Source organism: Cyprinus carpio, chromosome A4 (assembly GCF_018340385.1).
Source record: "Cyprinus carpio isolate SPL01 chromosome A4, ASM1834038v1, whole genome shotgun sequence".
Lineage (NCBI taxonomy): Eukaryota > Metazoa > Chordata > Actinopteri > Cypriniformes > Cyprinidae > Cyprinus > Cyprinus carpio.
Genome location: NC_056575.1, coordinates 34,895,473 through 35,039,651, shown reverse-complemented (window position 1 = coordinate 35,039,651; position 144,179 = coordinate 34,895,473). Strand labels below are relative to the sequence as shown.

The 144,179-nt window shown below is 39.1% G+C and overlaps 5 protein-coding genes and 3 long non-coding RNA genes across 10 annotated transcripts; 5 read left to right on the top strand and 3 right to left on the bottom strand.

The window, feature by feature from the left end:
* Positions 1–41,105: 41,105 nt before the first annotated feature.
* LOC109062407 (serine/threonine/tyrosine-interacting-like protein 2) lies at positions 41,106–44,731 on the top strand. The gene is made up of 5 exons (XM_042747014.1): positions 41,106–41,412; positions 41,572–41,935; positions 43,384–43,616; positions 43,729–44,177; positions 44,341–44,731. The coding sequence occupies exons 1-4, from the start codon at positions 41,106–41,108 to the stop codon at positions 44,007–44,009; spliced, it is 1,185 nt and encodes a 394-aa protein (XP_042602948.1). The 3' UTR covers positions 44,010–44,177; positions 44,341–44,731.
* An 8,526-nt stretch (positions 44,732–53,257) lies between these two features.
* LOC109083583 lies at positions 53,258–58,344 on the top strand. The gene is made up of 3 exons (XM_042747006.1): positions 53,258–53,357; positions 56,993–57,718; positions 57,835–58,344. Exons 1-3 carry the CDS (start codon positions 53,258–53,260, stop codon positions 58,080–58,082), a joined length of 1,074 nt encoding a protein of 357 aa, XP_042602940.1. The 3' UTR covers positions 58,083–58,344.
* A 991-nt stretch (positions 58,345–59,335) lies between these two features.
* On the top strand, positions 59,336–62,285 carry LOC122140787 (dual specificity phosphatase 29-like). The gene is made up of 6 exons (XM_042745755.1): positions 59,336–59,728; positions 60,019–60,390; positions 60,547–60,911; positions 61,007–61,239; positions 61,346–61,793; positions 61,957–62,285. The coding sequence occupies exons 3-6, from the start codon at positions 60,796–60,798 to the stop codon at positions 61,973–61,975; spliced, it is 816 nt and encodes a 271-aa protein (XP_042601689.1). The 5' UTR covers positions 59,336–59,728; positions 60,019–60,390; positions 60,547–60,795; the 3' UTR covers positions 61,976–62,285.
* Positions 62,286–82,433: 20,148 nt separating this feature from the next.
* LOC109071005 (dual specificity phosphatase 29-like) lies at positions 82,434–85,696 on the top strand. The gene is made up of 5 exons (XM_042735943.1): positions 82,434–83,035; positions 83,412–83,784; positions 84,543–84,775; positions 84,887–85,214; positions 85,357–85,696. The coding sequence occupies exons 1-4, from the start codon at positions 82,870–82,872 to the stop codon at positions 85,123–85,125; spliced, it is 1,011 nt and encodes a 336-aa protein (XP_042591877.1). The 5' UTR covers positions 82,434–82,869; the 3' UTR covers positions 85,126–85,214; positions 85,357–85,696.
* Positions 85,697–91,560: 5,864 nt separating this feature from the next.
* Positions 91,561–92,524, top strand: LOC109102546. The gene is made up of 3 exons (XR_006157360.1): positions 91,561–91,803; positions 91,928–92,260; positions 92,383–92,524. It is a non-coding gene; the product is annotated as an uncharacterized LOC109102546 (long non-coding RNA).
* LOC109076775 lies at positions 92,346–93,319 on the bottom strand. The gene is made up of 3 exons (XR_006157358.1): positions 92,955–93,319; positions 92,615–92,801; positions 92,346–92,525 (listed from the first exon to the last, which is right to left on the bottom strand). It is a non-coding gene; the product is annotated as an uncharacterized LOC109076775 (long non-coding RNA).
* A 3,004-nt stretch (positions 93,320–96,323) lies between these two features.
* On the bottom strand, positions 96,324–101,671 carry LOC122140785. 2 transcript variants are annotated; one of them, XR_006157362.1, is made up of 2 exons: positions 101,586–101,671; positions 96,324–97,374 (listed from the first exon to the last, which is right to left on the bottom strand). It is a non-coding gene; the product is annotated as an uncharacterized LOC122140785 (long non-coding RNA). The 2 variants fall into 2 exon arrangements; XR_006157361.1 differs by lacking the exon at positions 101,586–101,671 and adding an exon at positions 97,519–97,598.
* Positions 101,672–110,400: 8,729 nt separating this feature from the next.
* On the bottom strand, positions 110,401–142,693 carry LOC122140782 (receptor-type tyrosine-protein phosphatase beta-like). Of its 2 annotated transcripts, XM_042745719.1 has the most exons (24): positions 142,273–142,693; positions 141,811–142,099; positions 136,240–136,503; positions 134,555–134,818; positions 133,520–133,789; positions 131,734–132,006; positions 130,689–130,955; positions 129,538–129,798; positions 128,809–129,072; positions 123,706–123,969; positions 123,057–123,320; positions 122,624–122,893; positions 121,880–122,137; positions 120,049–120,297; positions 119,361–119,630; positions 117,566–117,844; positions 116,883–117,032; positions 116,489–116,750; positions 115,593–115,698; positions 115,431–115,511; positions 115,133–115,214; positions 114,859–114,949; positions 114,418–114,485; positions 110,401–110,535 (listed from the first exon to the last, which is right to left on the bottom strand). In XM_042745719.1, the coding sequence occupies exons 1-21, from the start codon at positions 142,324–142,326 to the stop codon at positions 115,191–115,193; spliced, it is 4,683 nt and encodes a 1,560-aa protein (XP_042601653.1). In that variant the 5' UTR covers positions 142,327–142,693; the 3' UTR covers positions 110,401–110,535; positions 114,418–114,485; positions 114,859–114,949; positions 115,133–115,190. The 2 variants fall into 2 exon arrangements, with proteins under 2 accessions (XP_042601653.1, XP_042601661.1); XM_042745727.1 differs by lacking the exons at positions 110,401–110,535; positions 114,418–114,485; positions 114,859–114,949; positions 115,133–115,214 and adding an exon at positions 115,882–115,988 and having other exon boundaries at positions 115,469–115,511.
* Between the last annotated feature and the right edge of the window lie 1,486 nt (positions 142,694–144,179).

Genomic DNA, 144,179 nt, shown 5'->3' with positions numbered 1-144,179 from the left:
GCCATCAAATAGCACACCTAGGTTCCTAACTGATGACGAAGAATTGACAGAGCAGCCATCAAGTCTTAGCATTCTAGGTTATTACATGCAGAGTTTTTAGGTCCTATAATTAACACCTCCATTTTTTTTTCTGAATTAAGCAGTAAGAAATTACTCATCATCCAGTTTTTTTATATCAACTATGCATTCCGTTAGTTTTTCAAATTGGTATATTTCACCAGGCCGAGAAGAAATATAGAGCTGAGTATCATCAGCATAACAGTGAAAGCTAACACTGTGTTTCCTGATGATATCTCCCAAGGGTAACATGTAAAACGTGAAGAGTGATGGCCCTAGTACTGAGCCTTGAGGTACTCCATACTGCACTTGTGATAGATATGATACCTCTTCATTCACTGCTACGAATTGATGGCGGTCATTTATGGCGGTCAAAGTATGATTTAATGAGAAGAGGATCTATGACTTCTGGAAGCACCTCTTTTAGGAGCTTAGATGGAATAGGGTCTAACATACATGTTGTTGGTTTAAATTATTTAACAAGTTTATACAATTCTTCCTCTCCTATAGTAGAGAATGAGTGGAACTGTTCCTCTGGGGATCTATAGTGCACTGTCTGATGCGATAATGTAGCTGACGGCTGCATGGTTACAATTTTATCTTTAATAGTATCGATCTTAGAAATAAAGTTGTGACACTGTCACACAAGGGACATGTTTTAACCCCTCTATTTATTACATTGATTTTATGTATTATAGAGTTTTAATTGGTTTTCATGTTTCTTATGTCCATTGTATGCCTCTTAACCATTTTGGTGTGTGTGTGTCTTTAAGAACTGTATGGTTGGCCTGTGAGGTGATCAGTCAACTGACAGGAAGCAGGAAGCAGGAGCACTATAAGAAGAGCAGCATGGCAAATTCCACTCACACCTGGACTGTGGAGTTTCTTTTTCATTGGACTTACCTTTCCGGATCACTTGCAATAACTTGGATTGTATATACACAGGTGAACACTCACATTGGGACTCAACGACACACTGGGATTCTTGGACTGTTTTTAGGGTATGGACAAAATACCTGTGTTATTTTAACAGACTGAGTTTACCTGGTTTTATAGTGTTGTTTTAAAGTCTTTTATTGTGAACCTGTAAATACACCAATCTTATTAACCGTATTTCTGTTTTATGTCATTCTTTTAACACGTTTTAACTCCCACACAGAGAAATCATACCCCATTCCAATTTTAGTAACCCAGCCCGCTGGGCTGAGCATTACATATGGTGGCCCGTACGGGGATCATTTTAAGATTTTAAACTGTGTTGAGAGAGTGTTAAAAGATGATGAACCATGTCGAAAATGCTGCTTCTTTTAAAACTCCTGTGGATTTTAATGATGAAGGATTGTACACCACTGTGACTGTGACCAGCTTTGTGCTGAAGTACTTTCTCTTTAAAACACTGTTTTAAAACTGGGGAAGGATTTTAAAGACTCTGTCAAAAGTAATTTTAACTGTGAAGAGTGTTTTAGACAGAGTGTGGAATTAAAATTTAAGATGGAGGAATATGTGAAGGAGAAAATGGAGGCATTGGAAAAAGAAGTTGTGGAGTGTTTTAGGAGGTGAGATAAACAGTTGGCAAAACAGATGAAGGATAAAAAGAAACATACAGAACCCACTGTTTCCCCTCATACAGGAACCACTAACCCTGCACCAGCCATTATCAGCTCCGCTGCACCTCCACTTTTCTGCACCACCTTCTCACCAGCTTCACAGACTGACGACAGAGTGAAGGAAGGAATCACACTCATCGAGACATCATCAGGGCCTGATCTCTCCGCCATCTTCTCCAGTCTTCCCTTCTCCAGTGAGGAATTGCACAACAGGATTCCACCAGACGTCCCATCTCCCCTTCCACACACCAGACAGACAGGACCATCATGATTAGCCACCACAGCTTGCTGTATCGAAAGATCAAGAGCGAGGACGGCCAGCACAGAATGCAGCTCGTCGTTCCGAAGGCCTTGATCCAAAGAACACTACAGAGCCTCCACAGCAGGACAACAGAGCAACATCATGTTCGACTGAAAATGCTTCTCCGCATCCTTGAGGTCACCTGGTGGCCTACGGTCCGCAAGGATGTCTGGCAGTATGTGGGGAAATGTGGAATGTGCACCATCACCAACCAAGGCAAAGAACCATCACTTCACCCCACTTCATCACCAACCATCAAGCCAGGAAGGAGGAACCGACAAAGGGAGCATCGTACTTGCCATGCTTGGTATAGAAAATACCAGGGAGGAACCGTGCCACCTGTAATGCTTTATTGGGTGGTTGTTCTGCACGCTTAATAAACAAACTCCAGTTAGTCCTAAATGCAGCAGCTAGAGTTCTTACTAGAACCAGGAAGTATGACCATATTAGCCCGGTCCTGTCAACACTGCACTGGCTCCCTATCAAACATCGTATAGATTTTAAAATCTTGATTATTACTTATAAAGCCCTGAATGGTTTAGCACCTCAGTATTTGAATGAGCTCTTGTTACATTATAATCCTCCACGTCTGCTGCATTCTCAAAACTCTGGCAATTTGATAATACCTAGAATATCAAAGTCAACTGCGGGCGGCAGATCCTTTTTTCTATTTAGCACCAAAACTCTGGAATAACCCACCTAACATTGTTCGGGAGGCAGACACACTCTTGCAGTTTAAATCTAGATTAAAAAGACCCAACTCTATAACCTGGCTTACACATAACACACTAAGACACTTCTAATATCTAAATCCGTTGAAGGATTTTTAAGCTGCATTAATTAGGTAAACAGGAACCTGGAACACTTCCCATAACACCCGATGTACTTGCTACATCATTAGAAGAATGGCATCTACGCTAATATTAGTCTGTTTCTCTCTTATTCCGAGGTCACCATAGCCACCAGATCCAGTCTGTATCCAGATCAGAGGGTCACTGCAGTCACCCGGATCCAGTACGTATCCAGCCCAGATGGTGGATCAGCATCTAGAAAGGACCTCTACAGCTCTGAAAGACAGCGGAGACCAGGACAACTAGAGCCCCAGATACAGATCCCCTGTAAAGACCTTATCTCAGACGACCACCAGGACAAGACCACAGGAAACAGATGATTCTTCTGCACAATCTAACTTTGCTGCAGCCAGGAATTGAACTGCTGTTTTCGTCTGGTCAGAGGAGAACTGGCCCCCCGACTGAGCCTGGTTTCTCCCAAGGTTTTCTCCCCATTCTGTCACCGATGGGGTTTTGGTTCCTTGCCGCTGTTGCCTCTGGCTTGCTTAGTTGGGGACACTTCATTTACAGCGTATCGTTGACTTGATTGCAAATGATTGCACAGATACTATTTTAACTGAACTGACATGATGACATCACTGAATTCAATGATGAACTGCTTTTAACTGTCATTTTGCATTATTGACACACTGTTTACCTAATTAATGTTTTTCAGTTGCTTTGACACAATCTTTTTTGTTTAAAGCGCTATATAAATAAAGGTGACTTGACTTGACTTACCCTGGGTTACCCAGGCTGGTACCGACTGCCACCTTTCTGCAACGGTTCCCCAGCTCCTTCCTGCAAACTAGGCCCCGCCTGGGACTGCCTGGTTTTAGCTAATTTATTTCAAAGACATTTTAAGCCACCCTGGAAAGAGGGTACACATTTTATGGACAATGGGTGACAACTCTTAAGAGTCCAGTTTCTTCCCTGACGTGCCGTAGGCAAAGGGGGGGACTATGTGACACTGTCACTCAAGGTACATGTTTTAAACACTCTATTTATTACAGTGATTTTATGTTTTAATTGGTTTACATGTTCTCAGGTCCATTTTATGCCTCTTAACCATTTGTGTGTGTGTGTGTGAGTCTTTAAGAACTGTATGGTTGGGCTGTCAGGTGATCAGTCACCTGACAGGAAGCAGGAGCACTACAAGAAGAGCAGCATGGCAAACAAACAGGGAGGCCATTAACAGCTTCCACTTTCACCCGAACTGTGGAGTTACTTTTATTGGACTTGCCTTTCCGGACACTTACAGCCACTTGGATTTCACTCAGATTGGATTGTGTATATTCACTGCTGGACACTCACATTGGGACTCAACAACACACATTTGTTTTTTTTTTGTTTGGTTTTGGGTTTCTTACAGTTTTTTAGGGTGAACCTTGTTTTAAAGTCTTTTATTCTGAAATGGACAAAATGAGAAGTGTGTTCTTTTGACAGACTGAGTTTCTACCTGGTTTGCAAGCATTCATACGTTGTCAAAGGTTGTGACATTTTGCAAAAAAGTCAGTTTTATTGTGACCCCTGCAATTCGACCCTGACTGATAGCAAACCGCGCCTCTTGAGGATTGACCACAAGTTCTCAATGGGATTAAGATCTGGGGACGTTTCCACACCAATCCTATGGTCCCCGAGCCACTTAGTTATGTGCCTTTTCTGTTTTATGTCAAATTGTTGGGTTTTAACAGGGTGTTTTTATGGCTGTGTTTTTGGGCAGAATTGTGAGTCAGCCCACAGAGAAGCAAATCAGATGGTGTCAGGATGCCCATTCCACTGATGGTAGCGCTACCCTTTTCTTCTTCGGACAAGCCTTTTTTTTTTAGAATAAACCCAGCCAACAGTCCATTGGGTCAGAAGATCAATCTGTACTGCTTTGCTGTTGGGGAAATGTCAACATGCGCTTGATGCTTTAGCTCTTTTTCGTTAATTTAGCCACTGTATTGAATAACTGATTTTAGGTACTGTGAAGCCATTTTTATGCAAACGCAATGATCCCGGGCTTTTGTGTTTGTTTTCTTCTAAAAGAGATGAAAAGTAATCAGATCTAGCAGTTTTCAATGCTTTTCTGTAGGATAGGTTACTTTAACCTGCTAAGCAATACAAAAACCCATTCTAACCAATAATCGTTTTGTTTTCCTCCAGCTGCGCTCCATTTTCCTGAGTTAACAAGATGATTACTAGGAAATGATGCTCTCTTAATAGGAAATTGTGAAGGCTTTTTTTTTTGTGGGCTCATTATACCATGGTGTCAGACTGTTTTCCTTAATCTTCCTTAAGTGTAAAGGAGCAACTGGATTTAAAAATGCTAGCAACTTTTCCAAGAGAGATGTAATTCTAGTTTCTGACTTACATCATCTATTAAGTATTGTTCTGAGGTTTTGGACGTTTTAACTGCAAGGAATTGGGATACATCAGCCCGAAGATTACAAAGTAGTTAGAAAGCAGTCTTTTGTGGTATGCAAAAGATGGTTCTACCATACTGTACTTGTACAAAAAGACGTAGAATTTACCAGTTTTATCTATATGAAGTTTGCACAAAACTAAATAATGATCTGAGATATCATTGCTTGTGCTGTATAATTTCAACACCTTAAGCGTCAACATTAAGAGAGTCCATGTGACAGTATCAAGTTGTTTCTGAAATCTAGAGTACATGACTTTTCGACAATGAGTACTTGTCCTGAGATTTACAGTTGTCTAAGTTTGCCCTAAATAATGAGCTGAGTATCATTGCTTGGGTATAATGTCTATTAAATGTATTAAATCTAGAGTATGATTTCGACATGATGTCCTGAGATCTGTTTTTAGAGTTTATCAACATGGATAGTGCATCTTTTTCATTAAAATATTAAAACAAACAATTAAAACTTTATCGGCAGCCAGCACTAACTTGGATATAAAATCAGCAAATTCTTTAATAAAGTCTGTATGGTGCCCTGGTGGGCTGTATACAGTAGCCAGTACAAACATCACAGGGGATTTATCATTAACACTTGTTTCGCTCGATAATGTTATATGAAGCACCAATACTTCAAACGAGTTATACTTGAAGCCCGCCCTCTGAGAAATACTGAAAACATTGTTATAAATTGAAGCAACACCTCCCCCTTTACCTTTTGGATGTGGCTCATGTTTATAACCATAATCTTGGGGGGTAGACTCATTTAAAATAATGTAATCATCAGGTTTTAGCCAGGTTTTTGTCAAACAGAGCACATCTAGGTTATGATCAGTGATCATATCATTTACAAAAAGTGCTTTCATAGAAAGGGACCTGAAATTCAATAAGCCAGGCTTTATCATTTGTTTATCCGTATTGCATCTGTTTTTTATTTGTTGAACCTCAATTAAATTGTTACTCTTAAACTGGTTTGGACGTTTTTTGTATTTTCTAGTTTGGGGAACAGACACAGTCTCTATAGTGTGATATCTAGGTGAAAAAGTCTCTATGTGCTGAGAATTAACTGACTTCTGTGATGTTAAGTGGCTAACAGACGGTCGGTTTAGCTTGTCTGTCTGCTTCCTAACCTAGGCCCCATGTGCCATATTTCTAGAGATAAGAGCGGCACCACCCCAGGAAGGATGAAGACCATCTATTATCAACAGGTCAGGTCTGCCCCAAAAGCTCGTTCAATTGTCTATGAAACCTATGTTATACTGCGGGTACCACTTAGACATCCAGCCATTGAGTGACGACAGTCTGCTATGTATCTCATCACCACGGTAAGCAGGGAGGGGACCAGAGCATATTACAGTGTCTGACATTGAGCTTGCAAGTTCACACACCTCTTTAATGTTATTTTTAGTGATCTCTGACTGGCGAAGTCAAACATCATTAGTGCCGGCATGAATAACAATCTTACTGTATTTACGTATTTACAACCTTTAAAAAGAAAAGCATCAAAATGTTAATACCTCAGGCATCATTTTAGAAATGTCTATTTTAGTAAATGCCAATTTTTTTTTTTCACCCATATATTTCTAAAAGTGTAGGAACTTGATGTATTTTGTCACTGAAAACCATGTCCTACGGTGTGACCCCATATCCTGGTTTTAAATCGACAAGTCCACGAACAACTTTAATTAGTTGAAGGACCCCATTCAAGATCATGTTACTGAAGCCCCCTGTTTTAGCCTATGACATGTGCACATAATAAGTTTTTGTCTCAGAATTGTTCAAATATTTTTTTTGGAACCATTATAAAAGTGTTACTTTTGTGACACCAAATTGATTAAAAACTGTACGTTAAACTACATAATCATGTAAATTTATGCAAATGTGTCTTGCTAACTGCTAATGACAGGTTACCTCGGAATAGCAAAGACATTAACTGACACAAAAGGCTGAAACAGATAATGTCCACCGTTGTGACGCCTGTACTGTCACACAAGAGGACAAAGATGTCACACAAGAGGACAAGGTTGCTTTAAGAAGCATTTTAAATAATTAAATAAGATTTGTTTAACTCCTTTTTATGCTTTTTTCATCATTTTCAGTGTTCTTAAATGCAATAATTACATTACATTAAAATATTTACTGATGTTTTTGCAGAAAATGTCTACTGTTATAAAGTGTTCTGAAAATAAGTATAAAATGTGATACTTTGTTTCTTAGAATTAAGGGAGAGAGGACATGGAAATATAGAGAGAAAATTAACAGGGATCCATGCGGAAGGGAGGAGATCCTAAGAAAACAATGTAGAAAGTAAATGGATTTAAAGTGACACTTAAAAAGATTAGCCATATACTTAATATTAATTCACATCTTAATGAATATAGCTTCAGTATCAGTCATATTTAGCTGTGCAGCACATGCAGCGGGGAGGCTCTAGAAGAGTTTCAGTAACATACTGATTGACTAAGTGATTGAATTTTGTTGATGAAAATTTTGTTTTGTTTAAATGTTGATATTGTTTGTATCAGAATTAAACTTTCTTTCTCCTTTGACATCTTCAAAGTTAAATATAAATACTTTAATGTAATTCTTCTCACATTCTCTTTAAAGCAATAACTACCATTTCTGCAGTTGAATGACTCCAAGTCAGAGGTACTTATAATCACCCCGTGTGGCCCCAGTAGTAGTAGCTAGTCTGGGAGCCTCATCTAATAATGTTCGAAAAGAGGCCGCAACCTAGGTGTAATTTTTGACTCAGAACTGTCCTTCGATGCCCAGGTGACTAAAATGGTGCAGTCTTGCTTTGCACAACTGAGGCAGCTAACAAAGATTAAGTCATTTCTTATTTTTGCAGATTTAGAAAATGTTATTCATGCTTTTATCTCCTCCAGACTTGATTATTGTAATGCACTTTATTCTGGTATTACCAGGCGAAACCTCCAAAGACTGCATCTGATTCAAAACGCTGCTGCTTGGCTTTTAGAACATACTAAGAAAGGTGACCACATTAAACCCATTCTTGCTGCCCTTCATTGATGGCCTGAGTTGTAGAATTGATTTTAAGATTTTACTGCTTGTTTTTAAAGCATTGAAGGGTCAGGCTCCTGCCTATATTTGTGATTTGTTAAGTCCTTATGAGCCTGATCACATTTTGAGATCATCTGTAGGGCCCATTTATGGTTCCAAAATCTTGACTTGTCACTAAGGTGACCGCACTTTTGCTGTTTGTGCCCCTAAGCTGTGGAACTCCCTGCCTAGGGATCTTAGGCAGGTAAGCATGGTATCCTCTTAAATCTCTTCTTAAGACTCACTTTTATTAAATGGATTTTTCTCTTGATGGTATTAGTTGGACTGTTATATCTTCTTATAAAGCACGTTTGTCGGCGATAGTGGAAAGGCACGTACCGAACAGCGATGACTAATCTAAATGCCTCTGATTGGCCATTGCATTCATAAGCTTAACATCATCATGTGTGATTGGTTATAATGCTGAAAAAGCACATAAAAAGACATCTGATGGCCAGCATGAACAGATATAAATTTAATGCTGCAATCTACAGTAGCCTTTTCATTTCATTTTCTATCACTTTATTCGCGACAGCCCTAATACATTTAGTTTAATTGTGCAAGGGTATTTGTGTCCAATTTGGTGGTATTTTTGCTTATGGCCCGTTTATTTCGACTGCAGGTCTAAATTCTTTGGCCAGCGGAAGTCCTTGCCAAACCTTAAAGGGATACTCCACCGCAAAATGAAAATTTTATCATTAATTACTTAACCCAATGTCGTTCCAAACCCGTAAAAGCTTCACTGCACTGATGCACTATAGAGCTCGGGCGTAGACGTTATGGAATGGTGCATTGTGGGTAACGGCGGCCATTTTAGAGGCAACGCAAAGCCGATTTGTAATAAGATAATAGCGTAGCCAGCCGGTCTCCAGAAAAAGTTATGGAACGTGACAAAAAAAAGTTGGCTATACCATATACGGACAAACTTAATAATGAAGCCAAACAAACCTACTTAAAAAAATCGAGGTTATAGGCGGAATCGATCCCTATGAACACCATTAACGTGGAGAAACAAACGTGGAGAAAACAATCGTTCGCACTAAGGTAATGTTAACGTTAACCAAGCATCAGTGGTGACACACACACACGCTTGTCAGATGTTGCGAACTATGAAGCTTGTCTACTTGTCTACACTTCAGGAGTAATTACTTACCTATCATACGTGCAATAATCCACTGTTTTCATCCGGTAGTTCTGTAATCTGGTATAATATTGACGAACGTTCACCAAAACAAGACGCTTAACTTCCTATTTTTGAAGTTTGTTCCAGTTGTGACGTCGACCTCGCCTGATTGGTGATAAATTTTATTAATATTTTTTTTTTTTATTTGCACTATTTTTGCCTAGTTCTTATTGGTTTACTTATTGTGCGTTACGTCCCAGGTCTAGGGTCCAGGAGAATGACATAAATATATTTGTCACAACTGACTTCTTGTTTCTTTTTTTTTTTTTATTATTTTAAGACAAGTTGTTCAAATTGGTAAATACAGTCAGCACAAAAATATCAAAAAGCAAATTAAGTTCAGGACTGGGTCAAAAGAAAAATTTTAAACAAAGAATATAGACACTAAACTGACTCCCTTACTGGCCAAAAACTAGAGAAAACATAATGTGAGAGAGAGAGAGAGACACACACACCATACACAACATGTCTCATCATAACTATGTACATCAATTTCATGTTGCACAATATATTGTTACTGTGAATTATCTAAACAACTGGCATGATATATTCACCAAACGTCTAACAACAATATGAACAGCAGTCTTCATACAGCAATATACAGTAACAGTAACAATGACAATAATAATAGTACAGCTTTCCTGTTACATTATGGTTTCATAACAACACTGGGGCACATATTAGTCAGAGCACAGCACACGCACACAATTTTGTCTAGTAAGACCATGTTTTCACCTTCACAGGGAACCACAATGCTTAGTGGAATTGTGTCATTCAATATGCTGTACTTTCCGCGAACACAACCAATTACCCTCTCCACATGAACCCTAAGGTGCGCTATCTTCCTGGTGTCTTCCACGTCCTTTGCATCCAACTGACAGCGACCTCGTGTGAAGACAGCCGTTTTCACTTCAGCACACATCAGTTCAACGCTGTCCCTAATGTCAAACCCACGATTCGCCAGCACCAAGTCTCCAGGGAGCAGATGATTAAGAATACCACAGTCCTCTGTCACCTGTTTGTCACTCACGTGACCACCCCACCCTTTTGAAATGAAAGATATTGCTCCCTGTGGTGTAATGCCGATAAGGTTTGCCCTGTCGATCATGAGACCGATTACAGCAGTTAATAATACAGCAGTACTGAACCGTTTTCCAAAAAATAACCAAAATTAATGACCAAATGACCGACGTTACCTACTGCCTACTATACGCTACTATACAGTACATCTACTTCCGTACCGCAATTCCCACAATGCATTGCGACATGACGTAACGATCCCGACCTCTATTGTGTTTCAAACCAAAGCGTAGGGGGGGCCAAGATGGCATCGTGGAGGATAGACGTGTAAATTTCTGTTCTGGCGGTGGTGATAGCAATGTGATTAATCAGTTGACTTTAAATCTTTATACTTTTTTTGCTGTCTTCGAAGGAAAGTTTCCGCATTGTGTTGCATTGTTTTTTTTCTCTAATGGGAAGAAAGAGACGTTGCGTTTTATCTAAAGTTATGGATGTCGATGTCGGCGCCGAAGTTGAACTAATTTCTGAAGACTGTTAGTTGGCCTGAGCGATAGGTTTGATGTGCTAGCTGACCCTCCTGCATCGGTTGATGCGATTCGTGATCTGAAACATTGTTTGGCGACATCCTTTCCAGCATCTCCTGCAGAAAGTCCTCCTTCTAAAAAAACTAAAAAGAAGAATGAAAGCGGTGATTTTGCTGAAATTTTGAATGCCATTCAATAGTTGTCCTCTAAACAAGATGCTACTTTCCAGAAACTCATCTCCATCGAGAACTTGACCGAAGCTACTACGAAAGCTGTTGACAACCTGTCCTTGGTGGTGCAGAAGCTTGTTTCTGATGTTATGAGCACTCTGAAAAGGTGTGCAGAATTGCTAGAGACATTACAGAGCTCCAATCTTCAGACAAGGGACGTGCGATCACGGATTGAGCAGCCTTGAGCGGTACAGTCGTTGTTGGGTTTAAAGGTGCACGGGGTTCCTGAAACCAAGAATGAGAATCTGCAATTGACTGTTTTGAATATTCTTGACCATGTGGCTCCTGACATCCGTGGCAAGCTCAGCGACGCACTTGACGTGATGCACCGTGTCGGGAAACGGAACCAGGATGGTGGTCATCGAAGCATAATCATAAGATTCTCAACGAGATCAGTCCGAGACATCATTTGTGGACGGCTGCGAAGGACAACGCATACTTGAAAGAATCTCGCCTACGTATTTCAGAGGCATTGATCCCTGCAGATGTTGCTGCGCGTGCAAAGTTATGGCATGCTATGAAAAAGGCAAGAGAGGAGTGTAAGAAGGCATCTTTCTCGGGGCCTTTTGCGTCGGTCAGAAAATTGAGGCCTTATAAACTTCAGACTGAACGTTTAGTGATGATAACTGTGTTCGCGCAGATTTAAGGAACTGCTAAACTCCCTCGAGTTCTTTAATGCACTTTAATGTTGCTTTGCTGTTATGTAGAAGACACTACTGATTGATCACCTTCTACCCTGTTTAAGGAAGTTCAAGTCAACTTAGCGTTTGCGTTTTGCGTTTTTCAGCCGTTTAGCTGTGAACTGTTGCACTGCATTTTGCTTCATTTGTTTGCTATGCATTCTTTTGAGTTTTCTTCTTTTAGTTTAGCCTCTCTCAATGTTCGAGGTTTGAGAGATCACACAAAAAGGAAAGCCTTATTTTTGTATTGTAAACGTAGTAATGCAGATTTTGTTTTTGTTCAAGAAAGTGATTAGTGTGAATCAGACTCCAATTTTTGGAGATCACAATGGGGTAATTCAATCTTTAGAAGTTGTTAGTGGCTAACCGTTCTGCTGGTACACTAATTTTGGCGCACAAATTTAGAGGTGACATTTTAGAATGGTTATTTATCTGATGAGGGTTAGACTGGATCATTAGTATGTAAAACTGAAAATGTGGTATTCATTTTATGTAATGTTACGGGTACAACTCACGAAATTCCAATGTAGACTATGTTCAAAGATTTGGGAGTAAAACTCATTAGTGTACAAAGTAGTTTGATTAATGCTTATTTGATTATAGCTGGAGTTTTTAATGAAACTCCTGATGATGTACTAGATAGATTTCCTTCAAGAACTACCTCTAATGCACACATAAAAATTAATTTTAATGGTTATGTGCAATGTTTCTGAATCAAACCATTTTCTCCGTCTTTAAGGTGCAATGAAATTCAATTAACATTTACCCGTCAACTACAGAACATTGCATCAATTGTATTCCGCCATGTAATCACTGACACGCCCCCCACCTCTTACAGGATCGTGGGCTTAAAAGAAAATCCCTGGAGCTCGCCCACTGTTAGTTAAGAATTATTGGTGTGCCGTTCGATAAGTGCATTCAACTCCGTAAATATGATCGATAACGAGATGAAACTTTGAAAAAGGCACCCATTATTGTGGTTTCAAACCAAAGTGCGGCACTAACAAATGTTGTGGCTTCACAAAAAAACACAGTCTGTGCGTTCGTGGAGGGAATGACGTGTAAATTTCTGTTCAGGCTTGGGTTGTAGCAATGGTGATTAATCAGTTGACTTTAATACTTTAATCCTTTTTTTTTGCTGTCCTTCGAAGGCAAGTTTTCCGCAGTGTGTTTGCATTGTTTTTTTCTCTAATGGGGAAAGAAAGGTACAGGCGGTTGATCTACAAGTTATGGCTGTCAGGGTGGCTTCCGAAGTTTGAACGAATTGCTGCAGTTTGTGCCTGAGGCAAAAGGTTTGAATGTGCTAGCTGACCCTCCTTCACTCACTGCAAAAAGTCCCTCCTTTCTCAAAAAACGAAAAAGCAGACTGACATCGTGGAATGTGTGTGCTTGACCATGTTGAATGGACCATTCAAGGAGTTGTCCCTCTCAACAGATGCTACTTTCCAGCAACGTCATCTCCATAGAGAACTCGACCGATGCTACTACGAAAGCCGGTGACAACCTTTCCTGGGGTGGTGCAGAAGCGTGTGTTCTGATTTTAATGCGCACGCTGAAAAGATGTGCAGCTTGGCTCGAGACATTACAGAGCTCCAATCTTCAGGACAAGGACGTGGCGATCACGGATTATGAGCAGCTTGAGCGGTAACAGTCGTCGTTTGGTGTTTACTAAATGTGCATGGGGTTCCTGAAACCAAGAATGAGAATCTGCAATCGACTGGTTTTGAATATTCTTGTATCTCTCATCATGTGGCTCCCTGCCATCCGTGGCCAAAGGCTCAGCGACTCGCAACTTGTCTCCGTACGATGATGCCACCGTGTCGGGAAACAGAACCAGATGGTGGTCATCGAAGCATATCGACCTAAAGATTCTCAACGCGATCAGTCCGAGACATCATTTGGGAAGGCTGCGAAAGGACAACGCATACTTGAAAGAATCTCGCCTACGTATTTCACGGAGGCATTGATCCCTGCAGATGCTGCTGCGCGTGCAAAGTTATGGGCCTGCTGTGAAAAAGGCACGAGAGAGGAGGGTACGAAGGCATCTTTTCTCTGGGCCTTTGCGTTCATCGACGGTCCAGAAAATTGAGGCCTTATAAACTTCAGACTGAACGTTTAGTGATGATAACTGGTGTTCGCGCGGGATTTAAGGAACTGCTAAACTCCCTCTTGTTATGTAGAAGACACTACTGATTGATCACCTTCTACCCTGTTTAAGGAAGTTCAAGTCAACTTAGCCAAACGACTGTTGCGTTTTCCAGCCGTTTAGCTGTGAATTGTTGCACTGCATTTTGCTTCATTTGTTTGCTTATGCATTCTTTTGAGTTTTCTTCTTTTTAGTTTAGCCTCTCTCATGTTCGAGGTTTAAGAGATCACACAAAAGGAAAGCCTTATTTTTGTATTGTAAACGTAGTAATGCAGATTTTGTTTTTGTTCAAGAAAGTCTTTCATGTGAATCAGACTCCCAATTTTTGGAGATCACAATGGGGTAATTCAATCTTTATGAGTCATGGATCTAACCGTTCTGCTGGTACGCACTAATTTTTGAAGCACAAATTTAGAGAGTTGACGTTTTTAGAATGTTTATTTATCTGATGAGGGTAAATGGATCATTTTAGTATGTAAAACTGAAAATGTGGTATTCCTTAAATTGTTTTAGTTGAGTTAGATATTTAATGGTATTTTAACTGTTTCTGGGGAAAAGACAATGGATGTAACAATGATAGAAAGTGCACACACAACACAGCAATGAACACACACACACACCATGAAACACACACCCAGAGCGAGTGGGCATCCATTTAATGCTGCGGCGCCCGGGGAGCAGTTGGGGGTTCGGTGCCTTGCTCAAGGGCACCTCAGTCGTGGAATTGAGGCTGGAGAGAGCGCTGTACATTCACTCCCCCCACCTACAATTCCTGCCGGCCCGAGACTCGAACTCACAACCCTTGGATTGCAAGTCCGACTCTCTAACCATTAGGCCACGACTTCCCCTTTTATGTAATGTTTACGGGTACAACTCACGGAATTCCAATATATCTATGTTCAAAGATTTGGGAGTAAAACTCATTAGTATACAAAGTCGTTTGATTAATGCTTATTTGATAATAGCTGGAGTTTTTAAATGAAAACTCCTGATGATGTACTAGATAGATTTCCTTCAATAACTACCTCTAATGCACACAATAATCTTATTTTATTGTTATGTGAAAATCTTTCTGTTGTAGATGCTGGCGTTTCTTTAACAGTGGTTTTAGTGGTTTTACCTGGTCCACACAATATGGATCCCTTAAAGCTAGAATCGATCTTTTTTTTATTTCTCATTCTATTTTGAAAGATGTTATCTCTGTTAATCATCAGTTTGCCCAATTTACTGATCATATGTTAATTCATTTGGACCTTAAGCAATATAGAAAACCAAGTAGCACAAGAGGTTACTGGAAATTTAATAATTGTCTGTTGGAAGATGCTCCTTTTAATGATTATGTTACTCATCTAGCTAAAACTATGTTTAGTAAAATTGAAGGTGACCCTTGCTTTAGCTGGGAGTTCTTCAAATTTAAAATTAGTGAAGTGAAATGATGTGACATACAGCCAAGTATGGTAACCCATACTCGGAATTCGTGCTCTGCTTTTAACCCATCCAAAGTGCACACACAGCAGTGAACACACACCCGGAGCAGTGGGCAGCCATTTATGCGGAGCGCCTGGGGAGCAGTTGGGGGTTCGGTGCCTTGCTCAAGGGCACCTCGAGTCGTGGTATTGAGGGGGAGAAAGCCCACTGTACATTCACGCCCCCCCACCTACAATTCCTGCCGGCCCGAGACTCAATCTCACAACCCTTGGATTGCAAGTCCGACTCTCTAACCATTAGGCCACGATTTCCCCCACCGGAAATTAGGGACTTTGCTGTTAATAGGAGTAAACAAATTAAAAGAGATAAAAATAATAAAGAATTTGAGCTTATTCACAGGTTAGGTCTATTAAAGCAGAAGAATAATCCCAGTGTAAAGAAGCTGATGAAGTACTTATATAGAAGATTTGATGTCTTTACTCATTTTTAAATCTCTTAAACACATTGATAATAAGAATAACAAGTTTATTAAGGCTTATGATGATATTATACTGAAAGAATGATTTTCCTGTTTCTTGTTTTTTCTTCCTTTTTTGTGTCATTGTATGTCAATGCAGTGCTATTTTGTATTTGTATTTCTTTTGTCTTGCAATAAAAAAAAAAACAAAAAAAAAACAAAGCATAAATACAAAGTAAAAAACGTGTCCTTGTGGACGCGGCTGACACAGGCTGTGTCCAAATTCAGGGTCTGCATCCTGCTTAGGATCCTTCCTACCCGGTTGAAGGAGGAGGGGTCCTCCGACGACCGCAAAACCCGGAAGTCGGTGTTTGTGAATTTGGACAGCCTACCCTTTCTTTCAGTTCCCTCCCTTACCCGTTGCTCATATCTGGGGGTGTTTTTTTCAAAGATTTTTTTGATAGATTTAGATTCCAATTCCTGGTCCTGGAATCGATGGGAATCGATTCCAAGAATCGATTCGTCACTGTTGTTTTCGATTCTTTTTCAATTCTTTGTTTTTTTTTTCTTTTTTTAGATTAAAGGAACCTAATCTCATCATGATGGCTGCAGGATAGGTCATATAATGTATCCTTCATATAATATGAAGCTGAAAAAAATTGTAAAAAAAAATGATGATATGAAAAGTTTTGTTTTTTCAGCTTTTTTTTTTTTATAATATGAAGCTGAAAAAAATTGTAAAAAAAATGATGATATGAAAAGTTTTGTTTTTTCAGCTGAAGTGTCTAAAAGAAAATGTGCACAGTTGAGCTGAATGAATTTTGCTTTGTATACTTTGCACAATATTAACAAACTGTACACTTAAACTAAATAACCAGAACATTAATAACTGATAGAGCTCATGGTTTATCTGTCAATCAGATGCACTCTCGGCCACTGATCTATGCTCGTGACGTATTATTTTATAATTATCATTGGCTGATAGAAATGTTTTAAAAATAGTATTTTAGATGGTAATAAGATCAAGACCCTCATTGACGTCATGATCTATTCTGTCAATGAAACCGCTCAAACTTGTGGACAAGCCAGTTCTACCGTAAAAATAACCTCTGAATCGTTTTTTTATATATATAATAATCTTTTATCTCACAACTCTTGTAATTATGGCTTTTGGTGAATTGTGCTTCTGAAACGGAGGCTAGCCTACATCCTAAAATTCAAATTGATCAGTACCGACTGGGGGGTTTTCTTTCTGTTTTGTTTTTTTCTTTTTCTTTTTTCGTTCGTGAATTTAAATGTGTGCAGCTTTTTTGTCGTATGTAGCCTTCCGGTTGAGAGACTCCCATTGATAAGCTTTTGTTTGAACTGAAAAAGACTCTGAATGAGGAAGTCAACTCCCCTTGATGGAATCGATTCCAACCTGTGAATCAATCGACTCTCGATTCCCAACGCCCCGGAATCGAGGAAACGATTCTTTTTGGAATCGACTCCCAGCCCTACTCATATCCTGTCGCCTAGCAACCATGACAGTGCTAAGCAAGAAGCGGGAAAATGGACAAACAAAGAGTTATTCTCCTCATTTTAATTCTTTTGGAAGAAATAAAGCAATTAAATAAATTAAATACTTTCTTTGGTCGTTGTCGGAGAGTTTTTTATATCAGACTACAAGACAGTCATATCCAGGGAAGCCATTATAGCCTATTTTTATTTATGTTTTTAAGTATTCTGCTAATTTCCCCTACAAATTCATTGAGCCGAAACATAAACTTTAGCTTGTTTTGTCAGAGAAACTCTATCTATCTATCTATCTATCTATCTAAATAATGATATGTATATACAGGTCCTTCTCAAAAAATTTGCATATTGGATAAAAGTTCATTATTTTCCATAATGTAATGATAAAAATTAAACTTTCATATATTTTAGATTCATTGCACACCAACTGAAATATTTCAGGTCTTTTTATTGTTTTAATACTGATGATTTTGGCATACAGCTCATGAAAAACCCAAATTTCCTATCTCAAAAAATTAGCATGGATCATGAAAAGGTTCTCTAAACGAGCTATTAATCTAATCATCTAATCAACTAATTAACTCTAAACACCTGCAAAAGATTCCTGAGGCTTTTTAAAAACTCCCAGCCTGGTTCATACTCAAAACAGCAATCATGGGTAAGACTGCCCCGACCTGACTGCTGTCCCGAAAGGCCATCATTGACACCCTCAAGCGAGAGGGTAAGACACAGAAAGAAATTTCTGAACGAATAGGGCTGGTCCCCAGTGGCTGTATCAAGGCACCTCAGTGGGAAGTCTGTGGGAAGGAAAAAAGTGTGGCAAAAAAACGCTGCACACGAGAAGAGGTGACCGGACCCTGAGGAATGATTGTGGAGAAGGACCGATTCCAGACCTTGGGGGACCTGCGAAGCAGTGGACTGAGTCTGGAGTAGGAAACATCCAGAGGCCACCGTGCACAGGCGTGTGCAGGAAATGGGCCTACAGGTGCCCGCATTCCCCAGGTCAAGCCACTTTTTGAACCAGAAACAGCGGCAGAAGCGCCTGTTGCTAAGTGGTCCAAAGTACTTTTTCTTTTTTTTCGCGGATGAAAGCAAATTTTGCATGTCATTCGGAAATCAAGGTGCCAGAGTCTGGAGGAGGACTGGGGAGAAGGAAATGCCAAAATGCCTGAAGTGTCAGGCAGTGTCAAGTACCAACAGTCAGTGATGGTCTGGGGTGCCATGTCAGCTGCTGGTGTTGGTCCACTGTGTTTTATCAAGGGCAGGGTCGATGCAGCTAGCTATCAGGAGATTTTGGAGCACTTCATGCTTCCATCTGCTGAAAAGCTTTATTGGAGATGAAGATTTCGTTTTTTCAGCACGACCTGGGCACCTGCTCACAGTGCCAAAAACCACTGGTAAATGGTTTACTGACCATGGTATTACTGTGCTCAATTGGCCTGCCAACTCTCCTGACCTGAATCCCATAGAGAATCTGTGGGATATTGTGAAGAGAAAGTTGAGAGAACGCATGACCCAACACTCTGGATGAGCTTAAGGCCGCTATCGAGCATCCTGGGCCTTCATAACACCTCAGCATTGCCACAGGCTGATTGCCTCCATGCCACGCCGCATTGAAGCAGTCATTTCGGCAAAAGGATTCCCGACCAAGTATTGAGTGCATAACTGAACATAATTATTTGAAGGTTGACTTTTTTGTATTAAAAACACATTTCTTTTATTGGTCGGATGAAATATGCTAATTTTTTGAGATAGGAATTTTGGGTTTTCATGAGCGTATGCCAAAAAATCATCAGTATTAAAACAGTAAAAGACCTGAAATATTTCAGTTGGTGGCAATGAATCTAAAATATATGAAAGTTTAATTTTTATCATTACATTATGGAAAATAATGAACTTTTATCCAATATGCTAATTTTTTGAGAAGGACCTGTAATTATTCATTTAATATGTATAATATGCATTGTATTAAAAAGTAATTGGAGTTTTGATATTTAAATTTGTCTTAAGGTAGAATAATGCTTGTATCTGTTAAACACTTATTCTAATGTACTAATTATATTATGTATTTGTTCTCTACTTTTCTTTAACCAGACCCAGACCCCGTTACTGCAGGATTAACCTGAGTGTCCCAGTTTTGGACCGTTTTTTTCAGCCAGGAAGATCCCCGACCAGACTTTCGGCTGAGCAGGGAGTCTCTGGCAGTGTTGCAGAACCTCCTGAACCAGGAGAGAAGACATGGGTGGGGGTGCTACATAGAGACCCTGGTGTTTTCTCTTCTGGTTGGCCTGTGGAAGCATCCTACAGGGTGGTCTCAAGAGTGTTTGGGATGCCCCCGGTCCACCGTCCACTACATTGTCCACCGAGTGACTGAGGAGGTGGTGGCCATTCGCCACAAGTCATCTTCCTCCCCGAAGACCCCGGAGCACTGGAAGAAGTGTCCCGCGGGTTTGCAGGGCTGGCCACGCCACAGAGCTTTTATTCAAAGCTGCAGGTGCCATCGACGGCTGTCACATCCGCATCAAGCCTCCGAGCGGCCCTGATGGTCAGTGCTACAGAAACAGGAAACTGTTTCCATCCATAATCCTTCAGGCTGTTTGTGACCATCAGGCCGCTTCATCGATACGTACGTGGGCTGGGCTGGATCGGTGCACGACTCCAGGGTGCTCTGCCACAGCCCACGGTACGCTCAGTCCATCCTACCCTCCTCCAGGGCATTTCATCTTGGCCGAGGAGGATATCCATGCCTCCAACGGCCTCTCCCCTCATCACTCCTTACAAGAAGCAGGTGCAAGGTGTGGGAGCCAAGCGCTTTAACAGCCATCATTCCAGGGCACGCTCCATTATAGGAGCGTGCTTTTGGAATGATGAAGACATGGTTCCGGTCCATCTTCCCTGCAAGCGCTGGAGGCTGCACTACACCTTTGTTCCTCATGTAAGTTACCAGTCAGTGTTATATTAAATTATTTTTTTTTTTTTCAATATCACAATATACTTAATTTTATATATGCTATTGCAGGTTGTGACAGCATGCACCATCCTCCACAACATCTGCCTCAGTGCCGGAGACATGTTGGCACCTGAGGATGAGCCTGAGGACGATGTGGAGGAAGATGGAGGCCGTCAGCGGTGCTCAGTGGCGGGACCAACTCTGTGCTGAGGTGTCTGCCCTGGAGGTTGTACCACCAGGTCATGACTACCTTTAACAAGCAAGTAAACAATAACTTTAATATCTTATTTAAAAAGGTACTTTGTCATGAAAGGATTGGATTCAATTTCTCCTGTTTACATATTTATTAATGCATGTTACAGATGTGACAGCCGTTGATTGAGTTGCTCTGCAAACCCTGCTGACACAGAAGAGCGGCTGAAACAGAAGAGCGTGAGCCGCATGTGTCCTACACAGATTTGCCAAAATGGCGCTATGCTGATTTGGAGAGACACAGAGGAGAGGAATTGTTGAATAAAGTTGTTATTTTTGTTTTTTTTTATGTACAAAAAGTATTCTCGTCACTTCATAACGTTACAGTTGAATCACTGATGGCAGATGGACTATTCTGACGATGCTTTTCATACTTTCCTGGACCTTGACAGTGTTACTTACTTGGCAGTCTATGGGACAGTCTCAAGCCTAACGTTACCGGTTTTTATCCAAAATATCTTAAATTGTGTTCCAAAGACGAAAGAAGCTTAATTTTACGGGTTTGGAACGACATGGGGGTAAGTGAATAATGACAAAATTTTCATTTTGGGATGGAGTGTCCCTTTATACACTTTCCGTCTTTGCTCCTAATCCTCCAAAACATTTTTGTAAGTAAATGCTTTGTTTGGCTTACATAAAAGTCTACAACAGAGGGAGAATCCAGAAAGTAAACAACGGCTATAAACATAATTAACGTTTTAAATATAACGTTATTTAGCGTAAAATGTATTTTCTTAGAAATATGTGTAAACCAAGTAAAGCGGTAATGTGTTTTGAAATCAACCACTGACAGATCATGGGTTCGCGCGCAATCGGTGTCTCCGCCGTTTGTAGTAAACATTCCGTTTCTATGGCAACTGTGGAACTACAACGAGACTAGCCGTTTGATTACGTCATAGAACAGACTGCTTAAAATGAGCTGAGCTCTCTACGTCATAGAACAGACTGCTTAAAAGGAGCTGAGCACTCGCACCATCTTCAGTTTCCAGGTTCAGTGATAATCCGAGCCGAGGCGAGGAGTCATAGAGCCAAAGAACAAAGCCGCGAGTCTAAGCGAAAGTCCACGAATACTGTGTACAGACGCCAGACTATACAGCTAGTGTTCAGTGTTATATTCAGCTATATTCAGTGTTTAGAAAAACAGTTTTATACACACTGTCTGTCTGTTGTCAGTGTGTATCAGAAAAAAGTTTGACAAACTGTACATCTGATAATATCAGATACAGTTTGACAACAATATCTGACAGTACTATAGAGTACATCAGACATCATGTCCACACAAAAGAGAGATGTGCACCTGAATGCTGACATCAGCAGCACCATCTCAGAGAATGGAAATGATCAGGGTGGCATGAATATTTCTCCTGCAACCAATGAGAAGGCAAGCCCAATAGGTGAATGTCAACAGACCATTTGAAATACATTACAGTGAGATGCAAACAAAAATGTGGTACAATTTGGAATATGTGTAGTGTATATATATGTGTTTCATCTGTTGTTAGAGGTGTTTCTATTTGACCATTTGAAATGTGGTAAACTGTGGAATATGTGTAGTTTATTTATATATATTATTTATATATATATATATATATATATATATATATAATATATATTATATATATATATATATATATATATATATATATATCCACTAATAACAACTGCATGTACTTAATATGTATTCAGACAGCACAACATTATCACAATTAGCACAATCTTACAAGTTAGACTAATTATTCATGTTTAATCTGTGGTTAGAGGTGTTTCTAATAGCTTATTATTTGTTTTTCTTCTTTTATTGGAAAATACTAAAGTGAGGAAGAACAACAAAACCTCTGCATTCTTCCGAAGAACATGGAAGACTGTGAAAAAACCCTTTCAGAAAAACAGCGTGGAGCCTACTGGGATCTCAGCACAGCCTGTTCCAGAGCCATCGTGTGTACCAGGTCCTCAACCAAAACTTCAAGTGGATCTGGTTGATGCAGAGGAATTGTGTGTTGCAGGCCCAAGTGGTCCTAAACCTCAAGTGACAACAGAGTCCGACAAAAGAGAGATGTGCACCTGAAGGCTGACATCAGCAGCACCATCTCAGATAATGGAAATGATCAGGGTGGCATGAATATTTCTCCTGCAACAAATGAGAAGGCAAGCCCAATAGGTGAATGTCAACAGACCATTTGAAATACATTACATTGATTTGAAGTGAGATGTGTGGTAAAATTTGGTATATTTTTGGTTTTTTTTTGTGTGTTTATTTTGTTGTTAGAGGTGTTTCTAATAGCTTATTATTTGCTTTTCTTCTTTTATCTGAAATTAAGTGAGGAAGAGCAGCAAAATCTGTGCATTCTTCCAAAGAAGATGGAAGGCTGTGAAAAAATCCTTCCAGAAAAACAGAGTGGAGCCTGTTGGGATCCCAGCGCAGCCTGATCCAGAGCCATCGTGTGTCCCAGATCCTGAAGCAGAAGCTGAAGTGGATCTGGCTGATGAAGAACCGTTGTTGTCGCAGGTCCAAATGGTCCTGAACCTCAAGTGAAAACAGAAACTCAAGTGACAACAGAGCTGTCAATGTTACATAACAATTTCCCTTTAAACATTTTCCAACTGGAGCGTCGCATGTGCAAATGTAGAGTGCAATGGACACCTGTCACCGAGGTGTGGCCCAGTGTCTTCATTGGAAATGAGTAGAGGTCAACACACTTCTTTCATATTGTTTTTTAAAGAGCAGGTCCAGATGGGTTTTTTTGAAAAATCTGTCTTTTTGACAATTTCTCCGTTTAGCAGTAAATCCAAAGCAGTTGACATCAATTAGAACTCACCATATCGAATTGTCTCTCTCAAAAAGAGAGTCGGTTGGACTCGCAGAGTAAAGATGGTAGAAATAACTGTTCGGACTCGTTTGTTCTGTTTGCCTGTACGTCACTGGAACACATTATAAGCAATAATCCCGCTGCCTCATCGAAATACGAAACAGGTCCTGATCTGCCCACAAACACTTTTTGCTATTAGTGCGTTTACATCATGTTTGAGAAGACCGAGTGTTTCACGGATACCACAGAAAAACAATTCGAACCGTTTTGTTGTGTGCTTGTCTTTTTATCAAGAACTGCTTCTCTAATCTGGGCTTTTATCTTCATTGGCTTCTAATCTTCTTGATTTGGAACTACAAAGCTCTCTGAGCCACGACCTGTAAGTAGTACGATTGATACGTTAGGTGTACATTTTCAATTGAGTGCTCAAAATATAATTTTGTTGTGCCAATATGTGATGCCTATACCTAGTGCAGCTTTAGGTTCCAGGTAAAAAGCCCGATATTACTGTCTTACTGAAGTAGGTTCTAAAAATTCGCAGTGAACCTAAGAATATCTTGATTATGTAGACTGACGTTGTTCTAATTACTTTGTTTAATAATGAAGGTAGTGTAAGACACACCGACTTTATAATACTTGGTGAAAACTGCTGTTTATTGTGCTGCACTGTTACAGGGTATAATGCGGTAGAGATGAGTGATTTTCGGCTGTGTGCTCCTGTGATACAAATGTTCTGCGTTTGATTAAGACAAAGAGGTCTTTTGTCTGTCGTTCTTTCAAAACATTTACAGTAGACATTATTTTGGTTTACAAAACTGATTGTTTAATCGTTTAGGCACGGGTAGCACTCGGCCCCTAACGTATCTCACCTTCGGTGTTCACCGTTTAGCAGCTGAAACTTTTAGCTGTGGGCAACGATTCGCCTTTGCATAAGTGTTTTTTTGTAGTTTATGTCATTATAAGAAACGGATGACGATATTATTGGTTTATGTAAAGGTGCTTTGTCAATGGTAGCGCTGGGTAACTGGCTCAAGTACTCATCTCTGTTGCCAATCACACAGAGTTTGGGCCAGCTGACCCAATCAGAGCAGAGTAGGCTTGAGGAAGGGTGGTTGCTTGCTCCGAACTTGCTTGGAATGAATCATTTCCTAATCATTGGCAAATGACTCTAATATTAAATGTATTCGAGAAAAAAATTACAATGTTTTCTGACCTTAACGCATTGCAAACCTGATGTCGGGGACAAGTATAGAGGGCGCAACTTTTAACTAGACATCACCCATCACTCTTTAACACTGGGACAATGTCCTAGTAAATGAAAGACTAATCTATGCAGAGTTGAAACAGCCAATGTGACGGCCGAGATCAAACTGAAGGAGATGGTTATACCACTCCTGAAAAAACACTGCGGCATACAAGGACTCTCTACAAGGAAAGATCGCTACTTAAAGGCAGAAATATTACCAATAAATGAAACATCACTATGCGAAATGGAGCCTAGGCCGTACTTGTAATGTAATGTTGAACACAGGTATTGAACACGTCAGCCATGATTTAGTTTCGGATATCATCATCACAAGGCCCCTGAGTAACACCGAAAAAAAATTAAAGAGCTGACACACATAACAACAATTTATCATCCTCATTTATCCTACACATCCTGACCAAACTGTGTATGCGATGAATTTGTTTTGAATGTCTGCTTTTCTTTTTTTCTCAGATAAGTTGTTAGTGCACCTGCATGGATGGCGTCAGCGCTCTGCCACATTTTTTCTGGCATAACCTGATGATCCACCATGAAATGTTTGTTGGAGGATGCCATCGACCACGTTCATAGACAAGAGATGGATCAGGGCCAAACAGGGAGCTTTCTTGAAGCAGCTTGATTAACCCTCAATTCAAACCTCGTACACACAGGCGGAAACTACAGCTAAAGAGGAAAACAGATCAACAAAGATTGAAACAAAAAACGAAAAAGATACCCAGTTGCACAGCCTGTCCCAGAACCCATTTGTGGTGAGCCAGGTCCAAGCATAACCTAAACCAGAACCTCAGGTGACAAAAAAAACTTTTCAGTTTTAGAAAAGTTAATGTCTCTCAAAGCGTCCTTCAACTTCAGGATCGCCTGGATGAATATACATTGGGCTGCACACCTGTCACTGAGGTCATGGCCCAATGTCTTCATTGGAAATGAGTAAGTCTACAACACATTGACTGTAGCACATATGACATTATAATACAAGTATGAACAGGAATCAAACAGCAGTCATATTTCTCTCACTGTCAGAGTTGTTTTATAATTTTACATTGTGATATCCCCTTTAGTGAAAGACTAATCTAGACTGTTGTGTCCTTGTGCAGAGAGACAGCAAGAAACTGAGCTCAAACTAAAAGGGATGGGGTATTACCCCACATCCTGAATGCTGTGGCTGTGGGAGAAGAGAGCTTGAAGGTCTTGTTTGAAATTCCAAGCAAGAAAAGCATCAGGCCCAACTTAGGCTTCTTGAAGCAACGTGACAATCCTCATACAAACCTCAAAATTTGCCGAATACTACAGTTGAAAAAAGAGCACAGATAAAAAACAAATAAAGAAAAATAAAAACAAATATTTAAGTTACAAATATGTAAAATCAATCCATTTGGTCAAAATAAAAAATGTGTCTAAATTGTATTCAAATGCCTTGTATTCAGGTCTTGCTTTGCACAACTGAGGCAGCTAACAAGATTAAGTCATTTTTTCTTTCTTTTGCAGATTTAGAAAATGTTATTCATGCTTTTATCTCCTCCAGACTTGATTATTGTAATGCACTTTATTCTGGTATTAAAAGGCGAAACCTCCAAAGACTGCATCTGATTCAAAACACTGCTGCTTGGCTTTTAGAACATACTAAGAAAAGGTTACCACATTAAACCCATTTCTTGCTGCCCTTCATGATGGCCTGTGTTTTTAGAATCGATTTTAAGATTTTACTGCTTGTTTTTAAAGCATTGAAGGGTCAGGGCTCCTGCCTATATTTGTGATTTGTTAGTCCTTATGAGCCTGATCACATTTTGAGATCGTCTGTAGGGCCCATTTATGGTTCCAAAATCTTGACTTGTCACTAAAGGGGACCGCGCTTTTGCTGTTGTGTGCCCACTAAGCTGTGGGAAACTCCCTGCCTAGGGATCTTAGGCAGGTAAGCATGGTATCCTCTTAAATTCTCTTCTTAAAGACTCACTTTTATTGTATGGATTTTTCTCAATCTTGATGGTTATTAGTTGGACTGTTATATCTTCTTGTAAAGCACGTTTGTCGGGGATAGTGGAAAGGCATGTACCGAACAGCTATGACTAATCTAAATGCCTCTGATTGGCCATTGCACTCATAAGCTCAACATAAATCATGTGTGATTGGTTATAATGCTGAAAAACCACATAAAAAGAAAAATCTGATGCATCAGCATGAAACCCTATCTAAATTTAATGCTGTAATCTTGCCTTTTCATTTCATTTTCTATCACTTTTATCGCGCGACAGCCCTAATACATTTAGGTTAATTGTGCAAGGGTGTGTTATGTCCAATGTTTTTTTCTATAGCCCCGTTTTTTTTTCGACTGCAGGTCTAAATTCATTGGCCAGCAGAAGTCCGTGCCCAAACCTTCAAAGGATACTACCCGCCAAAATGAAAATTTTGTCATTAAGTACTTACCCCAATGTCGTTCCAAAAACCCGTAAAAGCCTTCGATGGTGCCTGATGCACTATAGAGCTCGTGCCGTATGCGTTATGGAAATGGTGCATTGTGGGTAACGCCAGCCATTTCAGATTCAAACGCAAAGAACCGATTGTAATAAGATGAATAGCGTAGGCCAGACGGGTCTCAAGAAAAGTTTATGGAACGTGACAAAAAGACAAGTTGGCTATACCCATCTCACTGACAAAAACTAATAATGAAGTCCAAAACACTGCTACTTAAAAAAAAATATCGAGGTTTTATAGGCAGAATCCGATCCCTATGCAAACCACATTAAAACATGGAGAAAACAATCGTTTCGCACTAAGTGTAATGTTAATGTTAACAAGATCAAGTGTTAAACACACACAAGCTTGGTCAGATTTTGCGAACTAGAAAGCTGTTCTACTTTGCCTACACTTCAGGAGGTAAAGATTACTCACCTATCATACGTTGCAAATAATCCACTGTTTTTTTCGTTCACAAAGGTAGTTCTGTAATCAGTTATAATATTGACCACGTTCACCAAAAACAAGACAAGGACACTTAACTATCCATTTTGAAGTTCGTTCCAGTATGGAGGGTGACGTCGACCTCGCCTGATTGTTGGATACATTTTCTTATATGATTATATTTTTTTTATTTGTTTACTTAAATGTTCTGCAATTACCTAGAACTTGTTTGGGATGTTGACTAATCATGTTCTGTACACCATGTTCTTATTGTGCGTTACGTCCAGGTCTAGGGGCCAGGAGGAACGACATAACACAGGATGAAATTGGTCACACGAGTGAAACTGTGGAGGAGTCTGTGTGTTTGTCTGTCTTTATATTATTTTTGAGACAAGTTGTTCCAAATTCGTAAATACAGTCAGCACAAAAAAATATCAAAAGTCAAATTAAGTTCAGGACTGGGTCCAAAAGAAAAATTAATAAACAACGAATTAACAGACCGACAGCGTAAAGACTGACTCCAGCTTATGGGCGGAAAAGAAAAAAACTAGAGGAAAGTTAATGTGAGAGGAGAGGCGACAAACACCATACACAACATGTCTCATCATAACTATGTCCATCACAATTCCATGTTGCACAATATACTGTATACTGTGAATTATCTAAACAACATGCCATAATCTAGTCACACCAAACTTGTAACAACAATATAAACAGTAACAATGACTTAATATAGTACCGCTTTCCTGTACTTATGGTTCATAACAACACTGGGCACCTAGTAGTCAAGAGCACAGCACACGCACTGACCATTTGTACTAGGAAGACCATGTTTTAGCCTTCACAGGGAACCACAATGCTTAGTGGAATGTGTGTCTTTCAATAGTGCTGTACTTTTCCCGCTAACACAACCAATTACCCTCTCCACATGAACCCTACGGCACTGCGTTGTAATCTCCTGGGTGTCTTCCACGTTCCTTGTTGCATCCAAACTGACAGCCGGAGAGCCTCAATGTGTAAGACAGGCAGTTTTCACTTCAGCAGAACAATAGATAAGCGCTTCGACAACGCTGTTCCTAATGTATCAAGAGAACCCCACGATTCGCCAGGAATGAAGTCAAGCCTGGCGGCATGGTATAAGACACCGCGCAAAGTTGATGATTTAGAATACCACAGTCCGCTGTAACCGTTTGTCCACCCACAGTGACCAACCCCACCCTTTTGAATATGAAAGATATTGCTACCTGTGGTGTAAGGCCAGATAGGTTTGCCAATGTCGATCATGAGACCGATTCCAGCAGTTTACAAAAAAATAACCAAATTTAATGACCAAATGACCAACGTTACCTACTGCCGACGATAAACGCTACTATACCGTAAATCTACTTCCGTTCCGTCTGCGATTCACCACAATGCATTGCGACGGGACGTAACGATCCCGACCTCTTATTGCACTTTCAAACCAAAGCATAGTGGGGGCCAAGATGGAGTCGTGGAGGAATAGACGTGTGAATTTTCTGTGTCTGGCGGTGGGGATAGCAATGTGGATTAAATCACTTGACTTTAAATCTTTATACTGTTTTTGTTGTCCTTCGAATGGAAAAGTACTGCATTGTGGATGCGTTGTTTTTTTTCCTCTAATGGAAAGAAAGAGACAAGAGTTTATCTAAAAAAAAAAAAGGGGTTGCTATGGATGTCGATGGGGCGCCGGAAGTGTGACCGAATTTCTGCAGTTGGCCTGAGCATGGTTTGATGTGCTAGCTGACCCTCCCTGCATCGGTTGATGCGATTACGTGATGATTTGTGAAGTTTGGCGACACCCTTGCCAGCATCTCCTGCAAAAAGTCCTCCTTCTAAAAAAACTAAAAAGAAGAATGAAAACGGTTCGATTTTGCTGACATTTGGCATTGCACAAGCAAGGGTCTGTCCTCTAAACCAAGATGCTACTTTCCAGAAACTCATCTCCAATCGAGGATACTCGACCCGATGCTAATACGAAAAGCCGGTGACAACCTGGTCCTTGGGTGGGTGCAGAATCTTGAGTTTATTCTGATGTTAATGAGAACTAGCTTAGAAAAGATGGGCAGAATTGCTGTAGGAAACAATACAGAGCTCCAATCTTCAGACAAGGACGGGACGATCACGGATGAGCAGCTTGAGCGGTACAGTCGTCGTTGGTGTTTAAAAGGTGCACGGGGTTCCTGAAACCAAGAATAAAGAAGGTCTGCAATTGACTGTTTTGAGTATTAGTGACCATATTACTTGACCAATGTGGATCATGACAATCCGTGTGATACATCGGCGAACCAGGATGGTGGTCGCCGAAGCATAATCATAAGATTCTCAAGCGGATCAGTCGAGACATCATTTGGAAGGCTGCGAAGGAACCGCGCTATGAAGAATCTAAGCCCTCACGTATTTCAGAGGCATTGATCCTGCAGATGCTGCTGCGGTGCAAAGTTATGTGCCTGCTATGAAAAGGCAAGAGAGAGGGAGGGTAGAAGGCATCTTTCACCGGGGCCTTTTGCGTTCATCGGCGGTCAGGAAATTGAGGCCTTATAAACTTCAGACTGAGCGTTTAGTGATGATATGCTGTGTTGAGGATTTGAACTGCTAAACTCCCTCGAGTTCTTTAATGCCGCGTTAATGTTGCTTTACGACATTTATGTAGAAGACACTGCTGATTGATCACCTTCTACCCTGTTTTAAGGAAGTTCAAGTCAATAGCCAAGGACTGTTGCGTTTTCCAGCCGTTTAGCTGTGAATTGTTGCACTGCATTTTGCTTCATTTGTTTGCTATGCATTCTTTTGAGTTTTCTTCTTTTAACCACCCTCTCTCAATGTTCGAGGTTTAAGAGATCACACAAAAAGGAAAGCCTTATTTTGTATTGTAGTAGTAATGCAGATTTTTTTTTGTTCAAGAAAGTCATTCATGTAAGATCAGACACGCAATTTTTGGAGATCACAATAGGGTAATTCAAACTGTAGATCATGGATCTAACCGTTCTGCTGGTACACTAATTTTGGCACAAATTTAGAGGTGACATTTAGAGATATTATTTATCTGATGAAATTAGATGGATCAGTAGTATGTAAAACTGAAAATGTGGTATTCATTTTTATGTAATGTTTACAGGTACAACTCACGGAATTCCAATGTATCTATGTTCAAAGATTTGGGAGTAAAACTCATTGGTATACAAAGTCGTTTGATTAATGCTTATTTGATAATAGCTGGAGTTTTTAATGACTCTGATGATTTACCAGATAGATTTCCTTCAAGAACTACGTCTAATGCACACAATAATCTTATTTTATGGTTATGTAAAAATCTTTCTGTTATAGATGATTGGCGTTCTTTAACATTGGTTGTAGTGGTTTTACCTGGTCCAACAAATATGGATCCCTTAAGCTAGAATCGATCTCTTTCTTATTTCTCATTCTATTTTGAGTCGTATCTCCTGGTAATCATCAGTTTGCCCCATTTACTGATCCTTATGTTGGTCATTTGGACCTTAAGCAATATAAACCAAGTAGCACAAGATGTTACTGGAAATTTAATTATCGTGGAAGATGCTCCTTTTAGTAGTTATATTTACTCATCTAGCTAAAACTATGTTTAGTAAAATTGAAGGTGACCCTTGCTTTGATTGGGAGTTCTTAAAATTTAAAGTTAGGGACTTTGCTGTTAATAGAGGTAAAACAAATTAAAAGAGATAAAAATAATAAAGAATTTGAGCTTATTCACAGGTTAAGGTCTATTAAAGCAGAAGAGAATAATCAGTAAAGAAGATGAGGTAGAATATAGAAGATTTGATGTCTTCTCATTTCAAATCTCTCTTAAACCAAAGCGTCGGCAAAAGGTGGCGAATATGAATGAATGGAAGGACAGAGCAAGGGAAGTCTTTGAGGGATGCTGGGAAGCCATTGTGAACCGGAGGAGGGAGAGCAAAAACGAGAAAAAAGTCCACCAAAAGGTAGTGAAAAACCGTATACAAATTATCTACATAAAGTTAGCGGTTACAGTCAGAGCGTGTAGGCTACTGGGCGTCGTCTACTACAGTTAATTCATATAAGCTCACTCTGTTTAAAGGTTCAAACGTCATAGATAGATTACGATATAGAAAGCTGAGAAAATTAAGTTCAGGGGGCGTTTTAAACATGTCTCTACTCCTTATAACCCGCGAGAGTGTCGAAGCGCTTTAGGTGCGTCTCTAACATAGCCAGCTAATGTTAGGCTTGAAGTTTTTTTTACCATTCATTGATTGTGTTATAAGCACTGCTGTGAATTTTATATACATAAACAAACATATGTAAAATTTATCCCAATCTTTAAGATGTTTAAGTAGAAATTTGATTGGTTTTATGTCTTCACTGGGGTGGTAAAAAAAAAAAAAAAAATCATTGACGTGTTTAAAATATTTTGATATAATTTTTGGATCCCTGTTACCATTTAATGCAACACTTTGTTTTTGTAATATTGTATGCTATGCTATGTTTGTTACTTGTTATTTAATAAATAATAAAAATAAATTAAAAAAGGTAATAATAAAAAAATGCATTGATTGTATAGCTGTTATATATATTCTAGCTAGTAACCTTAAAGGGTTGGATTCACCCCAGAGAAATATTAAAATTCGTCATTAATGACTACCTCATGTCGTTCCAAACCGTAAGACCTCCGTTCATCTTTGAACACAGTATAAGATATTTTAGATTTAGTCCGAGAGCTTTCTGTCCTCCGTGAGAATGTAATATGCGGTATACTGTCCACGTCCAGAAGGTAATAATAAAAACATCTTCAAAGTAGTCCATGTGACATCAGAGGGTCCGTTAGATTTTTTTTGAAGCATCGAAAATACATTTGGTCAAGAATATCAAAAACTACTACTTTATTCAGCATTGACCTCTCCGGGTCTATTGTAAGTAGCGTTCACCTCTCACATCCGGTTGGCGGGCAGATCACTGCGATGTAACGGATCTTCTTGAACCAGTTCACCGTCAGACTGAATCGTTTGGAAACAGTTCGGCGTCAACAATAAACGCATTAATCCACAAATGACTTAAGCTGTTAGCACAGCATGGCAGCACTCCTCTGAGTTCAAATAAGCCAATATCCACGGGTAATTCATTTTACTCAAACAGTACACTGACTGAACCCGGAGCCAGATATAGCGAGCCGAAACATTGGCTCGTTCTCGAGTCAAGAACGGTCGGGCCAGCGTCGGTCGAGAACCGAGGAGCTGATGATGCTGCGCATGGGTGATTCAGACTGACACACCGTGGCGTCTGAACTGAACTGGTTCTTTTTGGTGATTGATTCTGAACCGATTCTGTGCTAATCGTATGGCCGTGAGGGGTAAACCCGAAGGCTTCAATCAAGGGCAATCATGTAATGGAAGTCATTCGTCGAGCGCAAAAGAACTGGTGAACCGTTTTTGACAGCGGTTTTATTGAATCAAACTGTCGAAGAACCGGTTGGCGGAGAAAAGTAGAACTTCCATCACTGCGGTGATCGAGCCGATTCAGCGGTTCTTGACTCGAGCGAGTCAATCTTTAGATTCGTTATCGAAGCAGGTCATCAATTCAGTCAGTGTACTGTTTGAGTAATGAATTACTCGAGACTCTGTTTATTTGAACTCAGAGAGTGTCAGCCATCGACCAAAGTTAAGCAGCAGAAATAGATGATGAATTAATGTAACGGTGACGGCGTGACGTTTAACGATTCGACCGACTGGTGAGCTGGTTCAGACTCGATTTACATCGGTGATGGAACCGGCGGTGTGACGACGGCTCACTCTGAACCGGAGAAAGTCGATAGCTGAACTGAGATAAGCGGTTTTTGTTTTGGACGAGAATGTGACACCCCGATGCTTTCAAAAATTACAACGTTTACACTCTGATGTCGCGTGGACTTCTTTGAAGACCTGTGACTGATACGGCGGTGGACGACGCTGCGTGCATGTTCTCAATGGAGGGACTGAAAGCTCTTGGACTAAATCTAAAACTCAGCTCTTGAAGCTATTGTTCACGATGAGCAGTGCGGACTGGAAGTGACATCAGTGGTCGTGTGTTGTAATTTTTAATATTTGAATGAACTCTTCCGCTGGCTGCTGCTAATGGCTCTGGTGTTTTGCTGAAACAAAGGCAAAGCGGCTAATGTGGGCTTTGTTTCTGTTGGGGAAAGTGCAGGGGACGTATCCCCGGGCGTTGTTCAGGCCTGAACGAATACAGAGAGCTCGGCTCTTCACGGGGTTTTATGCTGTCTCTTATGAGAGGCAGCAGGCTCTCATTCTCTCTGGTTTGGAGCGGGTATGCTATCTTAAGCAATTCATGACCATATCATGTCAACGGTATGCAATGCATTACAGTATGGGCATGGGGAAATAACCAGTGGTGCATGCTACTGTATGCCTTCAGTTCACTAAGACTGCGCATGTGCCTGATCATGATCATCCCAGTATGTCTTTTTGCTTCTAGCACAAGGTGAGTCGCCCAGGCGACCGCGTGGGCGACACTGAGAATACTAAGAGGAAGTACACCTTCAAGTACCATGTGTGTGTGCAACAAGAGGAGGCCGAAAGACTTGCTGTTTGTAGCTCACATTTATGTAGAAGTCTTTCAACTGACCAACGGTAAACCTACAGGCAAGTTTTATACAGCCCTAGCTTTTTCCGTATGTTAACCTTTATTACATGCATGATTTTAATTAGATACATTTGTCCATAACATATTTGTTTTAAAGTTACTTATCTTTGAAAAGGTTATTCCAAGAAAAGTTAGGCAGTCAGTCTGAGGCAGGAGCGGGTAAGGTCTCCATTAGAGGACTTCAGAAGGAAAACATAAGAACAGGTAAAAAAAATCTTGAAGGACCTCATGCTCTCGTCCTGTTAGTTTTTAAAGCTGCACCAATGTCAGCATCAGTTGCCCCTACAGCATTCCCCTGATCTAATGGTGCACTGGGCTGGCATTATAGGTCGGTGCCTTGCCACCCCTATAATGCCAGCATGCTGCGCTGTAATGGTTAGGATTCAGCTCACTGTTGCCCAGTCAGAGCATATTTTTTGCACTTTAGGATCAATATCGAGGTAAAAGTGCTATGCAAATGTAATGTATATGATCCGGGATTTGAGGTCGGCCAAAATGTCTGGGATTAGGCTTTCGTTCTACAGTTGCCATGCATTGTGTTTTACTGTGGCGTGGGGCCGAGACTGGGGGCAGCGGGAGGGCTTGGCGTGAGGCGGGTTAGCGTGATTACTGATGGGCGACACCTGTGAGGCATACCCGGTCTCGTATCTCTCCGCGGTGAGGAGTTTTCTTGTATGCTAAAATGCACACGTGTCGATCCACATGTTTAGCGTTCATGTAAACACTACATTCAGATTCACCAATCAGAATGAATTCAGTTAGATTGAAACAAAAGGTGTGCATGTAAACGTAGCCCGATTTTTGCGTCATGATTTTCAGACAAAATACATAAATCTCTCATCTCAGGGGATAAGAGGGAGAAAAGCATGGTAATTCCGAAAATACTACTGGTTTTCTACTAATACAAAACTTAATGCTAAATCCTGAAGTATCCCGCTGTGATTGTTTTTGTAGAAAAACAAAATCCTATAGTTTAGAGAAAAGTTTACAATTATATTAAATTTTATTGTCACATAAACAATGCAATTGTACAAAACAGACCAGCATAGTTTATTATATTTCCCTTGTTCATGAGTTGTGTTGTTTATTTTTTAGGCCTCATAGCATTCATCCTGCAGTGAGAGGGATAAGAGAGCACATCCTGAGGCTTCCCGCATGGCGAACCACTACTCACGGATGAAGAAGGGGAGATGTGGAAGAAAGTACCTGAGCCCTGATTTAAACCTGCTCCGCATGTTCCGCCTGTACAAGAAAAAACAATTTCATTTTCATTTTCATTTTATTATCACAATGTGGAAATTTGCCTTGATCTCATAAAAACAACAATCAAACCAGCGACAACAAAAACAACAAGAACAACAAGACTAACACACAGACATCTTCAGGGCAAAATGCAGTACAGCAATAGCAATTCACGTTACAATACATCAGCGGGACGTGTTGTTCCAGCGTCCGGTGCATTAGGGATAAGGAATTTTTAAAGATATTCTGATTTGCTAGGTACTCTGTAGCGTCTGGCGGAGGAAGGAGTTCAAACTCCTATTGGTGGATGAGTGGGATGGATTTGTTATTTTAAAAGCTTTTCCTGAGAACTTCCTCGTACATGGAACTTAATTGTTTCTGATTTGTCCCTATGATTTTTAGGCGGGGTTTACTATTCTCTGCAGCCACCTTCTCCCTTTTACGTTTAAATTACCATACACCACATCGCCATGTTAGAAGTTAGAATACTCTCTATCAGATTCTTATAGACTATTTCATAATGTGCTTGCTCACTCTAAAGAGTTGAGCTTAGCATGATAGATGGAAGCGTTAGTTACAAGTTTTAAAAATGTAGTCTATGTTTTTTCACTGGAAATTTAGATTAGAATCAATATATGTACCGAGGTATTTGAACTTTCTACTACCTCTACAATTTGTCCCTAATTATAAGGGGCTGCACAGGTCCTTTTCATAAAGACAAGTTCCTTTGTTTTTGTTACATTTATCTCTAAGGAACTTTCATCGCACCATTTCTGGAGAGATGGCCACATGTACTCTATATACTTCCTCTCCAACTATGTCCCCCCTCTTTTAATAAACAACCAGGGCCATATCATCTGCATGCTTGAACAAACGAAAATTTTCCAGAATCTAGTGGAATTCGTTTTGGCGTATAAATGGAGAAAGAGTAATGGAGATAGAATAGTCCATGCGGGAGGTAGCCAGTATTAAGTACAAGGATGTCGACCGAGGTATTATTAACCAGAACCTGTTGAGGCGATCAGAGAGGAAGTCCCTTACAAGGTGGATAATACCACCATTTACTCCTATGTCGATAAGCCTCTGCAGCAAGGTGTGAATCTGCATGCTATTAAAGGCAGATGTAAAAATCGATAAACAGGGCCCTAGCAAGTGAGAGGGGGCTTGAAGGTGCTTTGCCAGGGTGTGAAACATACTGACAGTTCGTCGTGGTTCCCCCTCATAATTTTGTAAGCAAACTGGAGATAATCTAAGCTGTTAGAAACTGATGCTGTAATATGTTTGCTTATAACTCTCTCAAAACAGTTTCCTAAGATGGAAATGCAAGGGCAATGGGACGCAAATCTTCTAATTCAGTGGCTCCAGGTTTTTTTTCGGAATAGGCACAATATAGGACATTTTCCATAATTTAGGCATTGTTAAGGAATTAAGCAGAGTACTGGAATAACTCAGCACAATACCTTTTAGTTCATGAACATTTTCTTTAAAACTCTCCTCTCTCAGGGACCATCTGGCCCCGGGGCTGAGTTTGGCTTAATACTGGACAGGCTGGCTATAATATCATGTTCATTCAGTATAATAGGGACCTTATCGAAATGGACCTACACACCCTATCGTTCAGCACTAAAAATCATTTTTGTCAAAACGGCTGAAAGACATTTAGATCATTTGCAAAAGATGGAGAGGAGTGTGACGGGGAGATGCGGTTTTGCTTAGTTTCCGACCCATCATCACATTTAAACTTCCATGCTTTCTTGGCATTTCCTGAGAAATACTGACATTCAGCTTTATCCATATATTCTATTTTTGCTTTACTCAGTTTCGATCTTAGTTCCTTCTTTTTTCTGAGTAACTCAATATTACCATTTTTAAAAGCATGTTTTCTCACGAATACATTCCTTAAGATCACTAGACATCCATAAATTGTTATTAGAAATATTCTAACAATTTTGGATTCGAGTGATTTTACTTTGTCGCAACAAATAGGATGTAAAAGTGTCAATTAGTTCATGAGGTGTGTCACATGAGTTAAGAAATAACCAGTCAGTAGTCTCCAGCTCACATTTCATCTCCTCCATACAGTCCTCAGTCCAGATCTTAATTTCCTTAATCACAGTCTTTTCCATCTCAGCTCCCAGTCCTGTAGCTTGGAGTAGGTGGGCTGACATTGTAGTCAGATTTCCCCAAGGCAGGCCTGCAGATGGATTTATCTGGCGTCTGAGTATGTTGCCATAGCACTTATCCCAGAAGTGCGTGCCGAGGCGGGTGGGACAGTCCACATATTGATGTAAAGTGGGTAGATGATCAGACGGGTCACAGGAATTAAAGTCCGGTAACAGGGCCGGGTTGACTGACTGCGGGACAGGGCGGTGTTGTAGCTCCTCTCTCTGCTATCCTGGCTGCAGCTCCCACAAAATCAAGCCAGAGTACATAGGCCAATATGATCGTGATCTGTCCAAACTCCCTCGGGGAGATAAAGGGGGCGAGAATGAGACAACCAAGATTTAAGTGATCATGTGTGCACCTGCGTTCCCGGACTGATGTACTGAGTAGCCAGCGTGTGTCCATATAGACACACAAACCACCACCAATAGATTTCGAGGCGAATTAATGTCTCTATCAGCCCGAATAAGTGTATAACCCGGCAAGTTGGGGTCTGGCGTCTCCTCTTTCAGCCAGCTTTCCGTAAAACAGATGAGATTACTCTGTGAACTCATTATCATATTGTACTTTAGCGAACAGTTCATTTCATCTTGTTGCTCAAAGGCGAACATTAGAAAGTTAATACGGTGAGGATGTCTACTGCAGCGCCTCCTCAGTCTTTCTCTCACTCCTCCTCTTGATCCTCTTTTCTTTATTTTATCCTTTTGGCGTTCCGATGTTTTTTTGAGTTCGCGGATACTTAACCAACAGCTCAGACCGGAATCCTCCAGTCTGATTGTGTATCTACAGTGACAACAGCTGGTCAGCGTATAGGTAAGGATTCGGCATTTCCATATAAACTCCATGCGCCGATTAAACCACTGAAGGCACACAGCCCCGTAAGTAACATCACCAGCTGAACTTCATTTTGCCACAAAAGAGAATAAAGGCTCAATCACTTAAAACAACAAAAAATCACAGGACCGCAGAGACAGACAGGTGAGACACTGGGTCAACAGCAGAGCAGCCCCCATTTTTAGCAATCCAGCATCCACTGCCAAGTTCTGGCTCTATGGGGAGATCTTCAACAGCAAAACCTCAGTTTGGGCAGCCAAAAGTGATACTTTTGCAAAATGTAGCGCCCTGTTCTCAAAATTAGAAGCTGCTACAACAGATGGAGAAAGGTTGAAGATCACAGCCCGAGTGAGCTTCACCACGGGAAAAGCAGCGTACACCCAGTTGCAGGCTGACACAGAGTGGGCCAAGGCCAATGATGACTGCCATCATTTGTATTGACATGCAGGGGGGTAGTATTCATGGAAGCCTGACACACTTCAGCGTGTACTATCAGCGGCAGCTGGCCAGCTACAACCTCTGTATCCGGATGGGCACTGATGAAGCCTCCTACAATGTGCCTCTGGCATGAGGGCGCCGCTCACAGAGGTTCCATTGAGGTGGCAAAGCTGTCTTTTGAAGTGAGCAGAAACATCTTTAAGCTCCCTAGTCCAGGCAAAGGCGGGAAGCTCATCATCTATAGTGACGATGCTGTGGGCAGAACAACAACTGTGATCCTAAACCTCCTTGTGGCCCTACTGGTATCTAAATTTACTTCAGTCAGATAGGAGCAGAAGTTCATGGTGTCTGGTCACTCCTTCCTTCCCTGTGACCGTTCATTTGCCGTTCATTTGCCACGCTGGACAAAGTAAGACACCTAGCGTGTCGCCGAGATGATCCGTGGAGCCAGGCAGCTGCATCCCATTTAAAGTAATTGAGATGAAGTGTACGGACTAGGCAGCTCCCTGATGCAACATTAAAGCATCCACCTGGCTTCCTAATCACATCCATGATGGGGTTGAAAGTGACAGGTAAAAAGGAAACTAAAGAACCTAAGAACTAGACTAAAACTAAACTGGTTTTCTGAAGTTAACAGTGTTGGGGATGTAATGCGTGGAAGGAAGAATCTTTATTGAACTTCTTGTTGAATCATGATTTCAGCTCTACTGATCCATGGTGTGTCCCGCACAAAGGGAGCCACAGCCTCTACGAGGATGGAAGCATTGGCTGATCACCAAACAGAGGAAGAATCAACCACCTCCAGCTCCTTGTTCTCCACCACGTATGCTGCGTTGCTTCACGAGGACCCTCTGCCCATCAAGAAGGGAAGCACATTGACCTTATGAAAATGCTAGCCTACTACATGCCAAGCGGAGGCCCAAGAAAGCATTTTATGGGACATTAGAATGTGAAAAGTAGCCTGGTATGTGTAGGTCATGTGCAGAGGTAGGTGGATTATATTGTGTATATTGTGTGAAATTAATCCATAAAAGTAGTTGTAGCTTATCTTGTATGCCTTATCTTATGTTGTATAATAAGATATATAGGTATTTATTTATTTTATTTAGAACCAAAAAAGGAAGGCATTATATATAGTAAACTAGCATATGGAACCAGCATGGAATGAAGATGATGTATGTCTGTATTGTAAATATCTTATTGTTTACAGTGTATTACTGTTTATTGTTTGTATGTATTGTTTATTGTAAGAGGCCAATATGCGGTTTGTTTGTACTGGCGTTTATTTTCTGTACTATAAGTAGGCCTATGTATTGTTCATTGTTAGTACGTATGCTAAGTAAAAAAAAAAAGTAATATAATATTCCAGAGTCCAAATTAAAAAAAAATTTATTATTCAAAAGTGAAAATATGGACTTATATGGTTCTTAGATCTCAAGGCCTAATTGTTGAATGAAGTTGTTATTTTTTGTTTTCATTCCAGGTTCAGTGATAATCGAGCCGAGGCGAGGGAGTCATAGAGCAAAGAACAAAGCCGCGAGTCTAAGCGAAAGTCCACGAATACTGTGTACAGACGCCAGACTATACAGCTAGTGTTCAGTGTTATATTCAGCTATATTCAGTGTTTAGAAAAACAGTTTATACACATTATCTGTTGTCTTACAGTGTGTATCAGAAAAAGTTTGACAACTGTACATCTGATAATATCAGATACAGTTTGACAACAATATCTGACAGTACTATAGAGTACATCAGACATCATGTCCACACAAAAGAGAGATGTGCACCTGAAGGCTGACATCAGCAGCACCATCTCAGAGAATGGAAATGATCAGGGTGGCATGAATATTTCTCCTGCAACCAATGAGAAGGCAAGCCCAATAGGTGAATGTCAACAGACCATTTGAAATGTGGTAAACTGTGGAATATGTGTAGTTTATATATATGTGTGTATTATCCACTAATAACAACTGGATGTACTCAATATGTATTCAGTCAGCACAACATTAGCACAATTAGCACAATCTTACAAGTTAGACTAATTATTCATGTTTAATCTGTGGTTAGAGGTGTTTCTAATAGCTTATTATTTGTTTTCTTCTTTTATCGGAAGATACTAAAGTGAGGAAGAACAACAAGACCTCTCTGCATTCTTCCGAAGAACATGGAAGACTTGACGAAAAAACCCTTTCAGAAAAACAGCGTGCAGCCTACTGGGATCTCAGCACAGCCTGTTCCAGAGCCATCGTGTGTACCAGGTCCTCAACCAAAACTTCAAGTGGATCTGGTTGATGCAGAGCAATTGTGTGTTGCAGGCCCAAGTGGTCCTAAACCTCAAGTGACAACAGAGTCCACACAAAAGAGAGATGTGCACCTGAAGGCTGACATCAGTAGCACCATCTCAGATAATGGAAATGATCAGGGTGGCATGAATATTTCTCCTGCAACAAATAAGAAGGCAAGCCCAACAGGTGAATGTCAACAGACCATTTGAAATACATTACTACAGTGAGATGCAAACAAAAATGTGGTACAATTTGAAATATGTGTAGTGTATATATGTTTCATCTGTTGTTAGAGGTGTTTCTAATAGCTTATTATTTGCTTTTCTTCTTTTATCTGAAAATAAGTGAGGAAGAACAGCAAAATCTGTGCATTTTTCCAAAGAAGATGGAAGGCTGTGAAAAAATCCTTCCAGAAAAACAGAGTGGAGCCTGTTGGGATCCCAGCGCAGCCTGATCCAGAGCCATCGTGTGTCCCAGATCCTGAAGCAGAAGCTGAAGTGGATCTGGTTGATGAAGAACAGTTGTGTGTCGCAGGTCCAAATGGTCCTGAACCTCAAGTGAAAACAGAAACTCAAGTGACAACAGAGCCGTCAATGTTACATAACAATTTCCCTTTAAACATTTTCCAACTGGAGCGTCGCATGTGCAAATGTAGAGTGCAATGGACACCTGTCACCGAGGTGTGGCCCAGTGTCTTCATTGGAAATGAGTACGTCAACACATTTCTTTCATATTGTTTTTTAAAGAGCAGGTCAGATGGGTTTTTGAAAAATCTCTCTCTTTTACAGTTTATAACGTAGCTATCCTTAAATCCAATCTGCAAAGTTGTTAATCCAAAAAAGTGCATGATAGATAAAGATATTGTCTCTCAAAAGAGAGAGTCGGTTCTGAATCACCGTAACGAGTCGTTATAAGTTCGACTCTTTTGTCTGTTTGCCTGTACGTCACTGTGAACACATTTGCATAATCCCCGCCTGCCCGCGAAATACGAACAGAGTCTGATCTGCCCACAAGCACTTTTGCTATTAGTGCGTTTACATCATGTTGAGAAGACCCGGTGTTCAAGGATACCACAGAAGTACAATTCAAACCTTTTTGTTGTGTGCTTGTCATTTTATCAAGAACTGCTTCTCTAATCTGGGCTTTTATCTTCATTGGCTTCTAATCTTCTTGATTTGGACTAACAAGCTCTCTGAGCCACGACCTGTAAGTAGTACGATTGATACATTAGGTGTACATTTTCAATTGAGTGCTCAAAATATAATTTTGTTGTGCCAATATGTGATGTATACCTAGTGCAGCTTTAGGTTTCCAGGTAAAGCACGATATTACTGTCTTACTGAAGTAGTTCTAAAAATTCGCAGTGAACCTAAGAATATATTGATTATTGTAGACTGACGTTGTTCAAATTACTTTGTTTAATAATAAGAATGTAGTGTAGCACACAGGACTTTATAATAATTGTGAAACTGCTGTTTATTGTGCTGCACTGGCAGTTACAGGGTTAATGCGGGAGAGATGAGTGATTTCGGCTGGTGCTCCTGTGATACAACTGTTCTGCGTTCTGATTAAGACCAAGCGTCTTTTGTCTGTCGTTCTTCAAACATTACAGTAGACATATTTTGGTTTACAAACTGTATTGTTTAATCAGTTAGTCACGTTAGCACTCGGCTAACGTATCCACCTAGTGTTCACAGTTTAGCAGCTAAACTTTAGCTGTGGGCACGATTCGCTTGCATAAGTGTTTTTTGTATTTTATGTCATTATAAGAACGGATTGACTGTATTATTGTTTTATGTAAAGGTGCTTTGTCAATGGTAGCGCTGGCTAACTGGCTCAAGGACTCATCTCTGTGCCAATCACAACAGGTTTGGCCAGCTGACCAATCAGAGCAGAGTAGGCTTGAGGAAGGGAGGGGCTTGCTCCGAACTTGCTTGAAATGAATCATTTCCTAATCATTGGCAAATGACTCTAATATTAAATGTATATTCTGAGAAAATTACAATGTTTTCTGACCTTAGATGCATTTAAACCTGATGTAGGGGACTCCAATACAATATTGGGACACTTTAAAATACCATCTGACCTGCTCTTTAATTCTTCACTGTAAATCCTATTTAATGAAAGACTAATCTAGGCTGTTGTGTTCTTGTGCAGAGAGACAGCAATGGACCGAGTCAAACTGAAGGAGATGGGTATTACTCACATCCTGAACACTGCGGCATACAAGGAATATCTACAAGGAAAGATCGATATAAAGGCGGAATATTACCAAGAAATGAACATCACTTACTGCGGTGTGCTTGTAATGGTTGAACACAGGTTTGACGTCAGCAATGACTTATTCCCAGCTTCAGAATTCATCCACAAGGCCCTGAGTAACACAGGAAGTAAGAGCTGACATACATACACAATTTATCATCCATCATTTATCCTACACATCCTGACAAACTGTGTTTGGATGAATTTGTTTTGAATGTCTTTCTTTTCTTTTTTTCTCAGATAAGTTGTTAGTGCACTGCATGGATGGCGTCAGCCGCTCTGCCACATTTTTTCTGGCATACCTGATGATCCACCATGAAATGTTGTTGGAGGATGCCATTGACCACGTCATAGACAAGAGATGGATCAGGCCAAACAGGGACTTCTTGAAGCAGCTGATAACCCTCAATTCAAACCTCGTAACACAGCGGAAACTTCAGCTAAGAAAACAGATCAACAAAGATGAAACAAAAAAACGAAGAGGACCCTGTTGCACAGCCTGTTCCAGAACCATTGTGTGAGCCAGGTCCAAGCATACCTAAACCAGAACCTCAGGTGACAAAAGAACTTTCAGTGTTAGAAAGTCATGTCTCTCAAAGGGTCATTCAACTTCAGGATCGCCTGGATGAATATACATTGGGCTGCACACCTGTCACTGAGGTCTGGCCCAATGTCTTCATTGGAAATGAGTAAGTCTACAACACATTGACTGCCACATATGACATATAATACAGTATGAACAGGAATCAAACAGCAGTCATATTTCTCTCACTGTCAGAGTTGTTTTTATAATTTTACATTGTGTATCCCCTTTAATGAAAGACTAATCTAGACTGTTGTGTCCTTGTGCAGAGAGACAGCAAGAAACTGAGCCAAACTAAAAGGGATGGGTATTACCCACATCCTGAATGCTGTGGCTGTGGAGAAGAGCTTGAAGGTCTTGTTTGAAATTCCAAGCAAGAAAAGCATCAGGCCCAACTTAGGCTTCTTGAAGCAACTGACAATCCTCAATCCAAACCTCAAAATTCGCCGAATACTACAGTTGAAAATAGAGCACAGATAAAAAACAAATAAAGCAAAATAAAAACAAATATTTAAGTTACAAATATGTAAAATCAATCCATTTGGTCAAAATAAAAATGTGTCTAAATTGTATTCAAATGCCTTGTATTCAGTCTTGCTTTGCACAACTGAGGCAGCTAACAAAGATTAAGTCATTTCTTTCTTTTGCAGATTTAGAAAATGTTATTCATGCTTTTATCTCCTGCAGACTTGATTATTGTAATGCACTTTATTCTGGTATTAAAATGCGAAACCTCCAAAGACTGCATCTGATTCAAAACACTGCTGCTTGGCTTTTAGAACATACTAAGAAAAGTGACCACATTAAACCCATTCTTGCTGCCCTTCATTGATGGCCTGTGTTGTAGAATTGATTTTAAGATTTTACTGCTTGTTTTTAAAGCATTGAAGGGTCAGGCTCCTGCCTATATTTGTGATTTGTTAAGTCCTTATGAGCCTGATCACATTTTGAGATCGTCTGTAGGGCCCATTTATGGTTCCAAAATCTTGACTTGTCACTAAAGGTGACCGCGCTTTTGCTGTTTGTGCCCCTAAGCTGTGGAACTCCCTGCCTAGGGATCTTAGGCAGGTAAGCATGGTATCCTCTTAAATCTCTTCTTAAGACTTACTTTTATTGTATGGATTTTTCTCAATCTTGATGGTATTAGTTGGACTGTTATATCTTCTTGTAAAGCACGTTTGTCGGAGATAGTGGAAAGGCATGTACCGAACAGCTATGACTAATCTAAATGCCTCTGATTGGCCATTGCACTCATAAGCTCAACATAATCATGTGTGATTGGTTATAATGCTGAAAAACCACATAAAAAGAAATCTGATGCCCAGCATGAACAGATATAAATTTAATGCTGTAATCTTGCCTTTTCATTTCATTTTCTATCACTTTATTCGCGACAGCCCTAATACATTTAGTTTAATTGTGCAAGGGTATTTGTGTCCAATTTTTGCTTATAGCCGTTTTTTCGTTTTTTTTCGACTGCAGGTCTAAATTCTTTGGCCAGCGGAAGTCCTTGCCAAACCTTAAAGGGATACTCCACCGTAAAATTTTGTCATTAATTACTTACCCCAATGTCGTTCCAAACCCGTAAAAGCTTCACTGCGCTGATGCACTATAGAGCTCGGCGTAGACGTTATGGAATGGTGCATTGTGGATAACGACGGCCATTTTAGAGGCAACGCAAAGCCGATTTGTAATAAGATAATAGCGTAGCCAGCCGGTCTCCAGAAAAAGTTATGGAACGTGACAAAAAAAAGTTGGCTATACCATATACGGACAAACTTAATAATGAAGCCAAACAACGCTACTTAAAAAAAATCGAGGTTATAGGCAGAATCGATCCCTATGAACACAATTAAACGTGGAGAAAACAATCGTTCGCACTAAGGTAATGTTAATGTTAACCAAGCATCAGTGGTGACACACACACGCTTGTCAGATTTTGCGAACTATGAAGCTTGTCTACTTGCCTACACTTCAGGAGTAATTACTCACCTATCATACGTGCAATAATCCACTGTTTTCGTCCGGTAGTTCTGTAATCCGGTATAATATTGACAAACGTTCACCAAAACAAGACACTTAACTTCCTATTTTGAAGTTCGTTCCAGTTGTGACGTCGACCTCGCCTGATTGGTGATACATTTTATTAATATTATTTATTTTTTATTTGTTTACTTAAATGTTCTGCACTTCTGCACTTGTTCTTATTGTTTACTAATCCATGTTCTGTACACATGTTCTTATTGTGCGTTACGTCCCAGGTCTAGGGTCCAGGAGAATGACATAAATAAATTGGTCACACCTGACTTCTTTTTTCTTTTCTTTTATTATTTTGAGACAAGTTGTTCAAATTGGTAAATACAGTCAGCACAAAAATATCAAAAAGCAAATTAAGTTCAGGATTGGGTCAAAAGAAAAATTTTAAACAAAAAATACAGATACTAAACTGACTCCCTTACTGGACAAAAACTAGAGAAAACGTAATGTGAGAGAGAGAGAGACACACACCATACACAACATGTCTCATCATAACTATGTACATCAATTTCATGTTGCACAATATACTGTTACTGTGAATTATCTAAACAACTGCCATAATATAGTCACCAAACTTCTAACAACAATATAACAGTAACAATGACATTAATAATAGTACATTATGGTTTCATAACAACACTGGGGCACATATTAGTCAGAGCACAGCACACGCACACAATTTTGTCTAGTAAGACCATGTTTTCGCCTTCACAGGGAACCACAATGCTTAGTGGAATTGTGTCGTTCAATATGCTGTACTTGCCGCGAACACAACCAATTACCCTCTCCACATGAACCCTAAGGTGCGCTATCTTCATGGTGTCTTCCACGTCCTTTGCATCCAACTGACAGCGGCCTCATGTGAAGACAGGCGTTTTCACTTCAGCACACATAAGTTCAACGCTGTTCCTAATGTCAAACCCACGATTCGCCAGCACCAAGTTGATGATTAAGAATACCACAGTCCTCTGTCACCTGTTTGTCACTCACGTGACCACCCCACCCTTTTGAAATTAAAGATATTGCTCCCTGTGGTGTAATGCCGATAAGGTTTGCCCTGTCGATCATGAGACCGATTACAGCAGTTTACAAAAAATAACCAAAATTAATGACCAAATGACCAACGTTACCTACTGCCTACTATACGCTACTATACAGTACATCTACTTCCGTACCGCGATTCCCACAATGCATTGCGACGTGACGTAACGATCCTGACCTCTATTGTCTTTCAAACCAAAGCGTAGGGGGGGCCAAGATGGCGTCATGGAGGATAGACGTGTGAATTTCTGTTCTGGCGGTGGTGATAGCAATGTGATTAATCAGTTGACTTTAAATCTTTATACTTTTTTTGTTGTCTTCGAAGGAAAGTTACTGCATTGTGTTGCGTTGTTTTTTTTCCTCTAATGGAAAGAAAGAGACACGGTTTATCTAAAGTTATGGATGTCGATGTTGGCGCCGAAGTTGAACTAATTTCTGCAGTTGGCCTGAGCAATAGGTTTGATGTGCTAGCTGACCCTCCTGCATCGGTTGATGCGATTTGTGATATGAAACATTGTTTGGCGACACCCTTTCCAGCATCTCCTGCAAAAAGTCCTCCTTCTAAAAAAACTAAAAAGAAGAATGAAAGCGGTGATTTTGCTGACATTTTGAATGCCATTCAAGAGTTGTCCTCTAAACAAGATGCTACTTTCCAGAAACTCATCTCCATCGAGAACTCGACCGATGCTACTACGAAAGCCGTTGACAACCTGTCCTTGGTGGTGCAGAAGCTTGTTTCTGATGTTAATGAGCACTCTGAAAAGATGTGCAGAATTGCTAGAAACATTACAGAGCTCCAATCTTCAGACAAGGACGTGCGATCACGGATTGAGCAGCTTGAGCGGTACAGTCGTCGTTGGTGTTTAAAGGTGCACGGGGTTCCTGAAACCAAGAATAAGAATCTGCAATTGACTGTTTTGAATATTCTTGACCATGTGGCTCCTGACATCCGTGGCAAGCTCAGCGACGCACTTTACGTAATGCACCGTGTCGGGAAACGGAACCAGGATGGTGGTCATCGAAGCATAATCATAAGATTCTCAACGAGATCAGTCCGAGACATCATTTGGAAGGCTGCGAAGGACAACGCATACTTGAAAGAATCTCGCCTACGTATTTCAGAGGCATTGATCCCTGCAGATGCTGCTGCGCGTGCAAAGTTATGGCCTGCTATGAAAAAGGCAAGAGAGGAGGGTAAGAAGGCATCTTTCTCTGGGCCTTTTGCGTTCATCGACGGTCAGGAAATTGAGGCCTTATAAACTTCAGACTGAACGTTTAGTGATGATAACTGTGTTCGCGAGGATTTAAGGAACTGCTAAACTCCCTCGAGTTCTTTAATGCACTTTAATGTTGCTTTGCCGTTATGTAGAAGACACTACTGATTGATCACCTTCTACCCTGTTTAAGGAAGTTCAAGTCAACTTAGCCAAGGACTGTTGCGTTTTCCAGCCGTTTAGCTGTGAATTGTTGCACTGCATTTTGCTTCATTTGTTTGCTATGCATTCTTTTGAGTTTTATTCTTTTAGCTTAGCCTCTCTCAATGTTCGAGGTTTAAGAGATCACACAAAAAGGAAAGCCTTATTTTTGTATTGTAAACGTAGTAATGCAGATTTTGTTTTTGTTCAAGAAAGTCATTCATGTGAATCAGACTCCAATTTTTGGAGATCACAATGGGGTAATTCAAACTTTATGAGTCATGGATCTAACCGTTCTGCTGGTACACTAATTTTGACGCACAAATTTAGAATGACATTTTAGAATGTTATTTATCTGATGAGGGTAGATGGATCATTTTATTATGTAAAACTGAAAATGTGGTATTCATTTTATGTAATGTTTACGGGTACAACTCACGGAATTCCAATGTATCTATGTTCAAAGATTTGGGAGTAAAACTCATTAGTATACAAAGTCGTTTGATTAATGCTTATTTGATAATAGCTGGAGTTTTTAATGAAACTCCTGATGATGTACCAGATAGATTTCCTTCAAGAACTACCTCTAATGCACACAATAATCTTATTTTATGGTTATGTGAAAATCTTTCTGTTGTAGATGCTTGGCGTTTCTTTAACAGTGGTTGTAGTGGTTTTACCTGGTCCAACAAATATGGATCCCTTAAAGCTAGAATCGATCTCTTTCTTATTTCTCATTCTATTTTGAAAGATGTATTTCTGTTAATCATCAGTTTGCCCCATTTACTGATCATATGTTAATTAATTTGGACCTTAAGCAATATAGAAAACCAAGTAGCACAAGATGTTACTGGAAATTTAATTGTCTATTGGAAGATGCTCCTTTTAATGATTATGTTACTCATCTAGCTAAAACTATGTTTAGTAAAATTGAAGGTGACCCTTGCTTTAGTTGGGAGTTCTTAAAATTTAAAGTTAGGGACTTTGCTGTTAATAGAGGTAAACAAATTAAAAGAGATAAAAATAATAAAGAATTTGAGTTTATTCACAGGTTAGGTCTATTAAAGCAGAAGAATAATCCCAGTAAAGAAGATGAGGTAGAATATAGAAGATTTGATGTCTTTACTCATTTTCAAATCTCTTAAACCAATTGATAATAAGAATAACAAGTTTATTAAGGCTTATGGTGATATTATACTGAAAGAATGATTTTCCTTTTTTTTTTCTTCCTTTTTTTGTGTCATTGTATGTCAATGCAGTGCTATTTTGTATTTGTATTTCTTTTGTCTTGCAATAAAAAAAAATAAAAAAAAACAAAACAAAAAAAAACAAAGCATAAATACAAGTAAAAAAACGTATCCTTGTGGCGCGCGGCTGACACAGAAGAGCGTGAGCCGCATGTGCACTACTCAGATCTGCCAAAATAGCGCTATGCTGATTTGGAGAGACAGAGGAGAGGAATTGTGATCATGCGACGAACAACCGTATAAGTCCAAAAAAACAAAAAATTGAGATAACCATGTGACTTCATTGTATGTGTGCCACTTTGTATACAGAATCACTTTGGGGGGTGTTCGCGCGACCAAAACTCTGAATTTAAAATTTTAAAATAGTCTCACGCGGAAAAACCGTTTATGTCCACTAACGAAAAATGGAGACGCCGGTTGCTTTCAAGTCCGCCGCGGACAAAACGTCGGCAAAAAAAGGAGAGCGAATATGAATGAATGGAAGGACAGAGCAAGGAAGTCTTTGAGGGATGCTGGGAAACCATTTGTGAACCGGAGAGGAGAGCAAAAACGAGGAAAAAGTCCACCAAAAAAGGTGAGTGAAAAACCGTATACAAATTATCTACATAAAGTTAGCGGTTACAGTCAGAGGGGCGTGTAGGCTACTGGGCGTCGTCTACTACAGTTAATTCATATAGCTCACTCTGTTTAAAGGTTCAAGTCATGAATGGGTCGATATGAAAGCTGAGAAAATTAGGATTCAGGGGACGTTTTAAACATGTCTCTACTCCTTATAACCACGAAATTAATCGAAACGCTTTAGGTGCGTCTCTAACACCAGCCCAGCTAATGTTAGGCTTGACGTTTTTTTACCATTCATTGATTGTGTTATAAGCACTGCTGGCAGAATTTTATATACATAAACAAACATATGTAAATTCATCCCCAATCTTTAAGATGTTTAGAGTAAAATTTGATTGGTTTATGTCTTCACTGAAATTGGTAAAAAAAAAAATAAAAAAAAAAAATCATTGACGTGTTTAAAATATTTTGATATTTACATTTACATTTACATTTAATCATTTAGCAGACGCTTTTATCCAAAGCGACTTACAAATGAGAACAGTAGAAACAATCAGATCAACGAGAGAACAACAACGGTATACAAAGCTATGACAAGTCTCAGTTAGTCTAGTACAGAACACGTAGCCAACCAGGTTTTTTTTTTTTTTTTTTGAATATGATAGACAAGAAAAAGAAAAGATATAATTTTTGATATAATTTTTGGATCCCTGTTACCATTTAATGCAACACTTTGTTTTTGTAATATTGTATGCTATGCTATGTTTGTTACTTGTTATTTACGGTTCGCCCGACTCCAACATGAATCAACTTGTGATCTTCTTGGTGTTATTTAATGTAACGCTGACGATCGGTTTTGAAACGGTTCGCCCGATCCATCCAACAATAAGCATTAATCCACAACCACGGTGCAAACTGTAAAGTCATACCTATTTAAAAAATTGGTGACATCACTGCTGAAGTTTCACAGAAATAAACAAGTAGTAAATTTGTCATTGTTTCAAACACGAAAGTACACTGACTGAACCGGCCAGGATAAGCGGAACGAACACCATTGACGCGTTCTCGATCACGGGACGTTTCTGTAGGGACTGCCGATTCGAGAAGAGGAGATTGATGATAAAAAAAATTCAAAAACAGCGCGTCTGAACTGAACTAGGGTGTGATTGATCTGACCGATTTGTTTTGATATTTACAATCAGGGGCAATCATCGCCAATGAAAGCTCATTACGTCGCTGACCCGCAAAAGGAATGGATAGCAAACCGTTTTCGGCAAACGGTTTATGAATCAAACTGTCCGAAAGTAACAGGTTCGCGAGAAGAAGCAGAACGTTCCATCACTACGGTGATCCACTCGATATCAAACTTGGACGCAGATTGAACCGAGTCACATGCTGTCGTTCGCTTATATGAGCTCGCGAGTGCAAGATGTTCCGTATGATTGCTGTCTGAAGTTATCGGGATATGATTTATTGAATCAGAGGGAGGTGTCAGCCAGTTAAACGTTAACAGATTAAGTCATGGTGGATTTGCTTATGTTGACAACGTTGCGAACTGATTTCAAAACGATTTCATTCGAAGAACTGGTTCCAGAAGATGCCGGTACCATATCGGATGTGAGCGTGAACGGCTCCATAAGACAGGGAGCGACCATCACATGATAATACCATAGCATGTAGTTTCTTTGATATTGTTTTGGTATGCAATATTTTACGATGCTTCAAAAAATGTCTAACGGACCATACTGGTGTGACATGGACTTAATGAAAGATGTAATTAAACTTTTGGACCGTGGGACAGTAGTCACCCACTTAAGTCTGTACATACATTTCATCAATAAAAAAACTGTGAAAATGATCTCGGACTGTATGCTGATTATATATTCTTAAGCTAGTAACCGAGATGAATGCTTGTCTTACGGGTTTGGGAACGAACCAGGAGGGTCTATGACATAATTTAAGTGAAAGCCCCTTTAATAGCTGACTACATACGCTCTATTGTGTTTATAGTCTCAACAAAAACCAAAACGCAAATGGTGACTTTTGGTTTCTGTTAAGGGCAAAGGCGTGAGAATGCACGGACAGCCTAACAGACACAGAAAACTCCAGCTCTTAACAGCAGTTGTAGCTGTCAGGCCAGGATATCAATTGGTTGGAGCCATGCTATCTTAAGCAACTTCACTCGACGAGTTACATTAGCGCTCAATGCATTACAATGTAGGCCATGGCTACAACACGTGAAGTTAAAGTGAATACTGCTAGACCTTCAAATCAGGCTGCACATGTGCATTTCAATATGCTTTTACTTCTTAGCACTCGCAGCCGACCACGTGGGCCCTGACATCTGAGAATACTCAAGAGGAAGTCACCTTCAGGCAATGAACATGGACCAAAGACTTGTGTTTGTAAGCTCACATTTATGTCAGTCTTTCAAATCTGCAACAGTCGACTACATGCCAGTTTACCGCCTCGCTTTCCGTAGTAACTTTTAATTACATGCATGATTTTAATTTAAGAGCAGCATTCAATTGTACAGTAAAATATTATAACAGTATACTATCTTGTTATTCAACCAGTATGAGAGGAAACAGAAGTCAGGTCTATTAGAGGAATAACTTTAAATGTAGACGAACAGGTTTATCACTTGATCATGCTCTCGTTCCTGTTTTTGTAAAGACTAGGCACAATGCAGTCAGTTCTTGCAGATTCCCTGATCTAATTGGGGCAATGGACGGCTGGAGGGCGTCGGGGTGCCTTGCACCCTATAATTGCCAGCCTGCACAAAACTGTAATGGTTAGGATTCAGTCTCACTGTGTTGAGTCAGGAAACAATTTTGACCAAATTGAGATCAATATAGAGGCAAAAGTGCTTGCAAAAGGAATGTATGATCCGGGATTTCCATTGGGATGCGGGGCCAGGCATTGGAGGCGAGCAGGACGCTGACGAGGGTGACCGCGGGGCGGAGAAGAACGGGCGTGAGGCGGGTTTGCGGATTACTGTAAGCATCCGTCTGTATTCTCTCACGGAACATTTGTATGCTAAATGCACACAATTAATCGTCCAGTTGTCGTTTCCATGTAAGAACAAATTCAGACCAATCATTCAGGTCTGAAACCAAAAGGTGTGCATGAAAAATGAGTCCGATGTTGCGTTTATATTTGTTCCAGCAAAAATAGCATAAATCTCTCATGTCAGGGGGATAAGAGGGAGGAAAAGACAGGGTTAATCAGTTACTGGTTTTCTACGAATAGCTTAATGCTAAACATTCCTTAATGATTGTTTGTGAAAAACAAAATTAAGGGTAGAGGAAAACTTTACAATTATATTACATTTTTTATGTCACATAAACAATATGTACAAAACAGACCAGCCATGGTTTATTATAGTTCCTTCATGAAGTTGTGTTGTATAACGCCTAATAGCATTCATCCTGCAGTGAAAGGCGGATTGAAGAACCATCTGAGCTTCCCACGCCACCGAAACCACTACCACGGCTGAAGGCAGGTGGAGGAGCGGGCGTACCTGAGCCATGATTTAAACCTGCCCCAGTCCACCTGTACAAGGAAAAACACTTTCATTTCATTTCATTTTATTGTACCCAAGGAAACATAAAGACAAGGTAAACCAACAACAACCAAAAACATCTTGACGGACTAACACCACTCATTTCAGGGCAAATTGCCAGTACGCGCAATAGCAATTAGTTACCACATACATTAAAGACGTGCTATGTCCAATTGTCGGGATAAATGCATAAAGATAATTACGATTTGCCTATCGATAATCTCTGGTAACGATTCTGGCCACAGATGGGAAGGAGTTCAACTCCCTATTGTTGGATGAGTGGATCGGACTGTATTTTAAAAGCTTTTTCTCCCTGAGAATTCCTCGTACATGGAACTGATTGTTTCTGAATTTGTCCCTATGATTTGAAGCGAGGTTTCTTTCTCTACAGTTGTTAAGTTAAATTACCATTCGCCACTATCTATCAGGTTATTTATAACTTCCCACATGTGCTGCTCCACTCTAAAGGCAGTTGAGTTGCCGCAGGATGGAGACGTTGGTTAAAGTGTTTTTCAGTTTTAAAAACTGAGTCTAGTTACACTGCAATTTTCGATTAGAATCAATGTAAGTGTATTGAAACTTTCTACTACCTCTACAATTGTCCCTAATATAAGGGGCTGCACAGGGTCTTTGATAAAAGACAACTTTGTTTTGATTTATCTCTAAGAAATTTCATCGCACCATTTCTGGAGGAGTGGACCACATGTGCGCTATATAAGTTCCTCTCCAAAAACTATGTCCCCCACTCGATTAATAAAGCAACCAGGGCATATCATCTGCATACTGAACCAAACGGATTTTTCCGGGAATTTGGTATAAATGGAGAAGAGTAATGGAGAAGAATAGTCGCTTGCGGGGCGCCCAAGATAAGTGATGTCGATAGAGTATAGTAACCAGAACCTGTTGAGGGCGATCAGAGAGGAAGCGCATAATCATTTACAGCGATTGCCTTGCCAGCAAGGTTCATTGTGTAAGGCAGATGTAAAATCGATACATTGGCCCGAGCAGGAGATCAGACTGGAAGGCTTTGCCAGCGTGTGAAACATAGACAGTTGCGTGCGGGTCCTCATTCATAATTTTGAAAGCAAACTGGTGATAATCATCTGCTGTTAGAACTGATGCTGGAATATGTTTGCTTATAACTCCTCTCATTTCCAAAGTGGAAGACGCAATGGGACTGAAATCTTCTAATTCCGTGGTCAGGTTTTCGGAATAGGCACAATATAGGACATTTTCCATAAGAGGCATGTTAAGGAAATAAAAGTTACTGGAATCATCCAGCACAATGACTCAGGAAAACATTTCTTTAACACTTCCCCACATCACAGGACATCTGGCCCCCGGGGGCTAATACTGGACAGGCTGGCTATAATCTCATGTTCATAAGTATAATAAACGAAAATGGACCTACAACCCCTATCCACGTCAGCCTAAACTAATTTTTTCTGAAAAAAGAATAGATCATTTGCAAAAGATGGAGGGAGTGTGACAGTGGTTTGTGCTTAGTTTACATTAATCACAAAATGCTTTCTTTGCAATGCGAAATACGGACAATTGACTTTATCCTATATTCTATGTTGGCTTTACTCAGTTTTGATCTAGTTCGCTTCTTTTTTTCGTGAAAAACAAAATATTACCATTTAAAAGCATGTTGTTTTCTCACGTTTCACTAGATCCATAAAAAAAAATTTAACAATGAGTTCGCGTGATTTTATGCATTAAACAAACAAATAGGATGTCAAATCACGTAGTCATGAGGTGTGTCACATGAGGTTAAGAAAATGCAATGTCTCCAGCCTCAAAACTCTCCAAACAGACTCAGTCCAGATCTTTAATACTTAATCAGTGGTTTTATAGCTTATTCCATGTTAAACTTGGAGTAGGTCGGCCGACATTTCTGGTGATTTCCCAAGGCATGTCAGATGGGATTATAAGCGTCTAGTATGTTGCCATAGCACTATCTAGGGTTACGTGCCAGGCGGGTGGGGGACAGTCCCACATATGATTGTTAAAAGTGTGTAGATGATCAGGACAGGTCACAGGAATTAAATCCCCGAGTAACAGGGACGGGGTGACTGATGCACGGGACAGGGCGGTGGTGTAGCTCTCTGCTATCCGGGCTGAAGCTCCCACAAAAATACGGCCCAGGTACATATGGCAATATGCATTCGTGATCTGTTCCAACTCCCTAGGGGATAAAAGGGCGAAATGAGACAACAAAGATTTCGTAGTCATGTGTGCACACACGTTCCCGGACGGTGGACTGAGTAGCCCAGCTGTGTGTCCATCCATATAGAAACACAACCACCACCAATAGATTTCCGAGACGGCATTAATGTCTCGATCAGCCCGCATAAGTGGTATAACCCGGCACGTTTGGGTATGCGTTCTATCTTTCAACCAGCTTCCGTAAAACAGATGAGGATTACTCTGTCGGGAAATCATTATCATATTGTACTTTAGCGAACAGTTGCACTTGTTGCTCACAGAGCGACACATTAGAGGAAGGTTAATTACCGGTAGCGGAGGTTCTACGGCCGCGGCATCCATCAGTCTTTTCTATCAACTCCTCCTCTGAGCCTCTTTTCTTAATGTCCCTTTTCGCGGTCCGATGTTGTTGCGTTGCGGCGGATACTAACCTGCAGCTCCAGACCAGAGTCCTCCAGTATGCTTGTGTATCTGAGTGACAACAGCTGGTCCCGCGTAGAGGTAAGGATTCCGGCATTTCCATATAAACGCCATACTTCGGCGATTTAAACCACTGAAGAAGGACACAGCCGCCAAAAGTAACATGCCATACGCGGAACTTCATTTTGCCACAAAGAGAATGCAGGCCTCAATCACTTTTAAAACAACAAAAAAATCACAGGGACACGACGATACAGACAGGTGAAGACACTGGGTCAGCAGCAGAGCCGCGCCCCATGTTTTAGCAATCCAGCATCCACTGCCCCAAGTTCTGGCTCTATAGGGGAGATCTTCAAGCAGCAAAACCTCAGATTTGGGCAGCCAAGAAGTGATACTTGTGCAAAATGTGACGCCCTGTTCTCATTAGTAGCTGCTACAACAGATGGAGAAAGGTTGAAGATCACAGCCGAGAGTGAGCTTCACCACCGGAAAGCCGAAAAAGCGTACACCCAGTTGCAGGCTGACACAGAGTGGGCCAAAGCCAATGATGACTGCCATGTCATTTGTATTGACATGCAGGGGGTAGTGTTCACGCCAAACCTGACACACTTCAACGTGTACTATCAACGGCAGCTGGCCAACTACAACCTCTGTATCCAGGAGATGGGCACTGACAAACCTCCTACAATGTGCCTCTGGCATGAGGGCGTTGCTCTCAGAGGTTCCATCGAGGTGGCAAGCTGTCTTTTGAAGTGGGCAGAAACATCTTTCGCTCCCCTAGTCCAGGCAAAGGAACGGAAGCTCATCATCTATAGTGACCGATGCTGTGGGCAGAACAACAACTGGCGAGTCCTAAACCTCATGGCCCTACTCGTATCTAGAGGGTACTTCAGTAAGATAGAGCAGAAGTTCATGGTGTCTGGTCACTCCTTCCTTCCCTGTGACCGTTCATTTGCCACGCTGGACAAGAGGCGTAAGGTGTCCACACTCCACACCCCCAGCGATGTCGCCGAGATGATCCGTGGAGCCAGGCAGCTGCATCCATTTAAAGTAACTGAGATGAAATGTGCGGACTTCAGGCAGCTCCCTGATGCAACATTAAAGCATCCACCTGGCTTCCTAATCACATCCATGATGTGGTTGAAAGTGACAGGTAAAAAACTAAAGAACTAGACTAAAACTAAACTGGTTTTCTGAGATTAACAGTGTTGGGGATATGTGCGTGAAAGAAGAATCTTTATTGAACTTCTTGTTGAATCATGATTTCAGCTACTGATCCATGGTGTGTCCACACAAAAGGGAGCCACAGCCTCTACGAGGGATGGAAGCATTGGCTGATCACCAAACAGAGGAAGAATCAACCACCTCCAGCTCCCTTGTTCTCCACCACGTATGCTCGTGCTTACGAGGACCCTCTGCCCATCAAGAAGGAGAAGCACTGTGACCTTATGAAAATGCTAGCCTACATGCCAGCGGAGGCCCAAGCATTTTATGGGACATTAGAATGTGAAGAGTAGCCTGGTGTGTGTAGGTCATGTGCAGGGTAAGGTGGGATATATTGTGTATATTGTGTGAAATTAAACATAAAAGTAGTTGTAGCTTATCTTGTATGCCTTATCTTATGTTGTATAATAGGAATATATAGGTATTTATTTATTTTTATTTAGAACCAAAAAAAGGAAGACGTATATGGTAAACTAGCATATGGAACCAGCATGGAATGAAGATGATGTATGTCTGTATTGTAAATATGTATTGTTTACCGTTATTACTGTTTATTGTTTGTATGGTATTGTTTATTGTAAGTATGTACGGTTTGTTTGTACTGACGTTTATTTTCTGTACTATAAGTAGGCCTATGTATTGTTCATTGTTCGTACCGTATTGTCCGCTCTTTTGTTCTGTGATTTACGTTGGCAAAAAATAAAAGAAATTGAAAGAAAGAAATGCTTAATATTTTCTTTAAGGTTCTGTTACTGTATTAAAACTAAGATAAAGGAATCAAATCTCCAGTGGTTTAAATTGATATGATTAATTGGACTTATACTGTTCTTCCACATTCCAGAAATGTAAATTACTCTAACTTTTTATTTTTAAGATTGATACTAAAAAATCCTATCTCATTAGAATTGGGAAGCTTTTGTTATCTATCTTCAAGTAAAAAAAAAAAAGTAATATAATATTCAGAGTCCAAATTAAAAAAAAAATGTATTATTCAAAAATTGGACTTATATGGTTCTTCGTGTCAGGCCCAAAATTGTTGAATTAAGTTGTTATTTTTGTTTTCATTGTGTACAAAAAGTATTCTCGTCACTTCATAACGTTACAGTTGAATCACTGATGGCAGATGGACTATTCTTTCTGACGATGCTTTTCATACTTTCCTGGACCTTGACAGTGTTACTTAATTGGCAGTCTATGGGACAGTCTCAAGCCTACCGGTTTTCATCCAAAATATCTTAAATTGTGTTCCAAAGACGAACGAAGCTTAACGTTTTTTAGCGTAAAATCTATTTTCTTAGAAATATGTGTAAACCAAGTAAAGCGGTAATGTGTTTGAAATCAACCACTGACAGATCATTCGCGCAATCGGTGTCTCCGCCGTTTGTAGTAAACATTCCGTTTCTATGGCAACTGTGGAACTACAACGAGACTAGCCGTTTGATTACGTCATAGAACAGACTGCTTAAAAGGAGCTGAGCACTCTACGTCATAAAACAGACTGCTTAAAAGGAGCCGAGCACTCGCACCATCTTCGGTTTCCAGGTTCAGTGATAATCCGAGCCGAGTCGAGGAGTCATAGAGCAAAGAACAAAGCCGCGAGTCTAAGCGAAAGTCTACGAATACTGTTTACAGACGCCAGACTATACAGCTAGTGTTCAGTGTTATATTCAGCTATATTCAGTGTTTAGAAAAACAGTTTATACACACTGTCTGTTGTCAGTGTGTATCAGAAAAAGTTTGACAACTGTACATCTGATAATATCAGATACAGTTTGACAACAATATCTGACAGTACTATAGAGTACATCAGACATCATGTCCACACAAATGAGAGATGTGCACCTGAAGGCTGACATCAGCAGCACCATCTCAGAGAATGGAAATGATCAGGGTGGCATGAATATTTCTCCTGCAACCAATGAGAAGGCAAGCCCAACAGGTGAATGTCAACAGACCATTTGAAATGTGGTAAAATGTGGAATAAGTGTAGTTTATATATATATATATATATATATATATATATATATATATATATATATATATATATATATATATATATATATATATATTATCCACTAATAACAACTGCATGTACTCAATATGTATTCAGACAGCACAACATTAGCACAATCTTACAAGTTAGACTAATTATTCATGTTTAAACTGTGGTTAGAGGTGTTTCTAATAGCTTCTTATTTGTTTTTCTTCTTTTATCGGAAAATACTAAAGTGAGGAAGAGCAACAAGACCTCTGCATTCTTCCGAAGAACATGGAAGACTGTGAAAAAACCCTTTCAGAAAAACAGCGTGGAGCCTACTGGGATCTCAGCACAGCCTGTTCCAGAGCCATCGTGTGTACCAGGTCCTCAACCAAAACTTCAAGTGGATCTGGTTGATGCAGAGCAATTGTGTGTTGCAGGCCCAAGTGGTCCTAAACCTCAAGTGACAACAGAAACTCAAAAAACTCAAGTGACAACAGAGTCCACACAAAAGAGAGATGTGCACCTGAAGGCTGACATCAGCAGCACCATCTCAGAGAATGGAAATGATCAGGGTGGCATGAATATTTCTCCTGCAACAAATGAGAAGGCAAGCCCAACAGGTGAATGTCAACAGACCATTTGAAATACATTAAAGGTGAGATGCAAACAAAAATGTGGAATTTGGAATATGTGTAGTATATATATGTGTTTCATCTGTTGTTAGAGGTGTTTTTAATAGCTTATTATTTGCTTTTCTTCTTTTATCTGAAAATAAGTGAGGAAGAACAGCAAAATCTGTGCATTCTTCCAAAGAAGATGGAAGGCTGTGGAAAAAATCCTTCCAGAAAAACAGAGTGGAGCCTATTGGGATCCCAGCGCAGCCTGATCCAGAGCCATCGTGTGTCCCAGATCCTGAAGCAGAAGATGAAGTGGATCTGGCTGATGAAGAACCGTTGTGTGTCGCAGGTCCAAATGGTCCTGAACCTCAAGTGAAAACAGAAACTCAAGTGACAACAGAGCTGTCAATGTTACATAACAATTTCCCTTTAAACATTTTCCAACTGGAGCGTCGCATGTGCAAATGTAGAGTGCAATGGACACCTGTCACCGAGGTGTGGCCCAGTGTCTTCATTGGAAATGAGTAAGTCAACACACTTCTTTCATATTGTTTTTTAATTCCTCACTGTAAATCCTATTTAATGAAAGACTAATCTAGTTTGTTGTGTTCTTGTGCAGAGAGACAGCAATGGACCGAGTCAAACTGAAGGAGATGGGTATTACTCACATCCTGAACACTGTGGCATACAAGGAATATCTACAAGGAAAGATCGATATAAAGGCGGAATATTACCAAGAAATGAACATCACTTACTGTGGTGTGCTTGTAATGGTTGATCACAGGTTTGACGTCAACAATGACTTATTCCCAGCTTCGGAATTCATCCACAAGGCCCTGAGTAACACAGGAAGTAAGAGCTGACACACATACACAATTTATCATCCATCATTTATCCTAGTGACAAACTGTGTTTGGATGAATTTGTTTTGAATGTCTTTCTTTTCTTTTTTTCTCAGATAAGTTGTTAGTGCACTGCATGGATGGCGTCAGCCGCTCTGCCACATTTTTTCTGGCATACCTGATGATCCACCATGAAATGTTGTTGGAGGATGCCATCGACCACGTCATAGACAAGAGATGGATCAGGCCAAACAGGGACTTCTTGAAGCAGCTGATAACCCTCAATTCAAACCTCGTAACACAGCGGAAACTACAGCTAAGAAAACAGATCAACAAAGATGAAACAAAAAACGAAGAGGACCCTGTTGCACAGCCTGTTCCAGAACCATTGTGTGAGCCAGGTCCAAGCATACCTAAACCAGAACCTCAGGTGACAAAAGAACTTTCAGTGTTAGAAAGTCATGTCTCTCAAAGCGTCCTTCAACTTCAGGATCGCCTGGATGAATATACATTGGCCTGCACACCTGTCACTGAGGTCTGGCCCAATGTCTTCATTGGAAATGAGTAAGTCTACAACACATTGACTGCCACATATGACATATAATACAGTATGAACAGGAATCAAACAGCAGTCATATTTCTCTCACTGTCAGAGTTGTTTTATAATTTTACATTGTGTATCCCCTTAAAGTGAAAGACTAATCTAGACTGTTGTGTCCTTGTGCAGAGAGACAGCAAGAAACTGAGCCAAACTGAAAGGGATGGGTATTACCCACATCCTGAATGCTGCGGCTGTGGAGAAGAGCTTGAAGGTCTTGTTTGAAATTCCAAGCAAGAAAAGCCTAAAAGGAAAGGTCAATACAGGATTGACATATTACCAAGGCAGGAGCCTCAATTATTATGATGTGCCTGCAGTAGACAAATGCTCGTTTAACATCAGCGAGTACTTCTTCCCAGCTGCACAGTTCATCCACCAGGCCCTGAGTAACCCAGAGAGTAAGAGCTGATGCACACACACCATTTATTTGCTTGTCATTTATCAAGTGTCCTACAGTGATAAGTCTAGGAGTTACTTTGTTTTGAGTGTCTTTCTATTTTTATTTCCACAGATAAGGTGTTGGCATGCAAAAAGGGTCTCAGTCGCTCTGCCACACTTGTTCTGGCATACCTGATGATTCACCATGACATGATGGTGGAGGATGCCATTGACCATGTCACAGAGGGGAGAGGATCAGGCCCAACATAGGCTTCTTGAAGCAACTGACAATCCTCAATTCAAACCTCAAAAGTCGCCGAATACTACAGTTGAAAAAAGAGCACAGATAAAAAACAAATAAAGCAAAATAAAAACAAATATTTAAGTTACAAATATGTAAAATCAATCCATTTGGTCAAAATAATAAAAAAAAAATTAAATTGTCTATTTTGTTTTAATTTTTTTTTTTTTTATAGTGTTGTGTGGTGTAGTATTGTTTTTATAGCAACAGAAATACACAAGTTGTACAAACTTAAAAGAAAAAAAAAAAAGAAGTAAAGTAACAGCTTGCCTACACAAGTTGTAAGTGCCTCTTCAAAAGCACACTAAAGCCATTACTGTCAGACATGGACCTCCAAACCTACTTTTGAGATTGCAGTTGGGAAGATAGTCATATTGGCCAAGATCACTTCCCTAAGATCCTTCTTAAGTTCTTGCAAGATCGCTGCCTCGAGTCCTGGCTTTTCTGAGGTGGTGCATAGGCATCCACACTCGCCTTTTGACTGTCTCCAGATAGGGGTAGCTACAGGATCAGAAGAGGAGGTTAAAGGACCCTGACCACTATGGAGGATGAATCACTTAAATGCTGCTTATCTTACCTTCACCTCCCTGAACTTCTGGACCACTGTCTCAATGGCGATACCAAAAAGTCCAGTGACGAGAGCGGAGCCTCAAGGAGTAAAGATCTTTCCTTCTCCTTGATCCCCAAAAGGTTTAACCACAGATGCGATGGCACGGGCCACCTGCTTGGTGCAGCAGAGCTCCAGTACTGTATCTGGAGACACCCCCTCTCATTGATCTTTATTAAGTTTTACACTAGTCAGCTTACTGGTATTCTGCTATTATTCAACTCTGAGTATGTTGACTGAGTTTAGTGCGTTCACCACGACTATAAAAATGCCATGATCAATGAAGCTCCGCAATTATGATTCAACATAGTTTCCAACAAAAAAGATGTCCGCATTCTTCCGAGTCAATACTTAATTGTTAATCACTGATATAATATCAAAGGTAAAAGTGGCAGAACGGTGAGATGTTGAATTAATATTAATTTTTATGGTATCCAACAGGCAAAAAGCAAAAAAAAAAAAAAAGCTAAAAATTAAGTATGAAAACATAATTCACTCAGGTAAAGCTTTAAGCATAAAAGGTTCATGAGTGTAGGCTACATGACTTTACAAATATTTGACATAGTAATATATTTCAGTATATCTATTTCAGTGTGCAGCAGCTTTTTCCACAGTCAAATGCTTTTTTCACGTTATTAAATGGTCTCTTATCCAAACTGTTGCATTTCTTAATTAGCATAAAGCGCAACGCTGACCCCATACATCATGCTCCCGGAACTGCTTCTGTTTTACAACAGTGAGCGCAAGCTAGTTTCAAGTGATTATTACATTTTGAATATGGATATTTTTCTTACAAAAACGCATAAATTCGCTACAGGAGGCCTTTGTTCACCCCCAGAGTCGTGTGAGACACTTTTTTAATGGAAGGATGCTTTTTATTTCACGTCTTTTGGACTGAAGCAATGCAACACCCGCTGAGTGGCATTAAACAGCTTGAAAGATTAAAGACAATTTTTTACATAACTCCGACTGGATTCGTCTGAAAGAAGAAAGTCATATACACCTAGGATGCCTCGGGGGTGAGTAAAATGCAGCCTAATTTTCATTTTTTGGTGAACAAACCCTTTAATATGGTTACATTCACACACAGTACGGTTATTTTCAGGCGTGACTACCGCATTCTGTAATTGAAGTTGCTCATGTACATGACAAAGTACGTGTCATCTCGAGACTCACATCTGTAAGTAAATGCGGTTGTCAATTCCAAAAATTGACAGTGTGAACGTAGCTTATGTGTGTGCAGAACACGATTAAGGAGTAAAAGGTGAAGTGACAACTGAATTTAGTTGCAGTGTGTGCGTGGCCTAGTGACTGCCATAAAGGTCATCGAGTTTCGTACCATTCCATTCCGATGAAGTAGTGATTTTTAAAATTTCAAAATGTTGTTTTATAAGAGAGAACTTTTATAAGTCACAGACTTTTTGCAACAGGTGGGATTCATCTTACAGCACTTCTCATTCATTCCTGTGTTATCTATAAACAGCAATTGAAGGTGCGTTCCATTCGACCATAAGTGGACTGTAAAGTGGACTTCACAGTGTATTCTGGCATCTTAAGTGAGATTCCATTCCGAAGGGAGTGAGCATGTGCTGCGTCCGAAAACTCTAAAATACTGCCTACGAAGGAAGCATTCCAAGGTAGGATGGCATCAAGGCACGTCCGATTCCAAAGTTAGCTTCATGAGATAACTTCATCTGTTCGATTTTTGAAGGCAGTGATGTATCCCTTGCTGCCTTTGATATCCCACAATCCTGTGCATTCCATTCCATGATGGTTGAGCTAAAAAATAAAGTTGGTGTCTGAAAATTGGGTTTGGTGGTCAGTTTGTGTGTAAATGTATGTTTCTGAATAACTTTTTGCACTTTTGATGTTCTAGCGAGAAATCAGTATTAAACAGTCGTGGCCAAAAGTTTTGAGAATGACACAAATATTAATTTTCACAAAGTCTGCTGCTACAGTGTTTTTAGATCTTTTTGTCAGCTGTTACTATGGTATACTGAACCATAAGTGTCAAAGGCTTTTATTGACAATTACAATAAGTTTATGCAAAGACTCAGTATTTGCAGTGTTGACCCTTCTTTTTCAAGACCTTTGCAATTCGCCCTGGCATGCTGTCAATCAACTTCTGGGCTACATCCTGACTGATGGCAGGCCATTCTTGCATAATCAATGCCTGGAGTTTGTCAGAATTTGTGGGGTTTTTTTATTTTATTTTATTAATTTTTTTTGTCCTCCTGCCTCTGGAGGATTGACCACAAGTTCTGGGATTAAGGTCTGGGGATTTTCCTAGCCATGGACCCAAAATTTCGATGTTTTGTTCCCCGAGCCACTTAGTTATCACTTTTGTCTTATAGCAAGGTGCTCCATCATGCTGGAAAAGGTATTGTTCATCACCAAACTGTTCTTGGATGGTTGGGAGAAGTTGCTCTCAGAGGAAGTTTTTTGTATCTTTATTCATGGCTGTGCTCTTTGGCAAAATTGTGCGTGAGATCACTCCCTTGGCTGTGAAGCAACCCCATACATGAATGGTCTCAGGATGCTTTACTGTTGGCATGGCACAGGACTGATGGTAGCGCTCACCTTTTCTTCTCCAGACAAGCTTTATCCCAGATGCCCCAGTGGGTTCTTTGCTGCCCTTCTTGACACCAGGCCATCCTCCAAAAGTCTTCGCCTCACTGTGCATGCAGATGCACTCACAATTGCCTGCTGCCATTCTTGAGCAAGCTCTGCACTGGTGTTGCCCTGATCCCACAGCTGAATTAACTTTAGGAGTGGTCCTGGTGCTTGCTGGACTCTTGGGTAACCTGAAGCCTTCTTCACAGCAATTGAACCTCTCCCCTTGAAGTTCTTGATGATCCAATAAATTATTTATTTAGGTGCAATCTTACTAGCAGCATTCTCCTTTCCTGCAAATCCCTTTTTGTGCAAAGCAATGATAAATGTACGTTTCCTTGCAGGGAACCACAGATGAAGAACAATGATTTCAAGCACTACCCTCCTTTTAAAGCTTCCAGTCTTAACTCAATCAGAATGACAGAGTGATGTCTAGCCTTGTCCTCATCAACAGTCTCACCTGTGTTAATGAGAGAATCACTGACATGATGTCAGCTGGTCCTTTTGTGGCAAGGCTGGAATGCAGTGGAAATGTTTTTGGGATTAAGTTAATTTTCATGGCAAAGAGGGACTTTGCAATTAATTGCAAATAATCTGATCACTCTTCATAACATGCTGGAGTATATGCAAATTGCCATCACAAAAAAAGCAGCTTTGTAAAAATTAATATTTGTGTCATTTTCAAAACTTTTGGCCATGGCTGTAGTAATTAAATATTCGTTTAGTTATCACCAAAACTAGTTCTATTTTGTTGTAGATGATTAAACCGTTACGCTCCCTCAGAAGCCTGTACGAAATCAGTTTCATGAGGTGCAAAAACGCTGCCTGTTAAGTCATGTTCATTTGGAAGTGCACTTTGAATGGCATGGGGAATAAGGGAACATAGATACTCACTTCACCAGAACTATCACTCCGCACCACCAGGTCACCAGTCGTATTTTACACAGATAAAATACACAGATAAATAAATATACATACACATTCATTCATTCAATCATTCATTCATTCATTCTCATAGGAAATTAAGTAGCCACCAACTGGGTCAGGACAAGACAATGGAGAAATAGGAAGCAAGGAAAATACAGAGAAATTTATTAGACCGGCAAGAACATTCTGATCTCTTCACTGGAGCTAAAAATACAGCCTTATATGGTTGGAGGTAAGATCTTAGAATTAAAGAGTAGCAGTCAGTCTTCTTCCTTCTTTTTGAGCAAAATTAATCTCATTCTTGCCTTAAAGGCATTTCATAATGAAAAAGTTCTGCCAAGGACATGTTAGACCAGGTTAGACCAGTCCTGCAGTTTTGCTCCAACCCTCATAAAAAATGCAGCTGCCTGTAGCTTTCCAGTAACCCTTAAAACCATGATAAGTTTGTTCAGGTGCGATTGATTAGGGTTGGAGCTAAACTCTGCAGGACAGCATCTCTCCAGGATTGACATTGGCCACCCCTGTGTTAGTCTTATTTCTAAGGATATGTAAGGAGTGTTTTTTTTTTTTTTGTAATCTTAATTGTCATGTTATGCATATGCTATTTTTATGATTATAGACCTATTCTGGAGAAAATGGACCTGTCCAGTAAAGTAACACCAGCACAAGCCAAAAAAACACTGGACAGTAAAAAAATAAAAACAAGGCTAAGCTAAGATGTACTTGTACCCTTGTACAGTCCCATGTCTATAGTGTCTCAACTCTATAAAATTGATATTTTACATTTCTTTTCTCCTAGAATACATCATGTTGATAATTAGCTCAACCATTTTAGACATTTTAGACTTAACTTGTATTATCGGGGAAGTTGTGGCATAGTGGTTAGAGAGTTTAACTCCTAACACTAAGGTTGTGGGTTTGAGTCTTGGGCCGGCAATACCACGACTGAGGTGCCCTTGAGCAAGGCACCAAAACCCCAACTGCTCCCTGAGTGCCGCAGCATAAATGGCTGCCCACTGCTCTGGGTGTGTGCTCACTGCTGTTTGTGTGCTCACTGCTGTTTGTGTGCTCACTGCTGTTTGTGTGCACTTTGGATGGGTTAAATGCAGAGCACAAATTCTGAGTATGGCTCACCATACTTGGCTGTATGTCATGTCAGTATTGACAGCTTTACAAACTTAAGATCTTTAATAGGATTTTTAATGCTATTTATGCCACCTATGATTAATGTGTTGACATGGCAAAAAGAGAATTGCTTGCAACTAAATGTGTCCAAAACAGTATGTATGTTTTTTATAAGTATGTATGTTTTTCTATATGTCAGGTGTTATGCTTCAGGTAGTGTCTCAATATAAATACCCTGGAATACTGATTGATTCTAAACTTGCATTTAAAGCTCAGTTTTAAAAGTTTGTAAGCAGGTAAAGTTCAGTCTCTTTAATTTTAGGTTTACAAGAGATTAAATGTCATTAGAGGCAGCTAAAATGTATATGCATTCTATGGTTATTTCTTACATGACTTACTGTTTAACAACCTGGTCTCAGGCAAGTTCAGTGACTCTAAAACCATCTAATAAACATTAGTCAGTATTAGAACAACTGTTTACTGTTCTACAAGAGGTGCATTAAGAGGAGACTGTATTATACCACTTAGACTAAGTAATCTTAGTCTGCTTTTTCTGTTAAAGCTGCATGAGAATGGAACACTAATCCAACAACTATAAGTGATCTAAATATATACAAATTATTTAGGGTTAAATTAAAGAAATGGTTAATTAGTACTCAGCTTTGTCAACATTAGATTTATATATCTGCCGGCTGTCAAGTCAAGTCATGTTATTTTTAATTTTTATTGTTTTTTAAGCGATTTAGATTGAGTAGATTGAGTTGAAGAAAATTAATTAGGTTAATTGTGTGTAAATTGTGTCAATAATACAAAATGACAGTTAAAAGCAGTTCATCAGTGATGTCATCATGCAGCTCAGTATAGTTTAAATGGTATCTGTGCAATAATTTGCAATCAAGTCAACGATATCGCTGTAAATGAAGTGTCCCCAACTAAGCAAGCCAGAGGCGACAGCGGCAAGGAACCAAAACTCCATCAGTGACAGAATGGAGAAAAAAACCTTGGGAGAAACCAGGCTCAGTTGGGGGGCCAGTTCTCCTCTGACCAGACGAAACCAGCAGTTCAATTCCAGGCTGCAGCAAAGTCAGGTTGTGCAGAAGAATCATCTGTTTCCTGTGGTCGTCTGAGACAAGGTCTTTACAGGGGATCTGTCTCTGGGGCTCTAGTCCTGGTCTCCGCTGTCTTTCAGGGCTGTAGAGGTCCTTTCTAGGTGCTGATCCACCATCTGGGCTGGATACATACTGGATCCGGGTGACTGCAGTGACCCTCTGACTTGGATACAGACTGGATCTGGTGGCCACGGTGACCTCGGAATAAGACAGAAACAGAGTAATATGAGTGTAGATGCCATTCTTCTAACGATGTAGCAAGTACATTGGGTGTTATGGGAAGTGTTCCCGGTTCCGGTTTTCCTAATTAATGCAGCCTAAAAATCCTTTAACGGATTTGGATATTAGAAGTGTATTAGTATGTTATGTGTAAGCCAGGTTAAAGAGATGGGTCTTTAATCTAGATTTAAACTGCAAGAGTGTGTCTGCGTCCCGAACAATGTTAGGTAGGTTATTCCAGAGTTTGGGCGCTAAATAGGAGAAGGATCTGCCGCCCGCAGTTGACTTTGATATTCTAGGTATTATCAAATTCGCAGAGTTTTGAGAACGGAGCGGACGTGGAGGACTATAATGTAACAAGAGCTCGTTCAAATACTGAGGTGCTAAACCATTCAGGGCTTTATAAGTAATAAGCAAGATTTTAAAATCTATACGATGTTTGATAGGGAGCCAGTGCAGTGTTGACAGGACCGGGCTAATATGATCATACTTCCTGGTTCTAGTAAGAACTCTAGCTGCTGCATTTTGGACTAACTGGAGTTTGTTTACTAAGCGTGCAGAACAACCACCCAATAGAGCATTACAATAGTCTAACCTTGAGGTCATAAACGCATGGATTAACATTTCTGCATTTGACATTGAGAGCATCGGCCGTAATTTAGATATATTTTTGAGATGGAAAAATGCAGTTTTACAAATGCTAGAAACATGGCTTTCTAAGGAAAGGTTGCTATCAAATAGCACACCTAGGTTCCTAACTGATGAAGAAGAATTGACAGAGCAGCCATCAAGGCTTAGACAGGGTTCTAGGTCATTACATACAGAGCTTTTAGGCCCTATAATTAACACCTCTGTTTTTTCAGAATTTAGCAGTAAGAAATTACTCGTCATCCAGTTTTTTATATCGACTATGCATTCCGTTAGTTTTTTCAAATTGGTATGTTTCGCCAGGCCGCGATGAAATATAGAGCTGAGTATCATCAGCATAACAGTGAAAGCTAACACCGTGTTTCCTGATGATATCTCCCAAGGGTAACATGTAAAGCGTGAAGAGTAACGGCCCTAGTACTGAGCCTTGCGGTACTCCATACTGCACTTGTGATCGATATGATACCTCTTCATTCACTGCTACGAATTGATGGCGGTCATATAAGTACGATTTAAACCATGCTTATGCACTTCCATTAATGCCAACAAAGTGTTCTAGTCTATGCAAAAGAATAGTGTGGTCAATAGTGTCGAACCCAGCACTAAGATCCAATAGCACTAATAGAGAGATACAACCACGATCAGATGATAAGAGCAGGTCATTTGTAACTCTAAGGAGAGCAGTCTCAGTACTATGATACGGTCTAAATCCTGACTGGAAATCCTCACAGATGCCATTTTTCTCTAAGAAGGAATATAATTCTGAGGATACTAACTTTTTTTTAGTATCTTGGAAAGAAAAGGGAGATTCGAGATCGGTCTATAATTAATTAGTTCTTTGGGGTCAGGTTGTGGTTTTTTTGATGAGAGGCTTAATAACAGCCAGTTTGAAGGATTTTGGGACATAACCTAATAACAATGATGAATTAATAATAGTCAGAAGAGGATCTATGACTTCTGGAAGCACCTCTTTTACGAGCTTAGATGGAATGGGGTCTAACATACATGTTGTTGGTTTAGATGATTTAACAAGTTTATACAATTCTTCCTCTCCTATAGTAGAGAATGAGTGGAACTGTTCCTCAGGGGATCTATAGTGCACTGTCTGATGTGATACTGTAGCTGATGGCTGCATGGTTACAATTTTATCTCTAATAGTATCGACTTTAGGAGTAAAGTAGTTCATAAAGTCATTACTGCTGTGATGTTGAGAAATGTCAACACTTGTTGATGCTTTATTTTTAGTTAATTTAGCCACTGTATTGAATAAATACCTGGGGTTATGTTTGTTTTCTTCTAAAAGAGACGAAAAGTAATCAGATTTAGCAGTTTTTAATGCTTTTCTGTAAGATAGGTTACTTTCCCTTCAAGCAATACGAAATACTTCTAGTTTTGTTTTCCTCCAGCTGCGCTCCATTTTCCGGGCTGCTCTCTTTAGGGTGCGAGTGTGCTCATTACACCATGGTGTCAGACTGTTTTCCTTAACCTTCCTTAAGCGTAAAGGAGCAACTGTATTTAAAATGCTAGAAAAGAGAGATTCCATAGTTTCTGTTACATCATCAAGTTGTTCTGAGGTTTTGGATATGCTAAGGAATTGGGATACATCAGGAAGATTACTTACAAAGCAGTCTTTTGTGGTAGAAGTGATGGTTCTACCATTCTTGTAACAAGAAGTGGAATTTACAGTTTTAGCTATATGAAGTTTGCACAAAACTAAATAATGATCTGAGATATCATCGCTTGGCTGCATAATTTCAACACCATCAACATCAATTCCATGTGACAGTATTAAATCTAGAGTATGATTTCGACAATGGGTAGGTCCTGAGACGTGTTGTCTAACCCCAATAGAGTTCAGAATGTCTATAAATGCTGATCCCAATGCATCTTTTTCATTATCAACATGGATATTAAAATCACCAACAATTAAAACTTTATCTGCAGCCAGCACTAACTCGGATGTAAAATCAGCAAACTCTTTAATAAAGTCTGTATGGTGCCATGGTGGCCTGTATACAGTAGCCAGTACAAACATCACAGGGGATTTATCATTAACATTTGTTTCTCTGGATAATGTTATATTAAGCACCAATACTTCAAACGAGTTATACTTGAAGCCTGCCCTCTGAGAAATCCTGAAAACATTGTTATAAATTGAAGCAACACCTCCCCCTTTACCTTTTGGACGTGGCTCATGTTTATAACAGTAATCTTGGGGTGTAGACTCATTTAAAATAATGTAATCATCAGGTTTTAGCCAGGTTTCTGTCAAACAGAGTGCATCTAGATTATGATCAGTGATCATATTATTTACAAAAAGTGCTTTCGTAGAAAGGGACCTGATATTCAATAAGCCAAGCTTTATCATTTGTTTATCCGTATTACATCTGTTTTTTATTTGTTGAACCTCAGTTAAATTGTTGTTTTTAAATTGGTTTGGACGTTTTTTTGTATTTTCTAGCCCGGGGAACAGACACAGTCTCTATAGTGTGATATCTAGGTCAAAGAGTCTCTATGTGCTGAGAATTAATTGACTCCTGTGACTGGAGGCGGCTAGCAGACGGTCGGTTTAGCCAGTCTGTCTGCTTCCTGACCTGGGCCCCAGGTCAGGAAGCAGACTATTGTTTGTAGTGTACTATTGTTTGTATTTGTTTCTATTGGTTTTTATTTTATTTTTTTTAAATTGTGTTATGTATTTGTTTTTATTTGTTTTATTCTATTGATTTAATTCTGGTACATTTACAGAAATGTTTTATTAATGTACAATGTCCCTGTTAACTAAACAAATAAAATAAAATAAATACATTTACCTTTTTTTTTTTGGCTTAGGAATGCAAACATCCAGGGTCAGGTGAAACTGCTGAAACCTGGCTGTGTTTTTTTCTGATGGATGAGATGGTGGGTCAGAGGCCTTCCATTTCCCCCTGTTTGCATTGCTTCACTACCTGATGATGAACCATGGCAAGATTGTAGTTCTATTGAGCTTACCCAGAAGGCAGAACATGAGGAGGGGGCAGGGATAGAGGAGCTGCAACCAAATCAGATCCTCTTCTTAAACTACTGAAGAAAGACATGTCATGCTTGAAGGAGTGGGATGAAAGGAGAGATGCAGAACATTGTGATAGACTCTTTAATTTACTCGAAAAATGTATTGATAAAATGTAACAAAATATTTATAATATTAATACTAATAACAATATTTACTTACAAATGTTACAAATATTAAAAAGATAATTCTATTGTCAACATTTGACTAAATGTATAAATGAATAAATTCTAAATGCCTAAACACATTAATTAATGAATAAATATCTTTGGTTACACATTAACAAAAATAAAAGATAAAAAAGTGAAAAAGATGCCATGTATTGTGTGAGGTCTTATGCTGACTTCCTAGTAAGCCTAAGAAGAAAAAACAGTATACTGGGTTAAGGATTTTAAAATTCAATGAAAAGTTAATCAGTTGGAATTAATGTACTATATTAATTAATATTATATTAATGTAAGTATCAGTTCATATCAAAATCAGTTTTTCCACTTACTTTTTTTTAAATTAGGATGAATTATGTAGTCACGGTCCTATATATGTGTGTGTGTGTGTGTGTGTGTGTGTGTGTGTGTGTGTGTGTGTAATAAATATGAAGAAACTGCCTTGCACTTATTTTCACACTTTACATATTCAGTTACACTATGGTGTATGGTTTAGAAATTTATAAATAAAAATATTCAGTTTTTAAGACCTTTTTCTTAAGTTTCCCTCTTATGGGAAAATGTACTCTTCGCCTTTACTGATTATTCTAACCAAGAGGGACAGTACTTTTACTTGATTAATTTACCTATACTTTTGACCAAATTTCACATTCATAAGAGTAAATTTACCAATAAGAAACCCAATTTTATGGTTTTGTTGACTGAAATATGTATTAGCAGTATCAGAATCTCTTTGAATAAGAAAGCTTTGAGAACTTTTAAAGTTTGTGAACTTTATAATATTTTTGTTTGATTTTTATATATATGTATACATGTATGTATATATATCTTGTATATGTGTTTTGATTACTTTAATACAGTGCTTCCCAAACCTGGCCTGAAGGCCCCCCTGCCCTGCACCTTTTGGATGTCTCTTTTATCTAACACACCTGATTCCACTCATCACCTCATTAGTAGAGACTGCAAGAACTAAATTGGGTGTGTCTGATTAGGGAGACATACAAAATGTGCAGGGCAGGGGGCCTATCTTTTTATTTTTTATTTTCCTATTTATATATATATATATATATATATATATATATATATATATATATATATATATTTATTTATATATATTTTTTGATAAAATATTGTATGTTGAATTGCTGTAAAGCACATTGGTCAACTGTTGTTGTGTTTAGTTGTGCTATAGAAATAAAATTAGGGTGACCAAACATGCCATTTTCCCAGGACACGTCCTGGCCAGGATTTCTACATTGCCTAAAATATCCAAGTTTTGGCTTTGGTTTCCTGTTTTCATACTTAATGAAGGTAATGAACGTTTGACCAATAACATGCAGACATTGTACGTAATCGCCCAATGGTGGTGCGTGACAAGGTGGGATCTACAGAGAAAAGTCAAAGCGATGCAAATACAGGTGCTGGTCATATAACTAGAATATCATCAAAAAGTTGATTTATTTCACTAATTCCATTCAAAAAGTGAAACTTGTATATTATATTCATTCTTTACACACAGACTGATATATTTCAAATGTTTATTTCTTTTAATTTTGATGATTATAACTGACAACTAAGGAAAATCCCAAATTCAGTATCTGAAAATTAGAATATTACTTAAGACCAATACAAAGAAAGGATTTTTAGAAATCTTGGCCAACTGAAAAGTATGAACATGAAAAGTATGAGCATGTACAGCACTCAATACTTAGTTGGGGCTCCTTTTGCCTGAATTACTGCAGCAGTGCGGCGTGGGATGGAGTCGATCAGTCTGTGGCACTGTTCAGGTGTTATGAGAGCCCAGGTTGCTCTGATAGTGGCCTTCAGCTCTTCTGCATTTTTGGGTCTGGCATATCGCATCTTCCTCTTCACAATACCCCATAGATTTTCTATGGGGTTAAGGTCAGGCGAGTTTGCTGGCCAATTAAGAACAGGGATACCATGGTCCTTAAACCAGGTGCTGGTAGCTTTGGCATTGTGTGCAGGTGTCAAGTCCTGTTGGAAAATGAAATCTGCATCTCCATAAAGTTGGTCAGCAGCAGGAAGCATGAAGTGCTCTAAAACTTCCTGGTATACAGCTGCATTGACCTTGGACCTCAGAAAACACAGTGGACCAACACCAGCAGATGACATCCCCAAACCATCACTGACTGTGGAAACTTTACACTGGACCTCAAGCGATGTGGATTATGTGTCTCTCCTCTCTTCCTCCAGACTCTGGGACCCTGATTTCCAAAGGAAATGCAAAATTTACTCTCATCAGAGGACATAACTTTGGACCACTCAGCGGCAGTCCAGTCCTTTTTGTCTTTAGCCCAGGTGAGACGCTTCTGACGCTGTCTGTTGTTCAATGCGACAGCTGAAACCCATGCCTTGCATTCATCTGTGCGTTGTGGTTCTTGAAGCACTGACTCCAGCTGCAGTCCACTCTTTGTGAATCTCCCCCACATTTTTGAATGACTTTTGTTTCACAATCCTCTCCAGGGTACGGTTATCCCTATTGCTTGTACACTTTTTTCTACCACATCTTTTCCTTGCCTTCGCCTCTCTATTAATGTGCTTGGACACAGAGCTCTGTGAACAGCCAGCCTCTTTTGCAATCTTGCCCTCCTTGTGCTTGGTCGTCTTTTGGACAACTGTCAAGTCAGCAGTCTTCCCCATAATTGTGTAGCCTACACAACTAGAATGAGAGACCATTTAAAGGCCTTTGCAGGTGTTTGGAGTTAATTAGCTGATTAGAGTGTGGCACCAGGTGTCTTCAATATTGAACCTTTTCACAATATTTTAATTTTCTGAGATACTGAATTTGGGATTTTCCTTAGTTGTCAGTTATAATCATCAAAATTAAAAGAAATAGTCATTTGAAGTATATCAGTCTGTGTGTAATGAATGAATATAATATACAAGTTTCACTTTTTGAATGGAATTAGTGAAATAAATTAACTTTTTGATGATATTCTAATTATATGACCGGCACCTGTACGTGTACATATTAGTGTTCGACTTGAAGCAACACTGAGCATACCGATCGGTGTATGACATCAAAGTAATGTTACCGTGAGAGCGATTCAAAAGGCTTGTTTGAGATGCGCCTTGCCTCGCCTGAAATGGAGCCGAGAGAAGGCGGCTGCAGTAAGGGGAGGGGTCAAAAAAGACCTTTGAAGTCGGACACTTCTTGAATCTCGCTGTTTTGTCGCAATGGAGGAGATCGCGTTCGTGTTATTTATCGCAGACGAAGTGAATGTAATCGAAATACCACTGTTCTGGCATCATGTGCATCAATTCCTTTGTTCTGCTGAACACAAAGGAGGAAATTTAGAAAAATGTTTGCAAACAAGCAGGTTTCTGCCACCATTTCACGTCCATAGTATTTTTCCATACTATGCAAGTCAAAGCTGTTTTATAACAAACATTCTTCAGAATTTCTTCCCTTGTTTTAAGCCAGACCCTGACACTTCTCAGATGAAACCACACAAAGATGAGGCATAATGGCTAAACAGTCCATTTAGATATGTATGTGTGCATGTATATTTTTAATGGATTGATTTATTAATTCACACAAACATACAATAGAATAAAGTGAAAATTACAAGGAAGAATTCTAATTAAGAGAAAAATAAAATAAAATAAACACATGTCCTAATTCTTAACTTCACTAGGCGTGTTTTGTTTTTGTTTAGTTCGCATGTAAATATAAATAAATAAATGGGTAATCTAATTCTTAGAATAAAAAGAGAAAATGTATCAGTTGACATTCTCAGCCAATGAGCATGAAGCTGTGTCGTCACTCAGTCGTTTCCCATCATGCATTTGAATAGCGGTGACTCGGTGGGATTGAAGCATCCCTGGGCACCGCCATTGGCTAGCGGACCCCCACCTTCTGTTAGCATTCCATTGACTCCCATTCATTTTGGCGTCACTTTGACAGCGAATAACTTTACATCTGAGGCGTTTAAAGACTCCATTTGTCCATTCATTATTTCTAAAGAAACACGAAAATGTATAAAAGGCCCCATTACCTTGTATCTTACGTTATGGCCCCGTAGAAGCAGTTTTTGTAAAAATAGTGCGTCATAACCTGCGACTCTCTGTCGCACAGTAGAGAAATTACCGTATGGACAGGAGGAGAAGCTCGCAGGCAATCTTTTACTGTCTATGAGGCTATAGGGGGGACGTGGAGGCATGAAGTCAAGGGAGAAGCCCATAGAGAGTCCATAAAAGCAACGGGACAAAAATTATTCAACAACGTCTGCAATATTCGGTGGGTGATTCAGATTTCTCTTGGCACAGCGATTAGAAGACTTACAATTGTCAGACAGGTTGCTCACGTGACATTTACGTCATCAAGCTGAGTTTGAGTGTGCGCAGTACCCTCGACCCCCAGGAAGTGCGAGCTTCTAATTGACTTCACTTGTCTCCATTGAATCCAACAGGGTCGCTGTGTCCATTTCTTTTTTTTTTTTTTTTTTTTTTTTTTTTTTGTTTTTTTTTTTTTTTTTTATGTTATTTTTTTGTGTTCTTTTTTTTGTATAACAAAAATATTTTCCATGCCTCAACAAAAAAGAACTAGAACACACACACACAAAAAAAATAATAATAATAAAAAAAAGGATGAGAGGGTACATAAGCGTCATTTTACAAACAGATCTACATTATATATATAACAGTTCCATAGGATATTACAATGTAATTTAAGTACAGAAAATATACTTTTCAGGTCAGCCCCATTCATTACATTTTATTTTTTATATTAAGTGAAAATGTTAAAGAAGGAGCATATATTAATTGTTTTAATTGCTTTACTATTTTTAGATTTAGACATTGCATCTATGTACATTTTAATCTCCTTTTCAAGCACCATAAAAAGAGGTTTGCCTTTTGTAGACTTGCATTTATGAATGTGAAATTTACATACAAATAAAATAAAATTTATAATAAAACCAGCGTCCTTTAAAGAGCGATCCTTTATATAAAAACCCATAATCACATGTTTATAAGATAAAGAAAATGTTCTTAAAATATTATTAGCAATGAAACCCTCCACATTATTCCAAAAATATTGGGTAAATTGGCAATACCAAAACAAATGTGAAATTGTTTCAGTGGAGCATTCACAAAAAGAACATTTTGAATCAATATTAATTTAAAATTTTTGTAAGAATACCTTTGTGGGATAAACTCTATGAATTAATTTATATGAGATTTCTTTAACCTTATTTGTAAGGAGGAATTTTTGAGGTAATGACCAAACCTTAGTCCAATTTACATTATTAAAGAAACTGTTCCAGTAGGAAATAACATAAGGCGTAGAGATAATATCTCTTAAAAATAAGGATCTAATTTTATAATTGTTAGGCTTTGACCCAGAGAAACAGATAGTGCCGACAGAGGTATGTTCAGGTCTAGGAGGACAGACAGATAGTGTGGATGTATATACACTGCTTTTGAACAGCATAAGTATACCTGCAGGTATGGCCTTAGTAAGCACCTTGAATTCTTTTAATGTAATAGGTATTTTGTATCTTGAAATAAAGTCTGCAAACGAAAATAAATTCCCTTCATTATTAAAAAGCTGATTCACTAACAACAATCCATTACTAAACCACTTATGAAAAAATAAATACTTCTTTCTATACAAAATATTAGCATTATTCCAAATAAAAAAACTATGAGGGGAGAAATTGTGTTTATAGATAAGATTCCAGGAAGCAAGTACTTGTTGATAAAATTTAGAAAGTTTGACTGGAAGTTTTTCAATTTTATAATTACACATCAAAAGAAATTCTAAGCCACCCACATGAGAAAATATAAACCGAGGAATTATATTCCAAATAGCTGAAGAGTTTTTAAGATATTGTCTTATCCAATTTATTTGAAAGTTACTGTTTAGAGAGCTAAAATCAATAAAATTCAACCCACCTTTATCATGTGTATTAAGTATTACTGATTTTTTAATATAGTGTATTTTGTTTTTCCACAGGAATTTTGTCAACATACTGTCAATTAGTTTACATGTGTGTTTGTCAACAGAGATTGATTGAGCGGCATACGATAAACGAGAAATGCCCTCTGCTTTAGTAAGCAGAACTCTGCCTTTGAGTGATAAATCTCTTTGCAACCAATGGTTCAATACCTTACGTGTCTTTTCAATAATTGGAAGAAAATTGGAAGGGCATCTAATTTTATCATCTTTGATTATTTTAACTCCCAAATAAGTAATACTCTCTCTCACAGGAATATTACAAATTAAAGATTCCAAACAATGACCAACTGGGAGTAACTCACATTTGTTAATGTTAAGGCGAAGGCCAGAGGCTTTGGAAAAGGGCTCAAGAGTCTCTAATGCTACCACAACCTGAGAAGCATCCTTCAAAAACAAAACGGTATCATCAGCTAATTGACTTATTACCACTTCAGTGTCATCAACAGTTATTCCTTTTAAAGGGCTTTCTATGATATGCAAATTTGGAAGTTCGGTATTTAGAAGTTACAGATTTGGGGGTTTTGGGAGTTATTGGATGAATATATGATTCAGGGTAAATCTAGGAGAGGTTCCACTGCTGAGTTTGATAGAGCTATTGCAATTTGTATAGAACATTTTAATAGATCAACAAAAGAAGTCACCAAATCCCACCTTACGAAGAGTCTGGAACAAATATTCATGCTCCAGGGAATCAAAAGCTTTATAATAGTCTAAGAAGAGAATAAGAGTATCATTAGAGAGAAATTCAGAGTAATCTAGAATGTCTAAAACCAGACGTATATTATTAAAGATGTGTCTTTTTTGTAGAAAGCCAGATTGACATTCATCAATTAAACTATTCAAAATACATTTTAATCTTTTTGATAAAACCAAAGCAATAATTTTATAATCGTTATTTAGCAACGTAATTGGCCGCCAATTATCAATTAACAAGTGATCTTTATTTGGTTTTGAAATTAAAGTTATAAGTCCTTGACACAAAGTCGGAGGAAGCAGGGCTCTTTCTATACTCTCTTTGAAAACTTCGAGCAAAAAAGGGGATAAAAGTTTGCTAAAAGCTTTATAGAACTCAGCCGTCAACCCATCTGTTCCCGGAGACTTATTATTTTTCAAAGAATTAATTGCATCAATAATTTCTTGTAAACTAAGAGGGGCTTCACATATATTGGACTCTTCATTATTAATCTGCTTCATATTATTTAAGGACTCTAAAAACTCAGATGTAGATTGTTGACAGAAATTCGAAGCATACAAATTACTATAAAATTCAGAACAAAAATTTGCAATAATCTTAGGGTCCTCCACAATATTATCTTTAATCCTCAATTTTTCAATATGATTATTTCTAGCTTGTTGCCTCTCAAGTCTAAAAAAATAAGCAGAACTCTTTTCGCCCTCTTCAAGCCACTTCCTGTGCGACCTAACAAACGCTCCTTCAGCCTTTTGTCTGTAAATCTCCTCTAGTTTGAGCTTCTGTTCAATAAATTCTGCTTTATCAAATTCTGATAGTTCTTCTACTCTTTTGTATAATAAAGTAGATATTTTAAATAAAATGTTATCCTCTTCAGCTTTCCTCTTTTTTGCAAACTCACTGCAGTACCTCCTAAAAAAATTCCTACTTCAAATTTGAGAAGTTCCCAATAGCTACAATATTTTTTTTCAATTTTTGCTTTATTCCAATAAGTCAAAATAATTTTTTCTATGGCAGTGATTACTTCTTTATGTTGAAGTACTGTTTTATTTAATTTCCAGTATCCAGACTTTTGAATTAAATTTACAGAAGAACTAAAGGGGATACTTATTGAAATAGCCTTGTGATCCGAGAATGGAGATGGTAATATATCAGTAACAATATTAACTATATCCTTAGATGTAAGCCAATAATCAATCCTGGACTGACTAGATAAAGAATTATTACTCCAAGTAAAGCATTGTTGTGATGGGTGAGATTTTCTCCATGTATCAATTAAGGAAAATTTCTCCATAAATGTAGTTACATAATCTGGACTTATATTTCCAGCCTGAGGAGGCCACCTATCTAACCTGCTGTCCAGGACGACATTGAAATCACCTCCAAAGATCAGATAAGAATTAGGATATTTGGCTAACATACGAGTCACCCGATCACCTAATCTGTCAAAAAAGGCATTATTTTCTTTTTGTAAGTTGAAACCATATACATTAAGAACAATACAGGTTGAATTTAAAATTACAAGGACAAGTAAAATATAATGTCCAGACGTATCACACTCAGAGCTTATTATTTTCCCTTTAAAGCGATCTTTCAAGATACAAACCCCAGCAGAGTGAGTAGTTCCGTGAGCTAACCATAAATCTAGTCCCCATTGTGACCTCCAAAAATGTACATCTTGACTATCCGAATGGCACTCTTGCAAAAAACAAAAATCTGTATTAAAGCGCTTCAAATACAAAAAAATGGCTTTCCTCTTAACAATGTTACGTAACCCTCTACAATTAAGAGAAACAATAGATAACGACATAAACCAAAACTCTATAGAAAATACACAGATAAACCCAGAATGTGTCCATTTCTTTTACTGTCTATGGTGGAGAGCAACTGCGCTCGACTGCTCAATGCGACACAGCTGCCTCGCCATCGCGAGAGTTTTTTGGCACACGTCAGCATGACATCAGAGCAAGGCGGACGTAACTCGGACACTTTTCTAACCGGTGTTCTGTCGATTTGTCCTACGATGTCAGATTTTCCTACCTCCCATTAAAACAGTGGGTAGTACAATTCGACAACGAAAATGCTGTCGATATGGGTTTATTAACATCTACACATATCATAACCCTAAACCGACCCTTAGAGTAATGCAAATACAGTAATTATGTGCTATATTCGCGGTTGAAGATAGAAGGGATACATTTACAGGAAACCAACAATAAATATATTTTTTCTACCTATTAGATTGTGTTTTATTAAAGTCTATACCTACCCCAACCCTAAACCTACCCTTACAGTGATGTAGATACATTAAATATTGTTGTTTAGCATGAGAAAAAGGGACGCAATATTGCTGTGCGCATGCGCAGTAAACACACGTAGGAAAATCTGACGTGTAGGATAAAAATGTCAGGACACCTGTTTGCATCTCGCGATGATCACCGGTGATAGGCTTCTGCGCAAATTTTGCTCATCTCAAACGAGCCTAAAAGCACAAGAAGCCGTCTGGTCTCTAGAGCTCCCACGGTACTTTGTCATAACCACCAATTGGTCTGCGCAGCGCAAAAAAAGCCAAAACGTGGATATTTTTCGGAATATAGAAATCCTGGCCAGGACGTGTCCTGGGAAAATGGCACGTTTGGTCACACTAAATAAAATTGACATTGACATTACTGCTCTTTGAATTTAAAAAAAAGTTTAGTGGAATAGCAGGAATAATGCTTTATATTATTATTATTATTATTATTATCATTATTATTATTATATTTTTTATTATTTATTCGCTAAGAAGGTGTATAAAGGTCCGTAATCTCACAGCGCACCTTTCAATAGCCTCGTTTTAATGTATTTATTTATTTATTTATTCAATTAAATATGTGTGAATCAAAGAATGCAATAACATTTTGAAATCTAGTCCGTAAATTAAATCTTATTCCAGGAATTTGTTAACCTATTTCTTGAGATTAAACTCGCTCTTTTAGCAAACATCCAGTTTCCATGGTAACTTTGGAACTACAATAAGAAGCGCCGCTTGATTACGTCATAGAACAGGTATGCTGCTGATAATACGAGATGTGGCTGAGCAGAAACGCGACTAGAAATGATAAGTAGAGACCACAGAAACAGACGGCAGTTCACATAGATAGACTGTATATTCATTGTGTGAGATACATACAGTTTATAGACACTATCTGTACAGACAAAGAGTCTCACACAGTGTGTATCAGACACGTCATGTCCATGGAAAAGAGAAATGTGCAGATGAAGTTTGACATCTCAAAGATGAAGTGCTGGGATTTGAAGGGGTCTGAAGATATGACTGAGCCAGCAGGAAGCAGCAGTGGGAAGGATCAGGGAGGCATGGACACTTCTACAACCACTGAGAAGACCAGCCCAACAGGTGAATGTCAATAAAGCATTTGAGATACATATTACAGTGAGGTGTAAAAATAGAATTGTGGGCTTTGTTACCTAGCTTTGCATAAATACATTGTGCAGTTTGATTGCCATTATGCATATCTATATTTGCATGCCATTCTGATAAGAAGGAAAGTATTTAAATCAACCATTTATTTCCCAAACCCATTCCTTCCCATAAAGACTCAAATGCAACGATTGCACATTGGCCCTGTTAAAAATCACCAATGTCAAGCAGCACAATATTAGGCCCATTTTATAAGAAGGACTAGTTTTTAGTGTTTAATCTTTTGCTAGACATGTTTAAATTAGCTGCATATTAGTTTGTTTGGTTTGCTTTTTCCTTCTTCTTTTGTCAGAAAATACCAACGTGAGGAAGAGCCACAAATTCTGTGCATTCTTCCGAAGAAGATGGAAAGCTGTGAAAAAAATCTTCCAGAAAAACAGAGTGGTGCCTATTGGGATCTCAGCACAGCCTGTTCCAGAAACATTGTGTGTCCCAGGTCCAAGCGTTCCTAAACCAGAACTTCAGATGGATCTGGTTGATGCAGAACAATTGTGTGTCCCAGGTCCAATCTGTCCTAAAACAGAACACCAAGTGAAAACAGAGCTTTCAATATTACAAATGTATATCCCACAAAGCGTGATCCAACTTCAGGATCGCCTGGAGCAATGTACACTGGACTGGACGCCTATCACTGAGGTCTGGTGCAATGTCTTCATTGGAAATGAGTAAGTCTACAACACATTGACTGCCACATATATGACATATAATACCAAACCTTGTGATAAAGTAATAATGTTCTGCAGCAGTATGAACAGCAATCAAAACACAATGCAGTTATATTTCTCTCACTGTCAGAGGTGTTTTATCTCCATTGTACATATTTATTGAAAGATTGGGGTGTGCTCAATCAGCTTCCTGTCTCAATCGCAAAATCCATTCAGCACACTGGAATCTTCACTCCCTAAAAATCCCACAATGCACTACAAAAAACCAAGGAGCAGAGCTATGTTCTTTTGAATGAAATTTGATCACATTTCTAAAGCATGAAACATAAATTGAACAAGCCAACTCAATAAACATGACACATCATAGAAGATTTAAAAAGACAAACCATAATAAAAAATTAAAAAAAAAACATTGCAAAAACACACATTGCTAGGCAGGTAGTAAACATAATCTACTTAATATTTATGCATAAAATTTGACAAAAATGTTGCAGAAATGTAACGAAACAGTTAGAAAGCATATAAAACAATATAGACCTGTTTTTAAAAATGTACCTGAAATAACATTTTACAACTTGAACGCATTGTCATGTCACTGAAATCAGTGTCTGTGGAATCATTTAGTTATCAGTGTCCCAATGTGTAGTGAGCTAGGATCCTGTTCTAGTGCCCAAATTTGTGTACACGATTTACTGGTTCACAAGCTAGGGAGCTGATTGCAATGTTACCCTAATCTAGCCTGTTGGGTTTTTGCGCAGGGAGACAGCAAAGGACCGAGCAAAACTGAAAGAGATGGGTATTACCCACATCCTGAACGCTACAGCAAGTGAGGAAGATCTTCATGGAAAGATCAGTTCAAGGGAGGAATATTACCGAGGCATGAACATCACTTACTACAATGTGCCTGCAGTGGATGAAGTCTGGTTTGACATCAGCGAGTACTTATTCCCAGCTGCAGAATTCATCCACAAGGCCCTAAGTAACCCAGAGGGTAAGACTTGACACACACACACACACCATTTATCATTTATCAAGTGTCTTACGATGATAAATAGTCTGGGATTGAATTTGTTTTGAGTGTCTTTCTGTTTAATTTCCTCAGATAAGGTGTTGGTGCACTGCATACATGGTGTCAGCCGCTCCTCCACACTTGTTCTGGCATACCTGATGATCCACCATAACATGATGCTGGAGGATGCCATTGACCATGTCACAGACGTGAGATGGATTGGGCCCAACATGGGCTTTTTGAATCAGCTGACAGTCCTCAATTCAGACCTCTTAATGAAGCGAAAACTACAACTAACAAAGCAGTTAGGCAAATATTTAAAAACAAGGTGAAGCCTGTTCCAGAGCCATCGTGTAGAAAAATATGCACTGGACTGCACACCTGTCACTGAGGTCTGGCCCAATGTCTTCATAGGAAATGAGTAAGTCTACAACACTTTAACTGGCACATAAGTGACCATAAATTATAGCAAACCATGTGATAGAGTAATAATGTAATCCATCATTGTCCTACAGTGACAAACTGTTGAGCACTGAGTTTTTTTGTTTGTTTTTTCCCCCTAGATAAGGTGGTGGTGAACGGCATAGATGGTTTCAGAAGATCTCCCACACTTTTTCTGGCATATTTGATGATTCACCATGACATGATGGTGGAGGATGCCATTGACCGTGTCATAAAGGTGAGATGCATTAGGCCCAACATGGGGTTCTTGAAGTAACTGATCATCCTCAATTCAGAACTTGTAAGTCAGAGAAAACTACAGTTTAAAACCAGACAGACATAGATAAAACACACAGATAAATAAGTTACATGAGCAAAATAAAAACAATTATTCAGCAATTATAAATACTTAAAACCTTTGGACAAAGAACAATTGTGCTTTTTATATCCCAGCTTAGTGCTGGGCGGTTTGACCAAAAATTTATATCACGTTTTTTTTTCTAAATTATGCCGGTTTCCCGGTTTATAAGGTTTTTTTTTTTTGTTTGTTTTTTTTTCTCATGCATAATCAGGTGTACAATGCATTTTCTGCTGGTTGATATTCCAAGACGTGCTTTTAGCCCGACAGCACTTGCATAAAATGGTTGTTTGGTCGACTTCGGATTTTTTTTGGAAACCAAACACCCTCCAAACAACAGACCAGGCTCCTATTTTTGGCACAAGTTCTTCTGTGTCATGTTCTACTAGTTCTGCAGCATCCATCTTCCCTGTAACACCTGTTTCAGTGGGACGCGTTTGCAGTCCGCTACTGATCCGCGGCTGTTTAGTCCACAAACACAACATTTGTTCATTGTTTTGATTTCATATCATGTAAAACACACACACACACACACACACACACATATATATATATATTAGCATTGTGAGTCTTTTATCACAGAACAGTAACAATCTTTCATAGTTATAGACATTAGTTTAAACTCAATAAATATAAACAACGCATTATTCATGCATTTTACTTCTAGGTTTGTATAATAAGCTGCTCAAGCAAGCGGCAAAACATTTAAACACAACAATTAGCCTACTTTTCTTGTTAAAATATTTCAAATTAAAACACCACAGACAGAGAAACAGTCTCGTGCCTTTTGCATTTAAATCTTTATCACAAGCAATCCCACGGGTCTTAATGAACTTTGTTTTTCTGCCTCCATAAAAGTGAATATATATATATATATATATATTGTTTTCCTTGTTTATCTAAAAGTGCACTTTTTGTTCTTTTTCTTGTTTTTAAACTTGGCAAAAAACAATTTTTTTGTTTGTGAATGAGACTTTTTTTATTAGTATTTAATTAGTATACATTTAGGTGCCCGTGTCAACCCATGTTAATTTTTACCGCGAACAATGCGCTTGCACTTTAATTCAGTGCATGCAGCACGGCAAAAATAGACTCAGTACATTAACGTTCGCTGCACTGCTGCAGTCGCACCGCTCCTGGGGCCTCATTTATAAAACTTTGCGTAGATTTCATCCTTAAAGTGTGCGTACGCACATAAGGCAGATTTGCGTACGCACAAAAGTTTTCAGATTTATAAAACCGTACGTACGCCAGAACCTGCGCAAGGTTCACTTTATAAATCACAATTATCTGAATATTGTGCGCAGGTGCACGTGCTTATAGCTCCTCCCGAAATAAACATATTTGGAGGTTAAGACCGCCTATTTTGAATATGTATGATCTTCCTGCATATTAATAGGACCGATAATTGTCATTGATCTGTTTTGCTAAAAATGGAAGAACAGAAACGAAAAGCAAAAAAAAGAAACTTCACCGACTGCGAGATGGAGGTACTGCTGTCTGAGGTGGAGGGCCGAAAAAAGTTTTATTTGGCGGGCTCTCTGCGGGCATTTCAAATAAAAGAAAGATATTAGAATGTGAGCAAGTAACAGAAGCAGTCAATGCTGTTACCTCTGTACCTCGCACAGTCCAAGAGACAAAAAAAAAAATGGTCTGACTTAAAAGTAGTCGTAAAAAAAAGAATATGTGCACACAGGCGCAGTGTCGTAACAACTGGTGGTGGTCAAGGAATCACTGACCTCTCAGCCTTTGATGCAAGGGTGGGTGCGATTATAGGGGAAACAGGATTAAGTGGAGTTCTTCCAGAATTCCAAGGTGATACGGATGTGATTTGCGGTGACGATGGTAAGTAATTGATTTATCTACACATTATGTACGTTTTTGTTTGTTTAAAATTCTGCTTTTTTGTTGTGGATAATTTAAATCAACCAATTCATATTCCGTGGAAGTGGAAAGTCCTAAAATATCCAAGTGACAAATCTAGCAATAGATGCAGCTGCCCTTAAGATATACTTTATTAAAATAGTCGATTTTCCTGTTTATTCATATGCTAAAAATGTAACTTAAAAAGACAAAAGCAAGTCATCAAGTGCACATTTTATTTCACACATTTACAGATATGCAATACAACCTTTATTTAATTAAACGTTTTTTAATGATTAAGGGAACAGTTAATCCTGGAATGCCTTCAAGCCCGGTGAGTGGTCCAAGTGGGGTAGACAAGGGATGTAGGCTTAGATCCTACGTGCCACCGCCGCCGCCATCCTGTGTGCCTCCACCACCATCCTGTGTGCCACCACCGGCATCCTGTGTGCCACCACCGGCATCCTGTGTGCCTCCACCAACGTCCAGTGTGCTGCCATCATCAAATGCCCAAGCAACCCCATCCTGTGCGCAATCCAGTGCATCATCATCATCATCATCCTTTGTGCCACCACCAAGCGCTGGTAACTCAAGGTGTGTACTGACGGAAGAAGTCATGCAGACCCAACGTCACATGGTTCATGCTGTTAATGCGGTGTGTTCCGAACTGAAAGAAATAAAAACAATTTTGTGAAACTTGTGAAAAAATAAAAAGTTTGAATTCACTTGCCTTTTTACATTCCATTTATTCCATTTATTACATTTATTACATTTATACGCCGCTGTATTGCCATATTGCCATTGCCATAGCATTATGCACTGCATTAGGAGGGCCAGGGTCGGGTTCATTATCTTCAGTATGGATGTTCGATGGAACAGGTATACCATTCTTTTGAGCAATGTTGTGCAACACTGCGCAAGCCACCACGATGCGGCAAACCTTTGTAGGGCTGTACAATACTGTGCCACCAGACCTATCCAAGCACCTCCAGCCTCCTTTTAGCAGACCAATAGTGCGTTCGACCACTGAACGCGTCCGGCAATGCTTCTTGTTATAACGCAGTTCTTGTTCGGTTTGGGGTCTATTTAGTGGAGTTAGCAGCCACGTTCTAAGGGGATAACCACTGTCTCCTGAGAGGTAAAACATTTACAAATTTTTTTTTAAGAAAATATAACAAAACAATGAATGTAAATACAATGGGACAATTAATATAACATTTCAAGTACTAGACAGAGGTAACAATTATAAACAATATTATAAGAATACTTTAAAAAAAGTACATGCTTGTAAAATAGCCTACAGATAGCTTTTTGTTTTTTCCAGGGCAATATTGATTCAATATAACATTTCACTTAATTTTTAAATGCTATAAAACATGTTTTGTTTCCTGAAAATTTTCATTGATTAATGTGAAATTTTGCTTTAAAAAACATATTAAAATAAGTGTGGGTTTGTTTATCATTGGAGATTATAATTATACCTAAAAGAAAAAACATTTTAAAAGGTATGCTTTAAACACATTTGCATCATTACTCAATTACAATTACATGCGCATTCCTGCCGATTTACCAAGAAGCCATCCATTACGCACAGCTCCTGTTTGCAGTCTGTTCCCTACACTGCTGTTGGACAAAATGTAGGAATCATGAGTTGACCCAGGCCGTCTCGCAACTACATTTGTCAGAGACATATGCGCATCACATATGATCTGCGCGTTCAAAGAATGAAAATGTTTTCGGTTAACAAAAGCAAATTCATTCTCAGATGGTGCCTTTATTGCAACATGAGTGCAGTCAATAGCACCGATTACATTGGGAAAACCGGCGATTGCTGCAAATTGCATTTTGATGTTGGCCTGTTCAGCTTGCGTGTAAGGAAAAACGGATGTATCGGGGTGCCATCCCCACTATGGCATCCCATACATATGGCATGACACGGCTCAGGGATGACCTGCGACATACCCGATCGGTCTGCCAACTCTCGCTGGAAAGTACCAGTGGCCAAGTGGCCTAATGTGGTCAATACTTGTACAGGAAACACACAGCGCATGGTTTCTCCGCGAGGGTCTTTCCAATACTGGCCGTAATTCAGAACACAATTCCAAGAGGATGGCTCTTGGGAATCGAAATCGGCTCATGAGCCAGTCATCATCATGAGCAAGGAAATCTTCACGGTCTCTGAAAACACGCTCCCTCCGTAGAGCGTCATTAAGGTCTTCTAACAGCGCATCCATTATGATGAGCATCCATTATGATGATATGTTATATACGCACATACCTTTTTATAGCCCATTCATTAAAAAAAATAGTAAATTCAAAGTATTTGCACCTGGTTAAGAATGCTGATAATGATAATTCAGGTTGATGCAATTTGATTTATTGGGTGATGTAATAGGATAATTTAGAAGTTTTTCATTTTAAATAGTTATTGCTATTTGGGCCAGTTGGTGTCGCCAAAACACATACTCTTCTAAAAGAGTGCGCACGGTCAAGAGCATCCTTACGGTGCGCACTTATTTACGGCAAGTTTATTTTTTATAAATCCCGATATGTGCGTGGAAAAATGCGTACGCATATTTCTATGCCCATTTTGTGCGTACGCAATGTTTATACATCAGGCCCCTGGAACGCACTGATGGACCGCAACCTCGTGCAGTATGAACGCTGGAATCCGTTAACATGGGTGCGTAAAAAAAATACGCAACGCATACGCACTGCAGACGGAGTATGTGTGAAACAGGCGTTATAACGTCTATTTGGAGGGCTTCATATTAGATTTGGATCATTTAAAGATCGGGGCTGGAAACGTACGTACGCCAGTTTCCCACGCAAAGGTTGTGATCTATAAAAAAACAAACTTGACGGGAGAATGTGCGCACCTTTAAGCAAACTTTGAGCCGTGCGTACGCACATTCTGGAGACAAAGGGAATTGGCGACACCGATGGTGAGGTCGTGAACTGAAGTTAGATTGTAGAAAATAAATGTGAGAAGAACGATTATAAGAATGAATGACATTTAATTTTCACTCCATTTCATACGTTGAGTTATATCCACATTATCATGAATATTAAATCCAACAGTGTTATTTGTGCCGATTGTTTTAGGCTATATACATCTAGTAAAATCCAAACGTAATTCAAAAATGTATTAAAAGTAAAATAAAATAATAATCAGCGCTGCCTTACAGTCACATTGTCCACAACGGGAGCACAGGAGGACATGGCGCGATACATGTGATAGGCCTACAGAATAGCATGAAATACCCTTTTATTAGAGAACTGCAGAACACAGTGTAAAAAGGAAATATTTTCCTTAATGTACATAGCCTATATCATAAAATGTCAAAGTCTGCAAATACAGTCATGAAGCACAATCGCTACTCATCATCGGTCCTAAACTATTACGGTGTTCATTACAAAACCAGTCAAGAAGCATGTGTTCACTATAACATTTTCGTCTTAAATTTTCGCCCACAAATTAATTAAGTGATTTTGTCAAGGTGTTAACGATCAGTCTATTTGCTAGAACATATAAATTCTCCGGTGACCGGGTATGTAATGCTTCATGATGGCACTCCTGGCACTGTTGGAGGATTACGCTAATGGCAGAATAAGGAGAGAACGAGTTTTCAGGGACCATGATGATTTTCCTGGCCCATGATGATGACTGGCTAATAAGCCGATTTAGATTCCCTAGAGCTGTGCTCTTGGATCTATGTGCTGAATTGGGTCCAGTATTAGAGAGGGCAACACGCCGGAACCATGCCATCCCAGTCCAAATACAAGTCCTCACCACTCTGGGGTTCTTGGCAACCGGCTGTTTTTTCCAGCGGGAATTTGGCAGACAGGTAAATTAATAATATAAAAAAACTATAAGTAATCCTCAAATTTGTCTCTAAGACCTTTTTGTATATGAAATAATTCTATTGGAATCTATCATCTCACCCTATAGGTCTGGTATATCACAGCCGTCCCTGAGTGCCATAATATCTGTCGTTTTAAATGGTATACTTAATATGGTTAGTCGATACATCAGGTTCCCCTACACTGTGCGAGAACAGGCCGAAACTTAAAACGCAATTTGCAGCAATGTCTGGTTTCACAAATGTAATCGGCGCAATTGACTGCACTCATGTTGCTATAAGGGCACCATCTGAAAATGAATTTGCTTATGTTAATAGAAAGCATGTGCATTCTATTAATGTGCAAATCATATGTGACTCCAACATGACCCTCACAAACATTGTGGCACGCTGGCCTGGTTCAACACATGATTCCTTTATCTTGACACATAGCAGTGTAGGGAACAGACTAAATGCAGGCGCAGTACGTGATGGCTGGCTTCTTGGTGAGTTTAACAATATTAAAAAGTAGAAACCGTAACAATTGTTTTTAATATAATTATAACCTGCAGGCGACAGTGGCTACCCCCCTGAGACGCTGGCTCCTCACCCCATTTTTTAAACCCGCAGAGCGCAGAGGAAACTCATTATAACGAGGTCCACTCTCGTGCCCGCGCAGTTGTGGAGCGTGCCATCGGCATCCTGAAATGCAGATGGCGTGCTCTGGATGCCTCGGGTGGCAGACTTTTATACCATCCAGCAAAAGTGTGCAAGATTGTCAGGGCGTGTGGTGTTTTGCACAATATAGCACTGAGAAACGGTATTCCTCTCCCTCCTGATCTCCCTCTACCCCAGCATTACGACCCCGAGCCACAGCCCCCTGGCCGACAAGAGGGATATCAACGAGGTGCAAGAATCCGTGAGGATGTCATGCGGCGTTTGTAAAGAAAGACAAAACTCAAGGTTCATGTTTTAACTGCATCTTTTAATGATTGTGTGCAATTTCTTGCATCACTTCTCTCATCTGCCGTAGCTCATCTGCCAACCCCGTTGACAGCGTTTATTGTCTCTCGCTGTAACTGCAGGACTGCGTCAGTGAGTACCCGACCACTTTTGGACGTGCCAGACGCAGAAGGGGCACTGCTTTGAGCCGGACGCTGTGCATCTGCATCTGAGAACCCCTCACCCTGAACCTCCTGTTCATTTACAGCTTCAGACTCCGGAAGGACTGGAGGACAAACAATTTGGCAACATTTATCCATTTATCACCCCACACACTCAAATGTACAGCGTTAATGATTAAAAATCGGTTTTAACCTTGCTCCTCTGTGGTTTCAGTCACGTCAGTGTCTCCCTCCTTTTCCGACACAATACCACACACGCTGACCTCCCCAATTATAGCCGCGATTTTGCTGTCCACTGATGTGAGATCAGCTGTACATGGGCCCCCACCAGTTGCAGCCACGCTCTGGCGGTGGGAGGACAGTTTTCTCTTTGCCTCCACCTTGAATGAATGAGAATCTTTATTTCACATATTTTGCATACTGTAAGCACATGTAAATAAAACTTTTTGAAAATCAATATTGCTATTTATATAGGTATATAGCCTAATAAAACACAAATGTAATATGTTGGTAAAAAAAAAATTTGTATATACCTTCAGGTCGGACCATTTTTTCTTTAATTCTGCAACTGTCCGTTCTGTCCCACTGACACAATTGACGGCAGAAGCAATACTTTGCCACTCGCACTGCTTCTTTTTATTAGTGACCCCACTGCTGTGGCCACCAAAATAACACAGTTTTCCGAGCCTCCACCTCCCCTACAAGTGTTTCAATCTCAGTATCTGAGAAATTACGTTTTTTCCTCTTTTCTCACCTGTCGCCATTATTAAAATTAGGCTAACAGAAATGCACGTTTTCACTTTCTTGGATTAATTAATTGGCGGGTCGCATGCCAGTTTTCCAGGTATATATGGGATTCCACTCTCATTTACATGCTGATCAGCAATCATGAGGTGATTTGCATGACTATTTATGGTTAAAAATGGGGCGTGTACAGGGCGGGATATGAGGCTGGTTCACGTACGCACATCTGCGGGTGATCTGTGATTTATAAAGGGAACATTGCTTACAGGTGTGCGTACGCACGGTTTTATAAATCGGAATATTTTTTGGTGTACGCCATTTTTGGCTTTTGGGCGCACGTAAACTTTTAGTAAAGATCCTACGCATAGTTTTATAAATGAGACCCCAGAGTAGTAATGATTATTTTGGTGCGTCCGAAATCGCGTACTATGTGAGTAGGTACTACATTTAAATTAGAACGTACTTCACGACCGTTAAAAAAGTACGTTCTATATAGTATGAATACGGGTAGTATGAATGGAGTCCGGACGTACTACATGCGCCATATTGGAAATGTCACGTGACATACGGTATCATAACAGCGAAAATTTAAAGAGCCCATTCCATTGACTGCACCAACTGCGAGCGATGTTTTTAGTTCTGCTTTCTGCCTTCATCGGCGTTTTTACGTCGTTCGGGTTCACAGTCCAGAGGAGGCGTCGGTCAGCTACTCGCAGATCACGCCTTCGTCGAGAGCTTTTACGGAATTTCTCAAATAACGTAAGTATCATCATTTATTTAGCTAATAAATTTTACCTCAGAAAAACACACAACCCTGTGAACGATGACAGATGTTGATTTTTGGCAAGGATTAAAGTAATTTATTTACTTGTGCTATTATCATCGATGAATAAACATGAATGAATCAATAGAGTTAACGTTACATATGTAACTTATGTGTGTATCTTTATTGATTCATTCATTGTTCAATTTTAATAGCAATTTTAAATTTAATTTTAATGGCAATAGCTCTTTTTCATTAACATTAGTGAAATAACTTAACTTAAATATACAAGCTTGATCAATTTAATTATTTTTTTGTCAAAAAATTGATTTTAATTTTTAATATTTTAATAATTTCTCCTATAATTCTAGGAGAAAATTGCAATTGACACTTAGAGGCTTTTACATCTGATGTCTTCATTATATTTATAATATATATAATATATATATATAATATATACACGCATACATATATTCAAATACATCATGCATAAGAAATGGATCGTATACATATAAATACAGACATACTATATTTATAAATAAGCCAACACAAGAAACAAGTATCTTGTTAATTAAAGTTGTATTCTAAAATAAAACTATATACATGTTTACAGATTGTGAGCCCTACAATCTACTGCCACCTGAATGCTGCTGTGCCAATTCTTCGGATGTATTTTGAAGATGGAGCTGACCTCCGCCCCAAACTCCGACTTTCACGGCAGTCCATCCAATCCTTGATTGCTGCAGTGAAACCTGAATGCGACCATGGCTGGGAAAAGGACGTTGAGGTGCTGGTGTTCCTTTACTGGCTGGCCCATGCAGCATCATACCGGGTAGTGTCACTCACCTTTGACATCCCGAAGTCTACTGTGCACGACATTGTGCACAGAATGAGCAAGGCAGTCATCGGGATTTTGAGGCAACTCATCGCTTTCCCCAGTGCGGATGACCTGGAGGCGGTGGGAGCAGGTTTTGCCCAGCTGGCAGGGTCTCCAGCTTTCAGAGTAGTAGCTGGTGCTATAGATGGCTGTCACATCCGCATTAAACCACCAGCAAGTGATGTGCAGTGCTACTTTAATCGGAAGCTCTTTAATTCTGTACAGCTGCAGGCCATCACTGACCACCAGGGGAAGTTCCTCGACATTTTTGTGGGGTATCCTGGGTCTGTGCACGATGCCAGGGTGCTGAAGAACAGCCCTGTGTACACTGGCCGCCTGTTTCCACCTGCAGGAAAATGCATCCTTGGAGATGGTGGGTATCCTTGCCTGAGTGCGCCCATCTGCCTCATGACGCCATACAGAGAGCCTGTACAGAATGCTGTACAGGCTCGCTACAACAGGAAGCATTCTCGTGCACGGAACATCGTCGAGAGGGCCTTCGGGATGCTGAAAAAACACGCTGGCGTTCCATTTTTTTTCAAGGCACTGGAAGTCAGCCCTGCTTTTTGTGCCAGATGTCATAGCATGCTGTACGGTGCTCCACAACCTCTGTCTTAGTAATGGGGACATAGTTGATCCAGAAGTTGCGGAGGATGACGATGGCCCACCTGAACCCTGCAACACAGAAGGCAGCGCAGGAGAGCATGTGCGGGACAATTTAGCTGCAGCGGTGTCTGCACCTGGCAACTGTGTGCCTGCTCTTCATGAGCACGATTACCTGTAGGACACTTAACACAGGTTAAAATCAGTTCTTGTTCTTATTGACAGTGTTCCAGCTTGTCTATGTTAGTTATTATGTAAATAGTTAGGTGTGTGTGTGTGGGCACAGCCCACAGGGTGCTGTGATGCGTACAGTGCAGTAGTAGTAGTTAGAGAGGTGCATGGCCATCTGTGTGCATCCCTCTGTCTTACAGCTCACTGCCGCAGGACAAAACCTCTCCATCACCAAGACTCCTGTCGGGCCTCCTCGCGGCTGCACATGGTAACTGGGGATATTGCAGACCCAGGCTAATCGACAGGGGATCTCGGAGCTACAGTGGTCCCTAGAGGTGACAACCCACCAACCACTGGCACACTGCCTTAGGCTGTGTGTGAATTTGTATACCAAATCTTTAACATTCTAACTACATATCACATACTTGAGCTTAATTACAAATTATTTACTTCAAATCCAAATCCAAAATTACCCAAGGTGTAAAGTCCTCATCTTGTACACATGCTTTGAAAGGAACATATATTGAGTTATTTTAAAGCGATGCCCTACAAATGACATTGCTAGTATCAAAGTCCCTTTAGATCTTTAAGAAAACCTGTGAAAATTACCTTACTGAAGCTGCTGAAGTTAATTTTCTTTCCTCATCATGACACTATAATAAAAATGTTCTTTAATACTACTTTTCTTTTGGTGGTGCTTTAAGCTCTATTATAGTACTTTATGCCAAAAATTATGTGATTTTGTTTTGTTTTAAGCTTTGTATTCTGTATCCGTTTAAAAGTTAAATACACAAAAATAAAACAAATACATTTTACCGGTGTCTGAAGTGTGTGGGCATTTCTCTACAGTGCGGCACTTGTTTCAAAAACCATCTGGAATCTGCTACAAAATACAAAACACTTACAAAATATTAATTACTCAATGCCACATATTAAGCACTTTACAACTGACAATCTAGCTAATGCAAATCCCTGGGAATTAAGTGTTTTGTAATAAAACTTGCAAAACCAGCATGACACAACTTACTAACAAATAAATGAAAGAGAGTGTGTATCATTTGATTCTTTTATTTTTTTTGCAATTATTTCTAACAGCTGAAGAAATCTTTCCTCTCTCTCTTTTGTCTCCCTTTCTCTCTCTCTCACTTCTCTGTCTCTTCTTTCTTCTCTTTCTCTGGCCTCCTGTTCTAGTCTCTTCTCATGCTCTCGTCGCTCTTTTTCTTTTCTTTCCTCCTTTTCCTCCATCTCTCTCCATCGCCTCTCCTCCCTTTCAATGGCATCTCTTTCTCTTTCAGCTTCCCTCTCCTCCATCTCTCGGATCAGCTCCTCAAAATCTTTCCTTTTCCTCCCTACTCTTTCACGCTCTAACCTCACTGAGGATGGAGAGGTAACAGCAACATCCGGGCCAGATGAGGCAATAAGGGTGGGTGGTGTGATGGAGGGTCTGCCCCCTATTGCCTCATCCATGGCAGAATACCATTTCCAGGATGCTGCTGTAACCCCCCCCCCATCCTCAGTGCTCACCCCAGTCTGTGGACATTTCAGATCCTACAAATATTTGAAAACAGAATATCAAGACAGTCAATTACATTGTAAAACATATGATTTGTTAAATGATCGCATTACAGGGCCAAACATGAGCATGATTCAATCATGACAGAATTCTCATTTTAGGGTGAACTACAATAATAATAAAAAAAATCTTACTTTATATTTTTGTTTAAGGTTCTCCCATTTTTTTTTTATCTGAAGAGCAGACATTTTGCCCTCCAGCCTCTGCTCTGTGATAAAAACTCTGCAATAAATGCACAGAAATCAAGCATAAAAGGAATTTAGTAAGAGCTTGAGTAGAAATTTTAACATCTACAACTAACTTACCATTTGAATCTACACTAGAATAAATTAACATATTACATTTGTCTTGTATAACGTTACTTACTCAAAACCTTTAATTGCAGCATTTCTCTCTTTCCAGTGAAGAGGGCTTCGTTAGCCACTCTCCACTGTATTAGAGCACGGGTGTGTTCATCAGTCCCTGCAAAATCAGCACAGACGTGATGAAACCATGGTCAATCTATTAATGTTACATGGAAAAGCTGAGGTAACTTGTTAAACAGTTGTTAACAACAGCGTGCTATGTAACCAACAAATAGTGGCATAATATCAACACTGGTAAAGGAGAAATAAAAACGTTTTAGTTTACTGCAGTTTTGTAACCATCTCATTAAACTGCTAAACAACGAACGTCTTTGTTTAAAGAAAACAGTGTTAGGTTAGATGATTTACATTAGCCCGGACTATTCCGTAATAATAATGATAAAACTATATTTTTTCTGAATTGGCTGGAAAAGGACACCCTCAATTTACATTTTTTAAACTTTTTTAACAAGATAACCGTTTACTTATATGATGTTAAACAAATACAATTTAACCACAAAAAAACAAAAAAATTTTTATAAAGAACTACACACTTGTATAGAGCCGCGTCTCCGCTTTCCGCCATTTTCAAAAATAACGACGACAAATCCTCCCCCGAGGCATCATGGGATAGTAAAGTGTCCACCGTATGCGCACTTCGGAATCTCTCCGGAAGTAGTAGGTCATCCGGGTACTTTTCGCCTACTGTTTTTCGAATTCTATGATTTCGGACATACTACTCTGCTCGCGTACTGTTTTTCGCATACTATATAGTAGGGAAGTATTCGATTTCGGACGCAGCGCCGCTGTCGCTGCTTAGAAGTGCAACATTGTAAAGGGTCCGTCTGAAACAGTGTGCCGCGGCCGCGGTGCAGCATAACGTTCCGAACATTGAGTAATTAAATACATTGGTATGGCGGTATCTTAAAAATTAATATCGTAACGAAAATATACACCGGTTTTCGGTGTAAACCGGTATACCGCCCAGCACTATCCCAGCTACAGAAGGAAGTTCACACTTTGTATGCCATGCATTAAGCATTTAAGAAAATTGATAGTAAAGTCCAATAAGTGCCAGTAGTCTAAATACAATTTATTATATGAAAGTAGCATAAAAACATAAATAATTATAAACAGAGGTACATAAGTATGAAGAAAATTGATAGAGTCTCCGACTTTCACGGCAGTCCATCCAATCCTTGATTGCTGCAGTGAAACCTGAATGCGACCATGGCTGGGCAAAAGGACGTTGAGGTGCGGTGTTCCTTTACTGGCTGGCCCATGCAGCCTCATACATACCGGGATAGTGTCACTCACCTTTTTGGACAGCCCCGAAGTCTACTGTGCACGACATTGTGCCCAGAATGAGCAAGGCAGTCATCAAGGGATTTGAGGCAACTCATCGCTTTCCCCCCCCCCAGTGCGGATGACCTGGAGGCGGTGGGAGCAGGTTTTGCCCAGCTGGCAGGGTCTCCAGCTTTCAGAGTAGTAGCTGGTGCTATAGATGGCTGTCACAATCCGCATTGTAAACCACCAGCAAGTGATGTGCAGTGCTACTTTAAATCGGAAGCTCTTTAATTCTGTACAGCTGCAGGCCATCACTGCCCACCAGGGGAAGTTCCTCGACATTTTTGTGGGGTATCCTGGGTCTGTGCGCGATGCCAGGGTGCTGAAGAACAGCCCTGTGTACACTGGCCGCCTGTTTCCACCTGCAGAAAATGCATCCTTGGAGATGGGGGGGGTGGGTATCCGTGCCTGAGTGCGCCCATCTGCCTCATGACGCCATACAGAGAGCCTGTACAGAATGCTGTACAGGCTCGCTACAACAGGAAGCATTCTCGGCACGGAACATCGTCGAGAGGGCCTTCGGGATGCGGAAAACACGCTGGCGTTCCATCTTTTTTCAAGGCACTGGAAGTCAGCCCTGCTTTTGTGCCAGATGTCATAGCATGCTGTACGGTGCTTCCACAACCTCTGTCTTAGTAATGGGGACATAGTTGATCCAGAAGTTGCGGAGGATGGCGATGGCCCACCTGAACCCTGCAACACAGAAGCCAGCGCAGGAGAGCATGTGCGGGACGATTTAGCTGCAGCGGTGGTCTGCACCTGGCAACTGTGTGCCTGCTCTTCATGAGCACGATTACCTGTAGGACACTTAACACAGGTTTAAAATCAGTTCTTGTTCTTATTGACAGTGTTCCAGCTTGTCTATGTTAGTTATTATGTAAATAGTTAGGTGTGTGTGTGGTGGGCACAGCCACAGGGTGCTGTGATGCGTACAGTGCAGTAGTAGTAGTTAGAGAGGTGCATGGCCATCTGTGTGCATCCCTCTGTCTTACAGCTCACTGCCGCTGGACAAAGCCTCTCCATCACCAAGACTCCTGTCGGGCCTCCTCGCGGCTGCACATGGTAACTGGGGATATTGCAGACCCAGGCTAATCGACAGGGGATCTCGGAGCTACAGTGGTCCCTAGAGGTGACACCCACCAACCACTGGCACACTGCCTTAGGCTGTGTGTGAATTTGTATACCAAATCTTTAACATTCTAACTACATATCACATACTTGAGCTTAATTACAAATTATTTACTTCAAATCCAAATCCAAAATTACCCAAGGTGTAAAGTCCTCATCTTGTACACATGCTTTGAAAGGAACATATATTGAGTTATTTTAAAAGCGATGCCCTACAATGACATTGCTAGTATCAAAGTCCCTTTAGATCTTTAAGAAACCTGTGAAAATTACCTTACTGAAGCTGCTGAAGTTAATTTTCTTTCCTCATCATGACACTATAATAAAAATGTAAAAATACTTTTTCTTTTGGTGGTGCTTTAAGCTCTATTATAGTACTTTATGCCAAAATTATGTGATTTTGTTTTGTTTTAAGCTTTGTATTCTGTATCCGTTTAAAAGTTAAATACACAAAAATAAAACAAATACATTTTAACCGGTGTCTGAAGTGTGTGGGCATTTCTCTACAGTGCGGCACTTGTTTTCAAAACCATCTGGAAATCTGCTACAAAAATACAAAACACTTAAAAAATATTAATTACTCAATGCCACATATTAAGCACTTTACAACTGACAATCTAGCTAATGCAAATCCCTGGGAATTAAGTGTTTTGTAATAAAACTTGCAAAACCAGCATGACACACAACTTACTAACCAATAAATGAAAGAGAGTGTGTATCATTTGATTCCTTTATTTTTTTGCAATTAGTTCTAACAGCTGAAGAAATCTTTCCTCTCTCTCTTTTGTCTCCCTTTCTCTCTCTCTCTCACTTCTCTGTCTCTTCTTTCTTCTCTTTATCTGGCTTCCTGTTCTAGTCTCTTCTCATGCTCTCGTCGCTCTTTTTCTTTTCTTTCCCTCCTTTTCCTCCATCTCTCTCCATCGCCTCTCCTCCCTTTCAATGGCATCATCTCTTCTCTTTCAGCTTCCCTCTCCTCCATCTCTCGGATCAGCTCCTCAAAATCTTTTCCTTTTTCCTCCCTACTCTTTCACGCTCTAACCTCACTGAGGATATGGAGAGGTAACAGCAACATCCGGGCCAGATGAGGCAATAAGGGTGGGTGGTGTGATGGAGGGTCTGCCCCCTATTGCCTCATCCATGGCAGAATACCATTTTCCAGGATGCTGCTGTAACCCCCCCCCCATCCTCAGGTGCTCACCCCAGTCGTGTGGACATTTCAGATCCTACAAATATTTGAAAACAGAATATCAAGACAGTCAATTACATTGTAAAACATATCATTTGTTAAATGATCGCATTACAGGCCAAACATGAGCATGATTCAATCATGACAGAATTCTCATTTAGGGTGAACTACAATAATAATAAAAAAAAAAATCTTACTTTATATTTTTGTTTAAGGTTCTCCCATTTTTTTTTTATCTGAAGAGCAGACATTTTGCCCTCCAGCCTCTGCTCTGTGATAAAAAACTCTGCAATAAATGCACAGAAATCAAGCATAAAAGGAATTTAGTAAGAGCTTGAGTAGAAATTTTAACATCTACAACTAACTTACCATTGAATCTACACTAGAATAATTAACATATTACATTTGTCTTGTATAACGTTACTTACTCAAAACCTTTAATTGCAGCATTTCTCTTTCCAGTGAAGAGGGCTTCATTAGCCAACTCTCCACTGTATTAGAGCACGGGTGTGTTCATCAGTCCCCTGCAAAATCAGCACAGACGTGATGAACCATGGTCAATCTATTAATGTTACATGGAAAAGCTGAGGTAACTTGTTAACAGTTGTTAACACAGCAGCTTGCTATGTAACCAACAAATAGTGCATAATATCAACACTGGTAAAGGAGAAATAAAAACGTTTTTAGTTTACTGCAGTTTTGTAACCATCTCATTAAACTGCTAAACAACGAACGTCTTTGTTTAAAGAAAACAGTGTTAGTTAGATGATTTACATTAGCCCGGACTATTCCGTAATAATAATGATAAAACTATATTTTTTCTGAATTGGCTGGAAAAGGACACCCTCAATTTACATTTTTTAAACTTTAACAAGATAACCGTTTACTTATATGATGTTAAACAAATACAATTTAACCACAAAAAAACAAAAATTGTTTTATAAAGAACTTACACTTGAATAGAGCCGCGTCTCCGCCTTTCCGCCCATTTTCAAAAATAACGACGACAAATCCTCCCCCGAGGCATCATGGGATAGTAAAGTGTCCACCGTATGTGCACTTCGGAATCTCTCCGGAAGTAGTAGGTCATCCGGGTACTTTTTTCGCCTACTGTTTTTCGAATTCTATGATTTCGGACATACTACTCTGCTCGCGTACTGTTTTTCGCATACTATATAGTAGGGAAGTATTCGATTTCGGACGCAGCGCTCGCGTACTGTTTTTTGGATGTTATATATTGTGGAGGGTCCGTCTGAAGCTGCTTAGACGCGGCCGCGGCGCAGCGCAGCATACGTTCCGAACATTGAGTAATTAAATACATCGGTATGGCGGTATCTTAAAAATTAATATCGTAACGAAAATATACACCGGTTTTCGGTGTAAACCGGTATACCGCCCAGCACTATCCCAGCTACAGAAGGAAGTTCACACTTTGTATGCCATGCATTAAGCATTTAAGAAAATTGATAGTAAAGTCCAATAAGTGCCAGTAGTCTAAATACAATTTATTATATGAAAGTAGCATAAAAACATAAATAATTATAAACAGAGGTACATAAGTATGAACTGAAATACATAAGTATGTCATGAAAAAGTTGTATAAAAATAAAGCATATATCTTTGTTATGCACTGCTATTAAAACAATAGATAAATAACAAAAGTGTCTTTTCTGTTCTCGTTCAATATAGAGGAAAGTCTTCATGATCCTGTATACACACACAGATAAAATAGATAATATTACATAAGATCAAGACATTTATGCTCAAATTTAAAGTCGGCATGAAAATGAAATTGCATCTTATTTTTATTTTTACTTTTACTTTCCTCTTCTTACTTACCAGCTATATAAACGAAATAAATAAATAAATAAATAAATAAATAAATGTAGCGTGGGACTTGATTTGGTCTATCGGAAATCGATTGGAACATTTTTATATATATATACAGTGCCCTCCATAAGTATTGGAACAGTAAAGACAAAATTGTTCTGTTTGCTGTGGAGTCAAGAAATCTGTAAATATGATTAAAAAAGATGAATATGAGACAAAACTACAGAATGTCACATTTTATTATCCGGGTGATTCAACACAAAGATGTTTTACCACCTAAGAAGATCAGCACTGTTAGAGTTTCATCTCCCTATCTGATGTGAGCATAAGTATTGGAACAGTTGCCTCACAGGTCTTTCTAAGTGTTCAGCTGTGTCCTGTTGCATTAATTCTTCAGATATTAAAAGCAGGGAACGTGTCTTATCAGTTATATCCATTGCTTCTGCATTCTAAGACTTGCATTCGATGATGACACACAGAAACCAGGATGAAGACGAGGAACCTGACTCTGAAAGAAAAGCAAGCAATTTGGATGCTAAAAGAAGAGTTTGGAAACTACCGGCGACATCAGCAACCAACGACGACCTGATCGGCTGAGAAAAACAACAGTAGTTGATGACAGACAACTCATAAAAGCTGTGAAAATGAACCCTAAAATACATGTCTGTAAAATCACCAAAAACCTCCAGAAAGCTGGGGTGATGCTCTACAGTCCACATGAGAATTTGACACAGAATTACAGAAGCTACACAGCAAGATGTAAACCTCTGATCAGTACCAAAAATAGAAAGGCAAGATTCTTCACAAATGTGAGCCAGTAGAGTTTTGGAGTTGATGGACAGATGAGACAAAGATGAACCTTTATCTAAGTGATTGGAAAGCAAAAGTGTGGAGAAAGAAGGGAACTGCAAATGATCCTCAGGCACACAACCTCATCTGTAAAGCTTGGTGGAGGTGGTGTCATGGCATGGGCATGCATGGCTGTCTCTAGAACAGGACCTCTTACTTTTAATGATGACTTAATGTATGATGGAAGTAGCAGAATGAATTTGGAAGGGTCTTTGCTACCAATATTCAAGAAAATGCCACCAAACTCATTAGAAAGCACTTCATATTGGATCAGGACAATGACCCAAAACACCCTGCCAGTTCAGTTAAGGACTTTATCAGGGCAAAGAAATGTAAAGTCTTAGATTGCTCAAATCAATCTCCAGATTCAAATCAGATTGAACATTAATTTCACCAGCTGAAGAGGAGACTAAAGACAGAAACTCCTCAAAACAAGCAACAGTTGGAATCGGCTGCATTAAAGGCTGGGAAAAGCATTTCAAAGCATAAGACCAAGTGTCTGGTAATGTCTATGGGTTGCAGACTCATTGCTCTGATTGCATGCAAGGGATCTGCAACTAAATATTAGCTTTTAATCTTTTACATCTTCCTTAAATTCAACTGTTCCAATACTTATGCCCACATCAAATAGTGGGATGAACTCTAAAAGTGCTGTCCTTTTTATTTGGTAAAACATGTATGTGTCGAAAGACCTAATAATAAAATGTGACATTCTGTAGTTTTATTGCATATTCATCTTTTAATCATATTTGCAACAAATATCTTGACTCCACAGCAGAGGAAGCAATTTTGTCTTTACTGTTCCAGATTATGGAGGGCACGTGGTGGGCCGTTATCGTGGTGGGCTGTTATCGGCGTTAACGTGGTGGGCCGTTATCGGCGTTAACGTGCTGCGTTAACGTGAGACTCTTATTGGGCGATAAAAAAATATCACCGTTAATCTATTCTCAAAGTTGGGTTGGGAGCTGGGTGTATACTACGCAAGCTATGATGACTTTCACCGTGGTAGTTTAGCGTGGATGTATACCTAGACGAATTGCACTGTAGGAGGCGAGAACGAGTCTTCGAACCTGTGTGTATGCCTACTGTGAAATTACCAAGCTACCCAAAAAAAAACCCTCGACAAGACTCACGCTTGTTTCACACATACTCCGTCTGCAGTGCGTATGCAGTTCGTGTGCGTTACGTATGTGGTGCAGAAGCAGCACGGACTCATTGTGCTTTCACACAGGAAGCATTCGCAGTCCGCTACTGATCCACGGCTGTTTAGTCCACAAACACAACATTTGTTCATCATTCTATATTTCAAACCATGTTAAAAAAATTTTTTTTTAAAAATTGTGACTCTTATCACAGAACAGTAACAGTCTTTCATAATCATAAACATTAGTTTAAACTTAAATATAAACAACATATTATTCATGCATTTGACTTCTAGGTTTGTATAATAAGCTGCTCAAGCAAGCGGCAAAACATTTAAACCACAACAATTAGCCTACTTTTCTTGTTGGGATATCGCAAATGTTTAAAATTAAAGCACCACTGACAGGAAACAGTCGACTCTTGTGCCTTTTGCATTTAAATCTTTATTACAAGCAATCGCACGGTTCTTAATGAACGTTGTTTTTCTGCTTCCATAAAAGTGCATAGGCCTATATAATGTTGCCTCGTTTATCTAAAGGTGCTCTTTTTCTTGTTTTAAACCTAGCCAAAACCCATGTGTTGCGTGTGAAACACAGTAGGCTTTAATTAGTATACATTTATTGTGAAATTACTGCATTTTCGTGTCAATCCATGTTAATTTTTACCGCGAACAATGTGCTGTCATGCGCTGCAGACGCACTGCTCCTGGAACGCACTGACGGACCACAACCGCGTGAACGCTGGAATCCGTTAACATGGGTGCGTAAAAAAAATGCAACGCATACGCACTGCAGACGGAGTATGTGTGAAACAGGCGTAAGGTTGTTTGCAACTTGTGCAATGCGGAATTAGTTTACTGTAGGAGTTCTTCCAGTGTCAAGTACCACCTAAACGCAAAGCATCCCTCACCTAATGCGGAAGATGCCGGGCCAAGCAATGTAGCGCAGGGGAGGAGTCATCGTCAAACTACTATGTTTGAGTGCAGCACAGCTCTACAGTATGCTAACAAGTACATCTTATTGAACATAATTTGAATGCCTTCGGCCAGAATTCAAATGAGCCATTTTATCTAGATTAATCTAGATTAATTCCAAGATTGATCTAGATTTAAAAAAATTAATAAATGCCCACCACTAATATATATATTGTATATATTAATCTATGCCCACCACTAATATATATATTGTATATGTGAATTTTGAAATATCACTTAAAAAATGGTATTTGTTTGAGTGAGCATGGATACACACACACACACACGCACACACACAGAATATGGATATGTAAGTCTAAGTGAAACAAACACATACTTACCTTCATGACAAGTTGGTGTAGATGGGGAAAAGAGGGTTATCTCGTTGACAGTGAAGTTTACGAGCCCTCAAAACATCCCGTACACACTGATGGATATAAGCATACTGAGACTGCAAAAGAGAAGTCCATCTAATTAGGGTGCTTATAAACCAATTCACACATTTCATGAAATCTAGAGGCAAAATAGTGTAACTACATGATTATGCAATTCTGAAATCACTATGTAAGCTGAATTCGGGTGACTTATTACAAAATTATTTGGGTGACTATTATCTGACTTATGGCTGATTCATGCCAAAGACGACAACTCTAAGGGCCCTATCATACACCCGGCACAAGGTGTGGCAAGTGTTTTTGCTAGTTTTAGCCCGATGCAGTTCTCATTTTCCAGTACTGCACTACGTTGTTTAAAATAGCGCTGATTCATGCCAATGGGTGCACTACGTTGTTTAAAATAGCAAATGCATTTGCACCTATTTGTGTGTGTTTGGGTGTGTTGTTGTAAAGTTGATGTTTTTGTTTGGTTAATAGACTAACTTAAACCTGGTCTAAAGTCTGACGCGATATTATTTATTCTATTATTATATCTTTGTTATTTAAAGGGTTACTCCACTGCAAAATTTTGTCATTAATCACTTACCCCCACCCCATGTCGTTCCAAAACCGTAAAAGCTTTGTTCATCTTCGGAACACAATTTAAGATATTTTGGATGAAAACCGGGAGGCTTGTGACTGTCCGAATACTCCATCTGCCATCAGTGATTCAACTGTAACGTTATGAAGCGACGAGAATACGTACGCTCTTCTGTGTCAGCCGCGCTGCACCGATGCGCTGTTTTCTTTCAAACCAAAGCGTAAATACACATAAAAAACATATCCTTGTGATGCGGCTGACACAGAAGAGCATTCGCCAACTGCGTTCTGCTCAGATTTGCCAAAATGGCGCTACGCTTACTTGAAGAGACACAGAGGAGAGGAATTGTTGAATAAAGTCATTATTTCTGTTTTCTTCGTGTACAAAAAGTATTCTCGTCGCTTCATAACGTTACAGTTGAATCACTGATGGTAGATGGACTATTCTGACGATGCTTTTCATACTTTCCTGGCCCTTGACACTGTTATTTACTTGGCAGTCTATGAGACAGTCTCAAGCCTACCGGTTTTCATCCAAAATATCTTAAATTGTGGTCCGAAGACGAACAAAGCTTTTACGGGTTTGGAACAACATGGGGGTAAGTGAATAATGACAAAATTTCTAAGTCTAAGTCTAAGGACACGCGCGACCGCTGCACATACTAGGCACTTCAGATCAAAGCCTCAGTGGTCTAACAGCGCTCGTCAATGTCAAAATGACTGAGTTGGCCAATCAAATCAAAGTAGGTGGTGTTTACTGTTGACAAAAGCAGAGTGCAAAGCCTCAGTTCAACATTAAAGAGAGCAAAGTAAGATAAAGCTGCAAATCATTAGTCAACTTTTAATGATACGTTTATGATATAAATGTTAAATGACCGACAGCTATATCCAGTGATGCAAACGACTCAAATTTTTTTTTTCTCAAAGATGACCATTTAGAGAGCGAGAGAGAGAGAGATGTCTAAATTGTTTACGTCTGTGTCTCTTTCTACAAACAATGACTTTAGTTACTTAAAAACAGCAATTTTACCCCCCTCCTTGCTGAGAAATAAAATGTAGTGATTCAGTATCGATTAATAAAAGTCATGTGGCAGCACTGACAACAAGTTTAGAGAATAGGGACATCCCTTTTAGACCATGCGCCCAGGCGTTTTCCCGTCGTCAAACTAGCGAAAGTGGATTCGGTGCCCTGAGTGCACCTGCGCCGTGCATTTTAGACCATGCACTTAGATCGATAAAATAGGGCCCTAATTCTATGAGAACAGGGAAGTCCACACTACAACTATAATGACAGAAAATCAATCAAAAAGCCATTTTTCTCAGTTCCAGTGTTGCCATAGGTACTGTGTATGGCAGCAGTACTTTAGATTAGCTTTAACTGGAATTATTTCATTAACCAGTGTTAGTCTGACACCAGTATAAACGTTGCTGATGTCACTATTCAGATATACTCATACCTCAGTTTGTACCATGTATGAGCGATACAGGCGTAGATCAAACACACATCCATAAATGTCCACTGTGCAGTTCCTGTCAAGTTGCTGTAAAACACGATCCAGCACAATGAAAGTGCCAGTTCGGCCCACACCAGCACTGAGAGAGAGAAAAGCATATCCATTGTAAATATATTTTGAATGTAAACACCCTAAAATGTCCGTTAAAGATGTTTAGGTGATACACAGATACCTGCAGTGTACTACAGTGACTCCAGGACTGGTTGTCCTGTCAATGTAATCTCTGACTGTTCGCACAAACTGAACAAGTGATTGGGTTGTTTCCGGTACACCGTGATCTGGCCAAATGGTGTAATGGAACTGACGCACCGTCCTGGGGTATCTCAACTGCCCCTCCTGAAAAAAGACCTTGCATCATGTCATCTCATCTTCCAAAACTATCCCAAATCTACTACTAGTTGCTATTTTCTTCATTCATTCAGTCATTAATTTCTCCATATATGTTTAAAAGAGTTTCTGTACCACTAAATTGCAATTACAAAGTTGCAAAAATAACTTTCAAAACAGGTTTCCAAATCTGTTGAATCTGGCAAAGAAATGTCCAGGTCATACTTTACCCCAAAAAGAAAATAAAAATACTATTTTGCATAAAGAAAATGAAGCCTATTTTTTGGACCGCTACATTAATTTACATTTTCACACATTTCCATTTCCAGATACTTAGTATACTTTGTGGATTAATTGTACTTTGTTTACATGTACACAAATTATTTTTCTTTTGATTATGGAGTGAAATATGACCCAACATTTTTGTTTTACAATTTACCATTAAAAAAGACTATTAAGTAATAAATGATTGTATTTCTGTTCAATATATCCATTTATTTGAAACTTACACATGATATCTTGAAGTCCCGAATGGTCCACTCTGGGAGGATATTCTCAGATTGCAGTTGCAAAACAACATCACCATAATACAAAGGCTCACTGTCAGTTGGCCAGTATTGATCACACTTCACCTGAATCATACACATATCCACAAAAATATGAAATGAGACCACTGATCTATAATATAGAACTGGATTGCTCATGACGTCATGAAAGTGAAGCCGTCGCGCCGCCATATTGGTAATCCCTAGTGTGCGTAAACGTTCTATTGAATTAATAGGAAATTGTATGATTTTAATGAGAAAACATCACATAACAAGTCAGCGTTTTTAAATCTGAAGTATCTCTGTACATTCTTACAATGCAAACACCCTTGGCATGTAAACGGTTATTTTTTAAATGTCGGGAATTTCTCCTACTTATTAAAAACCTACGTTCATTACAGTAGCGAACATCATGAGCATGATAAACATCAAAGGACACGACCTCAACATATATAACAAACGACAAAGTGCTCATTCTGAAATCTGAATTTATTCAGAGAAATAACTGACTATATACAGTACGGATTTAAAGACATAAAGCTTTATTTCCAAGATAGTAAGTTAAGCTTTTAATTTCATTATAGAGCAACATTAACAACATAATTGTATTATTCATTGTATTATATTCAAATCCATTTCTGATACTAATACGTTCATGTTTAATAATTGCAGAATAATTATGTTCATAAAGAAATTGGCTATATCTTGTGTTGGATCGTTACCTGTGTCGTCAGTAGCAGCAGACACACCCACTTAACGGTTTAAATATATCGCTTATACTGCCCCAAAAGACCGTAAACACTTCAGATAACATCTGAAGTAAACATTAATTTACATTCACATAACATAAAAACAAGTCAAGTTTGACTGATTTGCTTCAAATCGGGTGATTTTAGGACAGCGGTTTGAATGTGACTCAATGGTGCTCTCTGCCAGTAGGGATTAGTAAGATGGCGGATCGAACACTTCTGGTGGCTTCACTGCCTGTTGGCAGTTTAGAACGCGATGAGCGATCCAGTCATATATAGATCAGTGCATGAGACAGCGCACATCACCAGCAAAACAGCACCAGAAGCCTCTACACTCACCATGCCCCTCTTCACACACTGGGTAACCATTACAAGGCTTTGCACTTTTTGTTCCCACACCATGCGCCAGAAATCATCCTTGGTACCTGGGAGAGGCCCTTGTGTGGCAATATACTCCCATTTGAAATTGTTTCCCTGTTAAACAGACAGAGAAATACTTTTGAGTCTAAAGACAAAAAAAGACTGTTTACTGCTCTGAGGATATCGTCACAACCTTAACTTTCAATGAACAGGGTACAAATATTTAGTTTATTCCTTTGAAAGAAATTGATAGAAAAGGAGGTGGTCGACCATAAACCGTAAATGTTGACTTTCATCCTTAAGAGGATAAACTAAATATTATATGAGCAGTTTTTATGACATTTTCTATTCATTTTCTAGTTTCTGTGGTTATTTAAGCTGTTACCAAAACCAAATCTGAATACAGAGTGAAGCGCCGATATGGGCAATTTAGTTTTGAATAAACACCAAAGTAAAATAGACACACACACAAATCTATTACATATTGAGTAACAGGGTTAAAAGTTTCTGTGTTTCACAGTTATAAGGTGTCTCTCGGTATCTTATAGATGTTTTGTGATTAATCATCATGTCAAGTCAAGTCAAGTCTGCTTTATTGTCAATTCTTCCACATGTACAGTACATACATACAGAGAATCGAAATTACTCAGATTACTCTCAGACCCCCAGCACATGTACAGTACATACATACAGAAGCCTAAAAATCTAGATCAATATAAAATATAAGATACAACTATACAATAAGGGAATGTAAAAAAGACATATAATAAAAAATAAAAATAAAGTTAAATAAAGCAGCGCAAGGCACATGGCAGATAGAGTGCAAACCAGTGAACAAACAGTGCAGATAAAAAGATTTTTAGTGCAAAAAAATAAAAATAAAAAAACCTTATTCAGTCTGATTAAAGTGACAAAAGGGCTCAAGAGCAGTTATTTAAACTGACTGATGAGGTGGTAGAATGACGTCAGTTCCATGCTGAATGAGGTAGTGAGCAGACCAATGCTGCACAAAGTGACTGGTGCACGTCATCGTATGTTAGTGGGACCATGCTGAGTGTGCACTCTCCTGAAGTCAACAACAATCTCCTTCGTCTTCTCCACGTTCAGAGAGAGATTGTTGTCACTGCACCATCCGGCCAGGCGGCTCACCTCACTCCTGTAGTTTGTCTCATCCTTGTTGCTAATGAGACCCATAACAGTCGTGTCATCCGCAAAATTAATGAAGAGGTTGGAGTTGTGTGACGGTGTGCAGTCGTGGGTCAGCAGAGTGAAGAGGAGGGGGCTTAGCACACATCCTTGGGGGGCCCCAGTGTTCAGTGTGATGGTGCTAGATGTGTTGCTGCCGACCCGTACTGCCTGAGGTCTTCCAGTCAGAAAGTCCAACAGCCAATTGCACAGTGAAGTGTTGAGCTCCAGCTCGACCAGTTTGTGAATGAGCTGTTGAGGGATGATTGTGTTGAATGCTGAACTGAAGTCTATGAACAGCATTCTGACGTATGAGTCCTTTTTGTCTGTATGTGTGTATGTGCTGAGTGGAGGGCAGTGGCGATGGCATCATCGGTCGACCGGTTGGACCGATATGCAAACTGTAATGGGTTCAAGGAGGGGGGAGGGCAGACTTGATGTGGTGTAGACTAGCCGTTCAAAGCACTTCATGAGGATGGTGCAACAGGACGGTAGTCATTGAAGCAGGACGGAGATGGCTTCTTCGGGACTGGAATGATGGTGGTAGTTTTGAAACATCAGTGAGTTCTGCTGCACAGTCTCTCAGTACACGCCCAGGAATGTTGTCAGGACCCGGAGCTTTGCATGCATTGATGCTGCTGAAGGATCTCCTCATGCTGTCCGGGGTCAGCGTCATCACCTGGTCACCGGGAGGAGGTGGAGTATTCTTCTGTGCAGTGGAGCTGTTTTGTTTTCTCAAAGCGAGCGAAGAAGGTGTTCAGCTCGTTCAGCAGAGAGATGTTGCTGTCACAGGTCCGTGGTGGGGGCTTGTAGTCCGTAATGGTCTGTATCCCCTGCCACAGGCTCCGAGTGTCTCTTCTGTCGCTGATTTGATGGGCTATCCTCCCTGGAGTGCTGTCTCTTAGCCACTCTGATGCCGCGGGATAGGTTGGCCCTGGCTGTTCTCAGGCCCACCTCATCTCCAGCTCTGAATGCAGCGTTCCACGTCTCCAGGAGTCTGTAGACCTCCCCTGTCATCCACGGCTTTCTGGTTGGCCCGGACAGTGATGGTTTTTTGTGACTGTTACATCATCAATACACTTGTTGATGTAGGCAGTGATAGTCTCTGAGTACTCCTGGAGGTCAGTGGTGTTATTGTAAGTGGCAGCCTGCTTAAACATATTCCAGTCCGTTGTATCAAAGCAGTCTTGAAGAGCCTCTGACGATCCTTCCGGCCACACTTGAATCTGTTTGTGAACTGGTTTGGCGACTTTAATGAGCGGTCTGTATGCAGGCATTAGCATGACAGTAATGTGGTCTGAGGCACCAATGTGGGGGAGGGGGAGGGCTTTGTAAGCTCCTCTCTGTGTGGTGTAAACAAAGTCTTAAATGTTTTTACCTCGTGTTGGAAAGTGTATGTGTTGGTGTATTTTTGGAAACACACTCTTTAAGTCAGCATGGTTGAAATCCCCAGCTATGATGAGAAAAGCATCAGGGTGTGCTGTCTGCTGTTCACTGATGTGCTGGTGCAGTTCATTTAGTGCATCGTTCCTGTTGCTGTTGTTGTTGTTCGGGAGAATGTAAACCGAAACGAGCAGTATGGCAGTATATTCCCTCGGCAGATAGAACGGCCGGCACTTAATAATCATAAACTCCACCAGGGGTGGGCAGTGTTTGCAGATCACAACATCATCGTGGAACCACTCATCATTGATGTAAACACAAAGCCTGCCGCTGCGGGTATTTCCTCCCGCAATGAGAGCTCTGTCCGCTCGATAGCACGTCAGCTGGTCGAGCTGAATAGCGCAGTCCGGAACGCTGTTGCTAAGCCATGTTTCCGTGAACACAAAAACACAACAGTCTCTTACAGTCCTCTGAGTTGAACGTAGTAATCGGATGTAGTCCAGTTTATTGTCCAAAGAGCGTACGTTAGCCAGTACGATGGTGGGGATAGATTGCTTGTGTGGGTTAGCAGTTAGCCTAGCCCAGATACCTCCGCGCTTACCCCTCTTCTGCTTCCTCTCACGCCGCTTGTGGCGCCTCCGCTGTGGGTGAGATGCAGCAGTGGGGGTCGGTGATGATGTAGGCCTCCGGAGCAGACCGAGATCTCGCAGCTGTTCCGCGTGCGCGGAGTTTAACTCTAAAAATGCGGTTCTGCCGACATCCAGCAGAAACTCACGACTGTATGCATGCTTAAAGACAGGTAGACGCGATGACGATGTACAAAAACACTGCGACTCACAAGACAAAAAACACGAAAACACCGTTCTGTCGGGACAGAGAGAAGCCGCTGCGTGTGGACGCGCCACCATCTTCAAAGGAACATGCAGTCATTCCTAAATTTATACTTAGTTAAATTCAGAAGGAAAAAAATATTAGTTTGATCCTTGTTTTTTTTTTCGCACAGTAACTGGTTGAACTTGATGAATGCAGGTAATGAACAATGTGTTGAAAAATTGAGAAAATCGAATTACATTAATTTACTTCTCTTCCCATCATGCAGTAGAAATGGTCAAAATGTCAGAAAAGCAATCACTTCAAGTCACAAGTCACTTCATGTTTCTAACTATTTTAAGAAATTTTATATTACAAATCATGTGGCAATAAAAACTGTAACTGTAATTTTATTATTATTATTATTATTATTATTATTTTTTTTTAAATTAAAGTCTGTGGGGTCCAATGTTGTTTTGGACCTCACTTATTTTCAATGTATAGTCAAAAGAAAAAAGTTGTCAGTATAAAATCCTCAATAAACCTCCATCTTTTACTATACTCCACAACACCCACAATTTCACCCAGTCTTTAGCAATCAAATGAAGAACAACTCACAGGTATGTAGTTAGCATTGATGTAGTCTGAACAGGGGTCTTCCTCCATGCATACCTGCATTGAGTCATCTGCAGTAAATCAGTGAGGAGGTTAATGAGCAGAGGGACTAAACTACAAGCAGTCCTTGTTTACTATATATTATATATATATATATATATATATATATATATATATATATATATATATATATATATATATATATATATATATATATATATATATTACTTTTTAATAAATAATAGTTAAATAAATAAATGTATTATTTAATAAAAATTAAATTAATTAGAATCAAGCTGCTTTGCATTTGAAAAAGACCCCAAAGCACCACTTATCATCCAAACCAGCACTAGTTGTACTGGTATAAGCAGTAGTCTAGCATACCTTGAGATGTAAACGTATAATACTTGTATTTTACATACAGCATCATTTGTCTTTACTTACAAGGCAGTATATTATTGTAGCGATTTTTGCTTCAGTTTTCAGGTAGACGTGCAGCATTCTGAGTTTGGGTCCATCCCACATCCTTTAGGCCTTTTCAACATTGGGTAAATGTCGATGCAATAATCAAAAATGCATTCAGATGATAAAGTTCATCTTATTTGCTGATAGATGTTTATTTAGATTAAAGTGGAATGATGTCTTGACTAGGCTATCAAGTCTACTATTCTGTTACTGCTTTGATACTTAGATATTTAGTGTTTGATTTTGTTATTACCTCAAACTCTTCAGATAGAAGGTAACTGCAATCAGCTTGAAGTTTAGCAAGATGAGACTCAAACTGGGCTGCTTGGACTGGGCTAGTGCAAAATAGTGAAAATTCTAAATCAATAACATTCATGCTTATAATAATAATGTTTCAAATTTTTTAATTTATGAAAAAACTTGTTTTTAAGGAGTTTAGCCTCAGTTTTTTGTCTTCACAAAAACATCAGTTGTACAAAATATGATTTATAAATATCACTATTATGTATTTTCCTCTCATTAAAATATAGAGAATTGAAGTATTTTGGTACCTCCTTATGCCTGAGCACATCTGTGAGGTAGGCAGCGCTTTCCACATGCACATTTTCATCACTGGACTTTCCTGCATGGCTCTTGAAGAACAAACACACACAAATAAACATCGGCACAATAACAAACATTGTGTGTTAACAAAAGTGTTTGTGTGTACTCACATTTTGTGAGCCCTCTTTCTGTAAATGAGAAAGGCAGTCACAGCGAACACCATGGCGACTAGAAACGTAGCAGCAGTGATTCCTCCTGTGAGGCCATTTTATGGTGCTGAATGACAAAAACATGAGAAATTACACTACTTAATAAAAAAAATGTAGGTTAAAGTCATAGCACAGTGGTATTGCACATGGGGAACTGGTTTGATTCTGACCCGTGTCATGTTCTCATCTCAACAATCCTAAACTCAACTGTCCTGCTGATTCTTAACACTAAAAAACAACAGTGTCTTACCTGATTGAGTTAATAATGGGAGGGAAAGGTAAGTGTCGGTGTAAAGGGGATGCGCACATTCTTTGTTCTCTTCATCAAACAATTGAGTGAAGGCACGAACACTTAATCTGAGACAGTAAAGTAAGAATATTTAGAATTACACATCTTAAACCTGATTTGAAAATTATTTCAGTTAAAAATTTAAATTTTGTCCTCATTTACTCATATTCATATCATTCCAAACCTGTCACATTTATATAATATTTTAATGCTATATTATTTTAGTGTAATCACTTTTTGTTCATTTTTAGAGCTTGACAGGACCCATCAACATTCTCTATCACTGTACAAAAAAGAACACCATAAACATTATTCTAAACATCTCCTTTGATGTTCCACAGAAGAATGAACATCATACAGGTTTTGAATAATATGAGTGAATATGAGAGCATTTTTTTTTTTTTTAAAAAATGCTTATTATCAGTTTTGTTATGCTGCAGCATACAATTTTTTAATATGAAGACACATATTTTTAATAAAACACTGATATTGAGATGGATGAACATTACACGCTTCAATTTAAGGTAATATACTACAACAAATTTTACATAAAGCTATTCAGTAGTACCGATATGATGTTCTGGATCTGAGTGGCCCATCACAGAAATGCATTCCATGTTGGATAGATTCTGGATCCCATTTGCATGCTCCCCCCAGATGTTTCATCCCTGCTCCAAGGTTCATCTCAAAAACACGGATCTTGCTGTCAGATCCCTTGGCACACAGGCTGTGAAAGTAGCCAGTCTGATATGCTTTGATGAAGCGGTTTTGTCTGTAGTCTAGATAAGATGGCAAAGGATGTCTTTGCTCTGGGAGGATATTATCAACATCTGTAAATGAAATAAAAGAAGACTAGATTCAGTTTTACAGAGTTAAGACATAACCACAGACAAACAGCAATAATATTGGCATAAATTATGCTAAACTCAGCTGAAGAAACTGAGATTAAAAATGACTGGTACCATTTGACTCAGTGACAATTATTGTGAAGAAACGAATAGCCCCATTAGCATCACTGAACCAGCTGCAGTTGAACTTAAACAGAATGGAGAAATGGTTGATGACCATGGACTGCGCACTGACCCGTACTGTCACCGGTGGGACAGGGGGCCCTGAAAAACAAATATGGACCTCCTGAGATTCTTTTGTAGCATTTCGACAACTTAGGTATATCTAAACTATATATTATAAGTATTCTTTATATAATTAGGCAATTAAAAGCTGGAATACACTTCACAATTTTTAAATATGGAACAGATTTAAAAACACTTGGCCTCATACACCTGCTTACTTTGTAAATGGTTAAAGAGTAAAACTGGGCATCATAAACTAAACAACCGAAGATCACACAGTGCTCGACTTTTCTAAATTGTTCCAAAAGCAGCAAACTCACAAAGAAAAGGGTGCCTTGTTGCTAGGAAATGTGCAACAAATGCAAACAATATGCATTCGTAAATTGGCTCAAAATATCAAACATGATTGACAGCCTTCGAATCGGCTGAAAATCTGGGCAGAAATCTGTGCAAAATTCATATATCATATTCCAGCTTTACCTATGTAATTCTTTAAATTCATTAAGATTTTGTATTCTAGAAAAAGTTGTTTTATTTTCATGGAGTGGGTCCCCCCTCATTATGTCACTTACTGTCGATCATTGTGATAATGCTGGTTTTGGTGGTTAAACTCTGCTTGTCTCCAGACATCACTGTGATGTAGATGGTGTAGTTTCTAAAGGGTTCCAGCCCGTCAAAATGCTGCGAGAGAGCATCGTGTCCCAGTGTGTAGTTGTACACTGGCATCCTGGACCCTTGTTTGCAGCATTCCACAACATAAGAGTCATAATCAGACTCTGGGGGTGCCCAGGAGCAGGAGACAGAGGTGGAGCTCAGGGGGAAACAGTGGATGTTTTGAGTTGGATGTGGAGCTATAGAGAAAAGGAATCTCTTATGAACACTTTTGTGAGCAAATATTCCCAAAGTCATTCTCCAAAACCTTCACCCTCTCTGCTCCTCCCAAGTGGAATTAGCTGCAAACCTTCAACCGAACTGCTGAGAACATCACATCTTTCAGGAATCACCTAAAGACATACCTCAAATGCAAGCTTTTAACCACTTAAACCAATGGTCTTGCTTGTAAGTCGCTTTGGATAAAAGTTGCATGTCATATTTGTGTATCTAAAACAACAATCCAGAACTCACATACACTTTTCCATAATTTTCTTCATTATGAACTGAATAAAAAAAGCAGAAACAGCTAGTGTCCTTCAAATCCCAGGATAGAATGCTTTCAATTCACGCACACATTTTGCTTAAATTGGTCCCAATTTTATACTTATTTTTATCAACACTCAAATCTCCCAGACACTATGGCTGAGCGTTGATCCAGAGTACATTATCTTATTTACCAAACTACTACACATTCCAGAAGAGCTGGGATGGGAATGATTCATTGTGATTTGACACTTTTGATTCTCTTCAGCAAAAACACTCATTCAGATTCATTCTCGGCTTCATTTTTTTGTTGGATACATCATTACACCAGCAGGTGGCGACCAGTGAGTGTTTTCAAGTGAGTGAGCTTTCATCATTCATTATTTAAACAAATACAGACATTTTTCTTATGACTCAAAACAGTTAATTTGGAATTGACTCAATGAAATGATTCTGAAAAACTGGAATCAAGCCTGTTCCAAAAATTTAAGATATTTTGGATGAAAACCGGGAGACTTGAGACTGTCCCATAGACTGCCAAGTAAATAACACTGTCAAGGTCCAGGAAAGTATGAAAACCATCGTCAGAATAGTCATCATGCCATCAGTGATTCAACCATAACGTTATGAGGTGACAAGAATACTTTTTGTACACAAAGAAAACAAAAATAACAACTTTATTCAACAATTCCTCTCCTCTGTCTCTCTCCAAATCAGCGTAGCGCCATTTTGACAAATCTGAGCAGTACGCAAGCGGTTTACGCTCATCTGTGTCAGCCGGGCCACAAGGATACAGTTTTTTTACGTGTATTTATGCTTTGGTTTGAAAGAAAACAGTGCATCAGCGCAGTGCGGCTGACACAGAAGAGCGTACGCCACCCGCATACTGCTCAGATTCGCCAGAATGGCGCTACGCTTATTTTTACAGGATTTTTGCGGGTTTGGAACAACATGGGAGTAATTGATTAATGACAAAATTTTCATTTTGGGGTGGAGTATCCCTTTAAGGAGCCATATACAAAACAAAACCCACAGGTTTTTAGGCTTTACTATTCTATCATGGTTAGATTTTGGTGTTTTTTTTCATCAGGTTATTCACATACTTCAATACTTAATAATTCATTTAATTTATTTCAATACTATAGGATGTAAAACTCGCCACAAGTGACTTTCTACATATGTTTTAGCAATCCTGGTGTGATCTTGAGTGGTCGATGATTCTGTACTCACGGGTTATGATGGTGTGGTAAACAGGACTGCTGTAGGTCACAGGACCGTGTTTCATCCCACTGACAGTCAGGAGGCTGATATTATAGAGCCGCCCTGGATAAAGTCCTTCCAGTGTATGCCAAGTGGGATGAAGAACAGAAACATGAAGTGTGTCCTGAGGAAACCATGTCACTTCACAATCATCATAGTCTCCTGTATCTGGGACATGCCACTTTATCTCCACTGAGCCGGTAGAACTGCTGACAGACACTGATGATGGCGGTGCAGGAACTGTGGTGATATAATATAAGTAATTTAGCTTTCAGAACTGTAATGCATTGGTTTTGCTTTGGTTTTAGCAAAATGTCCAAGCTGTTCTTTAGCTGCTGAGCTCCAAGAAGACCACAAATCAGTATAAAAGCATCACAAAAGTTTCATTAACATGACTTGGGCACTATATTTCAAGTCTTTTCAGATTGTATAATGCTTTGAATTAATCATTAAGTCATTATACACTGGTAATGAATCACAGAAGAAAAGCTGAGGGCTGCAGCATGGAAGAAATTTTCAGCACAGGCATACTGTTGCATGCTGCAAACTGTTTTAAATATAGAAACATTTTAAATGAAATTGGCCTGTCTCTATGGCAGTAGATCAGTTATAATGTGAAACATATATTCAGGGCTTTATGATTCGCCGCAGCACTGACCTGTACGCCCTACTGCTGTCGTAGTGTTGGTCAGATCTTCACTCCAGCTCTGAAGTGTAGCTGAATAAAGCCGACCAGCTACCAGCCCGTGGAAGACCACCTGTGTGCTCTCTGGACCCAACCACTGTTTAAAGCCATCTACAGTGACAGAATATCCAGTAAGTCCTCCAGGACCACGCACCCAGCTCAGAAGAAGACTGTCCATTTGACCCTGATTGTCAACATGGAGGTTTATGACAGAGGCAGGAGCTGTAAAAAACAAACAAGACTTTAAATATACAAACAAAAAATAGAGATAAAGATTTATTTTTTTTTTAATTGGAGAAATTAGAAAGAGTAAGAGTCATATTACCTTTAATTAGGAGGTAAAAGTGAGAAAAATGCCACAGGCTATCACTGTTCATCTAAATTTTGATATACTATACAGTAATATCAAAATTAAATTCTACGCCTATTCTAGTTTTGTAAATTGGTAGCTTTAGAAGTGTATGTTGTTGTATATTGTGAATTTCAGCCTAGTTTTATTTAGTTTTTGTTCAGAAACAGTTTTTAGTTTGTTTGTACCTTTGGAAAATGAGAAATTTTGAGTGGTTAGATATTTTACATGCCAATCAGACAGCCATTTATGGTTTAATAGCACAGAATACTGAAAATCGGGTTTGGGAGAATTAATTAATTGACTAACTTCGACCACCTAGCATTGTTTGAAAATATGAAAACTAAACCAAATAAGTCATCCTATGTAATTTTGTTCAGTTTTTATACATATTCTAGAACACATTTAAGTTTTTTTTTTTTTACTCTTTTGTGAAGTCAGATATATTTTACTTCTAATTTTAGTTTTAGTAATCATTTTTTACAATAATATATTTGATATATACTTATTTGTTTTTTAAGGGGAGACACTGCAGGCAAAAACAGAGTTTTTTCATGCACCTGTCAATATTTAGATTTTGGGCTTTTTGGCTTTTCATAAAGTGTTTTTTCAGACTTATGGAAAGAAAAACATCCAAAAGACACTGTTAAGTGTTTCTTTTATAGCACTTTATCTGTTTGTGTCAATATATTTCAATTACAATACATATTTGTAAAGGCCGATTTCTCAAAATGAGTTACAATACATATTTTTAAAGGCCGTTTTCTCACTTCAGTGGCACTTACACACACCAAACTTTACATTTTTTTTATTCCTGTCTATATTCTGAAGGTTTTTTACAGAGGGATTTGTTCATATATAATTTTCTTGATTATATACAACATTTTATTCCCCAAAAAAATGGTGAAAAAAATATTGTTTTCTAGCTGTTCAAAGTATTTTCTGAATTATGGAGTAACAAAAAAGAGATACCCAGAATTCCTTCTGTAAAAACATTTGACTCTAATATGTCAAAAAAATTAAACAAGAATTTTGAAACTGACTTCATCCTGTGTTCAGATTTTTGTACTAGAAATTTATGCAAATTTGCGCATATTTCATTAAATAATGCCTCATTTGCATATTTAAATATAAAATTTTAGAAAACTTGTAATACAAAAAATGTTTGCAATTATCAATGTAATCAATCAACTTGGTAATTAAGGTGATAACTATTAGTTAATTTTTTTTACCCTATTCACCTGCAGTGTCTCGCCTATTCAAATATGAAGGAAAACTAAACCTGCCATCATAAAGGTCAAACTGCTCCTAAAAATCAAATCCAGGGAGAAAGTATTGGTTCTTAATAAATACATTTTCTGAAGAGTGACGGGATATTTTTAGTGATAGCAGGTACATGCTGTGAAGCATTTTAACTAGGAAATATTACATACAGAACAGAGCTTCAGTATTCACCTGTACGTGCCCATATTGATGCCTGACTACTCAGCTTCCCACTCCTGCTGATGATCATCATCTTATACAGCATCCCCGGCAGCAGGTGTGTGACGGACCAGCCCAGAGCATCTTCTCCCAGTGTCCTGTGGGACTGTATTTCCTCAACCTGATTGTACAGATACAGATCAAACCTGTCCACCTGGCCCTCTGGTGCAGCCCAGCAGAACGAAGTGCTCATGTTGGAGCATATGTATAGCCCGCTCACTGCTGCTGGACCTGAGGAGATTAGGAAATCAAGTCTTGTAAACTTGCCATTATGTGATTCTGGGAAAGACTTGGAATCTTTGTTTTTCCATTAACTTGGCTGGAAAATTTGTGGAATTCTGGAGAATTTATCTATTTGAAGTAAAATGCGTTAAACAGAGCTCAAGTATTTTTAATGCTAGATAGTAAGATTTGTTAAAATGTAGATAAAATAAAAATGCCATAAGAGTTATTTTGTTCAAATAGTCTTCCATTTACTGTTTACTGGTCATAACATGAAAATAATTTTTGGCTTATAGTTCTAAGAATGTTAATATAATGTAATGGTTTGGTTTTATCCATGTGGAATTAACTGGATGACTTAAAAAAATCTAAACTCAAAATACATATATGGGTCTAATTTTTATTTTTTTATCATGTGAGAGATTCGGTTGTGTGGAGTGACTGATGACAATGTAAATACACATTGAAAAACATGCTACAAGATGTGTGTCTTACATGTTTGTCCCTCGGCAGTGATGTCCTTGCTTTTGGCAGTGCCACTGAGTGTCTGAATATGTGCTGTGTACCACCTTCCTGGAGTTAAATTTTTAAACAGGTGGTGGTTGTTAGTAATGGGTACAGAAGCGCTGGCGATAAGTTTGTCACTCTCATCTAGTAACTGTAGACTGTATCCATCATAAACACCCACAGCTGCCGTCCAGCTCACTAACAGATTGTGTGTGCTGAGTTCATTATCGACCCGCAGGTTGGTGACTGTGGAGGGGTCTAAAACACACATAAGCACACATTAGTCTATACTTTCTGGTTTCAAACACTTCTTGTCTCCCTGAGACAACATTATTGTATTAATCAAATTCATGTAGTATCATATTTCCACTAAAAGATCTAGTTCTGACATATAAATACAGTTAATATTTGTAATTCACACCTGTTCTGCCACTAGTTGTACTGTTGTTTGTCTGTGTTCCACTGACCGACTGCACAGTAACTGAATACAGTTGACCAGGTACCAGTTTGTGAAATTCCGTCTGTGTGATGTGTTTAGGAACATGTATGATGTCCTGGACATTTGTCTCATGAAACAGATACACTGAGTAAAAGTCCAAGTCTCCATCACCAGAGGACCAAGAGGCTCTGAGACTGCTGTCTGTGGTGCCAGCGCTGAGACGAACACTTCGAACCTGACTGGGCACTGGGTGGGAAAAAAGGCACAGCTGTTACACAAAGGATATACAACTGTGATGATGATAATGATACATTTGGATTCAAATCCTGTCAGTTTCAAGATGTCATTCAACACATAATCAGTGTTATATCTGATGTTCAAATTTAGCGTAAGTGATGTAAAAAATAAAAACAAAAAATAATAATATTAATATTATTATACCTCATTAACCACTGCTTGATGCAATGCTACAATAGTAAACTTCATTATAAAACATTATAATTATAGGGGAATTTCACAAAAATATTTGCTTTTTGCTGTAAAGCAGCTCTAAAAGACATATATATATATATGATTATTATTATATGTACATGAACAATAAAACGTTTTCCACTGTAAAACCTTACAGTACCTGTGTGGCCCTCAAGGATCTCTGCACGCTGGTATGACCCACTGTGAGTAGACAGCACGATCTTGTAAAGCCGACCTGGTGTGAGCATGGAGAACATGTGTTCCCTAACCGTACTGCTCAGATTCACAGCTAGTGACACCTGCGTGTCATTGAAGAGAATCTGAACCTCATAGTTATCGACATCTCCTGGTGCAGATGTCCAGTTCACTCTCAGAAAACTGGTTCCATATTCTGCTAGGGACAAATTGCCCACAGCACCCGGAACTGAAAAATACAAGGTTGAAATAGAATTGTTTATTGTAGTCCACTGATAACACCTTCACTCCTACTAGAAAGTAGAAAGAAAATTAATAAATACATACATACATGCATGAGCATACATAAACAGGAATTTAAAGGAGTCATGAAATGGAAAATGTTAATTTCTTTGATATTTACATTTTGAGAACAAGAACATTTACATAGAATAATAAGAGTACTCACATTATCATATAAGCATCAAAGGAAATAAAGAGAAGTAAGAAAAAATTGTCTCAATATACTCTGATGGGAACCCCTTTTGTGCTCTGTCATTGTGGGTCGAACAGTAAGCAGACGTTTAAGATAAATGTGTGTTACATTACGAGAGGTGACACACACAATCTATGTGAGTCACCTTTATTTATACAGCGCTTTATAAAATGCAGATTGTTTCAAAGCAGCTTTACAGTGATTGACTTAAAAAAAATCAAAGATGAAAACAGAGACCAATTTTGCTGTAAAGCAGCTAATGTAAATAAAATAAAATAATAATAATAAAAAAAAAACAATAGTGTCACTGTTTAGCTGAGGTCAACTAAGAAGTGAAGTGAAGTGAAGTGAAGTGAAGTGAAGAAGAAGAAGAAGAAGAAGAAGAAGAAGAAGAAGAAGAAGAAGAAGAAGAAGTGATTTCACTTCACTTCATTTCACTTCTTCTTTCAGGGGCAAAGCTTATCGATATCAGGTTCTTCCATTTGGCCTAACCTTGACATATCACACATTGACAAAGTGCATGGCTGCAGCATTGGCTCCTTTGTGACTCTAGACCATCCGTGTACTCAAATATATCGATGACTGGCCAATTCTAGCTCAACCTAAAGAAATGGCAGTTCAGCACTGAGATGTTGTTCTCGCCCACATGAGATGCTTGGGGTTAAGGTTGAAAGAACCACTTTTCTAGGGTGGATATAGGACATGCAGGCATGTCTGTCTTCTGCTCGTATTCAGTTGGTTCTCTCAGCATTAGGTAAGATCAGGCTAGCCCAAGCTGTCACTATGAAATAGTTCCAAAGACTGTTGGGACTCTTAGCAGCTGCGTCCTGTGTGATTCCTCCTGTACAAGAGACAGTAGTGGCACAAGACCATGGGGTTTTTCCCCGAGGGGCAACCCATTTCCATCATTGGGGTTATATACACAGATGCCTTTGTACCCTAGGGATGTGGAAAAGAGTATGCTTTGAAATTGAGACTCTTCACTTTGTGGCGACGAGAACACCAGTTGAACCCAGTTAGCTGCCTGATTGATTCTGTGCAGGAGTCGCTTCAGGATTGCTTTTCTGCTGGGTTATCCCCCTCCCTCCCTCCCCCACTTTAAAGGTTTACATGACAGCCATCAACCTTTAGGTGGTGATTCATTGAGGAAACACCCTCTAATGTCTTGTTTCCTATGCTGGTGAAGCCTGCAATACATTCAAGAGTTTCGGGGTGGGATTTGGACATTGTTTTGGTGGGTTTGTTTATGGCAACATTCAAGCCTATTGAGTCAGCTTCAGAGAAACTTCTGACTCTCAATACAGCATTCTTACTTGCAATCACTTCTCTAAAAAAAGTGTAGGAGATCTGCAGGCCCTGTCTGTTGCCTCTTCCTGCCTTGAGTTTACTCCTGACATTCTGAAAGCTCTTCTTCACCCTAGACTGGGTAATGTACCTAAGGTGCCTAAGGTGCCTACCAATGCTCTATTATTTTGCAGACCTTCTGACCTCCTCCCTTTCAGACAGGTGGATCAAAAGGAGCCCAACTTGCTTTGCCCCTTTAAGGACACGTGTCCACCCAAGCCAGCTGAAAACGCCAAGTGTTCTGCTGAAAACACCCAGCTTTGAGTGCTTGAGAGCATAGCGTTTTTTTCAGTTGAGACACTGTGGTTGCCATGATACAGAATATCGACTGAAGTAATATGGCAGATGCATCATGAATGAAATGTTTCTCCAAACCTTTTTTTTCATAACAATAATATGGCAGTCCGGCAATTCCATCTGGTAAAGACATAAATACTCGGAGACAAGCAATATTAACTTCTCCATTTTTGTTCAGTTCAGTCGTAGTACAAGTAGGGTGTGAAGGTTGGTCGGTATTAGTCCGCCCCACTTCACTGTGATTGGTCATCAGCTCAAAAGTGACAGTGATGAGCGCTGCGTTTTACCCAAAGTTGAACATTCTTCAACCCTTTAAAAATGCCAAAAGGCTCAATGTGAAAAAGATGCTCAGTGCTCAGCACACTCCTGCTGTTTTAAAAAAATGCTCCCATTGAAAATAATGGTACTCCCATTGAAAATAATTGAAAATATACACTAGTCTCAGGAAAAAAAATGCTTTGGTGGACACGGGGCCTAAGGCAATTAATTCTTACATCCACCACTCTTCTCAGTGGTTTAAATTGGACCAGTTGCTGCTTTGGTTCACCCAGATGGGGAATCTCAGCATCTAAGCAAAGAAAAAGCTAGCGGTTTGCAAAGACTATGTATCTATCTTCCTTTGCCTTGTAAGAGCCCACCCTATTAGAAGTATGGCTGCCTCTAAGGCATTGTTATTAGGCTTTTCCCTTCACAAGGTTTGTGATATGGCCTCTTCACACACCTTCATCAGATTTGATAGCCTGGATATTCTGTGGGTATAGAAAAGAATCACCCCCTTTAAAATAATTGCATTTTGTTGCTTTGCTGTCTGAAATGAAGACAGACACAGTTTTTGTTTTATCCAGCTGTATCCAAGTGAAAGATATAACACCAACATGTCAGAAAAAAAAGAAATAACAGAATCACTGAGTTGGAGAAAGGATAACCCCCCTCCTAAAAATGATTTGTAAACTCAATCAGGTGTAGCTAATCACCTTCTCAATGGCACACTAAGCCATTTCACATTTTAACTGTGATCAGCAGTGGTCATTTTGATTAGCTCAGCTTGAAAAGAGCTTTCCTGGAGCATTTCAGTCCTTGGTAGTGCAACTGAAGCAAACAATCATCTATGGGTGGCAAGGCACTGTCAAAAGATCTCCGCAATAAAGTCAGGAGATGGATACAAAAAAATTCAAAGGCTTTATCAATGCCTAGAAGCACAGTGAAGTCTATTATAAAGAAGTGGAAGGTATTTGGTACAACACAAACCCTCCCTGGATCAGGACGTCACTCCAATCTGGATGAAAGAGCCAGGAGGAAACTGGTCAGAGAGGCTACCAAGAGGCCAACAGCAACTCTGAAGCAGCTGCAGGAATTTATGACAAAGAGTGTTTATTGTGTGCATGTGACAACAAGATCACAAATCCTTCACAGATGTGGCTTGTATGGGAGGTTTGCAAGAAAAAAGCCACTCCTCAAGAAAGGCCACATGCAGTCACGACTGAACTTTGCCAAAACTTCTTCTGAAGCCACATGGAAAAAGTTGTTATGGTCAGATGAGACTAAAATTTAATTATTCAGCCTCAACACCAAATGATATGTCTGGCGGAAATGCAATATAGCTCATCATCCAAATATCACCATTCCTCCAGCAAAGCATGGAGGTGGTAATATCCTGTTATGGGAGTGTTTCTCTGCAGCATGGACTGCAGCAATTGTCAAGATAGAAGAAAAAATGGATGGGGCAAAATACCATCATATTCTTGAGAAAAATCTGCTGCCCTCTGCTAGAATGTTGTCAGTGGGAAGAAGGTTTACCTTTCAACATGACAATGACAAAACTGATGTCTGAAAAGACTGAAAAAGATTTGCAAGTTAACGCGCTCACCAACAGGTCAGGCTGTGATTGCGGGAAAATCAGCGAGTGATCAGCACTCGGCAATCTTTGTGTGAACTACTCAACAATGAATCAAAGAGGCTTGCTGATGCGTCTCCAATGCCTCGCAGATGCCAAACGAATATCTAGCATGCTAAATATCTGGACCGGTCGACCAACTCAACATCACATGGTGTCAGGTGTCTCGACGAGCTAAAGCCAATGAGTGAGCAAGGCATGTGTTGAGTTCGGCAGAAAAAAACTGCAGCAGCAACATGGCTTTAAGAAAAATTTCAAGCAAAATTTTTCAGAACAGATCATCATGCAAACAGCTTGCAGCACTAATTTCTTACCGATGTCCATTTTCAAATAAACAACCCCTGTTTCGTGTCATTCCCATTCAACTTGTGTGTGTTTTAATGACAAAACGTGGTTTGTGGATCGTGTCGTTGTCAGCTTGTGTAGTGTGTGACCTCCTGTTGAGGATCATTTACGTAGTGTCACATAGAGTGAACACCACAACGACTTCAAGACAAACAGCAAGTCATGTAGTCTTAACAGCACAGTGATCTGCCGACGTTTTAAATCGTGTAATCCTCAGTAAATACAGTACAGCTGGATATAAAACAAAAATTTGTCCTGCATTCTTTCCATGCCATGCCATCATCTCAAGCTCTTGCTACTTAAGACTTGTGCTCAATATGAATCTGGACGCTGTGTCACCTTGCCATACTGAGAGCTTTGCACTTCAGACAATCAGAAGCTGAAGCTCTTTGGTCCGGATATCCTTTATAGCTTCTGAATTACACTGTCATCCATCCCGGGATGATGTCTCACCAATGACATTAACCAGTCACTATATCAAAGCATACGTATCACATTAAACATCAAATGACTTGATGTGATACATGCAAATAGTTCAGTATATCAAAAACCTTTAAGTATAATTTGATACCGATTCCAAATTTAAGTGGCGTTTACACTGACAGTGATTTGCAGTGTCTTAATATTATTTATTTTCAATGAGAGATTGTGACAACATCAGTACATGCCCCTAATAATGTGAAAAACAGATGTTAAAACATGATGTCACTCACATGTTCGGCCATGTATAGAGACAGTTGAGTTGTACTGGCCACTCCAGGTGCTGATGGTCACATTGTAGAGACGTCCTGGAACCAGATCATTGAACTCACATTCACTTTGTGTCCTATTGAGCTTCTGACTTTGAAGACGTGTGCTGTTATACTCGATCACCACTTCATAATAGTCATAATCCCCAGATGCATGATTCCAGTAAACCTTTAGAAAGTCATCTCTGGCTGAGTGGATGGCGGTGGGGTTCTGGACTGTGGATGGCACTGAAAGAAGAAATACTGCAATTTTAATATTCTCAAATTATTGTGACTATAATATAATATTAAAAACAAAACATTACACTTTAATCTTTGAGGGGTGGGGGGAAACTGATAAATAAGCTTTATGGAAACCCCCCAAAAACATTAAACTTGTCAAGGGCCCTAAAATAAAATACTTGACAAGATAATTAATGCTCCTTCAGTTATTAGTAGCCTAGTGTAAAGATAATATTGAAACGTAGAACAAAATATATATTATTTGTATTATAAAAGTATATTTGTAAAGTACAACTCTAAGTATCTGGGGAGAACAAAATCATTGGATTGATTCATTACGTTATTGTAATGACGATTTAATGAAAAACATTGTGATGGGAAAAAAGTGTCAGAAATTTTTGTTTTGATTTTGCTATGAAATTATTTCTGTAATTTAAGAACTATAAGAACAATGCTACTATTATTGCTTACGCGTTCTCTCCTGCACAAGTGTTTGGTTCCTGTAACTGCCGCTGTATGTGGTAATGGAGATGGTGTACAGTCGGCCAGGAACCAGACTCCTGAACACAGATTCTGTGGTTGCTTTAGAAGCAGTGAGTGTGTGTACAGTCTTCTCCTGGTCCTTTAGCATCACCATGTAATTGTCCACATCTCCTTCTGCTGCCTTCCACGACACATTCAAAAAATCTGGACCACTGTTAGTGACAGTTATGTCAGAAACAGCAGCGGGCACTAAAACAATCACAGAGAGAAGGATACAGTATAGCATGAATAATAATAATAAATAAATGATCAATAGGTTAGTCAAACAAAGGTGCTCACTGACATTTGAAATGCTTAAACTTCTCAAAATTTATTTTCTTTTTCATTCAGACAGATCAATGCTTTGTTTGAGCATCCCATAGTCAAAGTGTTAAACTTTAATAGAAATCAACTTACGATTGGCTAACTTATAGCTAACACTGTGTATTAAATTGGAATATGAGAAAATATTATAACATAAAAAATGATACATTACATGTTTAATCAATAAAAGTCTCTGGCTTAATGTGTACACATAGTGTATCTAGGTGCTGTAGAATGTGTAACTATCCTCCATTGTTTGGGCAACTTCACAAGAGTTCATTAAACACTGGCTGAAAATAGAAAGAGCATTTCAGCCCGACAGGATGTATTTATTATGACCTGCTCCTCTTATGCAGAGCTTCCTGAAATTCCATGAATTCCTGTGTATTGAACTGCTAATTGTTTTGCAGTTCTGTCATGATTTTAATCTGTGGGGAAATAGTTACGGGGAAATATAAAATCTATATTAGTAGTTTATTAGTAGAATATTTTACATGATCTGAAATACATATATAACCAAAATACATGAAAATGTGTTTTTGGCCTATGGGTTAATACATTTAAGTCTTTAAAGGTTAGGATTGTAATACAGTTATAACGTGGTAACAATTGTTTATGATAACATGCAACAAATTATAATGTTTAATATATTTTTCTGAATGCATTGGAATCTCTATATAATGCAGTATAGGCTTCAAAGAACATGCAAATACTTATGAAGACATGAAGTCCTGCATAGCAACAGAGTAAGAGTATTTCAACTGGGCTAAAGTTACCTGTACGACATTCGGCCTCAGCTAGTTTGGAGGTCTGTGTTCCGCTGACTGTGGTAACCAGCAATTTGTATAAAGCACCGGGTCTGAGGAAGGGAAGCAGGGTGGAGGTTGTGTTTGCTGAAACAGAAATGTTGTCCACCGTGCATCCAACCCGTAACAGCACTAAGTTGTAGAAATCCAGATCTCCAGATGGTTTCTCCCAGCTTGCATTTAGACTATCTGATTTTCCCTTGTTACTTAGCTTCAGACGATTCACCTTTAAAGGTACTGAGAACACATCATTTGATTACAATCAGATTCTTTAAATATGTAATTTACTATAATAATTAAAGTTCTATTCGTTAAAATTAGTTAATGCACTGAAATGTTTTTTTTTTCAAGTTCAATGTATAAATGTTACTGTTCATTGTTTAATTGATGTTAGTTCATAATGTATTAACAAGCTGAACTACAATTTAAAAATGTTAAAAGAAACGTTAGAATGTAGAAATTAACATGAACCAACATCACAGAATTCTGCAAAGTATTATTAATTGTTGTTTTCCTATTAGTTCACTAATAGTTCACGTGTTTATGTTTACAAACATCACCCTATTGTAAAGAGTTACCGAAAATCTCTTTATATTTTTAGTATGTTTCATTTAATACCCACTCCACAGATGTTAGTGTGAATGAAAATGAGGTAGCACAGGCCAGACTTTTTTATATTATTTTTTGTAACGTTTTACAATAAGGTTCCATTTGTTAGCATCATTTAACTAAATGAACTAACTATAAAATACTGCATTTATTATTCTTAGTTAATGGTAATCTCAGCAATTATTACTACATTATTTAAATCAAAAGCTATATATGTAAATATTATTTTATGGACCCGAGCGAACATAAAAAAAAAAAAAAAAAAAAAAAAAAAAAAAAACTAGAATAATCATCAGTGTTGAAATTAGACATGACCTAGACTTTTAGACAGTAAACAGTTTTTACTTCTAGTATTAAATGAGGGACACTGAATAATTTTTTTTAGAAAATGGCAAGATAACCTTACATGTTCTTCCCATTACTGTAGCAGAACTACATAGGTTTTTCATGGTAGTGGTTACAGTAATGTCATACAGGCGACCAGGCGTGAGGACATTAAAGGTGCACTCTCTCATATCACGGCTCAAGGTTCGTGTCTGAATAGCTGTAGATGTGTTGCTTTGGAAAAGCTGTACGATGTAGCGATCGCGGGATGATGAGCCAGGGGCGTGAATCCACAGAGCACTTAGGGAGGTCTCGTCTGAATGACGGATGTGCAGTTGAGATACTGGCGGAAGACCTAAAAAACCAGACCAAAAGAAAGATGCTACAAAACCCCAACTACAATTTGAAATAATGCTATGTTAGGAATAACATACAACAGTATTATTTTTCAAAAAATTAGGTGACAGGGCAATTTAGTGAGGATTTATGTAAATGTAGAAATGTGAAGCTTATGATATAAACCACTTAATTTTAGGATTAACTTATGTTGTCATGAAGTCAAAATTGTAAAATTGAATATAACTTTACCCAGAAAAGTGATGTTTTCACAGTAAAATCATGTTAACATGCATATTGTTTGCCTTGTGGCTATACCTTTCTTTTTATTTTTATTTAGTTATTTTTTTAAGAAAAGGAGGGACAATTGGAAATTGTTTTTATAGAGTCAACATGTCACATGTCACAAATTCTGCTGACTGAACTAGTACTGAATCTAGAATATTAAATAACTTATAATAAAAAAATAATAATAACTAATAAATTTACATGTATAAGTCAAATGTGAGGGCCCGACTGTTGGTGGGAGGAGTGTGGCCCAGATCAATCCAGTGATCATGTGGCCCAAATCAGGCTTATGACCTGACAGCATATAATGTGACCCATGGTCAACAAGAAAAATAAATTATTGCATGATAAACGTTAAATGATCACAGAAATTTCAATGAAGTGTTGTATTGTTTAAATTTAATCTTTGAAATGGCAAGTCAAGAATTAAAAGTTTTCATTTCAAAATTAAGCAAATTAGTAAATCATTAAACTGCATTAAACTGCACCTAATTAGAAATTATTATTCCCAGTAAAAATGATCTAATCCTTACAGAGAGAGAGAGAGATCATTTAACCATTATCATGCAATATTTTATTTATCTTGTTTACCATGGGGCACACCATTTTATTAATATGCTGTCATGCACAAACATTCAATAAAATGATCATAAAAGTATTTTAATTGTATCCAAATTGTCGGTATCCGAATCCAAATTATCACTGATATCCAAATTCAGTGATATTTATCTCCTTCCGCTGTAGCTGTAGTAAAAATTTGCTGTTTCAAAAAGTTTTACAACATGTTTTATGGCAGTGATATCAAGCGCTCATTGGCTCTCGTGTGTTACATCACAACTTGCGACATTGTGTGATATTCGGGTGATGTGTGTGTTTGAATGAGAAATGCGCACCTTCACAGAGTGGATCGGGATAATATTTTCAGCATTTAACAACTTAAATTATGCTTTTTAAATTATTACACACTAAACTATTATATTGTATTGTTTTGAGTGTTTATGAAATTTATTTTTTTTTTTAATCCAGATCTGGGCCACTCCAGGACTGTCATTCTTTGCTGTGTGTGGGCCAAGGGAAAAGGGTTTGTGTGGACCAGAGCTGGGCCAAAAAAAATTACTATGTGGGCAGCCAATGATCTAATTCAGGTGTGTTAAATAAGGAAGACATACTAAATGTGCAGAGTGGTGGGACCCCAGGACTGGAGTTGAGAACCACCGATTCAGAGTATTGACACAAATGGTTACCTATTTCCTCCTCGTAATAGACCGTATTAGCCAGGCCATCATTCTCTACACTGACCGCCATGCTGTACACTTTGCCAGGATGCAGATTTAGCCATGACAAGAGTGTACCCTTTGCCGTTCTGTCCACAGTTTGGTTAGCAAGGATTTCACTTCCATTTGAAAGCACCACACGGATGTGTTCCCATTGTCCGAAAGGGGGTGTCCAGGTGATCTTTAGGACGCCACAATCAGACAGGTTCTCCATCACCAGATCTGACACCTGCCCTGGTTCTAATAGGGAAAACACAATGTTAAATGCAAATTATAAAATGCAACTGTTAAATATAACAGCGTTTTGAAAGTTTAAACTGACAAGACTTTAAAATGCATGCAAAAAAATAAACTTTCATGATGACAAAGAACTGCAGTGTCATAAGAAAATAATGTTTTTGCTTCCACCTCAAAACGGGCATTTACAACATGAAATAATAAATAACCTAAAGGTATTTTGAGCTGAAACTTCAAAGTCATATTCTAGGGACACCTGAGACGTATGTTACAAAAAAGGGGCATAATAGGTCACTTTTAAAATCTGGCTTTGGCTTTCTTTGTCTTCTAAAGGTGCGGAATTACTACATTTGACTTTGTTCATCCATCACACAGGCCTTGTTTACACCTGGTAATAAGATGCATTTTGGTCAACCGGATTACAAAAGATAAGTAAAACAAATTATTTTTTTTTACAGTACACCTTTTAATCTGTCTCTTTTATTCTTTTTGGTGCAGTGGTATATGTACACTTTTGGCATTTAGCTCCAACTTGTCTCAACACACCTGCCTGAAAGTTTCTAGTATGCCTAGTAAGACCTTGATTAGACCAAATTTAAATTCTGTCAAAGCCTGTCATTTAGCGCAACATGTCCCAAAATGACTACGACTACATGAGCATTAACTCTACGAAAGCAAAATATAATGATATTTATGAATTAATAATTCACTATTGATAAAAAATAAATGTGTCTTGGTTTGTTAATAAGTTAGATAAACTGTACTTACCAGTTTTTACTGTGATCCGTGTCTTATTAAAAAGTGTTCCACTCCTGGTGCTGACTGATACTTGATAGGTCTTTCCACGACTCAAACTGTCAAAAACCACATCTGTACTATTAGGGGACAAGACTTTTTCAATAGAGTTTGAACCAGGTAATATCAGACTGACAAGGTAACTGTCCACATCCCCAGAGGCTTTATCCCACAGAACTCTGAGGGTGTTCTGGTCACCAGTGTTATCCACTCTGAGGTTAGAAACAGCAGCTGGTACTGTAAAGAGAGATGGGGGTCAGTTATATTACTTGCTAAAGATGTTGTAATAATTATGTTTAAAGTCCAAAAGAGATAAAGAGATCTTCATAATCTTTCAGCAAAATGTAACTTGCTCCACTATGGTATATAATACATACTTTTTCAGCTAATTGCTGCATAAAATCAAGCCAGTCAGTCTTGTTTTTTTTTTGTTTGTTTGTTTGTTTGTTTTTTTGCTTTGCTTTGCTTTTTTAAATATTGTGTTCTGCTTGGGAAAACACCATTTGTAATGAGTTTTAATGTTTTTGTCTGGTCGTGCTGGGAGACGGCATCACAGTATGGTGAGGAGAGTAACATTTCCATCATACGCTTGAGGTATTCGGCCAATCACAAAGCACTGGATAGCTGGCCAATCAGAGCACACCTTGCTTTTCAGAACGATGAGCTTTGTAAAAATCGACACATTTCAGAAAGCTGGGGCATAGAAGAGAAACAATAATGTACATTATTTGGAAAATAATGTGTTTGTTTTTTTTATCCTTAAACCACATAAACACATTTCATTACACCAAATACACAAAATAATGTTGTTTTTAGCAACATCATATGACTGCTTTAAAAATGGTGCCATGTCTCGCCACCCTGAAATGTGTTGTGTGGTGTGTGACTTTACTTTACTGTAAGAGCATGTGAAAAAATTTATTACTTTTGTTAACTATAACGCTTCTTGTGCTAAGTTGTATGTTAGTTGTGTTTTGATATTGCCTCTGAAAAAGTTAATTTTCATTACATCAATCACTGGTTGTTGTGACCGAGTGTTTAAGTGTCAACTTTTATTGAAGATGCATTTATTTGCAAGATATTTGATATCTTTTGTAATGCTGTAAGTGTTTTAATTTTCTTCTCTTATTATTCTCTTATTCCTCTCTTATTCTCTAAATTAATTTGATTTTATTCAACTCAAAAATATGCTGAATGACTGAACCTGACCTCATTTGATCTATAGCACTTTATGCAATACAGATTGTGTCAAAGCAGCTTCACAGTAATTTGATTATCCAAATAAACAGAATGTAATCAAGTTAAGTATGTTTGAGGATTTGCTGTCAAGATCTCAAAGATTGACAATGAACATAGCCAATAAAATAAAATGGCACAGATTAAATGAATGTAGGAATTTCTAATCAATGCAACATGTTTCATAATTGAGACAGCATGACATGACATAACAAAAAGAGACAAAAGTGACATTTCAGCACTCAAAACAGGAACGGGTGTTAACATGTCTGCCTAAAATACAGCAGAGGAAATCATACAGGCAAATATATGATCACATTCACATTTATAAAAGAGTGATGACAGAAGCAACATTTTAGTGTCTATATTGTCAAATCTGTTCATCTGTTATTTCATTCATTACTTGATGCAATGCAAAATACCTGTTTGTGCTTGTCTAGAGACTGAATTCTGTAGCTCTCCAACCTCTGTAATGACAGTGACATTGTAGAGTCCGCCAGGAATCAGCCCTTTTATTGTATACAAGGTTGCTGTGCTAACAACTGTTGTGTTCCAGATAGAACCAGTGCCTCTGCTGTCTATAAGCATGATCTGATATCTCTCTGTTTTGCCTGGACCAGGCTGCCATGAAACTTCCAAGCTATTTGTGTCCCCAGAAACCCAGAGATTTTCCACTGCTGAAGGTCCTAACCAAGAGACATATAGAAATCCCATCAACAGTGTGAAATACAAAAACAAAAACATATACAATGTTAAAATAAGGATAATTTAAAAAGCAAATTAACTGAAGCATTAAATATGTTAAAATCCACATAAAAAATACATTAAAGTGAATCTGTCTGTGGCAGACATATATTATAATACACTTTTTAGATTTGTTTAGTGCCATGACTTACGCCGATGCATTTTTTTCAGTATGGCATGTCGAGTTTAAAGTAATTCATACTGAAAACCTTTAAAATTTACAAACCCGATTCCAAACAAAGTTGGGACACTGTACAAATTGTGAGTAAAAAAGGAATGGAATAATTTACAAATCTCATAAACTTATATTTTATTCACAATAGAATATAGATAACATATCAAATGATGAGTTACACATTCCAAAAAAGTTGGGACAGGTAGCAATAAGAGGCCGGAAAAGTTAAATGTTCATATAAGGAACAGCTGGAGGACCAATTTGCAACTTATCAGGTCAATTGGCAACATGATTGGGTATAAAAAGAGCCTCTCAGAGTGGCAGTGTCTCTCAGAAGTCAAGAGGGGCAGAGGATCACCAATTCCCCCAATGCTGCGGCGAAAAATAGGTGGAGCAATATCAGAAAGGAGTTTCTCAGAGAAAAATTGCAAAGAGTTTGAAGTTATCATCATCTACAGTGCATAATATCATCCAAAGATTCAGAGAATCTGGAACAATCTCTGTGCGTAAGGGTCAAGGCCGGAAAACCATACTGGATGCCCATGATCTTCAGGCCCTTAGACGGCACTTCATCACATACAGGAATGCTACTGTATTCGAAATCACAACATGGGCTCAGGAATACTTCTAGAAAACATTGTCGGTGAACACAATCCACCATGCCATTCGCCGTTGCCGGTTTAAACTCTATAGGTCAAAAAAAGAAGCCATATCTAAACATGATCCAGAAGCACAGGCATTTTCTCTGGGCCAAGGTTCATTTAAAATGGACTGTGGCAAAGTGGAAAACTGTTCTGTGGTCAGACGAATCAAAATTTGAAGTTCTTTTTGGAAAACTGGGACGCCATATCATCTGGACTAAAGAGGACAAGGACAACCCAACTTGTTATCAGCGCTCAGTTCAGAAGCCTGCATCTCTGATGGTATGGGGTTGCATGAGTGCGTGTGGCATGGGCAGCTTACACATCTAGAAAGGCACCATCAATGCTGAAAGGTATATCCAAGTTCTAGAACAACATATGCTCCCATTCAGACATAGTCTCTTTCAGGGAAGACCTTGCATTTTCCAACATGACAATGCCAGACCACATACTGCATCAATTACAACATCATGGCTGCGCAACATTTGGCGCATCATAAAGAGGAAGATGCGACAAAGAAGACCTAAGACAGTTGAGAAACTAGAAGCCTGTATTAGACAAGAATGGGACAACATTCCTATTCCTAAACCTGAGCAACTTGTCTCCTCAGTCCCCAGACGTTTGCAGACTGTTATAAAAAGAAGAGGGGATGCCACACAGTGGTTAACATGGCCTTGTCCCAACTTTTTTGAGATGTGTTGATGCCATGAAATTTTAAAATCAACTTATTTTTCCCTTAAAATAATAAATTTTCTCAGTTTAAACATTTGATATGTCATCTATGTTGTATTCTGAATAAAATATTGAAATTTGAAACTTCCACATCATTGCATTCTGTTTTTATTCACAATTTGTACAGTGTCCCAACTTTTTTGGAATCGGGTTTGTACTTACTTAACTAAAAACATGTTTTAGAAAGTGTATATATGACACAATTAAATTTGTTGCAATTAAGTAATATTTATAGATTAAATGGTGCAAATTATGCAGATAATAAGCAATGATCTCTCTGGTTTTTAGCTTCTGACAGATGTTATCATTACAATCCTTAAAATATGTAGATTACATAGAAACAAAAAGGTGTGGACACAATGTGCCCTGCTGTGAATTATTCTCAGTGAAGGGAACAGAATGTCTAACAACCTATGTGCAAACATGATAGTGCTGTTCTTTGCTTTTTAAAGAAAGCTCTTCCTAATGAGGCTTTGTTGAAAGGGTATTGTGAGAAAACAGGATAGGAAAACTCTAAGGTTGAAGGTCAAATTGAGGCAGCCTCTGCTAATGACTTTTTTTCACTCTCTTTCTCCTTGAGACCCAGTCATTCTTTATTTAACAATTTTTGATCATGTTAATCATGTCAGTTATCTAAGATAAGTAATAAAATAGAAATATGTATTAAGCAGCCTAGAGATATTTTAATGCATATTTATATTTACAGCTACAGATTTTTAGTCACTTTCTTTTATATTTTGTCCTTAAATGCAATCATAAGTAACCTAAATATCCAAATTAAAAAACAAACAAAGAAAAAAAAAAAAACTTTGAGGTCCAATGTACATGTTATATAAGTGTCACTGTAATCAGATCTCTGAGAGCTAACAAGTCTTTGTATATATTAGAACAAAAGAACAATTAACCGGATGGGAGGGGTGAACGGACTGAAAAAAAAAAATGACCCACAGTCAAACTCCTGTATTGGAGTTTAGCCCAGTTGCATATACACAGCATATTATCAGTACAGGCCAACCTTTCCTCATATTTATAAGAGCTTTTGACACTTGGCCATTTGGATTTGCTCAACATATAGAACTCTAGATTTACATCTTTCATCTTGTTGCTCCCATAAAGGGGATATAAAGTGCAAAAGTGTGTTAATACTTCAAATTTATACTCAGTCAAAGTGTGTACAAAAATCCAAATTTTTAACATTTTACTTAAACAATTTTTATGGAATTATGAATTTAAGAATTTCCTGAATGAGTCAGTTCAGACAAATGTGCCGAGTCATTTTGGGCAGACTCTCTCTTCCTGCTCCAAAGCAAGGTTATGTTTACTTAAAAGATACAGAGTGCTGCAGGAATTATATATTTTTGTAGGTCAAAACCCTGAAACTTGTTAGAAATTTCGCACTTTCTGTCCCAATGTTCTGAAGTGGGTTTTTGAATTGGTTCTTGGTTAAATATCTGAAATAATGTCTGTGTCTGTGGTTTGCACATGCTCAAGATATTTTCATGTTTTATTCTACAATATCACTTGTGATTTTTAAAGCTTTTACTTTACTTCAAAAAGAGGGTCGTTAACAAGTTAAACGGGGCTACAGAGTCAATCGGGGTCATGAAACATCAAGTCAAACAGGAAAACTCATGTACTCATGAATCCACCTTTACATCTTCAGTATTTATAATAGTGCTATTGCAAACTATTGTAACTCAGACTTTCAGGGAAAATGTTTTTTTTTTTTTTTTTTTAATCAAGACTGAAAGTTGTTGAAGCTTAGTCGTGGTGATGTTTTAGCAATGCAACTGTGGTGTAGTTAGTTTATAGCCCACATTTAACTTATTACTTCTGCCAGTTGTATATAGGCTAAATTGATAAAAGTTGTCAATTTGTGAAGATTATCATGAAGAACAAAATGTGTATAAGAATCAACAACTTTTTTGTTGGTCGGGGGTGATGCTAACTTCCAGATTGGCCTACAAAAATGTTTAATCATTGCAGCACTTTAGTAAGAACATATGTGCCCTATTGATGAGGCACCGGTGGCTGTGACATATTTAACACAATATTATTTTATACAAATATTTTAATTATAAAGCACTATGAAAGTGACGTGACATACATGCAGGTTTGGTACCAGCGCCTCACCCAGTGCCTGCTTGTTTTAAACATTCCAAAGTGCACACAAACAGCAGTGAACACACACCCGGAGCAGTGGGCAGCCATTTATGCTGCGGCGCCCGGGGAGCAGCTGGGGGTTCGGTGCCTTGCTCAAGGGCACCTCAGTCGTGGTATTGAGGGTGGAGAGAGCGCTGTACATTCACTCCCCCCACCTACAAATCCTGCCGGCCCAAGACTCAGACTCACAACCTTTGGACTCTGACTCTCTGACCATTAGGCCACGACTTCCCCCTTTTTTTTTCTTTATTTTGAAACAAAGCAATGTTTATTTTATTTTACACTCTTTATTTTATTCTCAGCTCACACATTGTGCATATGCATCCAGAGTTTTTTTTTTTTTTTTTTTTTTTTTTTTTTTTTTTTAATCATTTTTATATAATGTATTACTATAATAATAATATCGGGGGAAGTCGAGGCCTAAGGGTTAGAGAGTTTGACTCCTAACCCTAAGGTTGTGGGTTCGAGTCTCGGGCCAGCAATATCATGACTGAGGTGCCCTTGAGCAAGGCACCGAACCCCCAATTGCTCCCCTGGTGCCGCAGCATAAATGGATGTCCACTGTGCCGGGTGTGTGTTCATGGTGTGTGTGTGTTCACTGCTGTGTGTGTGTGAACTTTGGATGGGGTTAAATGCAGAGCACGAATTCTGAGTATGGGTCACCATACTTGGCTGTATGTCACGTCACTTAATAAAAATACATATGTGATACATCTCATCTTACAACAAATATGGAAGCAAAATAGTAAAAAAAAATATATATATATATTATACAGGCATATTATCTTTGCAAGCACAGAATGTTTTAGTTAAAGTAATCTTTCTTTTTTATTTATTTATTAAGCATCAAACAAACAATATATATATCATGTTCACAGTACTAAATAAATAAATATTAAAAGATACAATTAAAAAATATTGCACAAACACTTCTTTATAACTTGGCCACATTTTTGGAACTGACAACAGTGAATAAATAATGTAAATAATGTTCTTTGTGGTTTACATGATGGTAAGTTTGCTTTCTAAAATATGAGGTCACATTTTTGTGCCATCACAAAAATGTTTTTGTGCCATCACAAAAATGTTTAAGAGACATCTTGTCTTTTGCTTGTCATTTTGTTGTATCATTACTGCTGTTGTTGTTTTTTTGTTTTACACTGATTTGATGAAATACCATCACTCTATGTCAGCATGAGTTGTGATGTTAAAAAAAAAAATCAATTTTCAAATTTAATGGCATTTGACAAAAACAGCCATTTTTATCTTTAGAGTCACCATTGTTGTATATATTTTTAAATCTCTGTAATTAACCACTTCTAAGTATTAACCCTTAGTAAAATAACACTGCTCCTATTTTCAATAGACAACATTTATAGGAATGATTCATGTCTAGAGAATAAACGCTGTGAGTTACACACGCTCAAGTTTAATACTTCTAGAGGTTTGCTTGGCGATAGTAATGATGTAGTAATGCTTGACTTGACTTGTATCAGATTAAACACAATGCAAAGAATACAACATTCAATAATTCTTACTAGTTGGCAGGGAGACAGTGTGTTGAGTCTGTTGTTTTTCATCCACTTTTGATATTATATCGAGGTGATGCCACGTTCCAGGATCTAGATTCTCAGTTTTGCACTTAAAATGTGTATAATGTTCCTGGTCTTGATGACAGTCTTTTGAATCATTGTGTCTGTCCCTGACAGAAACTGTGTATTTGCATTTTACATCTTCATTGTCCAGCGTGATGCATATTGAGTCTGTGGTTGAAATGGCCTTCACAACTTTAATGCTACATTCCTTTGTGTCTACCACCATGGTACTCTACATAAAAATAAATAAATAAATAAATAAATTAGAAACAATTTACTGGACTTATAAAACAGCATGCATAAGCCCCACATATAGAAACTTATTTTTTGAAAGAAGAAATCAAGTTTTTACAAGAAGTCTATTAGTATTAGTATTATTTTAAATATATTTTTATGAAAACTTACCAATATTCCACATGCTACCCATAGAGCTGCATTAATGTTTTTTCTTCTCAGCATTTTTTAAAAATGTTTTTGATTAATACACAGAAATCCAGTTGAAAAAGGCACATCATTCTTTAGTGTATATTCCAGAGTGTTGTTTTAAAGTGCATTTCTGATAATCCAGTCTGGAGGACCTCTGTGGGAACCACTCACTTTCACTCATTAGCCCACAACAATCAGGAAAGTGTTAAGGAAAAAAATCCTGTCTCTAAAGGATATCCTCAATCAAATGTCTACAGATGCATTGTTTTTCGTAGTCCAGTGGAGACACGTTACATAGTCTCTCTGATGGCAGTCTTTTGCCTAAAATACTCTAAATCTACTATAGTAGCACAAAAATGAGGCAAAACATTTTCTTCAGCATACATGCTCCACAAGAAGCTTTAAGGTCATAAATGCCAGTGAATTGGAACTTTTGCTGGAACAATAGATGTCAATGACTTTGGGCTCCATGAACACACAGCACAGCCCAGCCCCACTTCCTTCCTGTGTCCTCAGCGCTCCCGCAGAAGGATGTGTTGAACAGAGAAATCTTGTACTAGCAATTGGTTTGTAAAGGTTCTTGCATCAAGAGAGTTCCATAACGGATCATTTGTTAAATCATAGATGTTTGAATGTAAAAATAAAACTTATGAAAACTTTTTTAGGAGACATGTTGGGTCTAACATCAAGAACAATTCAGTAATGGTAGACATACTGTATAAAAGTTAATCCAGTGTATACATTTATGTCAGAGCCTTTGTAGGTTCAATGCAGAACGTACTTGGTTACTAACATAACCTCAGTTCACTAAAATATGGGAACGAGTACTGTGTCTGCTAAGACACTATGGGAAAAATACTTTTTTCCATTAGTTCATGCACTGTATAAAAAACAAAGCAATGGCTCGGCAGCGGAGCTGCACGAGCCTACCAATGGCTTGGCAGCGGGGCTGCATGAGCCTATGGCGACAAAACCCACCAGAAGGGGCTGGGCCATCTGGCTATATAAGTGGGCGTTTGCCACAGGATTCTCAGGTTACTTTGACTGAAGCGACGACTGAGTCATGCAGCTACATAGCACGGCTAGCAACGCAGTACTTGTTCCCGTATCTCAGGGAACCGAGGTTACGTTAGTAACAGAGTACGATCCCTGACGATACTATACCTGTACTACGTCTGCTAAGATGCTATGGGAACACAGTACAATCAAGCCGTGCTATGGTAGATGAATGACTATAATTATCATAACTTCCATAAGCAAACAGCTGAAATGATGGGGTCTTCGAGGGAATTGGAGTAAATATCCTGATTTTATTATCCCTGTAACCCATCTCAACACTCTGGGGATGGCCTGCCAGGCCTCGGCCTGCATGGCGAGGGGTTGGATTAACTCGAGTGTCTACCCTCATGTCTGCTGAGCCTTAGCAGGCTGAGCGGCGGGGGTGGCAGGTGCTGGCTTTGCGGGCTGCTGAGTCAGCGTAGACTTAGAGCCACTAGAAGCAGCAGCAGAGCTGGAGCGATTTGGCAGAAAATGTCGCATAGCTTGGGTCCGCCGGTCCAAAGGGACCCTTGGGGACATTGGAGAGTCAAGGAAGGGGATCTTATCCGCATCCTTGATTTTCGTTAATATCAGCCATAAATGCCACTCAAGCTGGCCATCGATCTCCCAATTGCCTGAGCGGTGGTCTTGGTAGTGTGCAGAGCAACTGAGTACAGAGAAACTGTTGATAGAAGTGATGGCGGATGAAGCAGAAGTACAGAGGCGGGCAGAGTAGGGAGCACGCCATGATCTGGTGAGTTTGTCGTGGACCTCCAGGAAGAATGGAGAGGAATGCTGATGAGGGGCCTGGCGGTTCCCCTGGCAGGAACCATTCATTCAAATGACTG

Excerpts from the sequence above, each read along its gene's own strand:
- LOC109062407 (XM_042747014.1), top strand. The coding sequence starts at position 41,106 with ATGGAAGACTTGACGAAAAAACCCTTTCAGAAAAACAGCGTGCAGCCT. Across the intron at positions 41,936-43,383 it reads AGTGTCTTCATTGGAAATGA|AGAGACAGCAATGGACCGAG; the intron begins GTACGTCAACAC and ends GTTCTTGTGCAG. Across the intron at positions 43,617-43,728 it reads GGCCCTGAGTAACACAGGAA|ATAAGTTGTTAGTGCACTGC; the intron begins GTAAGAGCTGAC and ends TTTTTTTCTCAG.
- LOC109083583 (XM_042747006.1), top strand. The coding sequence starts at position 53,258 with ATGATCCGGGATTTCCATTGGGATGCGGGGCCAGGCATTGGAGGCGAG. Across the intron at positions 53,358-56,992 it reads GAAGAACGGGCGTGAGGCGG|TAGCTGCTACAACAGATGGA; the intron begins GTTTGCGGATTA and ends TGTTCTCATTAG. Across the intron at positions 57,719-57,834 it reads GATGTGGTTGAAAGTGACAG|CTACTGATCCATGGTGTGTC; the intron begins GTAAAAAACTAA and ends TCATGATTTCAG.
- LOC122140787 (XM_042745755.1), top strand. The coding sequence starts at position 60,796 with ATGTTACATAACAATTTCCCTTTAAACATTTTCCAACTGGAGCGTCGC. Across the intron at positions 60,912-61,006 it reads AGTGTCTTCATTGGAAATGA|AGAGACAGCAATGGACCGAG; the intron begins GTAAGTCAACAC and ends GTTCTTGTGCAG. Across the intron at positions 61,240-61,345 it reads GGCCCTGAGTAACACAGGAA|ATAAGTTGTTAGTGCACTGC; the intron begins GTAAGAGCTGAC and ends TTTTTTTCTCAG.
- LOC109071005 (XM_042735943.1), top strand. The coding sequence starts at position 82,870 with ATGTCCATGGAAAAGAGAAATGTGCAGATGAAGTTTGACATCTCAAAG. Across the intron at positions 83,036-83,411 it reads TGAGAAGACCAGCCCAACAG|AAAATACCAACGTGAGGAAG; the intron begins GTGAATGTCAAT and ends TTCTTTTGTCAG. Across the intron at positions 83,785-84,542 it reads AATGTCTTCATTGGAAATGA|GGAGACAGCAAAGGACCGAG; the intron begins GTAAGTCTACAA and ends GTTTTTGCGCAG.
- LOC122140782 (XM_042745719.1), bottom strand. The coding sequence starts at position 142,326 with ATGCTGAGAAGAAAAAACATTAATGCAGCTCTATGGGTAGCATGTGGA. Across the intron at positions 133,790-134,554 it reads ACGGATCACAGTAAAAACTG|AACCAGGGCAGGTGTCAGAT; the intron begins GTAAGTACAGTT and ends TTTCCCTATTAG. Across the intron at positions 117,033-117,565 it reads CATTATCACAATGATCGACA|GGCCCCCTGTCCCACCGGTG; the intron begins GTAAGTGACATA and ends TTTGTTTTTCAG.